General features: G+C 42.7%; 1 protein-coding gene across 1 annotated transcript; it reads left to right on the top strand.

Moving 5' to 3' along the window:
- The first annotated feature begins 28,613 nt into the window (after nucleotides 1–28,613).
- LOC124616262 (basic proline-rich protein-like) lies at nucleotides 28,614–123,213 on the top strand. Its single transcript, XM_047144566.1, has 4 exons — nucleotides 28,614–28,751; nucleotides 84,562–84,828; nucleotides 110,784–110,979; nucleotides 122,453–123,213. Exons 1-4 carry the CDS (start codon nucleotides 28,614–28,616, stop codon nucleotides 123,211–123,213), a joined length of 1,362 nt encoding a protein of 453 aa, XP_047000522.1.
- Nucleotides 123,214–144,179: the final 20,966 nt, after the last annotated feature.

Below are 144,179 nucleotides of genomic sequence, written 5' to 3'. Positions count from 1 at the left end.
CAACGCCTTGCAGACAAAAATCACGCGAAGCGAAATGTAATGTGAGGAGGGCCATGCGAGAGGCGTTCAATGTATTCGAAAGTAAAGCTCTATGTACTGACTTCGCAGAAAATCCTAAGAAATTTTGGTCTTATGTCAAAGTGGTAGGTGGATCAAAACAAAATGTCCAGACACTCTGTGACCAAAATGGTACTGAAACAGAGGATGACAGACTAAAGGCCGAAATACTAAATGTCTTTTCCCAAAGCTGTTTCACAGAGGAAGACTGTACTGTAGTTCCTTCTCTAGATTGTCGCACAGATGACAAAATGGGAGATATCGAAATAGACAGCAGAGGGATAGAGAAACAATTAAAATCGCTCAAAAGAGGAAAGGCCGCTGGACCTGATGGGGTACAAGTTCGATTTTACACAGAGTACGCGAAGGAACTTGCCCCCTTCTTGCATCGGTGTACCGTAGGTCTCTAGAAGAGCGTAGCGTTCCAAAGGATTGGAAAAGGGCACAGGTCATCCCCGTTTTCAAGAAAGGACGTCGAACAGATGTGCAGAACCATAGACCTATATTTGTAACGTCGATCAGTTGTAGAATTTTGGAACACGTATTATGTCAGAGTATAATGGCTTTTCTGGAAACTAGAAATCTACTCTGTAGGAATCAGCATGGGTTTCGAAAAAGACGATCGTGTGAAACCCAGCTCGCGCTATTCGTCCACGAGACTCAGAGGGCCATAGACACGGGTTCCCAGGTAGATGCCGTGTTTCTGGACTTCCGCAAGGCGTTTGATACAGTTCCCCACAGTCGCTCAATGAACAAAGTAAGAGCATATGGACTAGCAGACCAATTGTGTGATTGGATTGAAGAGTTCCTACGTAACAGAACGCAACATGTCATTCTCAATGGAGAGATGTCTTCCGAAGTAAGAGTGACTGCAGGTGTGCCGCAGGGGAGTGTCGTAGGACCGTTGCTATTCACAGTAGATAGAAATGACCTTGTGGATGACATCGGAAGTTCACTGAGGCTTTTTGCGGATGATGCTGTGGTATATCGAAGGGTTGTAACAATGGAAAATTGTACTGAAGTGCAGGAGGATCTGCAGCGAATTGACGCATGGTGCAGGGAATGGCAATTGAATCTCAATGAAAGACAAGTGTAATGTGCTGCGAATACATAGAAAGAAAGATCCCATACCTTTTAGCTACAATATAGCGGGTCAGCAACTGGAAGCAGTAAATTCCTTAAATTATCTGGGAGTACGCATTAGGGGAGATTTAAAATGGAACGATCATATAAAGTTGATCATCGGTAAAGCAGAAACCACACTGAGATTCATTGGAAGAATCCTAAGGAAAAGCAATCCGAAAACAAAGAAGTAAGTTACAATACGCTTGTTCGCACACTGCTTGAATACTGCTCAGCAGTGTGGGATCCATACCAGATAGGGTTGATAGAAGAGATAGGGAAGATCCAACGGAGAGCAGCGCGCTTCGTTACAGGATCATTTAGAATCGCGAAAGCGTTACGAAGATGATAGATAAATTCCAGTGGAAGACTCTGCAGGAGAGACTCTCAATAGCTCGGTACGGGCTTTTGTTGAAGTTTCAGGAACATACCTTCACCGAGGAGTCAAGCAGTATATTGCTCCCTCCTACGTATATCTCTCGAAGAGCCAATGAGGATAAAATCAGAGAGATTAGAGCCCACACAGAGGCATACCGACAATCCTTCTTTCCACGAACAATACGAGACTGGAATAGAAGAGAGAACCGATAGAGGTACTCAAGGTACCCTTCGCCACACACCGTCAGGTGGCTTGCGGAGTATGGATGTAGATGTAGATGTAAATGTACATGTAGAATATAAGTTGAATAATAGGAAAACAATAGATTCCTCCTGGACGTAATTAGTTAAGGACAACAACATAGCTCGCGAGATATTCACTTCTAAACGCACACTACGTCTTCACTGTAGAACCCACGGAAATCTCACAAGTGCACAAGTCACCACTACGAAATATTTCTTTCTATCTGCCGCGACCATGCGCAAACTGCTCCACTGTCCAAGTCTTTCCGCCGACTGTGCGTCCGCCGCGCCGCCGCGTCCAGCCCTTCTGTCTCCTGTGCCCTACTCTCCAGAACTCTTCACCCGAACTCGCTTCCATCCAGTCATCCCATTCACGAGCGCTGTGATTGGCTAGAGCGCTCGCGCCATTTATTCATGCCAACGCACCCACACAAACATAATGAAACACATTCGAAGTACTGGATTTATATTTAAATAACTTGAAATTATACAAATATTCCTACGGCTGGACCATAAACACACTCTAACACACATTATTAGATACATAAACAGATTAAATAAACATATATCAAAGGAATAGAACAAGATTAGATTAGATTAGATTAGTTTTTCGATCCATAGATCCGCGCTGAGGAGGTCCTCGAGGATGTGGAACATGTTAATACTTTTTTTTAAAGCTGAAATAACAATACTAATAGTATGAATATGTACAATACGTCATTTGTTTCTATTAAAAATTCGCAATGGAGTAGAAGGAGTTGGCCACACGCTCCTTTAAAACTCATCAACTTCTTTAAAACAAAAGGTAGGTCAGTAGCCTAACGTCTCTGTGCACTCTATAACACAGTAAGTATTTAACCAGATTCTTCATGAATAGTATATATCTGAGATAAACAAAGACATAGATAAATAAATATATTTATAAGCATGTTGATACCGTTTTTTCGTGTAACTGTGGAGTAGTTACGGCCTGACGCGATCGATAGTAATCGGCCACTTTGACCTCCAATAACTCATATACTATTCAAGTTACATGCCTGAAATTCATACCAATTTAGATTTACACTAATAGTTTTCTAAAGACACGGCGATCGACAAAATCGGATGAAGCGTTTATATTTTGGAAATTCGTTGCTGGGTGTTACTTGTATAATTTATCATCAAATATTAAACTTTAAACTAATAAAGACACTGGAAATCTGATTACACCATCAGAATGGTCGTGCAAATACTGGTAATGTTGTTGTTGTTGTTGTTGTGGTCTTCAGTCCTGAGACTGGTTTGATGCAGCTCTCCATGCTACTCTATCCTGTGCAAGCTTTTTCATCTCCCAGTACCTACTGCAACCTACATCCTTAATGTACGTGATTCTTTTTGGGGTATCGTGATTCATCTGGTTACTATTAATTTCTATATGAACTGTGAAACGTCTGCCATTAGGGTGTCACGAAGTCCGCCATCTTTGGCATTCCCGGCGTGTCTCCTTCATCAACATGGCGTCACCATGGAGTTCCCAGCCACGCGGCTGGACCCCTCTTGCTTCGGCCAGCGTCTGGCACCACGTGGTCGGCCTGCCGCGCCCGCCAGGAGGCCCGTGCGGCTACTGCTTCCTCCCAACTTAAGAATATCTTCAGGGTGTCGCAACTCGCCCGTTACCTCAAATGCTGAATATCAAGTTCGGGAGTAGCCTTAAAAGATAGAGTCTGGTAGGTAAATGTCTTAAGGTAGATATATCAATTACAGTGAATTTATGCGTTGACCATCTTCCTCTAATGAAATGTTGGAAAGTGATTGTTTTTTTTTTTTCTGAAGAATAAAAATTGTCTTGATGTCTGAGATGCATTGCGACTGTGGGGTATTTTCAGATCCTCTCTTCACTGGTTTGATCGACTGGTTGAGTAACGAAGAGTAAGATTTTAGTGAAATCACAAGGACACCTCAAGCAAGATTACGACTTTTTCAAGTGAAGCAAGAATTTGTTGATTCGAAGTACCAGTATGGGAAAGAGCGCTGTGTTGTTTTTTTGAAGTTAGTTCCTGAAAACCGATGCAGAGATAAGGACAGCTGTGTATAAGTAGAAACGAAAAGGACTGAAAATGTAGACTAATATTGAACTTCCTTTATTGTAGCGCTTAAGATCGACTGTCCTTGTGCGACGGGACCATGGGAAGATCGCCGCAAGTACGTCTGAAGATAATAGTCTCGAGAAATCAAGAAATAGAGTTATTCCATGGAGTGAAGATGAGAGAATTGAGAGATATAAGTTGTATGTTGTATCAAGTCTCAAGGTTGTGAGGAGTGAAAGGATCACGTCGATAGAGGATTCCCAAGAACAAATTTTATTTACCAGGCATCAAAACAACTGACACTGGTAATAGCACTAATACACGATGAGCTTGCAACTTACTATTCATTCAAATAATCCATAAAGTCAAAATTTCGGAAAGCTCTTGCAAAGTAACAAGCGTAACGTTTAAGGACACATATTTTAATTTAAGACAGATGACAGTGACTTCCTTCAATAAAAGATTTTTTTAAAACTTAGAAATTATGCTTTTGCTTGTGACAAAGCTAAGCTGAAAAAAAGGGACAAGAAGTTTCAAGAAAAGAGTTTACAGAGATTGTACTCGTTCAATACAAATACTTTAGGCAAAATTAGGACTAACAAGCTTGGTGGCTAAGAAAGGGTTTGATGTCTTCTGAATTATTTAAAACACCAAAAACATTATTTACAAGCTATAGTTTTAAATCAGAAAAAATTCTTAAAGGTAGGATATATGCATCAAATACAGTACTGCTCGAACTTAGGAGCCTTCCGTGGGCGTGGATCCACTTAGTTGTACTGGTCAAGCGGCAACGCGTGAGGCGCAGCATAGCCGGCTTAGAAAGCAGCAAGTTCCTTCTATAACACGCCAAACCGACTATTACAACATGGTCCGTTTTACGCCGACTGTGAAGACAACCAGCCTTTTGCATGTAAGTTGTTAAATCAGATATTAACGTACAGAATTGCAAGCAGCCAACAAGCCTCAAGTTGTTATAGCGAATTGCAATACTCAAAAGCACGTAAGACATTTTCATTGCAACTTTAACCATCAAATGATGTAAGTAGGAGGCTTACTGAAATACTCTAGCAGTGCACAAAGCACTAAAAGCACAGCTCATTATAGGATTAAGATAAACTTATCCATTTAAAATTACAACTAAAACGGCACTGCATAATTTGAGCTGCTAGCGCACACAGTTGAGCAGAGGTAGCCAGTACGTAACCAAGAACTGCAAGAACCATGGATACTAGTAACTTGACTGGCTCGCAGTTAAGACTACACACGCTGCTATTCAATACAACATACTTCAAATAACATAACATACTTTACTATAGTCGCGCTTATTGTACTTGCGAGTCGGCCGGAGTGGCCGAGCGGTTCTAGGCGCTACAGTCCGGAACCGCGTGACCGCTACGGTCGCAGGTTCGCATCTTGCCTCGGGCATGGATGTGTGTGATGTCCTTAGGTTAGTTAGGTTTAAGTAGTTCTAAGTCTACGGGACTGATGACCTCAGAAGTTAAGTCCCATAGTGCTCAGAGCCATTTTATCCATTTTGTACTTGCGAGGCATTGGGCTTTAAAGAAAACAGATATTACTGCAGAAAAATTTCCCGGGCGCAAGTTCTGTACAGTCTGAACAATTTGCACAGTATTTGTTAGTTAGACCCAGTAACTTTAAATGCTAATATTTTAGGTTAGACTGCACCGTGACTGTTACTGATATTAAATGAAACAACAGGTTTATTGTTACCAGCCACTGCACTGTTTATTTATCTCCACGACACGTTTCAAAGGTTTAAAACTCCATCATCAGGTGGATTTGCATTTGTTAGAATGACATATGTGTGTGTTGTGTTACGATTTTTTGGAAGAACTTGTGGGACTGAAATAGTGTTAGTTTCTCCAGTAGGCAGTGCCACAAGTCCTCCAAAAAATCGCAACACAACACAGACACACACATATGTCATGCTAACAAATGCAAACCTACATGATGGAAGTTTAAACCTTTGAAAAGTGTCATGGAATAAATAAACAGTGACTGGTTACAGTAAACCTGTTGTTTCATTTAATAGACCCGGTAAGTTACGCAATAGACACTGGTAGTATTTCTAAGCAAAACGGCACCTACAGGTGACAGACCACAAAACTTCCTATCGACTATACCGTCGCATTACCTCCGAGTTCCACTGAGAGAGGAACGAGTCATCTTGTCCTTTCCTCTTTTATTCTAATCTACTATCACAGACTGCACTACAAATCGCGTAATGCACTGCATGGTCATCGCTACTGATTTTCATTCTTCATCTTCTACCAGATATATGAAACCAACAACTAGCGTGTCTACCAGACTACACACATTCTTCTCGTAATCTAAAAACCAATCAAAAACAATTCAGAGTTACTAGTACTGAACAACACTAGAAGTTACACAAGGAAAATGTAAGAGAAAAGCATTCTATTTTACTGTGCCATTTCCATCTTGATCGATCACCACCTGGCACCTGTTTTGATCACAAGCGAGGTAGACTATTCCTATACGTCGGTCGGGGGCCTGAAGATGGCGTAGCAAAGCGCTGAAACTTGTTGCCCAATAAAATAAGGTTGAAAATTGGCGACTGAAGGCCGTTTAATTTGACATCCCCTACCGAACAGCAGAGTCCCGCAACCATCGCTAAAAAGATGGACATACAGAGGTTTGTGGTCTTGTTTTGTGTTTTCCTTTTATGATGAGTTGCAAGTTAGTGTGATTGTGGTGTTAGCCTTGTAAGCCTCAACCACCCATTTCTTGTCCTAAGTAGGGCTCACTATCTTGAATGCTGAAGTTTTTGGTACATACAAAAAATAGCTTTTAGGGAAATTTCATTTGGAAAAGTAACGTTTTTAAACGGTTAAACAGGAGTTTACTTCGGGTATACATAAAAATGAAAGACAGAGAGAGATGAGAGAGTACTCAGTTATAGCTTGTAATAAACTTTGTAGATTGTTTGGTAAGTAATGAAGACTGTATTAATATTCTGTGAAAAGATTTCTTTTGTAAACAGACTAAGTATTTTTGTATTTTGAAAGGCATTTCGCCTCTCGATAAGGGAGTGGTGCCAATCTCGTAGAGGGTATCAGAGAGTCTTCCCGCAGAGCTACCTCAGCTGTATACGGGTGAGCAGAGACGCATGAAAATCATACAGACTCCCGCTGTAAAGCACTAGGCAGGGTACACACACACCTCCCCTGCTCCCCCTTTGTGGCTCTCCACGGCATGACAGCAGTCTACCTGCAGTCAGCTGACTCCAGGTGACCTTGTTGGCAGCAACAGACTGACGTTGTTTCCTACAGTTTGAGGAGCTGGGGGGTCCCTCCTCCATTCTTGCTGCACCGGGCACTCCACACAGCGGACACTCTGCGTGATGGGGTGACTTAGGACCCATGAACCAGGCGAATGTCCGTACCACCTCATTGACTGGAGCTCCTGGAGTTGCTGCAAAAGTAGTCAGGCCAAGGGGAAATGGATTTTCAACGGTTTGTTGTGATGGGTCAACCCTGTACTAACAGGCACCATGCACTGGCGATGTATTGATGACCATGATGTAAACGAGAGCCGTATATTGAAATATGGTAGTATGCAACCTTATCCACATTTTTATGTGATCACTGATATGTGTGTAGCGATTACACTAGTTGTCTGCCGTGCCATCAGTTTCTGACGATATGAGCTTAGTTTTAAAAATAACATAAAATAAAATAAAAATAAAGAGACGTTTTATCAAAATGAAGAATACTAATGACTGCTTTCCGTTGCCTATCTAGTGGATGTAGTGATTATCAGTTCCTAAACTTTCGTAAATCTAAGTCATGGACATAATTTTAGTGAGTGATGGCAGTGACAGAGGGATATCAATCTGGTAATCGCCCGCCATATGGCCCCACAACCAGGGCAGACGGTCTGGAGTGCCATTTCATTTCATAGCAGCAGGACCACTTTGGTTGCCATCCGCAGCATCCTTATAGCACAATGGTACGTCGACGATATTGTTGGACCCGTTTTGTTGCCATTTATGGCAAGCCATCCAGGGTTTACATTTCAGCAGGATAATGCTCGCTCGCACACGGCGAGAGTTTCTAGTGCTTGTCTTCGTACTTTCCGAACCCTACCTTTGAAAGCAGGGTCGCCGGAACTCTCCCCAGTTGACAAAGTTTGGAGCACTATGGCAGCACCCTCCAACAGTCTCGGGATGTTGACGACCTAAGGCGCGAATAGAACAGAATTTGGTACGATCATTCAGTTCCAACGGCTTGCATAAGGACCAGAGGTGGATCAACGCGTACTGACTTGCTCAATTTATGAAGCTCTTTTTATCGAATAAATCATCCAGTTTTTCTGAAACTGCAATCATAAGTTTGTTTGTACGTGTTTGTCACATTTACCGATCTCTGTCTCATTTGGAAATTCCTTTGTGGTCTTTTTTTTCGCAGGGTGTATGGCAGGGTCTGTAGAAATACAAGTCATTGATACGTGATTTGGTATCTATACTTCGTAAACAGTAAGGTTATTTGCATTTGATCTCACACATCAAGGTATATTTCTGTTAGCGGGAAGTATGAATCTTTGTTGCAACGGAACGGCGCGACCGCTACGGTCGCAGGTTCGAATCCTGCCTCGGGCATGGATGTGTGTGATGTCCTTAGGTTAGTTAGGTTTAATTAGTTCTAAGTTCTAGGGGACTGATGACCTCAGAAGTTAAGTCCCATAGTGCTCAGAGCCATTTTTGTTGCAACTTGCGTATCAACATATTTATTTTAGTGAGGATGGTTGTTGTGTAGAATTATGTAATTAGCAGTGTTATTATGTCTGTAAATTATATTTGACCTAAGTGAAGGCAAGTACTCCGAACAAGACACAGACAGGGCGCAGCTGGTGCGAGTGCCATAGGGACTCCTTACTTGCGCGAGTTCCACCAGCACCACGGGCGGTGGTGAGGATGAAGATACCGACTTCGCCTCGCCCAACCGCCGGCCGAATACAACCCACCAATGACCGGACGTCAATGGACAGAAGCCTACACGGAAGATCGAAGAGCAGCTCTCGCGCACTTGGTTATAGATCGCGGTCCAGGGCTGACTTACGCAGAGAACTAGTGAACTCTTAGAACTGAACAGACAGTTGTCGTAATTGCATTTGCTATGTACTGTGAAGTTAACCTGCTATCATTTGCACTTAGCCATTGAGGGCCTTTTTTATGCTATAAGTTATTACAATCAGTGTTGCAGACTTCAGTATTCAACTAGTCACAAAGATAAGTAAATCTTTTAACTTATATGCGTGACTTTGTTACTAATTTGTTGGAGTGTCGTAGAACATTCGTTCATCTATCCTGTTACCTAACCCTGGGGCATAGCTGTGTAATAGTGGCAGGGGAAATTGTCTTAGCGGTGTATTGCACCAGAAGCCGTTCCACGAACTCACAAACTCGGCCTACCGTAAGGACTGTGGCAACTTGCTCTTCACAGCAGTAGCGACGAGGTCTACACAAAACTGACGACGAGGGTTTACAAAAAGTAAAAATCTTCTTTGCAGAATATTTTATACATAAGTTTTGTTATTCATAGTGGCTCTCTAGATTATTTTTTACGTGTTTCATAATGCTTGTGTTGCTAAAATAATAATTATAAGTTGTGTTGGGCTAATAGGGTTAATTTCCCGTCTGGGTCCTCACCACTGTGTCACGATGAATAAGAAAAGAAAAATGTCACTAGAATTTGATAACATATAGCTACAACTCCCGGCCTACTTTCTTTCCAACATTGGAGTAGTGAAAGGTTTCTGTCTCAGCCACTTTCATCAAAATATTATCAGTAATGTTTAACTTGGTTTCACATAGTGCAGAAGATTGTTCTTCTCTTATTTGCTTATCATATAATCATGCATGGAAGAAGTATTTGTGTGAAGAACCAGTTTTATTGGTTAAATTTCGTTTCATCTCGTGTCAGTATCCTACCCTAACGTTTTGCCCACAACATAATCATGGCTAGTTCTGTGATGTATGACTATGTGGTTATCTAAGAGTGCTTGTGTGATCATACAATTACAGCTTTCATGATTCTCGTTGTTGTTGTTGTTTTTGTTGTTCTTGCAGTATGGGACTGTCCTTTGCTTTTTTAGCTTTCAAAGTTTGCTTGTAGGGTGACACACCGGACACAAAAGTTTTTTACAACTCTTTTTAAAAGTGCGTCTTGTGATTGGTTAGTCGGACCAACATATGAACTGTTTGTGAGGTAACGAGCGAGTTGTGGAGCCCTGAAAATTTCTAAGTTCTGAACTGGGGCCTCTTGGTGGGTCGCAGCCCGGCAGCAATCACGTGATGCCGAACGTTAGCTTAGCAACTGCGTGATGCCCCACAAACGCCGGTCCAGCCGTGTGGCTGGGAATTACATGGTGACACTGTGCTGATGAAGGAGACATGTCAGGAGTGCCAAAAATGGCGGACTTTGTAAAACCTTAATGGCAGATATTTCACAGTTTGTATAGAAATTAATAGTAGTCAGATGAATCATGATACCTCAAAAAGAAACATGTACGTTACCATTATTTGCACAAGATTCTGATGGTGTAATCAGATCTGAATATCTTTATTAGTTTAAAGCTTATTATCTGAGTGTAAATTATACAAGTAACACCCAGCAACGAATTTCCAAAATCTAAATGCTTCATCCCATTTCGTCGATCAACGTGTCTTTAGAAAGCTATTAGTGTAAACCTAAATTGGTATAAACTACAGGCATGTAACTTGAATAGTACTGGTTACTGGAAGTCAAAGGGGCCGATTACTATCGGCGTCAGGCCGTAAGAACTCCACAGTTACACGAGAAAACGGTAGCAGCATGCTTATAAATATACTTACTCATCTATGTCTTTGTTTATACCCGATATATGCTATTCATGGGAGAAATTGGTTAAATATTTACTGTGTTTTAGAAAGCACAGAGACATTAGGCTACTGGCCTACCTTTTGTTGCTATTCCTTTGATGTATGTTTATTTAAATTGTTTATGTATTTAATAATGTGTGTTAGAGCGTGTTTATGGTCCAGCCATGGGAATATTTATTTAATTTCAAGTTATTTAAATGTAAATCCAGTATTTGGTATGTGTTTCACCGTGTTTGTGAGTGCACGTTGGCTTGGAGACATGGAGGGAGTGCTCTAGCCATTCACAGCGCTCGTTACTAACAAGGGAACCTCCCCATCGCACCTCTCTCAGATTTAGTTATAAGTTGGCACAGTGGATAGGCCTTGAAAAACTGAACACAGATCAATCGAGAAAACAGGAAGAAGTTGTGTGGAACTATGAAAAAAATAAGCAAAATATACAAACTAAGTAGTCCACGCGAAAGATAAGCAACAAGGATAGAGTGAGGTCACGAGCGCTGTGGTCCCGTGGTTAGCGTCAGCAGATACGGGGTGAGAGGTCTTGGATTCAAGTCTTTCCTCGAGTGAAAAATTTTAATTTTTTATTTTCAGACAATTATTATCTGTCCGTCCGTCATTCCGATGCGAGGTAACTGCGCCGTAGTATGGGGACGCTACACCTAAACAAACATCGAAACACACGACGTCAGTCGACTACAGCGCACGGAAGAGAGAGTATTCCTGCTAACGAGGCTCCCTGGCTGGCAGTTGACTGTTCGCTACTTTGGACGAGAGTGCATTAAATACGTGAGATGTATTTCGTGGGCAATATGTTTTCGGTTCCCATTGGAGAGGCACGTCCTTTCGTCTACTAATCACACGGTTTTGCGGTGCGGTCGCGAAACACAGACGCTAAACTTATTACAGTGAACAGAGACGTCAATGAACGAACGGACGGATCATAACTTTGCGAAAGTAAAGAAATTAAACTTTTCACTCGAGGGAAGACTTGAACCACGGACCTATTGTTCCGCAGCTGTTCACGCTAACCACGGGACCATGGCGCTCCTCGCCTTAGATTATCCTTGATGTTACCTATCTTGCGGGTGGACTACTCAGTTTGTATATTTTGCTTATTTTTTTCATAGTTCCACACAACTTCTTCCTGTTTTCTCGATTGATCTGTGTTCAGTTTTTCAAGCCCTATCCACTGTGCTAACTTATAACTAAATTTGAGGGGGGTGCGATGGGGAGGTTCCCTTGTAAGAGAGACGTATCGAGGTTGGGGAGGAGCATTGTTTCTGGATAGGACATGAGGTAGTTCTGTACGGTACGGCACAGGACACGGGGATTGCTGGACGTGACGTCGCGACGGACGCTCGATTGCGGCAGATAGAAATACTTTGGAGGGCTGACTTGTGCACTTGTGAGATTTCCGTGGCTTCTACAGTGAAAACGTAGTGTGCGTTTAGAAGTGAATATCCCGCGAGATGTGTAGTCGTTCATAACTAATTATGTGCAGTAGGAATCGATTGTTTCCTTGTTATTCAACTTATACTTTATTTAATTGCTGGACCATTGACACCAATAAGTGTTTTGCAGAAATATACCGCATTTTCAAAAGTACTTCTACTCATCATTTAACGTCGTTAAGATAGTACCTGCAGATTTTATTTAATTGCAATCTTTCATTTATAAATATATATGTTACATTCATAATTCGCAATTGCCGAGTGATAGAAACCTCCGACCATTCGATTCATGTGTGTATTCTTATCGTATACTGTAGACTCAGCAGTGTTTGACCTGTAATGCGGCAACTGATTATCCCAGCTCCTAGACAACGAAACTAGCCAAAAATTTTAATATTGCAACTCTGAGTCGGAGGGTACGTAGTTCAGGGCCAACATCATTTCCTTTCATCACTTTATTTGAAAGCCCGTATGTTATATTTTCCACCGATTGCGTTCAAACTTTTGTTTGGGAAGGCTGAGCAACGGATGCTTGCATTTTTCCTGTCCACACAATTGGATGAAGCATTAAATGGTGCTCGGTCGTCTCTCTTGACAATTGGCTGTTGTCTACCAATACTCACGGAGGATGCACCAAAGCGCAGTGAGTGTGATGTTTGTGAAAGATTTTGGTGCCAACAAGCCATGGTCTAATAGTGCGGTCAGTAACACCTGCAACTCTAGAACGCATTTAGAATAAAAAAAGTTGGTTGGAAACTGGCTAGTCACTTAGTTTTGTAATGTAAGTAATCAATGCAACAGCTAATTTCAGTTGACAAGGAATTAATAGAGGTAAATTTTATCGTTTTTCTACTTAATGTTTGGAAGGACGAATTGTTTTTCGTTAGCAACCCGAGTTAGAATTTCTGCATTGTGCTCTATATATGTTTTTGAGCACAATGAATGGTCACAAGCCAGATTTGATAAAAACCACCCGATGGTCACAGGAATTATTTGTGAATTTATCTTCTAGTGTCTATCTCACATCGCTGTAATGACGTTTTGGGTTTTTAATGCCTTCACAAGAGCAACGATATCCCATCTTTCTAATAACACGATTCTATGCTGATAGGCATAATTTTAACCATAATATTAAGGCGACAGATGATTGATAAACTCGAGGAGAATGAATCTGATGTTAATAAAATCCTCTTTCGTGGAGTATGGTACGCTAGTCATTTCACCTACGTGCTTTCCACCACTTCTTTTCACCTCCTGTGTTTAATGAGAATTTCTGGCCTGCTTGAGAAACATCTTTTTAGTTATCAAGGAAATTAATTCCTCCATCAGTCGTATTCAATTTCTGGCCTGCTTGAGAAACATCTTTTTAGTTATCAAGGAAATTAATTCCTCCATCAGTCGTATTCAAGTCGTTTAGTCAGATTCCTTTGCAGGGTCTAGATATATCATGAAGTCAAATCTGAGTATATTCTCTTACTGACTACAGACGAAATTTCCGTCAGTGGAATTTACCAACAGGTAGCCACAGACTGCTCTTGACAGGAAGCACAACAGCTCCATCATGTCCATTAGACATGGCGGAAGGTTTACCCGTATCTGGAAAAGTTCTGAGGCTGTGGATTATGGTTAAATCTAATTAAAAGAATAACGGGAATCGTTTAACGTTGTGCAACAAGCATCAAAATTAAACTTTGAAAGCAATAAGTGCGTAATCTCTCTCGTCCTTCAAGGTATAACGCAAATATTGCACTGGAAACCAAAATTCACACTGCAGTGTGACGGTTGCTATGGCATGGACGTGGCAGCAGACGCTGGCCTGCAAAGACAAGTAATCGCCGTGGTGGGCACAGCCCGTTGCACTGTCCGGAACGTTGTAGACTGATTAATTGCCATGACGCGGTCACGCAGGCAATGGAATTTTATTAATACTGCTCTTTGCAGTCTGTCATAACACTCGTTAATGATCACTCAGCCGCGGTGATTCATCAACGTCGCTGTATTAGACTTAATTTCGACTCTACTTTTCCACATTAATAACAATATTTAGGGAGGAATTCACGCAGGACAAGCAGAGCTTGCTGACCCCAAACCACTTTTTGCGTATTAGCCGATGTACGTTTGAGCGGCTGACGTACAGCATCTATATCCCGAGGGGAACTGCGATGCATTTGTATTGATTTTCGCTCTACAAAAGCTACGTCCAAATGTGTACACTTATACTATCTAAAATTTCGATGGTAGTGGTGGAATATTTGTCGAGAGGAAAGCTAGGATACAGAATTGACGTGGTCCGGCAGTGACGTTCCCTCATCTTATTCTCCAGTTTCAAAAGCTACTAGGAATCGCGTCTTTTTCTCAAGAGCTTGTAACTGTTGTCCTTGTAGAGTACAGAAAAAAAATTAATTTTTTGCTCCAACTGAATATTTGCCAACGTATCTGAGCTTCGATTCAAGGGAAGTAGGAAATGTAGGAAGTGCAAGTCATACAAAACTTAAAAAAAGAAAAAACTCTATTGTGAAATTAAACAATAATCACAATAAAGGTATTATTCTATGTATCTAGACTGAAGCGACGAGCGGTGGTCTAGCGGTTCTAGGCGCTCAGTCCGGAGCCGCGTGACTGCTACGGTCGCAGGTTCGAATCCTGCCTCGGGCATGGATGTGTGTGTTGTCCTTAGGTTAGTTAGGTTTAAGTAGTTCTAAGTTCTAGGGGACTGATGACCACAGATGTTAAGTCCCATAGTGCTCAGAGCCAACCAACCAACCTGAAGCGGCGAGTGAAAATTTGTACCAAGGCCGGAAGTAGAGCAGTTCTCCTGTTTACTAGACAGGTGAGTCAGCCACCAAGCCCCTTGGCACAGCGGTTCACACAACTGCACGGATTACCCTGGCACGCCTACCTCCTCGATCCAAATTCTCACTGCCGCCCCAGTCTACTTTCAGTTCCCCCTTACAAATGAACAGAGTTGCCGAGGCTCGCCATGTTCTGGAATAGCACCCCAGCATCCAACGTAAATGAGGAATCTAGCTGAAACACAGGTGCAGATACTTTTACAAATGAAATGAGACGATTTTGGAAACTTTACTGGTCTTATACAGTGTGTATGAGACCAGGAAAGTCTCTGAAATTATGTCATTTCATTTCAACAATAAAGGTAGTTCGAAAGTGCACATCTTTGCACACGTCTGAAATCAAAATTTGCTCTTGGGTAACGTTCAATACCATGTCTCTCCACCTCATGCAATGTAGTATGCTTCGATCCTCCTTGGCGCGCTGTCCACAAGGGGCTTGACGGCGCTACTCGCTACTCCCCTCTTTGGTGGCGACCCTTCTGATACCACGTTTCAGCTGACCGCAAGCAGGCTCAATCGGGTTCATGCTAGCAGTTGGTTGCTGCTCTCTAGAGAGGAGTGTTCATGAGATTTGCACGATGTGTTCACGCATAGTTGTATTTAAAGACCATCTTATCGCAGGAATATCGACTGTAGGGTCCTCAAATTACCCTCGAGAGTGATGAGAGTCGTGCAGCATCCGCATTCCTCAGACGTGAACTGATACCTTCTCAACTCCACACCCTTCTATGACGATAGGCCTCAGATAAATCCAGCTGTAGTCAGTGAATAAAACCTCACAATTTTATTCCAGATTGCATTCGAACAGTCCCATTGCCGACGTTATTCATTCTTATCCATTCACTACGACACTGGCGGGTTTATACTTCTCTTAGCCTAGTGGTCAAACTCATTACATGGAGAAGATTTTGTACTGTATGGGCTGCCTTCACAGAGACCGCACACTGTACTTTTACATTAACTGTGGGGTATGTAGGAGTCGTAATTTGTAGGTAACAGTCATTAGCTGGTGTTATTTTACGCCGGGGATCTCCACGAGGCAGATTTTTAATGTTCTGTCTATAGTTGCTGAATATCTCCATGACGCCGCTATCGTTGCGATGCACACCAATTCGGCAGTCTGTTTCCTGTGCGTAAAACCCTACTTTGCTATAAAATGATGACATGCTCAGGGTCTGAGCTTAAAGTGACCACTGTAGGCGTGCCACGAGGCTGAAGAGTGTACACGAAGCAGACTGTTCCATTCACAATGGGAGACGAAGCGTGCTTTAGTGAACTGTACTGTAAATGTTGTTGCGTACTACTTGATACACAGCGGTAAGCCGAGGAGGGCTGCAGAGAAGAGCATCTGTCGTCGTCGTAGGGAAGCTGGAAAGGAGCACAAATGGTTAGCGAATACATAAATACAGTAAACAGAAGTTTTACTTAACTTGTAGCTTCTCCAGGCAAGGCGAAAATACTTACAAAAGAACGAACGGCAATAGAGTCCAGCTATTACTGCTATTATTACATGAAGCAAACTAAAGAGCGTCGTGTAGAGTGAGGCTCTCACTACTAATGTATGAGAAAACTGTCGAGGGCTGACTAAGACAGAAGACTGTCGAAGACTGCGATTGAGACTATGCCTTGTAGCTGCCGCCTGCGGTCCTATGTCGTCATAGTCAATGCTGCTGAACGCGTGACTCAGCGGGCGCGCGTTATTGGATCCGCCAAGTCCCTGCGCGACCACTTTCGGCATCTGTTGGCAAAGTGTGTTTCCGTTGCCAACTGTGAGACGCTGGAGAGGAACGTATCGATCATATAGGTTCACGTGCACACACACACGCACACACACACACATATATATATATATATAGGGTGCTCCATTAATAGTGACCGAGCCAAATATCTCACGAAAAAAGCATCAAACGAAAAAAATACAAAGAATGAAACTCGTCTAGCTTCAAGAGGGAAACCAGATGGCGCTACGATTGGCCCGCTACATGGTGCTGCCAGAGGTCAAACGGATATCAACTTCGTTGTTTTAAATAGGAACCCCCATTTTTTTAATTACATATTCGTGTAGTACGTAAAGAAATATGAATGTTTTATTTGGACCACTTTTTTCGCTTTGTGATAAGTAGCACTGTAATAGTCGCAAACGTATAAGTACGATGTATCATGTAACATTCCGCCAGTGCGGACGGTATTTGCTTCGTGATACATTGGAATGGAAATGAAGTCCCATGCTTCTTTACAGAGCGTAGGGGAACGATGCGGGAGACCCGCACCGCCTTACTAGGCAAGGTCCTAATGGAGGTGGTTTGCCGTTGCCTTCCTCCGACCTTAATGGGGATGAATGATGATGAAGACGACACAACAACACCCAGTCATCTCGAGCCAGGAAAAATCCCTGACCCCGCCGGGAATCGAACCCGGGACCCCGTGCTCGGGAAGCGAGGACGCTACCGCGAGACCACGAAGGCGGACCGTGATACATTACCCGTGTTAAAATGGACCGTTTACCAATTGCGGAAAAGGTCGATATCGTGTTGATGTATGGCTATTGTGATCAAAATGCCCAAAAAAGAAACACAGCAGAGGAAAGGAAATATGGTACTAACCTGACTATAGCAAATGTCTAAATTGGCGATCATTCGTCTCTTGGCATCAAGTTTCTGAAGTCTGATCAAAGCGGGACTGTTGTAATTGCTGCAGTCTCATCCGATATGTTGTGCTTCAGTTCCTGAAGGCTATGAGGGTTGTTGAAATACACCTTGGACTTGAGGGCTTCTCACATAAAGTAGCCGCACATTGACAGGTCAGGTTACATGCATCATACATCAGTCCTCCAAATCGCTAATGTCTTGTGTCTTCTGGCATTGCTGATTTCATATAGTCAACCGCATGACCTGCAAATAGCCTTAAACTCTTCCGACGCATTCTAATAGATCCTTTATATAGATTGTAAGCATTAACAGTCCTATCACACTTCCTTGGAGTACTCGTGAAAATGCGTTTACATCTGTCCATTTTGTTTCGTTAAGAGTGACGTGTTAAATTCTTTCTGCGAGGAAGTTTTGAATCCAGTGGCAAATCTGGCCCGATAGATGGCAAACTCTATTTTATTCTCTAAACGGCAGTGCGAGAAAGATTGCACACATATTAAGTCGTTTACACATTTCAAACGTATGTGATACTTATCCTTGGTTGAGTGGCAATCCAATATTACGTTATACAACTTTATACATAGATAAATAACTAGCTTTATTTACATTTTGCATATCACAAATGGAACTGCAGAAAGCTAGTCATGCTGAATTAATTTATCTTGGGGCTGCAGTCCCATATTACTCAAATAACAATCTTAGTAAATTACGTCACTAAAGTTTTCATTAAATAACGTCAGAATAATGAGGTAATGGAACAAACCTGTCATGCTGGCTGAAATCGATAGTGTTCTCGTGGAGAAGTCTTTGTTTTGGTATTATTATGTAAGTAAATTTTTAAAACATTTCCCTTGGAGAACAGCGGTTTTTCTTAGTATTTAAAAAAAACATAAACCGTCTCGACCTCAAGAAACCTTTATTTTTGTGGTTACCAGTTCCGGTCAGTGACTGACTATCTTCAGACTTCATACCACGTTGGTAGGCTGTGGCGGTGAGCGGAGGTCCACGAACGTCAATTGCCCACATAAAAGTTATTCAGCAAATTGTCTATAACAATTTGTGTATCTGTTTAAAATAATAGAAACGTGATCGTTCTTTAGCTGACATCAAGATCTACCTAGCCGTGTATGGCAAGCATAGATTGGGCGTCTGTGTAATTTTTACTGGTTTTATAAACAATTTTAGTAATAATATTAATAATGACTGTATACATATGATAATAATTTTAATGAGTTAATACCATTATCGTCAGTTAGATGCTGTCCTTTTTTCTTAGCATGTCTGGCGGAAGTTTTAGTGTTTTCGATGAAAATGCTGCCTCACTTCCTCAAGCACGCGGCGCTGCACCCTCCCCTACCACCTTAGGGATTTTCCGAGTCACTCGGGTCCTGCGATCTGCCGAGCGGCTGCCCACCCCCGTCCGCTGCGACAACTCGTATACGCTGTCCAGCGCCATCTGACCGACCTCACCTGGCGTCCACACGGCAACTTGCCAGCCGCGTATCGCTCAACTCTGTTTTTTGAATACAACTGCTTAGCCGACTCACCACTCTTTAAAGTTCTTATTTTTATTCTCTCTATTATTCCATGAGCGTTTTATCAACGTGATTGCGTATTATTATTAATTGATTTTTTATTTATGGTTTGGTTTAGCGATTCCTTTTTACTGTTTGCTCCTTTTATTTAAGTTGAGTCCTTTTAATTATGTTTGCGGTAGTTATGAAGTATATAATGCTTACGGTTCTCCGTAAGTTAAAGAATACGGTAATACCATATGCGTTTCGCAGCAGCAGATCTCGTTGAGTCTCCTTGCTGGAACTTCTCCACTTGAAATCGCTCCATTCATTCACGAGACGTGGAAAGTAGCGGTCTACTTCTGGTCGGTTGCAGATTAAATCGGTAATGGTGCTGCAGGTCGGGTTGGTCAATGACATTGTGTGGAGGGTCTTTCCCTCTCTAATTTTACCCTAGGACAGCGAGAATGCTCTGGTGACTCCCATACGCAGAGAGATACATCATAAATTAAGCACTATGCTTGAGGTGCTGGAAATATGTAGAGTGCTGTCTCATATACTTTGATGGTGTATGTGGTCGAGAATTAACAATGGATGGACGTACTGATGATACTAGCAAAGTGGAGAAGGGGTGGTTTAGCTATGATACTGAAATTGGGAAACGTCGCAGCATTGGTCGGTGTTGAAATTACTGAAAAATTACTGAAATTGTTCGCACTGTCGACTATGATGCTTATTATTAGAGTACAATTATGGTGTCTTTTCCATCCCATCTGTTCACTGGCCCACTGTTGGTTACCTCATAATGATTGACTGACATCGCTTGTTTGCGTTGGAGAAAGAGTTTTGGTGGAGGGACAGCGCTTTCTGGGGATGGATAACACCGAAACAGCGATCGTGTACATGTCTGCAATGTGAGGAATCAGTCAAAACGGAATGCAGAGCCATCACGTATTTCGTCACTGAGACAGATGAGATTAAATGTAGAGCTTGTGAATCACTTTCAGACAGCTTTTCAGAAACTCTCCACAATGCCGCAAAAATTCCCCCAATTTGCTTATGTTGTAACTCTCTTTTACTTAAAATTATCCAATCCTTGTGTGTGTGTGGCGTGTTATGGCAGCCACAGTAATAATGTGTTTTACATGGCGCGATGTCCAGTTTTCTGCGAGAGGCCATGGATCAGTACGTCAATGTCGGTTTAGATCCTGACACAGACCTTGAAGTCATGGCAGAAAAAAAAATGTATGGCGATGTACAAAGTGTGCTACAGCAGAAACAAATAATGTTTCAGACAACGAAGCAGGGCCACAGGGAGCGTCTCTTGCGATTTACAGTATAGTCCGTGGGATACGATCATCCTCCTACAGTACAGGTGATGGAACTTTAAACTGGCCTCTGCAGTGGATCGAAAGGTGTATCTTTAATAGGACCGTCCCACACCGACACCAGCAGCAGCAGCAGTTTGACGGGTGAATTCATTGTCGGATGGGCTGTCCCATTAGAATTGCTGGGCTATTCTGGGAAGCATTGCGACCTCTCTCTCTCTCTGTGCTGGACCCTGCCGCAGCTAGGCGTCATTGCGCCAGCATCGGTGCCTAGGTGGGTTCTAAATCGGATGAAGTTAGTGGAGCTTTTGTAGTTCGTAATTTTTCTCTGTTGGATGGTACAGAATAATGATGATAGCATGTTGGGCTGAGAGATGTGAATGGACGCGGAACTGCTTCGGGCTGTAGTATCTGTATCTGGTTTGGAGACACACCACAATGCGTGCATTTCCACTGAATGGTCGAAACAAGGTTCTGTTGCCCTAACTCAGGTCGTTCTGTTTCTACACGGGTTGCAGAAGGTGGTGGATATAGCTTTTTTCCACCTTCTGCTTAGTTCCGACTTAAATTGGAATGATCACATGCACAGAGCTGTAGAAATGGGAGCAGTTGCAAGATGCCTAGGGGCTGACTAAAACCATGTTGCAATTTTACTCCAGCAGATGGGTTCGAGAAAGGTGACTCATTTCGAGATATGAGAGTGCCAGAAATGTGATTCACTTGTGGCTGTGATGGTTGAATGGAAGTACTTGATTCCAAATCATAGACATCATTTTTAGCGGATAGCGTAACACTAGATCTCTGAAAAGCTAGTGCACATTTCTTATGACCTCAATCAGCACACCATCCACTTCTGTTTGTGATCCTTCTCAATCAGTCATCACTTATAACTCGGTGGATATATCGCAGAACCTATTACATGATATTGAGACAGGATACGTTACAAATACTGTAGAAACATCTAGCTGGGGTGGGGGGGGGGGGGGGGGGGAGGGGGCGTGCGGGAGTTGCTGATGGTGGTTTCATAATATGTTCCTTAGCCGAATCACTTTCAAAATTCAGCGGTTTTATCACGAGGTTGCAGCGTGTGTTACATGTAACAGAAGTGCCGGTCTGATAATATACGCTCCTACGATCTCTGTCTAGGTATCTGTATGAAAAAAAACCAATTAATTGGGGGAAGTAATGCCATACCTCGATTTATAAATCCAGTATAGATTTTAACACGGATACTTGTGTGCACATGTAGAACCAAGACTGTTTCTGACAGTAACGTACAGTAGTTGTTGGCATCGGGTTTATTAGCATCTGGCGGGTTGTAAGACGATTAAACCTCTTTTTCTAAGACACAGTGGTACCACTAGCAAGAAAAGCTTATGAGACACGCGCACCCATTTTCGGACAGTATTATTTTGTATCGTAGGCAATCAGTTATTGATGAAGTTCTTATGCTTAGTAGTAGTAAGACTTGTGTGATAGGTTCGCCTTGAGCATCAGGCTTTTAAAGCATGTGTTTGTGTTCCGACATATTCAGAGGAAATGACTGTGGAATACTGTGAAAGCAGAGGGAAGAGCATGTCAAGTCATGACACTGGTAGAGATATTTCTATTTCCAGAGCCACGCCCGTCAGCAGGATATATTTCCGATACTTCACTCATTGTCAAATGTCATTCAACTGAAATCGCTATCATAACATTTAATTGTAAGAACAATGATAAAACATATATGTGACCGGTTTTCTAGGATGATTCTGTCTATACGTGGCCTGTCGTGGGAATGATTCACGTTTCCAGCTAACGACATGAGTCTGTTGGAATGCAGGAATGTAGCTAAGTTAAATGTGTCGTCCTCTAGACGGCAGAATAGCGAACTAATAGTTAGTATGTGTTGGGTAGCTTTCTTGATAGCGTGGAAATTTGAGAAGATTGAAAATGGAGATGTGTTTGCGCTGGACCGTTATTCCCTCCCATGTAGATTGTTCGGTTGATAGCTTCTGTACATTTCGCGCCTTTATTTAGTTGGGGGAACATCGTTTGTGGTGTGTGCATCTAGCAGGTGAAAAACACATTTACTGGTTCTCTAGACATGAGAAACACATTAGTTGACTTTGTAAATTATAGAGATGATTTGGAATCTGTTACATCTTGGACATTGGGATTCGTGAGTGGGAATATCAGTTTCCTCTATTTGTTTCGAGTTCTCACGTACAGGTCTTCACAGACAGAACAAGTTTCTAGTTACTCAGTGTTCTACTGCACTCTCCATTTCGCTAAAGTGTCGGGTTTGTAGGGAAATAATTTCCAGTGTATACCTTGGGAATTATGTTTTATGTGATCAGTAGGATGCAGCTGTGTGCTTGATATCGAGAAGTACCGCGAAAGTGGTATAATACTGTGGCAAACCATATGAAAATACATATGTTCTTGTAATCCCCGAGTCTGGAGATGGGTGTAGAAAAGCGAGCATGCAGGGAAGTAGGTTCGGACCAGAAACAGTAACGCGTTTGTGTCGAGGGGAAGCGAGCTCGAATTTGTAGAACAGTTCTAAGAGTGATTTCATCTACATCTACATCTACATCTACATTTATACTCCGCAAGCCACCCAACGGTGTGTGGCGGAGGGCACTTTACGTGCCACTGTCATTACCTCCCTTTACTGTTCCAGTCGCGTATGGTTCGCGGGAAGAACGACTGTCTGAAAGCCTCCGTGCGCGCTCTAATCTCTCTAATTTTACATTCGTGATCTCCTCTGGAGGTATAAGTAGGGGGAAGCAATATATTCGATACCTCATCCAGAAACGCACCCTCTCGAAACCTGGCGAGCAAGCTACACCGCGATGCAGAGCGCCTCTCTTGCAGAGTCTGCCACTTGAGTTTATTAAACATCTCCGTAGCGCTATCACGGTTACCAAATAACCCTGTGACGAAACGCGCCGCTCTTCTTTGGATCTTCTCTATCTCCTCCGTCAGACCGATCTGGTGCGGATCCCACACTGATGAGCAATACTCAAGTATAGGTCGAACGAGTGTTTTGTAAGCCACCTCCTTTGTTGATGGACTACATTTTCTAAGCACTCTCCCAATGAATCTCAACCTGGTACCCGCCTTACCAACAATTAATTTTATATGATCATTCCACTTCAAATCGTTCCGCACGCATACTCCCAGATATTTTACAGAAGTAACTGCTACCAGTGTTTGTTCTGCTATCATATAATCATACAATAAAGGATCCTTCTTTCTATGTATTCGCAATACATTACATTTGTCTATGTTAAGGGTCAGTTGCCACTCCCTGCACCAAGTGCCTATCCGCTGCAGATCTTCCTGCATTTCGCTACAATTTTCTAATGCTGCAACTTCTCTGTATACTACAGCATCATCCGCGAAAAGCCGCATGGAACTTCCGACACTATCTACTAGGTCATTTATATATATTGTGAAAAGCAATGGTCCCATAACACTCCCCTGTGGCACGCCAGAGGTTACTTTAACGTCTGTAGACGTCTCTCCGTTGATAACAACATGCTGTGTTCTGTTTGCTAAAAACTCTTCAATCCAGCCACACAGCTGGTCTGATATTCCGTAGGCTCTTACTTTGTTTATCAGGCGACAGTGCGGAACTGTATTGAACGCCTTCCAGAAGTCAAGAAAAATAGCATCTACCTGGGAGCCTGTATCTAATATTTTCTGGGTATCATGAACAAATAAAGCGAGTTGGGTCTCACACGATCGCTGTTTCCGGAATCTATGTTGATTCCTACATAGTAGATTCTGGGTTTCCAAAAACGACATGATACTCGAGCAAAAAACATGTTCTAAAATTCTACAACAGATCGACGTCAGAGATATAGGTCTATAGTTTTGCGCATCTGCTCAACGACCCTTCTTGAAGACTGGGACTATCTGTGCTCTTTTCCAATCATTTGGAACCCTCCGTTCCTCTAGAGACTTGCGGTACACGGCTGATAGAAGGGGGGCAAGTTCTTTCGCGTACTCTGTGTAGAATCGAATTGGTATCCCATCAGGTCCAGTGGACTTTCCTCTATTGAGTGATTCCAGTTGCTTTTCTATTCCTATCTGCTGAGGGTGCTCTGGGTACCCGTTGGGGGTGGATGACCGACGACTTCGTAGAAAAATATCTAGTGCTCTGAGGGATACATACGATGCTGTCTGTTTTCTCAGTATATGTACGAATGATGTAAAAAGGCTGATTTTGTATGGTGCAGGATAGGAATTGCATGTTTACTACATCGACAAGGGATGCGGTGATACATTGCTGGGTTGGAGCTCAGCTTCACGCTCTAATATTCAAGCTCCTGTCCTCAGTGGGAAAGAAGTATAATTGAGTAAGAGTCTTTACATATTTGATGATATGTAGGGCACTTAGCAGGATTTAATTGTCGGTACAATATGGCTATCTGCGTAAAATAGTTTTTCCCGCAGAAAGTCTCATCTGTAGAAAAAAAGAAAAGGCGTACAATGCTTCCAAATAATTGGGAGGCTAAATTCGTTAAGAACCAGCCATAATTCTCGACTCATTCACACGACATCCTTCATGCTGGGATATAGGAGTTTCTACATAGTGGTGAGAACGTTTGCATATGTTGAAAACAGGAAAGGTAATATGTGATGGATGGGGTGTTACGTTAGGACCATGAGGAAGAATGCTTTTGAGGTTATTCAGCGCTATTTTTGTAAACAGGTTCTGGTAGGGCAAGAGTTTCCGTGCATGCAAACTGAGGCATCAAGAAAACGAGCATTAACTGCTTGTGGGTCACTACACAATTTCCGAGAGGTCGACTCGGTTTTTATTTTACAAAACTATGTGACATCAGCATAAGATTGAGAACCTTGTTAGATGTGCCTGCGATGGTTTGTAGCTGCGCCCACGCACATCCCAGCATTGCGTCAGTGACACTGGGAAGTTAAGCATATTTAGACGTGTCTCGTATGTCGCGATAGGAACAATTCTCCCTGAGCTATTCAGTGACATCAGTATCCCCAGGTATCGCATCAGCAATGGTAAAACAAGCGTTCTGCCAGAGGTGTCTCGCATATGGGACCAGCAAGAGCACATGATGGAGTTCTGGGACGTCAGTATAACACTCGGGGAACTCTAACTGTTTACCCAGAAATGGAAGTAACTTTCAACTGCTCGCTGCAGGTAGCAGTGGCGTGAGAGTGGTGGCTCATGCTGTTTTGTGCCCTGCATTGACGTGCTCTGCAAATAGGTCTTCGAGCCCATTCGGTCGCATCAGCAACAGTGCCTAGGTGATCACGTATTTCGAGAGGAATTTCTCAGGTGTCAAGTATGAAAGGGATGCTTCCACCTGCCCGAATGGGCACCTGTGTGTGGCATCATAGCTGATGACTGTGTCACTTCATGGGGGCTGCTGCTAGCCTCTTCTGTAGTCCAAAGGTCAGGGGGTGGCTGGCGGTGTCTGTGTTTGTTGTTTGAGTATGTGTTGCATTATTTTGCAAATGGGTCTATAGGCTGTGCTATACATTACTGGGACAGTTTACGAGTTGTTTTGTGTCTGCATATCAGTGTACTGCATTATTTAGGAGCAGTTTTCACATCTGTACTCCAATTATTTCGGTAATTTAGAAGTTGTTTGTAGTGTGTTGTTTAGAAGTGGTTTACAGGTCTGTAGGTTGTGTTGCGCGACCCCAAGCATGTCAGAGCATGTGTTTTGTATCAGTGTGATAAATATACTACCTCAAATCCATCCCTAAATAAATTGATCCTAAATAAATAAAGTACACTCCTTCCTCTCTCCAACAGCCCAGCGCAGAATGAGCCATCTTCCCCTCCAGACAGTCATCTTGGGTTATGTCATGGAATGGATGGCAGCATCCTCTGGTGGCAGTATTGTGTACTGGGCCCATACCTGGTGGCAACCACACTGTTTCCCGCCATTTCCCCCCAACGTCTTGGATTACATCACGAAACAGATGACAACGCTCTCTGATGGCAGTACCGTGTGCTAGGTCCACACTTCGTGGTGAACACACTGTTTACAATGATTTCGGATAACGATACTAGCACCATTGGCTGACGTCATGACCTCCATATTGGATTACATCACAGAATGGACAACAGCGCCCTGTGTATTAGGTCAGTTGGACTCCAGACCCCATGGCGACTTCACTGGATGCTGGTACTGCATCTAATTGTTTAACTAAATAGTGCATTCAAAATAAAGATTTATGTCCAGCATGGTTTGAGTCCTTCCTCGCCAATCCCTAGGATGAGGTGGCAGTCATATCACTTAGATTAGTGGAGGTAACCCAAGTGACCTTTCATTCCCACAATGTTCATAGGTTAGTCATAGAGGTTGCATTGTCCTGATCGAATTAGAACTTATTGTCAAGGGGGCATGGCAGGGGGCGTGGAACATTCTCGCCATCTTGGATGATGGTACTTGCATCATCAGCTGACTTCACAGCTGCCATCTTGGATTACATCATCGTGACAGAACTTTTGGGGCACCCTGTACGGTAGAACAGGCCTAGGGTGGGGGTGATGTCATCGCCGCCATCTTGGATGGTATCATCATGACAGAACTATTGGGACACCCTGTCAGTAGAACCAGCCTGGGGGTGGGTGACGTCATCCTAATGGAACTTTTGGGGCACCCTGTAGGGTAAAACCGGCCTTGCCCCAATACTAGCGTCACTACAGACATTTAGATTTAGCATATGACATGTTTGATAGGCCTGCCATCATAGGTGCTTCAGTCCAGAACTGCGCTGCTGCTATGGTCACAGGTTCGAATCCTGCCTCGGGCATGGATGTGTGTGATGCCTGTAGGTTAGTTCGGTTTAAGTAGTTCTATGTCTCAGGCACTAATAACCTCAGATGTTAAGTCCCACAGTGGTCAGAGCCATTTGAGCCATTTCTGAGGCCTATGCCACTGGCGTCTGGGTACTCCAGAGCCAGAATGCGGTCCCCAAACTTCTCCTCCAAGACATCAGACACTCTCCTGCTTCGATGGTGTCGAGTTCCGTCTTGCATGAATCACATCTTGTCGAAACCAAGGCCACTTTGTATAAAGTGGATGAAATCATCTTCCAAAACCTTCACATACTGTTCAGTAGCACTGTACCATCAAAGAATATCGCAACAGCTATTCCATGACTGGACACTGCACACCAAACAGTTAACCGTTGACGGTGAAGAGACTTCTCGATCGCGAAATGCAAATTCTCATTTCCCCAAATGCCCCAATTTTGCTTATTGACAAACCCATCCATATGAAAGTAGGCTTCGTCGCTCAACCAAACCACGCATGCGCATACTAATAACTATCACGCCCAGCGGCCAACCATGCAATTTGAACGTCCTAGCGCAAACCGTTAAGAAGTTATAACGATTTTATTTCGTATGGTTCCATAACTGTCACCCTGTAGTTGAGACTTTCGGATAATTCCTCTACGTCCGTCAAACTGGAGCTAAATGACGTCCATTCGTTGCCTAAATGGGCTGCTAGCAACTGCTTATCTACTTTTTCTATCATAAATACTCTTCTGTCTTTCTTGACGGATTTACTAAGTGTAGTAACGATCGTTGCTAAGGTGACATCATGATCACTAATACCTGTTTCTGTACTGGCACTGTCATTCTCTAACTGGTTTTTTCAAGGCAGTTTTCGGAATCTGTGTTGAGCAGTACTTCATAAGACAATAGAGAGCGAGTGTACTAATGGGTACACAGTTCACTGCCATGTACGTAAAACGTGCAAGCCATGTGAGTTTCTTGAGGTAGCTGCATTATAGACTTCTTTGGATCTCATAATAAATAAATAATCGGCTTCACTGGCGGCTAGATTTGCCGCGTCGTGACTACTTTTGCCAGAAGTTGGAGTGCTCGGTCTATACCGTACTCCCGTTCATATTCTGCAGCAGCCATATTCAATCAGTGCCAGGTATTTGGATCAAATGCGCTTCCCGTGCGCGCGTTTTGCTCCAGTTATCCAGGCAGCGCAGTGCTGGCTGGGAACACGGGACCGGGTCGCGAGTGTACCGCGGGCGGCGGAGATCCCGTGGGATGGCTGGGGGCGGCTGCGCCCCTGGGGGCGTGCGCGGCGCTGTAATGTCGCCTCCCTGGGGGCTGCGCTGCTCGCCGCCCCCACTGCCGCCAGGATTCGCCTTTTACACGCTTCACTCGACGATGCGCCTCGTACCAGTAAGAAAGCAGTCCGCGCACACGATCATCAATTTGTCAAATATTTCAGTGTGTACGACGCTCGTGTTTTGGAGAAATATTGATTGACGGCAGATTTGACAAAATGGTGGGCGTCGTTTGTGTCGATGTTTCGCTGCGCATGTTTACGCAAAAGAATTTCTACATTTACATCTACATCTATACTCTGCAAACCACCCTGAGGTGCATGGCAGAGGTTACCTCCTATTGTGGAAGTTGTTAGGGTTTCTTCCTGTTCCATTCACGTATTATGGAGCGTGGGAAGAATGATTGTTTGAATGCCGCTGTGCTTGAAGTAATTAATCTTATTCTCACGATCCATATGCTAGCGATACTTATGGGTTTGTATTATATTCCTAGAGTAATAATTTAAAACCGTTCTTGAAACTTCTTTAACAGAATTTCTGGGGATAGTTTTCGTCTCTTTGCAAGTGTCTTTCAGTTCAGTTCCTTCAGTATGTCTGTGGCACTCTCCCGTCGATTGTCCGCCTCCGTAGCGTAGCGGTTGCGTTTCCGCTTGTCACGCAGAGGGGCCCGGGTTCGATACCCGGCAGGAGACAGGCTGTTGTGTGTCTTTCACCCTCAGTTTCATGATCATTGACCCGCATGTCGCCGAAGTGGCGTCAACTAAAAAGGACTCCCCCGCATGGGGCCTCCCGGCCAACAATGCCATAAGCTCATTTCCATTTCATTTTTTCCCCCATGGATTAAACAAACCTGTAACCATTAGTGGTGTCCTTCACTGTACCTAGTACCTTCTTGATCTCATGTGAACACATACAGAAAAAACGGATGTAATTCTAGTGGGATTTTAATTCAATTTAAACATTTAGAAATTCTGTCCCATTTCATGTTAGATATGCAAATGTAGAGACACTGGCACTATAATCGAGTTACTTGGACCTATTTTGATATTATTCAAGTAACTAATTTTCATTAATATAATTAGTGTTTCTGTTGCGTAACAACAAGTATTTGGGTTCATGGGAGCTCACGTAAGTCCGTTTATCAAACTTTGGTTCAGAGCTCGGCGGTAATAGACCGTTCTGGCCCAGGTGATCAAATGCTTATACCACACTGAATTGGAAAGACAACTTCAGAATTTATCATTAGGAGCTGGTTGCGTGAGTGGTTACGTAAATGTGACCCCGATGTGGTACGCAGTGCCAGACACCATACTTTATAGAATAAATCACTAACAAGCCACAAGAACATTTACGCGTATGGTATGACGGTTACAGAATGAATACAACCCGTGGTCCTATCAAGCCGAACTTCATCAAAGTCTCAAAATACTACACCGCAGATATATCTTACCAGTCGTGTGCTGAAAACAGTAGCTGAAAGACGTGTGTTGCCACAACCAGATGAATCCTATACATCAATTGCAGGCTAGCCACATGTCTCTCATCTCTGATGATCTTCCGCCTTTGGAACTCATCGCCGCAAAGTCTTCTAAGTGCGGAGGGAGCACGAAAAGTGTACAGAGAAAGCTACTACCCAAGACAACTTCACTCCAAGGATACTTACCACCTAACCTACCAAGACTCCTCTGCTTCTCCTCTCCAGAGTTTGGTATTGTAATTTCGCGCTCATTCATGCAACAGTGGGAGGGTAGTTCCAAAGCTTCTGTCCAATGGAAAGTTTAATAGCAGAGTTACGTCTCGCGCCTATGTATATTTTCTGAATGGCCATGTACAATTCCTATATTTCATATAAAACCATGAATTCCCATTTTAAAGTAGAGAAAATTTAAAAAAAGGTATGTTTAGAGCCAATAAAATAAAGTATTATAATGCAAAGTAGCAAGGGGCTTTATTAAAAGTGTGGTGTCACCGCCAGACACCACACTTGCTAGGTGGTAGCCTTTAAATCGGCCGCGGTCCGTTAGTATACGTCGGACCCGCGTGTCGCCACTATCAGTGATTGCAGACCGAGCGCCGCCACACGGCAGGTCTAGAGAGACTTCCTAGCACTCGCCCCAGTTGTACAGCCGACTTTGCTAGCGATGGTTCGCTGACAAATTACGCTCTCATTTGCCGAGACGATAGTTAGCATAGCCTTCAGCTACGTCATTTGCTACGACCTAGCAAGGCGCCATTATCAATTGCTATTTATCTTGTGATGCATGTACCGTCAGACCGATGTTCACCAATTATGGATTAAAGTTAAGTATTCCAGAAGCTACGTACTTTTTTACTGGACTCAACTCCTTTAACTGTTCCAGACCTCACGCCAGCCTGCGTGAGCTTAAACGCGTGCCTTTCGGCTACCTCCTAGTGGCTTGGCTGTCTTGCCAAGTCACAACACAAAGAGTTTCTAACGAATCTAGATTTTGTTTCACAGTTATTAAATAAACCTAACGCACGTACTGTTAAGCCAGTAGCGTCTGGGAGACTTTAGGTTTTGGGGGTCTTTAGAATCTGGGAGTCTTTGTGTTCGAGATTTTAGTGTCCGAGCTTTTAGTGTTTGAGTCCTGAGTATTCGCGGCTCTGAAGTTCATGCTCCACTGTGAAAGCCGGGTTAATTAAAAGTAAATTTCTGTTCGTTTAATTTACTGTCAAAAGTACGAAAACTGAGATAACACTAACATACAGCCAACATCTCAAGTGATAAAAGATCGATATCATTAATTCCATTTTAAGAAAGTCTGTTGTTGCCGAATCAGCATCGCGTCGCAACTTGACTTTCGATTATAGACCCTGTTAGGGTATTTATTATCGACCCAAAGTGTGACCATTCGTAGCAGTGAATCAAAGCAAAGATACGGCATTGAGGAAAAACTGTAGGGTCATACGATTTCGAACAGAGTATCACGAGAAGTGAACCATGTATTAGATTATCTCTGGATGATGATAATAATAATAATAATAATAATAGTTTATTCCACGTTGATATTAAAGGAAAAAATTGTCAACGGACAAAATATCGTGCTGTTTTAAATGGACCCTGTGTCTTTTGAAGAAATTCATTCGGTGTACATGTGCTATGCTAATCAAAGATATCAATTCATTTTGAAGCGCGAATTGGCCGCCTAGTAACTGTTAATGAACATTTTTGGTGGCAATAGCTAAACGACGCAGCCAGACGATAGTAATAATTACAGTCTAACTTATTGATGAAAGAGACTTTAAAAGATTTAAGTTACCCCGCATATATACTCAAATTGGTGCAAAGAGCGGATATTATCAGCAAATACTGACACAATAACAGGTAGCGTCGAAATGCCTCGTTTCCATATATCTCGACGAGGTTAATAATACTTGCCGGGCATAGAAAAAGGACGTCACACTTTCGCTGATCGCGGAAGTGCCAGTAGGAGGCATCAGTAGGAGGCATCATAATCTCCACAAAACAGAAAACAAAGCATAGCTCAAAGGGGCGCCTGCTTCTCATGCAACGTAGAAAGATGCTATCTAGTTGAAAACATTTTCAGCCAGCATTCCAGAAACATGCCCTTGTAGCGAGAAACTGCTTTCATGTTTTCTACAGCCAGGGGGATTCTTCTAGTATCATTATATGGGCCTGCGAAACGCAAGCACTGTCCAGCTCTACGTGTCTCAAGATCCAGAGGTCGTACTTCCTTGTACTGATTGGGCGTCCCTCTGACAGTGTAATCCGGGCGCCTCCTAGTGTAGGACTCAGCCTTTGGTATGAAGAAGGAAGGAAGGAAGTTTGGGTTTAACGTCCCGTCGACATCGAGGTCATTAGAGATGGAGTACAAGCTCGGATCGTGTCAAGGATGGGGAAGGAAATGGGCCATGCTCTTCCAAAGGAACCATCGCGTCATTTTCCTGGAGCGATTTAGGGAAATCAGGAAAAACCTAAATCTGGATGACTGGACACTGCTTAGACTCGTTGTCCTTTCCGCATGCGACCCCAGTTTGCTAACCACTGCGCCAACTCGTTCGAAGCTTTGGTGTTATCTCTAGGCTTTGCGAATGGGTAGGAGCCCTGCGATATGGAAAACAGCTAGAGCAGTAGTGATCAAAAAGGGAAAGGATAAAAACCCGGCATCATCGGAAAGCTATAGACATATTTCCTTATTAAACGTCTTGGCCAAAGTTCAGGAACGTCTGCTCTGTGATTGGCTGTAGGCGCACAGGGAGCTCTTGCGTCTAAACCAGTGTCAATATGGATTCAGGAAATGGAAGTCCACAGACGATGCGGTTAATAGAGCTCTTCAGGTTGTGGAATATTCGACAATGAAGAGTGCTGTCGCACTCATTCTATAATCATTGGTGGCCTGGGACGTTCGCAAGCCTTAAAGATTTCAGGATCACCAAATGACTGTGTAAAACCTGGTAGATTATTGTAGTTGGCATAGCGTCCAATGGCTTGCGGGACAGAGCAAGGTAATCAGGCTCCATAAGAGGTCTACTGTTTTGGGATCTTAGTACTGAACTTAGACGGGGCAGATGCTATTGAAGGTGATGTCGCATATGCAGATGACATTCTAGTAGTTGTGTTTGCGGACTCCAGGGTGAGCCTTCAAGAAAAGATGGATGAAGTGCTTGCTCAGACACAGCAATGGTGCAAGAGCGACGAACTGACTACAGCTGTTCATAAAAACACATGAATACCTCTGAAGGGAAAACTTTCTCTTGCCAGAAATCCTTCCCTGAGGCTTGACGGAATTCCTGTAAAACGCAGCACCGTTTTTAGATATTTAGGCATTCTTCAGGACGAGGAAAGATACTTTCCAGAATATGTAAAATCTGTTACTCAGAAAGAGACCAAAATTATGCATAATGCCCCTGTCGGCACTGCTCGATATAAATTACCTTTGCACTTGTTGTGGTCGTATCACGAAGATATCTTCAACGTCATTGTAGGCTTCGCTGCCAGCTTCTGGGAGCATCACCTTGACTAGATAGCTAAAAAACAATACTGCGACGAATTCGGTGGAGCTTACTTATGAGGCTCACTACACCTTTAGTGGGTTTGCTGATGATACTCGGGTTTTGTTCAATGGACATCGTGGTACATTACAGAGCAGCGCTGCGTTGGTTGGGGCGTGAGTAATATGATAGAGTATACGAGATGTCAGGAACGCATATTACTGGTAAAATGTATTCACGAGCCTGGAAGTTAGATAAATGGCAGTCTGATTAGGACGCTAGTAGCACTGTAAGGTGTGTTTACAGCATATTCTCAAGCATCAGGAACAGGCTCAGACTTCACGGCATAGCTCCTACTCGAGGTATGGTGCACCTATTAACAGGTCATGTTCAATATCCCAAACATCTGCATCGATTGGGGTGTAGTAACGCACAAACCTGTGAATGTGTAGAGGAAGGTTCCGCTGATCATGTCGTTCTCAGATGCCCCTTTTTAAGGTAGAGAGAGATTGCAGACATTTAACCTGTGATCTGAAAGCAATTGTAAGGGACCAACACTTGCGGGCTAAAGTTAATATGATAGCACATCGGACATCTAAAAGTTCTGAGTATCAATAAAAATGTCAATAGGTCACATAAGAGAAATATATAGCAAGGGAACTAATTACCGGCCGGCCGGAGTGGCCCTGCGGTTCTAGGCGCTACAGTCTGGAACCGAGCGACCGCTACGGTCGCAGGTTCGAATCCTGCCTCGGGCATGGATGTGTGTGATGTCCTTAGGTTAGTTAGGTTTAATTAGTTCTAAGTTCTAGGCGACTAATGACCTCAGAAGTTAAGTCGCATAGTGCTCAGAGCCATTTGAACCATTTTTTTTAACTAATTACCGTATGAGAGAACCAAACTTGGCAGCATTAATGTTAAGGACATGGGGAAGAGAAATAATGCAGAATCAATTCTGTTGAAAGACTTTTAATGTGCTGCTAGGGTACATCATACCATTACATACCGGTACCATTACTTCCACAAAAGAGGCCCGATATGGCATCCAACAGTGTCCTGAAGAGTCTGAAAGCGCAGGATTGCATTCTGTACAGCAGAACGGAGCATTTCTGTAGGTATGCTAGCTACCTCTCTTCATAAGCTGCGTTTCAGCTCAGCACATGTGTGAATATTCACCTGGTAAATCCTGTTCTGTAGGTAGCCCCACAACATGAAATCACAGGGAGTGAGAACAGGTGTTCGCGCCGGCCATACATTTGGAAACGATTAGCTGATAATTCGATCGTTTCCTAACGTATTTCGGAGAAGCAGTTCAACACAACCGATGGGCGGTGGGGACTCATCTTGCATGAAAAATGTTGAGTTCAATGCATTTATCTCCCATCGGGCAGGTATGACAGGCTGACGAAGCATATCGCAGTAACGCTGGCCAATCACACTGCACGTCTTCGGTCCTTCAGCGCCAACCACTTCAAAAAAGAACGGGCCAATGATGAACGTAGCCGTGAAGCCACACCATACGGTGACACGTTCACCATACAGAGGAACTTCATGCACAGTGACTGATGGTGAAGAGCCCCATACTCGGCAATTCTGTGTGTTTACCTCATCCGTCAGAGAAAAATGTGCTTCGTCTGTCCATAGGATTGTCCGGGGTCAGCCCTCGACAACTTCAATCCTTGCGAGAAAGTGGAGAGCGAAGTCAACACGTCGTTGTGCGTCCTGTGGTGCAAGCTGCTGTACGATATGGATCTTGTACAGATACCATTTGAGAACGGTTCGAAGCAACTCCGCACAGTAGACCATGGGATCATCAACCACCTGTGGTGCAACCGGTTGTCGTCCTCTTCCCGGAACGACGCCCAGTTCCCCAGCTGATTCGCACCTCTTCTTCATGTTCCGCACAGCAGGTGGAGGAAAATGACCCTTCCGTAATTCTTTCAGCCGGTGATATTCTCAAAGCGCAACTGCAGCATTACTGTTGTTTTGATAATAGAGCTTCACCAATAATGCCCTGCTCCTTTTTTCCAAGCTCATGTTGACACATCAACAAGTGCACTGCGATAGGTCAGGTGTGTGAGACTGTGAATCACAATGACTGATCACGACACCTGGGTGTCACAGTTGGAACTGGTCGAGGGGGCTATGTCAGTCACACCATAGTCTGGACATTAGTGGTACCAAGCTTGGTTCTAGTATGGTAATTAATTTCCTGTTATAACGTTTTAAATATGGTAAGTTTTATTGTAACCACACGGTAATATACGAAGAAAATATACCCAACAAAAAGAAAAGAAAGAATGCTATGGCCACCCACAAAACGGGTATTCGTAGCCTCGAGGATTGCCGAGGCACGCACATACCAGGGTGGGTGACTTAGAATAGTCTAGCAACAATAGGTTTAGAAATAGGTGTAGCTGCAGTTAGAAAGCAAAGCTTGAGTTCTTCGTAGGCTGCCAGTAAGATGTCTAGTAATGTAAGATGGAAACTATTCCCTTGGAACTTTACTTAATCCCCTCTATTTTGTGTTATTTTTTTAATTACTTGTTTTTCTCAGATGTCATGTTTTATTTCTACATTAATATCACCAATGCTGTTAACATATTTGATACAATATATAACATTGTATGTCACCATGATTAATGAATATGTACGACCTGTTTAGAGTTTCCAAATAACAAATTTAAAATTCGTGACAGTAAATTGACTTGACTCAAGGCTGGAGAACCACTGTGACGCTAGGAATCTTAAATTCAGAGCTGTCACCGAGCGAGGTGGCGCAGTGATAAGCACACTGGATTCGCGTTCGGGCGGATGACGGTTCAAACTCGCCTCCGGCCATCCTCATTTAGGTTTTCCGTGATTTCCCTAAATTGCTTCAGGCAAATGCCGGGATGGTTCCTTTGAAAGTGCACGACCGATTTCCTTCCCCATTATTCCCTCGTCCGATGGGATAATTGGCCTCTTTGTTTGGTGCCCTCTCTCAAATCAACCAAGCAAACAATCGGAAAGGCCGCCAAATAAATTGCGACCAGCTTTGCCCTCCCACTTGTTTCTGCAAGTCACATGCAACCATGAAACTAGCATATGCTTGGCGTCGCTACATTCACGGACTATACACGCTTGAATCTGAAAGAAATTAAAAGGAAGAGATGAACTGCAGCTGCATATGGATAACCCACCCAGTCATCGATCCCCTGTGGATCGGTTTAACATCGCAGGAATGATCCAATTAACCTCCAAATTAGCATATCAATACGAAGAAATATTCTTCAGTACAATAACATATCTCAGAAACTTGTGGTCTACAATAAAAGCTAGGAGAGCAGAGAATGGTGGGAGTTAAATGCAAACATCGGCAGGTTTGATTACGTGAATAAATGAATTAAAATTGAGAGGAGGCAGTCCAAAGTCAGGCTGACGCTTTTCATCACGAGTTTCCAGCATCTCAACGAATCAGTTTTAACATTTAGCCCTTTCAGCCAGTCGGACTAAGAAGCAGAAAACCAGGCGTTTCATCAGTCAACTCCTGCTGCAGCTAACAGAACGCCTCTGGTAGTTGCTACCTCCTGCAAGATGTTTGAAAAAGCTACTTCCTTCAAGCGCAAAGAAAGATCTGCCATCGCGGGAAGGTTATTACCCGTTAGGCCAGCATGGTAGGTCTCGACCACAGCTCAAATACAACGATTACGGACAGACTGGCACTTCATTTCCAAGCTGGACAAATAATCTTTAGCACAAAATACTGCGAACCGACCTTTTTATCCACAATATAACACAGAGGCGTCCAGGAAGACATATTGCAATTCAATCCAGTTTTCATTGAGTATGTCAACAGTAAATACTAAATCATTCTCAGTTTCACTACAGATATCGATCTACATCTCTTCCACACAACATTGTCAGGGAACAACTTCTGAGAGCTGGTGGCGCAAGGTAAGAAATTGTTGATGTATATTGAGTTCATTAGTGACCCTCTTGTACCACCATGTTGCACATCCAGAAATACTATCGTACCATTCTGTGCCAGTAAAACAGACTAGGTTCTATTATTGAAATTTTCTTCAAGAGAATAACTTACCTCAGAAACTTAAAGTGTGCAGTAAGAACTAGAACAGTGGTAGCAGAGAATAATGGGTGTTTTATAGAGAGATCGGTGTTTTGGCACGAAAATGCTGCTGTTAAGCTGATATCAGGTAAAGGTGACACACAGTACTTCTCTCTTTATAGTTTGTTGATTACTAAACACCAAAGAAGAAGTTTATAGTGGTACTAACTGACAGTAAAAATGCAGTAATATTCATATTTGCAAATAACCTTCAATTTAGCATATCAATACGAAGAAATGTTCCTCAGTACAATAACATATCTCATATAATTTCATATATCTCATATGCGATTTGGGGTGGCAGTCACTGAAACAAAGGCGGTTTTCTTTGCGGCGAGATCTATTTACGAAATTTCAATCACGAACTTTCTCTTCCGAATGCGAAATTATGTTGTTGACACCCTCTTACGTAGGGAGAAATGATCATCATAATAAAATAAAAGGAATCAGAGCTCGAACGAAAAGATTTAGGTGTTCCTTTTTCCTACGCTCCATTCGAGAGTGTAATGGTAGAGAAGTAGTATGAAAATGGTTCGATAAACCCTCTGCCAGGCACTTAAGTGTGAATTGCAGAGTAACCATGTAGATGTAGATGTAGATGAAGCAACATTTTATTTACGACTAGAAGTAGGTAAGAAGTATGCAGTTCCAAAATAAGGAACGAACAGAACGTATTGATTGATAGCGTTGTCAGAAGAGTGACTGAGGCTACATGATCAAATACGAGAAAGAAATACAGTAAGAGATTACGAAGGAGAAAGAAAAAGGTCTAGGATAGAATCTGTACTTCAGGACTAACGATGATATGAATTTCTTGCAAAATATATGTCTTTCTAATATTAAGAAGAGAGACACGAAGTAAGTAACCAATAAAGATTCCTTGAAGGAATTAAAGATCTATCAGAAGACAACATTAGAAGCAGACGCAGCAGAAATCCAGGCAGCGACACTAACTATAATGAAACGTGGGGAATGTGCTGGTTGTGTAATAGTGGCAGTGTTACTAATTGTATTCTGTTTTCATTCTCTAATTTACTTAATATTTGAAAATACTTATTTTTTCCATTTAATAATTTTTATTTTACGAGATGGTATTCAAAAGTACCAGAAATCTGTATTTCGGGTACAAAAAATTACTGGAAAATTTAGATACCGATAGGTGTCTAAGCATAAACACTTCTTAACCAGTGTGGGAAGTAGCTGTGAGCCGAGTGGTTTGGTCAGTTGTTGGAAAGCGTATTTCCATTTCGAGTTTTCATGAGTTTGCGGTTGTTCGCAAGCTGACTTAATGTAGCAGCATGTCTTTTTATCGTTTTGGTTTAAAATTGGTAAAACCGCTGCCGAAACGCAAGAAATTTGGAAGCACGGCTTTGGACGTAGCGCTTTAGATCGGACTTACAACTGGTACAAGTGTTTCAAAAACGGGTGATCATCTACTGATGTGATCGTTCTGGTCGGCTGTCAACAGGCATTATCCCATGTTAAGAATGTGAGGGTTCTGATTCAGATGGTAGACAGAACGTCGAAGACCTCTGCAACAATTTAGGAATAACTTGTTGTAAAAGTAAACGTATTTTTCAAAAGAACTGATGATGAGAAATATTATGACGAAGTTTGTGCCACGATTGCTTCATGACGATCAGATACAATATAGCGAGGAAATATGCAGGTAACACAAAACTGCTTCAAGATTGAGCAAACATTCAGCGGTTGTCACTGGTGACGAAAATTAGTTTTATGGCTATGACCCGACCCTTGAACTAAGCATCAATCATAGCAATGAGAGAAACCTTCTTCATCTCGGCTAAATATTGACTATGTTGCTCCTAAAGAGTTCGTCCCACCAGTTCAGACGGTGCTGTTCCCCAAGACTTTTGAGGGAGGACATAGGAGCAGAGAAGTGGTGTACCAACAGCTGAATACTTCACCATTACAGTGCTCGGTCGAGCATGTCTCTGATTATTGGAGGTATTTTTCCTGAAAGCAAGGTATCATTTGTTTCCCACATTCAGTATTCATCAGGCTTAGCTCATGAAAATCGAATTGAAATGGTGAAGATCTGTCGTTGTGAAAGAGATTCAAGCGCACTCGCAGATGGTGATAAACACTCTAAGAAAGACAGATTTATAGGGTGCATTTCAAAAGTGTCAGAAACGTTGAGGTCGGAGCTGCTTTGAAGGTAATGGTGCAGAATATGAAATAGGTAAGACGTAACAATTATACTTAATATATTTCGGAAACTGATGGATACCACTTCGTATTTCAGCAATAACCGACATGTTGAAGCCATACTGAAATTCACTGGACCCAGGATGGTTGCATCCCGTGAACGAGAATGTAAGAGATTTGAGTAACAGGCACAATTAGCAGACAACATGCGGAAGCTCATGTTTGATGGAAAATATGATCATACAATTGGAAAACTACAATCTGCAATATATGTATATGTGTGTGTGTGTGTGTGTGTGTGTGTGTGTGTGTGTCTGGTAATCTGTCCTATCTCTCCTATCTCTGTTTCAATGCATTTCAGTGCACATTTGTCATTTCCTAAGAATTTATTGTGTGCAGCTTGTAGTGTGTGTTAAACATCTGATTGCAGATTGTAGTTTTCTAATTGTATGATCACATTTTCCATCGAACGTGAGTTTCCCTATATATATATAGGGTGAGTCACTAACTATCGCTACCAAGAATAACTCTGAAAGTATGATAGGAGCTGAAAAGCTTGTGTGCAAAAGTTGCATGGGACAACGGAGGACATAATATGACGTTCGTTTCTTGTTGCTAGGAGTTTGTGGGACAGAAGTTGCATGGGACAACAGGGGCCGTAATATGACGTTGCTTTTTGTTGCTAGGTGGTGTCGCTTCATAGATATGAAGGTCAACTTTGTTTTTTTAAATGGGATGCTATGGTTTCGTACTTATTTTCTGATAGCGGCTATCGAGACGAATCCAATGATGTGTAACAGTAAGGTCTTTGAAGGTCAACGAAGGTCAAAAAGGTGGCATGGACGTCCATTTACAGAAGGTGTTCGAAGTGATGGCCATTGGTATCGATGCAGTGCTGCAATATTCTTATCATGGATTGAGTGGTATTCCTTATCATTTCTGTAATCGAAGCACATGCTTATCCATGATAAGAACATTGCAACACTGCATTGATACCAATGGTCATCACTTCGAACACCTTCTGTAAATGGACGTTCATGCCACCTTTTTGACCTTCGTTGACCTTCAAAGACCTTACTGTTACACATAATTTGATTCGTCTCGATAGCCGCTATCAGAAAATAAGTACCAAACTATAGCATCTCATTTAAAAGAACAAAGTTGACCTTCATATCTCTGACGCGATTACAGTGGTGGCAATAGTTAGTGACTCACCATATATATGTATATGAGAGACACTGCAAGAAGTACACTAGGAACAGCTGCGATAGGCGATCGGATCTCAAAAATGATGAGAGCGTATAGGTTCACTAATGCTAGGCTGAGACACTGTAATATTGTGATCAAAACCGGATGCTTGTATGTTAGTAATGAGGCCTCTCGATGAAGTAAAAACTAGAGAAGTTGGACATCCTGCAAAGGAGAATCCAGACCGAAGCAGGCTGTAAGCTCTTGAGAAATAAAGAAGCCCACGAGAACGTTGAGGAGGCTGATATTGCTTGAAGACATGTACAGAATGGACAAAAATAGTCCGCCCAAAAAATATTTCATTGCGTTTGGAACAATAAGAACGCTACAACATGTATTAAAGATGCTCGGAAAAACCTCGGATGGTGCAACAACTTCGAGGCTCTATGTCAGAACACACATGTTTCGAAAGAGAATATGAAATTGTTTCCTGCCCAAAGAAGAACTACAATGACCGGAAGAACATGGACGGAAGAACAAAGGCAGTCATATGAAGGAGTATTTGAAACAGGAAATCCCGGCCAAAGACGTCAGAATGAAGATTTAGCATAATCTTAAGTAGTAAGTTCGCAAATTATAGAAAAATGTCGAAATGGTACAACAATGAAGTACTGACAGTTGTGTGATGAAACGATGACGGGAAGAAGCAGAGGCTTAGCCCGCTGTAATTTCCAGTGTGGTCTGCGTACTGGAAGGGCTCTTTTGGGGTGAGCCTCCCGTCCCATTCCGTGCAGTTCTCCCCGTCGCGGCGCTGCGTTGATCTTCACGCGCCCGTGCCCCCTCTGGCCTGCGAACCCGATGCAGAAACCCCTTCCAGCGCGTCGGCGGACCAGCCGTTCGTCCCTCGCCGGCACGGCCCAGTGCGCTAATCAAGGGGCTTGTGTACTCCCGCGGGGCAGATGGCACGCCAGAGGACCCACACAACATCCGGCGGGAGCGGCAGTTTTCATCCGGTCACCGCGTCAGCCCACGCGGAAACCTCCGTACAGCGGCGTTCGTGCTGGGGTGCTAACAGCCCCGATATCATTGTCGAAGGACAACTCCGATATCTCCCAAGTGGAACATGACCCACTCAAATAAATTGCGTTTCCACGGTATCGTACGTAGCACAGCCTCCGCAGAGAAAAAAATGGGTATAAATTAAATTATGGATACACAGCAATGGAAGCGCTATATGCGCTCTCGGAATAGTAATGTGTAGTATCTTTGTCATTTGGTACAAAAGGGATGAACGTTTTTTGTTTCATTGTCTTCTTGGTTCTGATTTTCTAGCTGACGGACGCTTCTTTTCATGGTCTGTGACTAATACAATTATCTGTAGTAATACTAGTAATATGTTGTTGTTGTGGTCCTCAGTCCTGAGACTGGTTTGATGCAGCTCTCCATGCTACCCTATCCTATTGTGCAACCTAAATCCTTCTGAATTTGCTTAGTGTGTTCATTTCTTGGTCTCCCTCTACGATTTTTACCCTCCACGCTGCCCTCCAATGCTAAATTTGTGATCCCTTGATGCCTCAGAACATGTCCTACTAACCGGTCCCTTCTTTTTGTCAAGTTGTGCCACAAACTACTTTTCTTCCCAATTGTAATCAATAGTTCATTATTAGTTATGTGATCTGCCCATCTAATCTTCAGCATTCTTCTGTAGCACCACATTTCGAAAGCTTCTATTCTCTTCTTGTCCGTACTATTTATCGTCCATGTTTCACTTCCATACATAGCTACACTCCATACAAATACTTTCAGAAACGACTTCCTGACACTTAAATATATATTCGATGTTAACAAATTTCTCTTCTTCAGAAACGCTTTCCTTGCCATTGCCAGTCTACATTTTATATCTTCTCTACTTCGACCATCATCAGTTATTTTGCTCCCCAAATAGCAAAACTCCTTTACTACTTTAAGTGTCTCATTTCCTAATCTAATTCCCTCAGCATCACCCTACTTAATTCGACTACATTCCATTATCCTCGCTTTGCTTTTGTTGATGTTCATCTTATATCCTCTTTTCAAGACACTGTCCATTCCGTTCAACTGCTCTTCCAAGTCCTTTGCTGTCTCTGATAGAATTACAATGTCATCGGCGAACCTCAAAGTTTTTATTTCTTCTCCATGGATTTTAACACCTACTCCGAATTTTTCTGTTGTTTCGTTTACTGCTTGCTCAATATACAGATTGAATAACATCGGGGAGAAGCTAAAACCCTGTCTCACTCCCTTCCCAACTACTGCTTCCCTTTTATGCCCCTCGACTCTTATAACTGCCATCTGGTTTCTGTACAAATTGTAAATAGCCTTTCGCTCCCTGTATTTTACCACTGCCACCTTTAGAATTTGAAAGAGAGTATTCCAGACTAGTAATATATTGAATATATATAAAATAATCATTGAAATTGTGTTTTGTCGGTAGCAAGTACCTTTCCTGCCCATGATTTAGCTACGTAATAATTAACTGTTCCCGTGATCATATTGTATAGGCTCAGTATTGTAGCGACGCCATTAATAGTAAAAACGATATATGCTATTTTAATAGTCATTTAATGCTGAAAGTATTAAAAAATAATCTCAATAAATGCAAAACGCCGACTTATAGAATTTTCCAATTCATTTTTATCCAGAAGTACAGTTTTATTAAGAACAATTTCTACATATGTGTACGCTGCCATTGCACATAGGCAGCTATGGTGGAGCATCAAGCTTAACAGAAAAAGTAAATCAGCATTGTGTTTAATTGGCTTATCGCGTAATATTAAAGAAACATTTTTTTTTAAATCCATCGTGAGTAAGACGGATGTCTTCACGTTGGAATACGCACGATGTTTTTGGCGGTAGCACCCTGAGAAAATTTAGCCGTGGCTTTTAACAAACATAAAAGAGAATTTTTAACAAAACATTTCAATCAATTATCAGAATATTCTCTTTCATAGAAAAAAAGAGCCCCGCTATCACTGTCGAAGGACAACTCCGATATCTCTCAAGTGTAACATGACCCAATCAAATAAATTACGTTTCCACTGTATCGTAATATGGGACAGAATTATGACTAGGGTTACATTTGACACTGAGTGAACTTTTTATTCTCGGTAAGTCGTGCCGCATTCATGAAGAAAATGGTTCAAATGGCTCTAAGCACTATGGGACTTAACATCTGAAGTTCAAAAATGGCTCTGGCGCTTTGGGACTTAACATCTGAGGTAATCAGCCCCCTATACTTAGAAAACTACTAAAACCTAACTAACCTAAGGACATCACGCACATCCATGCGCGAGGCAGGATTGGAACCTACGACCGTAGCAGCCGCGTGGTTCCGGACTGAAGCGCCTAGAACCACTCGACCACAGCGACCGGCTATTCACGAAGAAGAAGGAGCAAACATTTGCACCCGCGGCTTGCCAGCAGAGCTCTGCCGTCCAGCGACTGCTCCTCGGGACTATTGCGACCTGCTTGTCAGTGACAGTCGGCAGTTTGTAGAAGTGCGGTCATGAAGTACAGAGGCGAGTCCGCTGCTCCCTGCATGAGTTTTTTCTTCTCTCCTTCTCTATTTACGAGAGTCTGCCAGCGCTGCGGTAACTTTCGATTCCTCCACTGTGTAAATCACATGGTTTTTATGCGAAGAACTTGTCATCCGGAAAAGAAGTTCCTTGAAGGTGTTTCGATAGAGAGCGGAAAAGGTAAAAATATGAGGGCCCAAGATGAGGTGTATGAAATGGGCTCGGAATGACTCCTGAACCTAGGTTCTGTATAGTGTTTCTTGCTAGTGTAGCAGAATGTGGGTGGCATTATCGTGGAGCAGCATTACTATACGCAGTTTTCCTGATCGTTGTTCTCGGGCTGCATCTGCAAGACGTCTCAGTTGTTCACAGTAAATGTCAGCAGTGATGGTTAAACCCGGGGAAGCAATTCACAGTACACCACACACTGCTCCACCAGATACATAAAATTATCTTTTGCGGATGCGAGCAGGTCTTTGTAGGGTGAGTTACTGATTTGTTTGGGCTCAACGATCCCTTTCTTTTCCTCGTGTTACCATAAAAAAGGGATCATTTCTCGCCGCCAGTAATGATATATGATAGGAATAGTCGGTTTTATTCACGGCCTACTGAGGAAGCAGAGACGCACATATAACTACCCGCTAATTTTTGTCATTTTGGCTTAGATAACGTGGTACACATACACCCGACTTCTGAAACTTTCTCATTACATGCAAATGTCGCATGATGGTGGAATGATCTTAGTCGATTACATTTGCCAGTTATCGAGTACACTAACGTGAATTACTGTGCTTTATGGTTTGATGCTTTTAAACAATCTTCGTCAAACCCCAAATTATTTCCTGAACGTGGAGAGTAACTAATGTCAAAACGATCCTCCTTAAAACTACAAGCCTATTTTCCGTGCAATGGCACTATCCCCATAAACGGAGCAATTGTTTCTGGCTGACTCCGCTGTTGTCATCCCTCTACTTGTAACAACAACGACGTTGTACTATTGTACATACAAATAATTTTTGTTTCATCTGATTTTTCGTTAAACTGGAGTAATTGATGTTCTGATTTCAGTTTTTTTTGTTTCATGTCATTGTGTTAAGAAAACTGTAAACATTTTTCAATGTGGGTATTAATGTTTATGTCAAATTTCAAGCAATATTGTAATAGAATTGAAGTGTAACAAATGTTGAAACTGTTGTAAGATGTTAAAGTTGTAATTGTGCGTCTGGTCCATACGTAGGCAATGTATTAGGATATGTAGAATGCAAAACCTCTGGTGAATACCCTGTCTGTAAGGGAGCGGTAAAAGGTGGATGGCAAGCGAGCGCGGGAAAATGCACACGGGCGCTGCACGGCATAACGGGCTCAGCAGTGATAGTCGGAGTTGGGCATTGGTCTGAGCAACACGTTCTGGATCGAGGAGGCTCTCCTGGAAGACGTAGTTTTATTGAGCCTCGGATATGCCGTTCCGACGCCTATACAGCATGACAAAATTCCATAGGCACTAAATGGAAAAGTATTGCGACGCTAAGAAGAATTAAAGTGCCGATACGTCAAGAGCCATAGCTGTGGTTGTATGTGTGCTCTGTGCCTCGCCATCTTGCCGCCGCCAACCGCCGCATCGATACGAACGGGTTGAAACTTTTAGTACTGTATTCGTGTGGACCAGCGTTACTTTTGTTCCATACTGTTCAATAACAACTTAAATTTTACCAGAATTATCCTATCATTTAATTATCCTCACAACTAACCTAGCCAGGGTCCTTTCCAAATGTTGTGCAATCCGAGTGTCCCGAAATGAAGAATTAAAGTTTATGTTAATAATAATTACCTGCAGACCTAGCTATGTTAGAATGATGTTTAAAGAACTTTTTTGTTAATGAACCAATAGACGAATAACAAAGGTCTGACAAAGTTGGGAGATAATTTTGATATTGATTTAATAATGAAGCTTAATTATTTCGAGACAGATATAATGGTATTTAAATGAGCAGGAAATAAGACAAAAAGAGTAGTAAATCATATATTGGAAATCTTGAGGGCATAATGATTTCAGTAATTAATTGTTTTAATACAGTGATCGTAACAGTTTCAGGGTCCCCCCTCCCCCCTTTTTATTCATTTGAATTCTGAAGTGTTCTAAACTGATTTGACCAGCAAGGTCAAAGCCAAAATAAAAACCAAAATTTATCAGTGTTTTACCTTTATCAAAATTGACATTGTGTGTGTGTTTCGAAAGTGCTATTTCTAGGGTAACCTATGCCCAATTTTAATCAGATCAATAGACAGTACAAAGTTTTGTAGTAAACATTATAGTGTGGTGTTATATATTTATGGTTTATCCATATCAGTATAGAAAGTGAAATTATCAGTTCAATAGATTTTCTGGTTCTAGAATTTACCATATTATGCAGTGTTATTACGTGTCGTTTTGCACGAACGTACATCAACTTGTACAATGAAGAAACTCAGTTAATGCCTAATTAGGCTGGCGACCGCATTATTAACAAATTGGTAGCATCTGCTGTGTTGTTTCTTGTCCGTCCTGACGTGCAGTTGCATTTCAAGCTTGCTTGACGTATCATTCTTACTACACAGTGGGTGTAAGTATGATTTTGCCTCCATTCAGGTACACGCGGTCAACATATATCCGAAAATCCTTTCTCATGAGGTGAAGCCCGTCAACTTACCATAGTACAGGCTTTAAAGAGTATCGTGTGCCCAAAGCGCAGCGTTACATACTGAATTCAAACAGAACAATAATTCGGAAATGTTCCGATTTCTCCACTTGATGCTATATTTTCTACCGTCCTCAGTTCCATTCACTATCAGCAGATGACGAAATAACAATATGTAAACTCAAATATCAAAAATGAACTCAAAATAAAAATGACAGTCGATAAATGAACCCATAAAAACCGGAATACCAGCATCCAAAACAAAACGCTACGAACTTATGCACAGATATTTCCCCTTTCTCCTATTCCAGTCAGCATCGAGTGCGCAAGGAACGAGTGTTGGTAAGCCTCCGTGAAGGTTCGTATCTCTCTAATTTCATCTTGATGGCCTTTCTGCGAATTCGGGAGGACGACGGTTTTAAACCCGTCTCCAGCCATCCTGATTTAGGTTTTCCGTGATTTTCCTAAATCCTTTCAGGCCAATGCTGGGATGGTTCCTTTGAAAGCGCACTACCGATTTCCTTCCCAATCCTTCCCTAATCCAAGCTTGCGTTCCGTTTCTAATGACCTCGTTGTCGACGGGACGTTAAACACTAGATTCCTTCTCCTCCTTTTTGCGAGGTAGGCGAGTACTTAGGAGGCTGCAATATACTGGTTGACTCTTCTAGGCAGTTCAGAACCGCGCGACTTATACCGTCGCAGATTCAAACCCCGTCTCGGGCATGGATGTGTGTGATGTCCTTAGGTTAGTTGGGTTTAAATAGTTCTACGTTCTAGGGGACTGATGACCTCAGATGTTAAGTCTCATAGTGCTCAGACCAATTTGAACCATGTCGACTCTTCTAGAATTGTACACTCTCGGAACTTTGCGAGTAAACCCTAACGTTTGGCAGAACGCCTCCCTTGCAGCAAAGCTTAAGTCAGCAATGTAATTTTCGTTACTAATAAAAAAAATCGACTCCTGGCACGTTTCCTTTGTGCTGTACAGAAGAAAAATCATCCAAAAGGAAAACAAGGACCCATAAATGATGATGTAACCTTACAACAAAGCCTCAACGTCCTTTTGGATGAAGTTGAAGGTTATTCTTAATTTCAAATGTACAGCTTCCAAAGCAGAATATCAGTATAATGCGATTCTTTCTCACAGGCATCACCCGTAAAATGTACATATGAGTGATGTTTGTACAACCCTACTTGCTACGGAGAACATTAATGTAACTTGATTTTTCCTTGCGGAATCATTCTTGCAATGCACGCAGGAGTGCAGTCCGTATAACTTGCAATGAAGGTAGCTGCATTTCAGCACTAGCAGTGAAGTTACTCGCATGTCTGCACAAGCAATGGTGCGAGTCACACGTCAACATTACCGTCGTTCAGTTGGAACAAGCACTGGCTGTGAACCTAAGAATTATAGCTTACTGTAGATGTCAACCGAACGTAACCAGGAGCTTATTTTAAACGTTTCATGTAAGAAAACTTTTCAGGTAGCGCTGGTACGTTCTGTTTCTGTGAATTTCCCATTATTTATTCATTTATTTTAGGTATCCAGGACTTAGATAATACACAATAGTTAAAAACAACAACAAGTTTCTGCCAGGCACTACTGATTTACAGTGAGATAGACCGTAAATTCCAGAATTCCGCTGCCGTCATGGCCGTAACACTTACCGTGTATAGATCTTCTGTGGTGCAAGGATCGGACAGGCTTTTGCAGACCAGGGCACGTTGTGAGTCCTGCACTTAAAGCACTCGTCTTTCGTCAAGGAGCCCTACTTCGTCTTGCATCGTGACACCCCTGTCCTCAGTCGGTTTAGTGCCTTCCATGCAAAATACGGCAGATAAAAGCCCGAAGCACGTTTCTCTTTGATGTTCTCCTGAGGCATTTCGGTTAATGAGTTTCGTCATAGTTCTGTTCGATGAGTTGCAGGTGCTGATCGAATTGCTGATTATGTGCCCATGAAGCCCCTCCTTGACCTCATTCTAAGTCTCTGTGTTTCATATCCAAACAGTTAGTGTCTGGGATCCATTTCCTGTCTATTTTTCTCCGTTTCTGAGATGTCGTTCTGCGGATGTCGGGTGGCGCTATATCCATAATCACAAATTTTGGTGGTTGGATTTGATTGTCCGGTTTTCTTGAAATCCACTTCAGTGGCTGTAATATTTTTATGCCCTCACTTCACACGTTTTAAGTGTTGAGGAGGTGATGAACTCTTGAATTTTTCTTCAAACAAATTAAGGCAGTTCCTCTTGCAAGCGTCATTTTAATATGAAAGAGTTCCTGAACCGCGACTTATAGTACTCACGTACCTGTAGGTCTCAGATACATTGCCAAATATTTATTTGCGATCCTGTCTTCTTATTATTGTAAACGTATTTATTTTTCTATATTAGATTTTTCTGTAATATTTAGTTTCCATAATGTTAGTTTTTTCTGTAATATTTGTTTAACAGTAAAATTTATTTTTCTTTAATAGAACCTAGAAAAACCGTGACCCAGTGGTAACACCGGTTCCTGTCATATCACTGAAGTTAAACTCTGTCGGGCATGGCTAACACTTAGATGGGTGACTGCCCGGGTCTGCTGAGTGCTGTTCGTAAGCGGAGTGCACTCAGCCCTTGTCAAACCAATTGCTGAGAAGCCACTAAACTGAGAAATAGCAGGTCAGGTCACAAAAGCTGACAATGATCGGAAGATCGGTGTGCTGACGACATGACTCTCCATATCCACGCCTATCGACCTAGGATGATACGGCGGTCGGTCGCTTCCATTGGGCCTACCGAAGCTTGTTCGGATTTGATACAACCTAAGCTGCAAATACTTGAATGTGAAACTGGTTAATGCTATTTACATCATTTACCTCCATCTCTGTCCGAAGAGTCCATGCAAGGCCCAACGGTACCGGGCGACCGCCGTGTCGACCTCCACCAATAGGTATCACTGGATGCTGGTACGGAGGGGCGTGTAGTCAGCACACCGCTCTCCCGGGCATTGTCAGTTTCCGTGAGCGGAGCCGCTACTCCTCAATCAAGTAGCTCTTCAATTATCCTCAGAAGGGCTGAGTGCACCCCGGTTGCCAACAGTCTTAGGCAGACACAGACGGTCACCCATCCAAGTGCGATACAAGCCCGACAGTGCTTAACTTCGGTGATCTGAGAGGAAGCGATGTTACTACTGCATTAAGGCCGTTGTCATTTACCATAACAAACTTGTGAAACTTACACTTTCGATATCCTATGATATCAGAATGAGATTTTCACTCTGCAGCGGATTGTGCGCTGATATGAAACTTCCTGGCAGATTAAAACTGTGTGACGGACCTAGACTCGAACTCGGGACCTTAGCCTTTCGCGGGAAAGTGCTCTACCAACTGAGCTACCCAAGCACGACTCACGCCCCCTCCTGACAGCTTTACTTCCGCCAGTACCTCCGGTAGGAGACGAGGTGCTCTACCAACTGAGCTACCCAAGCACGACTCACGCCCCCTCCTCACAGCTTTACTTCCGCCAGTACCTCCGGTGGGAGACGAGGTACTGGCGGAAGTAAAGCTGTGGGGAGGGGGCGTGCTCGTGCTTGGGTAACTCAGTTGGTAGAGCACTTGCCCGCGAAATGCAAAGGTCCCGAGTTCGAGTCTCGGTCCGGCATACAGTTTTAAGCTGCCAGGAAGTTTCATCCTGTGATACATTTACAACTTGGACCACCGGAACACGAAACAAATAAATGAAACCAGACATGCAGACACAGCGCGTGCAGTCTTATTTAACACCGTATCCACCAGTTTGGCATGTTTCCCACGTAAATGTTATTATGAAGAGACGCAGAAAACGATCTCTGACGTGGAAATAAAGCACTTGCGGGCCCATGTCCATAAAACACATTTTATTCCGATATGCGTGCGCAATGCTTCCTGGAAGTTTGGTCATATATCTCTGTTACGCCCCGTATTATTGATAAGAACAGATGAAGTCTAGCTCCAAGTGTGCAACTAATTGAGAATTTAGCTTAGGAGTGTCGTAGCGGCTTTGTTTCTCTTCTGGTTCGATTCAACGCGCCGCTTTCAAGCCGAACGTTTCTAAATGGGGAGTAAGTAGAGAATCAACACGCTCAAGAGCAGGGTGTACGGACGCGGGCGAACTCATTACGAGCTGCTAGCCGGCTGCTAAAGGGATTCTTAATTCCGTTTTATTTATACTCGGCCGTGATGCCGGCGAGCGCTACACCCTTTTTCTCTCCCTCTCTCTCTCGCCTCTCTGCCCCGCCCCTCGCAGCGCCCGCTCCTTTTTTACGCCGGTTTCCGCCGTCGCAGTGATTAGCCGCTCTGCTCCGGCGCGCAGCTGTTTCAAAGAGTATTCAGCGGCCGCGCGCGGCCCGGCCGGCAGCGCAGCAGCCGCCCGCGCGCCGCCCACGCCGCCCTCTGCCGCCGCCCTCTGCCGCCACTACTGCCGGCCGGCGCCTTTTTTTTCTCACGCTGATTAAAAACTTTCCTTGCGCGCCTGCTCACGGAGCTCATCAGGCCGGCCCGCCGGCCGCCGGCGCGGCTCTGTGGCGCCGGCCAAGATAAATCGGCTGCAGATTAAAGAATGAATAAGTAATGGTGTCGGGCCGTGGCCGCGGCCGCGCGCGCAGATCGTCCGTCCAATAACTCAGCGCCGGCCGCCGCCGCAGGTGGTGGCACCGGCACCGTGTGTCCGCCAAGCGGCGACCTCTCGCCGAGCAGCCAGCGAAGACGTAGCCGGCTGGCTACTTGCCGCTCTCCAGCCTCACATGCTGTTTCTTTTTCTTTTTTTTTTTTTTTAAATTCTTTATTTCAACATCTATAATATTTATACAAAAGGAACCCACCACGTTAATGATTAGTGGGTCATAACAATACTACAATGTTATATATTCAGCAGCTATTTTCATTATTATTGCAATGGTACTATGTTTATTATTGTGAGCTACAGACAGGATAAAATACAGGTTAATAGGCAGACTACAGCTATTAATCTATACTACTTGCTAATTGTTAGTTTTCTTACCTACTTGTTAATTCCTAACTGCCTGCAGCGTTACAGGGGTGTCAGCGTAGATATAAACCTACTACTTAGGCCATGCTCATCGAGCTAAGCCCGATGAGCGTGCCCCTGACACTGGGCAGGCCAAGATTGTTTGTCGGTGCAGGTTCCTAACTTAATATCTATATCTAAAGCTACAGCTACTGTACTAACCTACGTCAATTCTCGTGCTTTTGGTCTAGATTAGTGTACCCCGGTCCCCCTAGTCCTGCACCTGGCGAATTGCAACTGAAAAGTCGACCTGTCCACGCACAGGTGGTATAGGACCAGGGTAATTGGACATGTTCGGTATTTGTCTTTAGTCGTGAAAGTCCCTCAAGTATGCTGTCAGTACTTTCCGTGATACCTCGTTTGCCAGTCTATTTAGAGTTTCAAAAGTCTCTTCATGTCTTAATAGGTCATATGTATTGTTATGTGGATGCTGTTGTCTTAGTGTCACTGCTACATCATCGAAAAGGGGGCACTCGTAAACCACATGGTCGGGAGTGCCCTCCGAAGCGCCGCAGTCACACTCGGGTGTAGCCTTTTTCCCAAACCGACACAAGTATGTCGGGTAGGGCCCATTACCAGTGAGAAAGTGTATTAGACCCCGCGTTGGCTCGAAGTACTTCACCCCTAACCTTTCTTTTACATTTGGCAGGAACCCAAAGGTTCTTCTGGCAGTTTCTTCCGTTTCCCAAGACTGCTGCCATAAGTCCTCACCCCTTCTGCGTATTTCTCCCTTGTCCCTCACCAGTGCTCCCAGGATATTCTCTGTTTTCGTGTTGTTCCCCTTCTTAACCTAATACCGTGCTGCTTGCTCCCGTATTTTTATATCTAAAGGACAGAGCCCCATTATTATTAATAGTGCACTTCCTGGGGATGGTCTGTACGCCCCTATAGATCTTGATAGCATGTTTCTTCGTACTCTTCTCACAGCCATGGCAGGCACCACCCTCGTGAGCCTATGTGCCCAGACTCCCGATCCGTAACCCACTATTGACGTTAATATACTATTATGATACAGCTTGATTAGGAGTGGTGGAAGGTGAAATCGTTTGTGGCCTATGGAAGTAAGGTTGTTTAGTACTTGTAGTGCTTTTGGGGTTACGGACTCAATGTGCCTTCCAAAGTTCCACCTTTCATCGATGATGACGCCCAAGTAGCGAGTTTCTTGTCGTCTTATAACTGGTGAGCCTCCGATTCTGACTGTAGGGTTCCTTACCAGCTGTCCCTTCAGTAATAAGTACGTCGATTTTGTTGGTGAGATCGTCATCTTAGTATTTGTACACCACAGTTGTAATTTGGTCATTGCTCTGTCTATTTTTGGCTCAATGTCCTCACCGCTCCGGCCGCCGACCAGCAGAAGGAGGTCATCTGCGTAGGCTATCACCTCTAGCACTTCTTCACTCTGCTGCAAACTATCTAAAAGCGGTTCCATACGGATGTCCCAGAACAGGGGACCTAAGACGGAACCCTGGGGACATCCCTTAGTTATAGTTTTTCCTACTCTACCGCTAGGGGATGGTAGCCAGACCTCCCGCCCTTCACAATAGCTGCTCAGGCAACCATTTAGCGACCCTGGACACTCCTTCTCCCGCAAGCAGGAGAAGAGCGAAGGCGACCACAGGTTGTCAAAGGCACCACTGATGTCAACCATGATGCCAACAACGTACTTGTATGGGGTAGAGCCGCCGACCTCAGCCGCCAGAGCGATCGCATCAGGTGCCGATCGCCCCGGTCTGAAGCCGAACTGCCTGCCACTCATCCTGCACAGCACTCGGTGTGCAGTCAGTCTGTCAGCTAGCAATTTCTCAAGTAATTTCCCAAAGGTGTCCAGTAGGCAGATCGGTCTATAGGACTTGACATCCGCTGGGTCCTTGCCGGGTCCCTTTTTGATGATCACAACGTTTGCCTCTTTCCAGATTTTCGGGAATTTTCCCTGTCTTAGGCACTCATTGTATAGCTGGGTTAGTGGCGCCACCAGTTGGGGTGCCAGGAACTGCACCACCTCCGCCACAATGCCGTCTGGGCCGGGGGCTTTCCCTGTTTTTAGTGCTTTGATGTGGCCAGCCACCACCTCTTCAGAGAAGGGGTAGACTACCCTGTTGTTAGCTATTCTGTCCAGATCTTGATTTCGTAGCTGGGACTGGCCTTCCGTGTCGCTGGCCTCATCGTCATCAGGCAGCAGGGATCGGAGAAGGACCTCGGCAGTCTCCTGCCAGGACTCCGTCATCCCATCCCCGTGCCTGACCGTTGATAGCATCATTGTGGATCGGATCTTTTCCCTTACTAATTTGTAGGGTACTCCCCATGGGTCCAAGGCCAACTGCTCCAGCACAAATCTTTCCCAACTGCGTATTCTGACTCCTTTCAGTTCTTTTTGAAATTTCTCTTTTGCCTCCCGGTATTGCAGTCACCATCTTTGCGTTTCCCACCAGACGACACTGCACTGGTAGTGCCTCCTCAGCCTTTTGACAGAATGACGCATTTCCTCAAGTTCAACTGACCATCGTGACGGGGAGGCCGCCATGGCCCTCCTCCTGGTTGGAACAGCTGCCTTTACCGCTCTGGTAACTGCGCCCACCAGTTCTTCGGCCCGCTTGTCTATGTCCAGGTCCTGTTGTGCGTCACCTTCTGGCAATGCAGGAATGTCGCACTCTCTCGCTAGTCTCTCCCAGTCAGCTCTCTTGAACTTCAGCTGCAACTCCCACCCCGTGGCCCAGTGACACCCTCTATTTCCTAGGCTAAACATAATAAGATTATGGTCACTTGTTGTAGCGTTCTCTTTAACTTCCCAGTTCTGGATGATGTTGGCAGTATTTGGTGTGACTAGCGTTACATCTATATTGGTGCCGAGGCCCCCTCCCGCCGCATAGGTGAGAGGGTTTCCAGGTCTATTTGCAACCACAAGTTGTAAAGCCATAATCATATCCTCCACTTTTTCACCATTTTCATCTCTTGTGACACTGTACCATAGAGGGGATTTTGCATTTATGTCGGCTGTTATAACCAGTTTACGTCCCCGCAACGCCGTGGATACTCTTGTTAGGTGATCCATATGTTGTTCAATATTGTCTCCATATTGGAAATACATATTTATAAAGGTTATAATTCCCATGGGAGCCTGTCTCTCCACGACGTTGCAGTGACTGGCGGAAAATTGTGCGAGTGTGGTTACACGTAGAGACTGGTTTGTAATGACAATTGCCGCTTTGGGGGCGTCCCCACTACTAGCTATTTGCCATGTAGCGGCTGCAAATGAGAGTTTCCCAGCTTGAGAGTACGGCTCCTGTAAGCAGAGTACGTCAAGCCGCCTCCTCCACCTCCCTTCGGAGCTCCTGCATCACAAGTCTGCTGTTATGGGTGTTTAGTTGTCCAACAGTTAGTTTAGTCATTATGGGAAGTAAGTATGCATTCTATCGTCAGGCCAAGTCTTGCTCCAATCAAAGGCGATTCGACCGTGAGCTAGGACTGATTGAATGTAGATGTCGTCTAGGTCAAATTTCTCCCCACGTCTCTCAAACACTTTCTTGAGTAAGTCTCGCATGGCTCCGAAGTCGGTGGGAAGGTTCACTGACTTTAAGTGTATTCTATCTACAGCCTCCATTACCGAGAAGGTGACCTTTCTTCCATGCTCATGTCCTACCCGGACCACATGTCGTAAGGCAGTGGTCAGGATAGCCGGCTGCTCCAATCTTGCCAGTTGCGTTGTAAATTCAATGTTGGGATACACCCTAACCGGGTCTACAGGCGGTAGCCTGATTACTGGGGTATCTGCCACGGTTGGGTTTGCACTGGTGCTAGTAACTGTACTTTCTTGGAGTGGTTGTCGTTTAGTATGTTTAGGTTCGTGAGTAGGGGTCAGGGAGGCCGCCACCACCACAGGATGCTTCTGCCGTTGTAGATCTTTATTCGGCCTTTCTCCCCGGTTTGGGGAAGGGGGAGCTGTGTTCTTTTCCGGGAAATCAGTTTGCATACATCTGTCCACCATAAAGGGATCTGTTTGAATTTCTTTCTCTACTGTCGTAATTTTTACGGTGCCCGAAAGCGACCTTAAAAATTCCCTAAATCTATTAGCCCTCACAGCATCCCTCCTTCTTTTACTCGGGGACTTGTGTTTAAGCATCCTGTTAACTGAGCCCTGCTCAGCCATAGTCAATTCTAGAAATGAGGCGTTGTTCTAGCATCCGGTAAGTGGGGCAGTTCCGTCTTGTGGCACCACAGGATTTCTTCCCACGATTTTTACACGGAATGCAGACCCCTGTTGCTTTACATTCCTTGCGGTTGTGTCCACTCTCGCCGCACCTGTGGAGCAAGCCGACCCCCTGGTGCAGTGCCTCAGAATGTGGTCCAGGTCGCCACAATTATGGCAGCGAGGTACCACGATATAGTCGCTGGTGTTAATGGCGTGAAAGCCTACATATAGTCTGCCCATTGATCTTATTCTTTTCCACAATTGCGCAGACACCTCGGCCACGTGATGTACCAAATCACGATCTCTGTTTTGAATTTCAACTTGAAAGAGTTTTTAAATTCCTGTTCGTCCACGTCATCGAAATTTTGTGTTCTAATTGTCTCATGTAGCTCCTCATTCGTCATTACTGTAGGTACATCATATAGTATTATTAGTGGGTTTCTCTTTCTGGGTGGTTCACATTTCACAACTGAATTTAGTTTACTGGAAAACGATACTGCAGTGCCTGTGTTGTTAAGAAGGATAGCGCACGCACGTCCAAAGGCACAGACAATAAGGCGACTACAGCCGTTATGAAATACATGAAATGTATTCGGAGTTACAGGTACGGACTACTGTCAGATATACCGGGTGATCAAAAAGTCAGTATAAATTTGAAAAGTCAATAAATTACGGAATAATGTAGATAGAGAGGTACAAATTGACACACATGCTTGGAATGACATGGGCTTTTATTAGAACCAAAAAATACAAACATTCAAAAAATGTACGACAGATGGCGCTTTATCTGATCAGAATAGCACTAATTGGCATAACTAAGTAAGACAAAGCAAAGATGATGTTCTTTACAGGAAATGCTCAATATGTCCACCATCATTTGTCACCAATAGCTGTAGTCGAGGAAAAATGTTGTGAACAGCACTGTAAAGCATGTCCGGAGTTATGGTGAGGCATTGGCGTCGGATGTTGTCTTTCAGCATCCCTAAAGATGTCGGCCGATCACGATTCACTTGCGACTTCAGGTAACACTAAAGCCAATAATGGCATGGATCTGGGGACCTGGGAGGCTAGGCATGACGAAAATGGCGGCTGAGCACACGATCATCACCAAACGACGCGCGCAAGAGATCTTTCACGCGTCTAGCAATATGGGGTGGAGCGCCATCCTGCATAAACGTCGTATGTTCCAGCAGGTGTTTATCAGCCAGGCTGGGGATGATGCGATTCTGTAACATATCGGTGTACCTCTCACCCATCACGGTAGCAGTTTTGCTGTCCAGCGCCATCTATCGGACATTTTGTGAACTTTCTTTTTTCTTTTTTGGTTCTAATAAAACCCCATGTCATTCCAAGCACGTGTGTCAATTTTTACCTCTCTATCTACATTATTCCGTGGTTTATTAAGTTTTCAAATTTATACTGACTTTTTGATCACCCTGTATAGTGGAATGACGAAAATGATAGCTTGTGACGGACCGAGACTCGAACCTGAATTCCGCCGCTTTACGCGAGCGGTCACCTTAATCGCTGAGGCTGTCCGTTGTAGTGTAGCAACCTTGTTACGTAGTGAAACTTCCTGGCAGATTAAGGCTATGGGCCGGACTGAGACTCAAACTCGGGACCTTTGCCTTTCGCGGGCAAGTGCTCAAATGGTAGAGCACTTGCCCGCGAAAGGCAAAGGTCCTGACTTCGAGTCTCGGTCCGGCACACAGTTTTAATCTGCCAGGAAGTTTCATATCAGCGCACACTGCGCTGCCGAGTGAAAAACTCATTCTTTCCCATGTTACGTAGTCAGGAGCGGAAGCCAAGTTGTGACCAGTACAGTCAAGTAGGATCATAAGGAAACGTTTTATGCTGTATTACACGCTCATAGATTGAGCGATACTGTGAGGGAGAACAGCTTTAGCGGAGCATTAAACTTTGACAGCACTGGTCAACCAGCGGTCCAACTAGTCTGCAATGAGCCGGCACGGTAGCTCAGCGTGTTCGGTCAGAGGGTTTAATTACCCTCTGTAATAAATATACTGAGTGAACGGATCAACGAACGACCAGAACGGGTGTCGTCGGACGTCCGCCGAGAACAAATTCAACGCACAGTATAGAACAAAAATGATTATATATATATATATATATATATATATATATATATATATATATATATATATATATATATATATAAAGCCGGCACGGTAACTCAGCGTGTTCGGTCAGAGGTTTAGCTGCCCTCTCTAATTGAAAACGTCTGCTCAATGGTGGCCGAGCAACTGGCTCGTCACAATACGCCAGTCACTACTGTTGTTGAACTGTGGTATCGTATTGAAGCTGCATGGGCAGCGTACCAGTACACGCCATCCAAGCTCTGTTTGACTCAATGCTCAGGCGTATCAAGGCCATTACGGCCAGAGTTGTTTGTTCTGGGTGTTGATGTCTCAGTATCTATGCACCCAAATTGCGTGAAAATGTAATCACATGTCAGTTCTAGTATAATATATTTGTCCAATGAGTACCCGTTTATCTTCTGCATTTCTTCTTGGTGTAGGAGTTTTAATGTCCAGTAGTGTACATCCCGCCAACGTTCGACAGTGACATGAAAAAGCTTCGTGCATTAGATCCAGTACTTTGGCAGCTTGACAGTCTTCTTATTTCACGGGCCAAATCCTTTAACTTGGCACCAGCTCAGTTCTTTTGGGTTCATATTGTAACGGTACAGTGGCAAATGTAAAAATGTATTTATAAAGCGTGCTCGATGCTGTGAAAGTGATTGTTGTTTATTTTTCTGCGACACATCTGTGGTATAAAACAAAAAGTATTTAGTTTTTCATTTTGCCTTAAAAATTAAACTGTTATGTTTTCTTAATTTAAGCGACCTTTTTTAACAGTCTTTCATAAAATATCGATAACTGAGAAATTATAGTTCAAATGAAACAGGAATTTCGCGTGCAATATATAATTAAAAACAAGAAGGCGTGCGTTATTCATAAAAAATGATAATGAATTTTACAGTTACGAGGTTTAGGTAACTGAAATTGAACGAGAAAAATTAACTGACGCAGGCGAGACTTGAACCACTGAACCATGTGCTGCAATAAGTAATCTACTACGCTACCGTCTTCGCTGTACGTTAACACGCAATTCCGTTGCAAATGTATCTAATATAGTAACTCGGAAAACTCCAAAGCCGATTATCGCTGTAAATTTATGACAAAACATTAAAAACATCCTATTTCTCGGCACTTTTTAACCGTTTTCCACACGCATGTTTCACTACGAAACAGAAATCTGCAGTTAGACGTTTTCACAGCGCGTATTAACAGCGCGACAGTCAGAGCACAACAGTGCAGAGGCTGTGACTGTACACGATTTTTGAGATAAAAACTACATGACCTAAGCGTAGTGCCGGCCGAGGTGGCCGAGCGGTTCTAGGCGCTTCAGTCTGGAACCGCGCAACCGCTACGGTCGCAGGTTCGAATCCTGCCTCGGGCATGGATGTGTGTGATGTCCTTAGGTTAGTTAGGTTTAAGTAATTCTAAGTTCTAGGGGACTGATGACCTCAGATGTTAAGTCCCATAGTGCTCAGAGCCTAAGCGTAGTTTAAAAGAAAAACGTTGATGGTTGTTAACACATTTGTATATCTTAAAGTTTCATTTAATGTAACTTAGTAATAATATATGTAATACATAAGTAGGATCTAATTCCAAGACCATAGCGACACCAGTATACGAGTGCTACGGCTTCTGACCAATCATCGCGTTTGTGTTTGTTTATCTTAGGTTTATTGTTATGATGAACGGAGTTATAACAGTGTGGCACGCAGAACGGACATAGTCTTGTTGACAGTGTGTTCAGTAGTACACGCCTTCACAGACTACTACTCAGTTGTACCTGTCCGCAAACACATCCAGTGAGTTGGTGTACAACTTTAGTGAAGTATCGCAGCTCAATAAAGTGTATATTAGTGTGTCACTAATTTGTATGCACTGCCTAGTTCCTTCATCCACCTCGGGGCACCTAAACCTAATACGATGCGTGAGAGCCGTTCTACCCAGACGACCCGTACACATTAGGAGTACCATACTGACATACTGAACATACAGTTGACTGTGGCGTGATGACTGCAAAATTAGTGTTGATGAGACGGACTTTGGACAACAGTATGTCATTCCAGAAGCACTACACGATAAGAAGATCGTAGAGCTGTTCGATTGGCTCCGAGGAGTAGACAGGTGAGAAGAGTTGAAAGCCAGGCAGAGGTTACAGGCAGTGTTTACCACGAATGTGTGGGGAAAGGTTACTGAATGGTGGGTAAACTTGAGTTTTCATGCGTTGTTTACTGCTGATACCATACTAAAGACTTCACGCCGCAGAGTCGGAGTCTACTTGGACATTGAGTGAATGTACGATTCCTTGACTGTCCTGTCCCCTTAATTTGTTTGTCACCCATCCGTCTAGGATGCGATAGGAAGACATATTTTCATACCGGCCTAAATTCAACAATCTTCGTAATGTGACGTAAAATATGTTTGAGATATGACAAGAAATTCCTCATGACGGTTTTCGGAGACTATTTAGTTTTATGCCACGATGGGTAAAATTCTGGTGCTATCTGCGGGTGATGCTGATAATGAACATCATTTCCGAAGAAAATGAAAGTTTAACCATTTAATGCCTGTTACCTCGTGAGCATCTCTACAAAATACGATAAAAATCTGATTCGTTATTCATGGCGTAACATGTTCCACTTACATTTGTCTGTGTATATTGTTCGTGTGTTCAGAATGAATCCATCACTCAACACCGGAATGCACGCCATTATGAAACAAACTACGAGCTTAATAGGCATTCGAATCCGTACCATTTTCTACCGTGGAATGTGCTAGTAAGGTTCATCTTAAGATGAATGTATCTTTATTTGGAACTTTTTAAGAAGCATTTCGAAGCAAACAGTATGAACGTGCTTGGAGAGAAGCTAATGGTGTCTTCGGCGGACGACATCCACTCGTCACGAGCAGAAGTGTACGTGTTGTACATAGTGTGGTGTGTCGTGCGTTTGTTGCGTTTTTCTAATAGTAGTGATGCGTTTTTGGCAATAGTCAGTAGTAACGCTGTTGAGAACTAATCTAACCAACATTCTCTTCCCCTTGGTCCCACTTTGAAAAGTAAATTTCGTAGTTATACTCTGGGAATCTTGGTGCGTAGTTCACATGGGCAATAGTCAATAGTATCGCTGTTGAGAACTAATCTAACCAACATTCTCTTCGCCTTGGTCCCACTTTGAAAAGTAAATTTCATAATTATACTCTGGGAATCTTGGTGCATAGTTCACATGGCTGGTATGAATATCATGTCGAATTGTTCTTTAAACGCACTATCTTATACTGTCCAACTATTACAAGTCTTATGAATTACGATCGAAGAAAGAGATGGTTGTTTCCCTAAGTTGCTGACAACGAATGTGACTCCTGAGCAATTCCCGTGTATGGCCAGTATGCATATGCAGGAGGAATCATTACCAGTTGTGGTGGTACATTTTGCTCTGCTCATCAGCTCTTCTAACAAGCGGAAACATTGTACTCCACTCTAGTTACAGGGGTGAAACAGGCAATTAAATCCAACGCTATTTAATCAAGGATTAATCGGCTGTATGTACAGTAGATGCACGCGAAGGTAGTGCCACAACATTCCCGGAAAACACTAAATTTGCCTCGATAACTGAAAAATTACAACAACCATAGCACACAAAAATAAATCCTGCACACCATATCATCACACTCTCTTGTTCCCAAAAACCGCAAGTCTTCCCCTTGATACTACCTAACTCTATAATTACATTGCAACATAAAATGTCCGCAGCATCGCTCTTCATTTTCTTGGCCTTAATGTACTCTGATATGGTATTTCCTGCACAGGTCACGCAACAACTTAACTTTCACCCTCCTTATCATATCTTTTCCTCCTTGTCTTCGCCGTGGATGTTGATCGGAGTGGCAATAAACCAGAGCGCCATTAAATAGTCGGCAATCAACATGAGCTATCACTTTTCTAGTTGGCAACTGAAGCTCGACGTTGACTGGTGATGTTGCCCCTATCAGCTGTTATGGCCCTTGGTACCTCGTTAGAAAAGTTTTTGTTTTATTCTTAGGGGTAGGATGTCTTGACAGCATTACACATTGACTACTTTCCAACTACTGCTTGCCGTTCAAGAATTTTAAAAGTGGCTTTCTGCCCATGCCTCCATAATTTTTTTAACACATTGGCCAAATTGCGAACTGGTTCCCTGTCGTTACCAATATTTGGTCTGATCGCTTCAAATAGTGAGAGAATCTCATAAGTTTGAACTTTCGAGATAACTGCTGCCACTATGAGTGTCGGGTACGTATTCCAGTCATTGCGGTGGGGGTTTACGTAGTAGCTCAGCACATTACTAATGGTACAATGCACAAGCTCTGTTTTACCATTAGTCTGTGGGTAGACTACATCTTAATTTCCACGCCTGTAGCAAAATAAATGACACACAGTTTCATCAAGTCTAACACGAAATTTGTCCCTTAGTTTGCGATTACCTTTTCAGCTATACGAAAATAAGAGGTACATCCTGACCCATGAACGTGGATTAATTTGGTATAGGTGGGAACTATCAGCTGAGACATGTTGGGGGAGTTGCAGAAGCAGGTCGAGGATTGAGTAAATTTGTGTCTGTATAGTGACTGAATGCTACTCGTATTCTATACTGCAACACTTAGTCCCACATGACGGACTTCTTACCATCAAAAATGATTAATGACCAACAAAAAAATATGATGAACCGACTATTTGCAGTTATGCGTCTTCAAACATCCATACTTAAATAGCTCTACAGAACGTCAATTTAATACCTAAAAGATGTTAGTATTGCCTACTGGTTAACTTTCAGTAAAGCAATTTGAATCCTCATAACAATATTGGTTTTTGCCTGATTAGGGAGATATAAACCCGAACTTGGGCTTTCTTATGTGGCATGATTACACTTCGTTGCGGTAACTTATGTGATAGGACTGTATTACAAAGCAAGTGAACAGAATGTCAAGTAGTTGCTGCCTCGAAGACCCCGAGGTACCAGGTGCCGACCAACCATATCCCAAACATGTTCGACGGGCGACATGTCTGGCGAACCTGTGCAGGACAGGGAAGAAATGGTACCCGCCACTCTTTGAGGAAGGCCTGTGCATTCCTCGCAATATGTGATCGGGCATTGTCCTGTTGAAATGTGGCCTGTGGAAATGCCTGAAGCAGGGGGAGAACCTCAGGCTCCACAACCTCTGTTAGGTGTTGGGTGCTATTCAAAGTGCCCGCAATACGTAAGAGGCGAGATCGGTTGTTGTAACCAATGGTGCCCGAAACCATCACACCTGCTGGTTATCCGCTATGCCGCTCCACAGTGCAGCTCTCCAGGTTGAGCTCACCGCGGTACCACCGACACGTAGGCAGCCATCACTGTAGGACACGATGAAGCGGGACTCATCCAAAAAGATTGCATGTTGCCACTCAGCACCCCAGTGACGGTCTTCACGTGCCCATTGCAGTCGGAGGAGCTTGTGGTTTCTGGACAATGGAAGCCGAAGTAATGGCATGCGTGCAACCAGTCGACCTGCAGCAGACGGTGACGAACCACTGACACAGACAAGTTCACACCTGTCGCAGTGCTCCAGCGACGAGCTAACACTGTGGATGACGCTGTACGGTCCATAATGGCCACACGAACAAGATGACTGTCATCCCGTGCTGTGGTCATGTTCCGTGGTTCAGTTCCCGTTCGCCGCTGCGCACGACTTTCCTCTATCCACTGCTTCCACACACGCAACACTGTCGTAGCAGCATGCCCTGTGCGAGCCGAAATGTCACGGTATGACAACCCCGTTTCCCGGAGACGGATCATTCTGCCCCGTTCGAACTCATTCCATGTCTTATGGCTCCCTTTGACGTCGATGAGGCATACTGGTACTCACTGTATTGTTTCCACTTTGTGTGATAGCTCTGCACCGACTAGGAGCAACACCGACCCTGTCGGACCGACACGAGAGGGCTCTGCTCGGCCTACGTGTACCCCATCTCGCTGCAAAACTTATCACGTATTGCTTGCACACCCGTCGCCACTTTCACCAAATGTGGCGCTGTTCAGGTAATTCCTTCTTAGTGCTGGCACAGGAAAGTTCAATATAGACCAATCTGGTTAAGGTTCTTAAAATACATGTTGCCCTTAGGACAGTCGCATAAAGACCAGTTCTATAACGTACCTCTGAGAACCGTGAAAAATACTAAACCTATTTGATCAATGAAAAATGTACTTCCTAGTTCCGATCACTAATTAAATGCCTCTCATAAGCAAAACGGAATCTGCCCCACTGAATCGTATTCTTGGAAGCCACTCTGCCGTAACATTCTCTTTCTGACCCAGAGAAATCTGCACATGCCAGCATGGTCCACCACACACTTAGTAAAGAAAAAATTACCTTCAGTTCTAGAATAGTCGTACGAGAGGAGCTTTATATTTCATTGAAGCACTTCACGTACACAAACCCATCGCTGCTTTTATATATTGCTCATACACACTATCTCTTTGTCATCGTCTTCATATGCAGCCAATTTCAATAGTAAACCATTTGACGCCTAAGAGAGTACACTTTTCTCTAACACAGCCATGAGCAGAAGAGGTAAACAACGCTCGCTTTGTGCTCCTTCGACACTTGTAAAGCATTTCATAACGTCTGGACGCCTTCGCCATTTATCGCCTAATGCCTCTCACGCTCCAAAGCACTTCAACAGAAAAATTACTGTAGTAGACGCCATAGGAAACTATGTCACAGCGTTCAGAGAAAACAGCATACGTTGCTTGCGAATAAATCGCAGTAATAAACTGAATCTGAGGAAGTTGGTGTGGTGTCACCGCCAGACACCACACTTGCTAGGTGGTAGCCTTTAAATCGGCCGCGGTCCATTAGTATACGCCGGACCCGCGTGTCGCCACTGTCAGTGATAGCAGACCGAGCGCCACCACACGGCAGGTCTAGAGAGACGTACTGGCACTCGCCCCAGTTGTACTTTGCAAGGAATGGTTCACTGACAAATACGCTCTCATTTGCCGAGACGATAGTTAGCATAGCCTTCAGCTACATTTGCTACGATCTAGCAAGGCGCCGTATCCAATTGATATTGAGATTCTATTAATGTATCATCAAGAGCGATGTTCTGCAAATGTGGATTAAAGTTAAGTATTCCAGAAGCTACGTACTTTTCTTTATAGCATTCATTACGTATCATGTTTCAGACCTCACGCCAGCATGCGTGAGTTTAAGCGCGTGCTTTTCGGCTTCCTCTCATTGTGTCTAGGCTGTCTTGTCTAGACACAACAGTTGGCAAATGTGAAAATATGACAGACAAGTTTCATAGTAAGCCGGTTCAAATGGATGTAGGTTGCAGTCGGTTAGCAGAGATGAATAGACTTGCACGGAATAAATTAGGATGGAGGGCAGCAATAAAAAGATCTATAGGATTTGGTCTGCATTCCAACTAACGAGAGAGAGTAATAATCTGGTGCCTGCGAATTCGGGAAAACTGTACATAGGAATATACCGTGAATAAAAATGACGCATAATCTGAGTTTTTGCTACTACAGTGTTGCACAAAATTTCCATGTCCAATCGACATCATCTACAGTACGTTTCTGTCCTCTGACATATTTGTGCTAGGAATGTGCGTTATTGGCAAATTATAGATGCTGGTTTTCATTTTGTCATCGACTTCCAATCATGCATAGTCCACAATAATCGACCCAAAAAATTTGTATTTTTTACGTCGATGTTGTATGTTAAATTTATATAATGGCGTAAAAAGCCAATTACAGAAACGTATAACATCATTTTATTCATCAAAAAATACATTAGTAATTTGAATTACATATCACAGAACTTTCTATATGCAGACTATGCAAATAACCCTTTTTAGGGAAACTTTCCCTTTAATCTGTTCTGTTGCTGAAAGGGACTTTTACTCTTTCAGAGAGCACCCCTGCAGAAGCTGATGACGTGGCTACATAGCTGAAATACTACAGTGCGCTTTTTTTAACTTCGAATATGTAGTAACGATGATGTAATTCTATACTTCTAACAACTCTTATTTAGTTGTAATTTCTGGTAAGCTTTGAGTATGTATTAACGGTTATGTGATTCCATACTTCTAACTGATCTTGTTCAAGTTCTAGGATGCGATCGCTCAGATAATAACTCAACTATGATACGAACTGCGTTTCAGTTCCCGTTTGTAAATTATTCATTTCTTGTGATTTACGTAACGTTCACTCCATAACTCAAATTTGGATTCACTGTTTTCCTGTAATATTGCTCATCCTCACTGACAGTTGTTTGAACACGTGCTGGCAAATCCTTGATGGTATTGATTGCCTTCGAACTTCCTAAAATATCTTGAAAGTGTATATTCCTGAATCTGGGATCGATACAATACGTCTAATATGGTAACGTGTACAGTTGGTAGGTAGCGCTTGTGAGTGTGTGGGGTTGCTATTCTGTCATTCTGCGCAACGGATTAATCTGAGATATACGCTTTACCATGTGGCTCCTGCAAGATGCAATTTCAACCCCCACACTACTACAGAAGTCAGACAGACGCTCCTAACGTTCTAAAGAGAAATGCCTGAAAAACTTTCAGCAATAAATATCTTCTGGAGTCGCCATCCGCTGTAAGGAAATGACACAAAAGTTCACAAAATTTCTTACGTAACTAGTGGGATACTTGGGTACTGGAGTAGTGCTAGTTAGTGTAAGAAAAACATAAACTAACGAAAATTATTATTTATTTTGCAAAAATTCTGAGAAAATCACAATGGCACTTTTAATTATGAACCGAACACATTATTTCCTGGTTCTTTTCGGAATGTGGAGTTACCTCTTAAGGATAGGATTCGCTAATGAAATTTCTGTACAAAGTTTAAGATTTGTTATTGACTTGGCAGAATGGCTGAGAGCCGCCCCTACTCAACTTGAATAATTATCTGTTAGAATGTTGCTAGGTACGATCGAGGCTGTCACGTGTGAAATGCAGTGAAGTGTACTGTTTTGGAGGAAATATGGGGCTCCCAAGAGCTATAGCGCCCAATATCGTAAGCTACGATGACTGCTGTCTGCGGCGCTCGCTGCTGACAAATAAGATAACTCTCGTTCTATCTGGATTGACCTTCACCAATCAAACTCTCCCTACGCCTTGATGAAGTCAAGGACTCCTATTCGCCCCTAGTCTAACTATTGGCATGGTACACCGGTCAGATAACCAGTCCACCGCGATGCCACTCAAAATTCGCTCTCAGGTGTTTAACTGTAACTCTGTCCGTTCACATGGCACAATAAGTGTGGCGGCCAACACAGTGAACAACACTTAATCGCAAGGACTCAATATAGAGTCGCACTTCCATTCGCTCGTGACAGAGGTGCTCTCCCAGCGAAGTACTGAGGAGAGACTTGTTCCTCGCTCTTTGAGTACAAGTAAGAGCGAGCACGCTCTCGTTACATGTTCTCGCTCCAGGAGCGACAACAGAACGGCCCCTCTCTACACCAGACGTGAAGGGGTATATCTTTCAGTCTCTTCCATTACTCCTTCAACTCAAGGCGTCAGAAATATCGTCTGCCAATCAGCATTGCTCTTCTAAAACGAGAGAATGACGTTTCGTTTAAGGTGACCAATCCGGAAATCTGTAGTATCGGCATTTGGCGTTTGCTGTCTCCCTGTGAAAATCTCTGAAACTGCGTGCTACGTGTAAAGAATGCGTAGGCTGGCCGCTCCCACACAATGTAGCGGAATTTTCTTTTAAGCCGAACACATGGTCGTTCCTCCTCTCCCTCGGGCAAACGCTGTCCGCTCCACGGGCGGCCACTGGCCGACGTAGATAGCTTGGGACCGGCCTCCTGGCGTGTGGTTGGTCTCCAGAAGTAAAAGCTTTTGTGACGGTCGTGTCTTGAAAGTGTATGTGTACGCCAGCCTCGAGTGTTTCAACCACGGTGCGCACTTGCGATTTATTAGTTATTTGTATATCGTTTACATGAATTCATACAACACTGACTGTATCTTATCGAGTTTGGGTTCGAATGAAGCGTTTTGATGTGCGGAATATGATTCTGAAGGCGGAATATGTAAGCAATGAAGGTCAGGAGACCACGACGTCTTACACGCTTTTTGATTTCTATTGTGACGTTACTCCTCATTTCTCTCCAACAGTCTGTATTGATAAGTATACTTTCTTTGATCTTCAGCGTGCTATGTATTGGGATGACCTTACTGCTTGAAAAGTACATTTATAAACCTTTTCAGGCCACAGAAAGTCAGAACTGTGCGGAAGATGTACATTATCCACTGCTGTTAATATAATGGGTGCACCATGGCAGTTAACGAAATTATTAATTCAGTGGATGCAGCTGCAAAAATTCAGTCACGTAGAACTTTTGAATTCCATGTAGTGGATAACTGTTGAATTAGCTTCGGTTCCAATTCTTCTCTTAGCTCATCTCTTGCTCCTACATTTCGTTGAAAATATCTTAGAATCCTTTTCAGTGCAATAATCAACCCAGGCCTTTTGCAGTCTTTTCAACAGTTTTTTCTCCTGCCAAACTGAGAGTGTGAGCAAAACACGATACATGACCTTTGTCTTCGAACTGCTGTTTTTAGTCCCTTCGCCACTGCACTGGAGGTTTTTCTTTTCACTTTTCTTTTTTTCTTTTTTAGTCATCAGTCTTCTAACTTGTTTCATGCATCCCGCCACCAATTCTTCTACTGTGGTTGGTTGATTGATTTGGGGGAGGGTACCAAATAGAGAGGTCATCGGTTCCATAGGGTTAGGGAAAGATGAGGAAGAAAGTTGGCCTTGCCCTTTCAGAGGAACCATCCTGGCATTTGCCTGAAGCGATTTAGGGAAATCACAGAAAACCTAAATCCGGATGGCCAGACGTGTGTTTGAACTGTCGTCCTCCTGAATGCGAGCCCAATGTGCTTAATACTGCTCGATCCTTAACTATGCATCGCAGAGCAGCAATTACAACCTAAGTCTTCAATTATTTGCTGGACGTATCCCAATATCTGTCCTGTACAGTTTTCACCCTCTGCTGATCCTTGTAGAACCATTGAAGTTATACCCGGACGTCTTATCACATGTTCTATCATCCTGTCTTTTCTTCTTGTCACTGTTTTCCACATATTCCTTTCCTCGCCGATTCTGCGGAGAGCCTCCTCATTTCTTACCTAACCAGTTCACCTGATTTCCAGCATTTTTCTGTAGCAGCGCATCTCATATGCTTCGATTCTCTTCTGTTCCGGTTTGCCGACCGTGATTCACTACCATAGCATGCTGTGCTCCAAACGAAGATTCCCAGAAATTTCTTCCTAAAATTAATGCCAATGGACGACTCTGGTAGACTTCTCTTGGCCCTTTTTAGCAGTTCTAGTCTGTTTTTATATCCTCCTTGTTCCGTCCGTGATGGGTTATTTTGGTTCCTAGGTATCAGAATTCCTTAGTTTCATCTACTTCGTTCTCTGTTGTTTAGTTTCTCAGTATTCTCGTTTCTCATACTTTGCATTAATCTCGTATTTCTTCGATTTACTCTTAGTCCATATTCTGTGCTCTTTACATTGTTTATTCCATTCAAAAGATCGTGTAACTCTTTTCACCTTTCACTGAGGATAACGATGTCATCAGCACATCTTATCGTTGAGACCCTCTCACCTTCAGTTTTAATGCCACTCTTGAACTTTCTTTTATTTCCATCACTGCTTCTTCGGTTTATACATTGAATACCAGGTGCATAAGACAACATTTCTGTCTTATGCTCTTCTGTAATCCGAGCACTTCGTTCTTGGTCTTCCATTCTTGTTGTTCTCTCTTAGTTCTTTTATACATTGTGCATTACCCGTCTTTCCTTATAAATTACCCGTATTTTTCTCAGAATTTCGAACATCCTGCACGATTTTACATTATCGCACGCTTTTGTAGAGCGACAAATCCTATGAAGTTGTCTTGATTTTTCTTCATTCTTGTTAAGGCTCATAATGGAAGTCGATGGAGTGAAACGGAAAAAGCACACAGAACTCTGGTTAGATTTGTATGGGTAATATCAATAGCAGGAGCAAAAGGGGTAACGGGAGTAGGATTCATTCTGAATGGGAAGGTTAGACAGAAAGTGAGTTATTATGAGCAGTTCAGTGATGAGAACAAACCCTTCAGAATCGACAGCAAACCATCGGTGTCAACGACAGTTAAGGTACATACGCCAAAGACGCGAGTAGAAGAGGAAGAGAGATAGGTAAATTACATGAGGATATTGAACGGGTAATTCAGCACGTAAAGGGGACAAAAATATAATACTCAAGGGGGACGAGAATGCGGTTATAGAAGGTGTAGAAGAAAGGAGTACGGGGAATTTTGTGCTTGGTGGTAGGAATGAGAGAGGAGAAAGACTAATTGAGTTCTGCAATAAATTTCACCAAGGAATAGCGGATACTCTGTTCATGAATCACAGGAGAAGGTATACTTGGAAAATTTAGGGAGACACGATAAGATCTAAATTGAAATACATCGTGGTATATTATAGACTCTCATCACAATTTAATAAGGATTATGAGTAGGCCGAAGTGTGAGAGACTAGTCAGGAAGAATCAATACGCAAAGAAGTGAGATACGGCAGTATTACGGAATCAAGAGATACGCTTGAACCTCTCTAAGACTATAGACACTGCGACAATGGATGTTTCCGTAGGAGGTTCAGTGAAAGAGGAATGAACACCCCTAAAAAGAGCAATCACAGAAGTTGGAAAGAAAAACATAGGTACAAGGATGGTAGCTGCGAGCAAACCATGGGTACCAGGAGAAATACTACAGCTGATCGACCAAAGGAGGAAGTACAAAAATGCTCAGGAATACATAAATAAAAATCACTTAGGAATGAAATAAACAGAAAATGCAGGGAACCTAAGGCGAAATGCCTGCATGAAAAATGTGAAGAAATCGAAAAATAAATGATTGTCGGAAGGGCTGAAAAGTCAAAGAGACCTCCAGTGAAATTACTTGCAAGGGCCGTAACATCAAGAATGTAATGAGTATTCAACTGCTAAATGCAGAACAGACAACACATAGGTGGAAAAAGTACACTGAAGACCTCTATGAGGAGGAGGATTTGTCTGACGATGTGATAGAAGAAGAAACATGAGTCGACAGGGGATCGATAGGGGATCCAGTTTCAGAATCAGAATTTAAAAGAGCTTTGCAAGACTTAAAATCAAATAAGGTAGAACGGATTGATAACAAAAAAATGGCTCTGAGCACTATGCGACTCAACTTCTGAGGTCATCAGTCGCCTAGAACTTAGAACTAATTAAACCTAACTAACCTAAGGACATCACACACATCCATGCTCGAGGCAGGATTCGAACCTGCGACGGTAGCGATCGCTCGGTTCCAGACTGTCGCGGTTAGAACCGCACGGCCACTCCGGCTGGAGATTGATAACATTATATTGGAATTTCTAAAATCATTGGGGGAAGTGGCAATAAAACGACTATCCACGTTAGTATATAGATCGTATGAGACTGGCGGAAAACCGTCATCCACATTATTCCGAAGTTTTCAACAGTCTATAAGTGTGAGAATTATTGCACGATCAGCTTTAACAGCTACTGCATCTAAATTGTTGGCAAGAATAATTTACAGAAGAAAAGGAAACTGAGGATCTCTTTGATGACGATGAGTTTGGCTTTAGTAAAGGTAAAGGCACCATAGAAGCAGTTCTGACGTTGCCGTCGTTATTGTTGAAATCAGACTCGTTTACAATGTTTAAGCTCCCAAAATCGATATTTTCTAAGTATCTTCATCGAATGGAGTGGAGGGGTTATGTTCCGAAGAGATTGCAGATTGCAATGGAAGGCCATTGGCAGGCAACAACTGCAAACTATAAATGAAGTTGCACGTAAAAATGAAAAGTAATGAGAAGATATATCAAAATATGCAGAAAATATCAGAAGTAGTGACATACTGAAAGTTAACCTTCTTTGGACACTTCTTCTGAATGTAGGAGAACAAGCTAACGAAAGAAATATTCCTGTATTTCTGGAGCAGTAAGTTAACAACGGAATGTATTACTTACACTGTATGTGGGAGTGGTGGTGCTGGGTTATAATAATAATAATAATAATAATAATAATAATGATAACAATAATAAAGAAAGGTAGCACCACTTATATTGGTGGTTAAAGAGGTAACCAAAATCTAAACTCTCAGTATGACTAACCGACAAGTCCAGAATCAAAGAATTAGCCTTGAGATCGCATGTCTATGAAATCATCTCCATTCGTTTTAAAATAACACCAGTACTTAAAATTTCCAAATATGAAATTTATTTCTGAAAGTCAACTAATTTGTCATAGGTGTAAATGTACTGTCTAAAGCGACATATGAATTTGTGCTGGACCGGGACTCCAACCCGGGTTTCCCGTTTACAGAGTGCGGTCGCCTCACCACATCTTTTTTTTTTTTTAAGCAGTCCGAGCACGCTCTTCGGACAGGCCCACACTTCCGTATGTTACACACCTATATATTTCTTATCATGGATTATTAATTAAATCACCCACAGTCACACATCTCGTGATTCCCATGCTGCTTTTAGAATCAAGCTAATGAGAAATCATAAATATATGTGAATTGATGGGGGATCACTGCTATCAGCTGCAGCGAGACATTACGCGGAATCAGCGGCGACGAGCGAAAAGTTGGATCGGGCCGGTACTCCCACCCGGGATCTCCTGCTTACTAGGAGGATGCTGTGACCATCTCGCCATCCGGGACTCAATATTATCACAACCGCGCGAACTACCTGAGCACGCCTCACAGGCGATCCACACTCCCGTCGATCACCGCCTATCCTCAGTCCCTGTCCGTTCACTACTCAGAGATTTCCACCGGAGGTCGGACGTATTTGGCATCCACACTGAAGAAGATGGATTCGCGTACCAGCTACACGTATCAGTTATATGAATGCGTGGTGTCTGTTCTTTCGGAAATGTCATCTTCTTCACAGGAATAAATTTCAGTATTGGAAACTACACTACTCGCCATTAAAATTCCTGCACCAAGAAGAAATGCAGATGAAAAACGGGTATTCATTGGACAAATATATTATACTAGAACTAACATGTGATTACATTTTCACGCAATTTGGTTGCATAGATCCTGAGAAATCAGTACCCAGAACAACCACCTCTGGCCGTAATAACGGCGTTGATACGACTGGGCATTGAGTCAAACAGAGCTTGGATGGCGTGTACAGGCACAGCTGCCCATGCAGCTCGAACACGATACCACAGTTCATCAACAGTAGTGACCGGCGTATTGTGAAGAGCCAGTTGCTCGGCCACCATTGACCACACGTTTTCAATTGGTGAGAGATGTGGAGAATGTGCTGGCCAGGGCAGCAGTCGAAGATTTTCTGTACCCAGAAAGGCCCGTACAGGACCTGCAACATGCGGTCGTACATTATCCTGCTGAAATGTAAGGTTTCGCAGGGATCGAATGAAGGGTAGAGCCACGGGTTGTAACACATCTGAAATGTAACATCCACTGTTCAAAGTGCCGTCAATGAGAACAAGAGGTGACCGAGACGTGTAACCAATGGCACCCCATACCGTCAAGCCGGGTGATACCCCAGTATGGCGATGACGAGTACACGCTTCAAACGTACGTCCACCGCGATGTCGTCAGACACGGATGCGACCATCATGATGTTGTAAACGGAACCTGCATTCATCCGAAAAAATGACGTGTTGCCATTCGTGCACCCAGATTCGTAGCTGAGTACACCATCGCAGACGCTCCTGTCTGTGACGCAGCGTCAAGGGTAACCGCAGCCATGGTCTCCGAGCTGATAGTCCATTCTGCTCCAAACGTTGTCGAACTGTTCCTTCAGATGGCTGTTGTCTTGCAAACGTCCCTATCTGTTGACTCAGGGATCGAGACGTGGCTGCACGATCCGTTACAGCCATGCAGCTAAGATGCCTGTCATCTGGACTGCTAGTGATACGAGGCCGTTGGGATCCAGCACGGAGGTCCGTATTACCCTCCTGAACCCACTGATTCCATATTCTGCTAACAGTCGTTGGATCTCGACCAACGCGAGCAGCAATGTCGCGATACGATAAACCGCAGTCGCGATGGGCTACAGTCCGACCTTTATCAAAGTCGGAAACGTGATGGTATCCATTTCTCCTCCTTACACGAGGCATCACAACAACGTCTCGCCAGGCAACGCCGGTCAGCTGCTGTTTGTGTATGAGAAATCGGTTGGAAACTTCATGTGAGCACGTTGTAGGTGTCGCCACCGGCGCCAACCTTGTGTGAATGCTCTGAAAAGCTAACCATTTGCATATCACAGCAGCTTCTTCCTGTCGGTTAAATTTCGCATCTGTTTCACGTCATCTTAGTGGTGTAGCAATTGTAATGCCCAGTTGTGTAGTTCGTCATCAAATACAGATTTATGAATCTCACACATACGATTTCAAATTCAGGCTAACATTTACACAAGACTATCTTCAAATCGTAACCACCAGAGGTGTGAAGCAACACTTTAGCTAAAATCAGGGCCCACGAATTACATATTATTGAACAAAGAGCTACAAACATGTCAGCAATAATTACAATCGTACAGAAAGAATCCACACCAACGGCCATTATGGACGTTTGGTCAACTTCGCTTTCGCCAAAATAAAAGGTCATTGTTTTTAGTTCAAACGCTTCCTCTTCATTACTAATTAATAGTGAGAGATTCTTCGTTTCAAGCAGTATCGTTTGAGGCCGTCGCCGTCGAAGTGGTGGGAGCGACGGAGGAGCCTGGGACGATTTGACACGGTGACCGAGGTGGCGTCAGTAACGGGGAGAGGGGGGGGGGCTGGACCTCAAGTCGTCGGAGCATCAGTTGCTGAAGCGACAAAAAGAAGACAGCTCTGGGAGGAGCCAAGTCCAAAGGCCTTAAGAAGCCTGTATGCGGGACGGTTACCGGCCGAGGCGACAGTCAGCGCGGACGGGGCTACCGTGTGGACAACAATATGGGCGATCAGTTGCTGTCTTTTCCGGCTGTACACACAACAGTTCCAGTGCGGCCGACAGGACCGCTTCATGACACAAGCAGCACAAGTTAAGTGCTTTCGCAGCTGGCGGTAGCATCCTGATGGCACTGTGACTAAGGCGCGGTGCTAGGTGTTCTGTAGGAACCGTGCATTGAATGTAGCCACCTCTCTAAAACGCTTCGTACGCGGAAGCCTATGGGCGCTGTGTAATTAGTTGTTTGTATCCGGAGCATGCGAAACGTGCGACAGAGTACGCTGTGAAGCAGAGTAGGCATAATTATGTTATTACATACTGTAAGCCTGATAAGACATATTAAGCAGAAACTAACAACTGTGAGTGCTAATCATGTAATGCCCCCACCTAATGTAATATGAAGTAATGTAATAATAAAAATAGTAAAATATGACTGCATCGACAGAGAAGCATTAATGAATGTTTTGGAAGAGTTTGGGGTAGATGATACATCAAGAAAGCTGATCAAACAAACTCTCACTAACGAAGTGTCAAAACTAAAATTTGTGGCTGAGATTTTAGAAACCTTTGCAATCAGAACGGGCGTAGGACTAGGAGATGGACTAGCCTACTCCTTTTCAACTGCGTCTTTTAAAAAGTCGTTCGAGAGTGGAGAAAGTTCTTAGCCCAAGAAGAAACAAATGAAGAGCGGTTCAGACTTGGTCCTAAGAGCAAAGGGGTGTTCATTGACCGCTTGGCGTTTGCAGATGACATGGCCATTTTTGCTAACAACATAGAGTCAGCAGTAAACAAGGTCAATAGACTGTCAGAAATTGCTGAAAAAGCTGGACTCCAAGTCTCTATTCAAAAGACAAAACATAAGACGAACATCTGTGATGGACCTGAATGGACGATCACCAATCTGGGAAAAGTCGAAGGAATTAAGAATTTCAGGTATCTCGGTGAAGTCATCCAGGAGAATGGATTAGAAGAAAAAGCAATTAATGTCAGGATGAGGAAGTTACAAATGGTTCAAATGGCTCTGAGCACTATGGGACTTAACATCTGAGGTCATCAGTCCCCTAGAACTTAGAACTACTTAAACCTAACTAACCTAAGGACATCACACACATCCATGCCCGAGGCAGGATTCGAACCTGCGACCGTAGCGGTCGCGCGGTTGCAGACTGAAGCGCCTTTAACCGCGTGGCCACACTGGCCGGCCTAGACGAAGTTACACCAGGCATACAAACTGACAAAGAATACCTATAACAAAAAGGCTCTGAGTATAGGGGCTAAATTCCGACATTATAGTACAGTTGTAAAACCTGAGGGTTTATATTCATCCGAATCTTTGACCATGAATAGACAAGATCAAGCTGAGCGGCTGGAAAAGCGAGAGCGTAGGATATTAAGGAAAATCCTAGGTAATAGATGGGTTGATGGACAATGGGGAATGAGAGCAAACGAGAACTTGTACAGCAAGAGAAAACCTATCACAGCATCCACCAAGAAGAGACGACTGCTATTTTACGGTCATCTCATGAGGATGGACGGTGACCGACTAACAAAAAGAATATGGAGTATCATCACAATCTAAGAAAATAAGGCGAGATCGTTAGAAGAATGTGAAAGAGACCTTAGGCAGATTGGTATCTCAAAGAGAAATTCCTGACAGGAACAAATTTAGAAGACTGGTGAACAATTACCAAGGTTTTAAACTGGCATTAACGTCAAAAAGACCTGGAACAAGAACAAGACATAGGCACTACAATGAAATTCGTTGTCACCACGGAATCCATAGAGGCTGAACTCGAAATAAAAAAAAATAAAATATTGTAATACTCTGGCTGCGAGTACAGCGGTGATGCGCTACCGTAACTGAGACGACAACACTCATTGCTGTAAAGATAAAAGAGCATCTATGCTTTTTGTAATTGTTGGAGATAAGGGATGGCGATTGGACATTGTTTTTTTTTTTGGGTCAGATACTTAGTTTGCATGTAGACGTAATTTGAAGTGCAGAGGTGATACAACTTGTAATCGCAGTTATCAAGAATAAAAAATTATTTTGTGAAAAAGAAGGTAAATATCGTCTACGAACTTTTATTCGATGTTGGACCTCCGGACCTTCATAAAACGATTAGTGTGTTTAATCATCCAGTGCAAAGTGATTTCTTCGCAAATTAACAATACTGGGTGAATCTGCTACAATAACGGTCCGAACGACGCGAAATATTTCGCCGTCAGATTGTGTGTTAAAGCGACCAGTTTTTTTAGTACGAAGATACTGCCACTGTTGTTCAACCTCCTCATTCTAAAAGTGTTTCCAGAGAATCTTACAGCGACTGCGAGTACTTTAGCTGCCACGAGAGACGGAGCTTTCATCGCGAGTTGTAGCAGTTTTCTCCAACTTTGCCTGGGGTTCTCTCAGGACCAGAGAAACGGAAACCTCCGACCACCAACTCATCCTGTACTTAAGCCGTTCTCTCCTTACAGTAGCTACGAAGAAAACATATTTTATCGACAGTCAAGGCCGGCCACTGTGGTCGAGCGGTTCTAGGCACTTCACTCTGGAACGATCGCTACGGTCGCAGGTTCGAATCCTGCCTCGGGCATGGATGTTTGTGGTGTCCTTAGGTTAGTTAGGTTTAACTAGTTCTAAGTTCTAGGGGACTAATGACCTCAGCAGTTGAGTCCCATAGTGCTCAGAGCCATTTTTCTACATCCTTGGCGAAGATGGGATTTCGGAATTTAGTGAGCAGCTCCTTCCTTGTAGCGCGTCGTCTGTCTGCAAGTGTGTCCCACTTCAAACTTTCTGTGAGGTTTGTAACGCTCTCGCAATGGCTAAATGTACCAGTCACGAATCTTGCCGCTCTTCTTTGGACCTTCCCAATATCTTGAATCAGACCCGACTGGTAAGGGTCCCATACAGACGAACAATAGTCTAAGACCGGAGGAACTAACGTATTGTAAGCAATTTCCTTTGTTGAAGGACTGCATTTCTTCAGGATTCTACCAATAAACCGCAATCTAGAGTTCGCCTTGCCCGTTACTTGCGTAATCTGATCATTCCATTTGAGATCATTTCGAATAGTCACACCCAGATACTTGACGGATGTTACCGCTTCCACAGACTGGACATTTATTTTGTACTCGTATGTTAACGGGAATTTTCGCCTTGTTATACGCAGTAGATTACACTTGCTAATATTGAGAGATAACTGCCAGTCACTACACCACTCATTTATTTTCTGCAAATCCTCTTTAATTTGTTCCCAACTTTCGTGTGATACTACTTTCCTGTAGACTACAGCGTCATCGGCAAACAGTGTAATGCCGCTGTCAATACCATCAACCAGATCGTTTATGTAAATCGTAAAACGCAGCGAACCTATTACGCTGCCCTGGGGCACACCTGAAATTACGTAGTCTATTTACGCTAGAAGACAAATTTCTTGTAATTGTGGCCACCAAATGCAAATATTTCTGCGTTTGACGGTATGACATCCACTCACAAGGGAACCTCCCCATCGCACCCCCCTCAGATTTAGTTATAAGTTGGCACAGTGGTTAGGCCTTGAAAAACTGAACACAGATCAACTGAGAAAACAGGAAGAAGTTGTGTAGAACTGTGAAAAAATAAGCAAAATATACAAACTGAGTAGTTCAAGTGAAGATAAGCAATAATAAGGACGATAGGAACGCAGGAGTGCCGTGGTCTTGTGGTAACGTGAGCAGCTGCGGAACGAAAGGTCCTACGTTCAAATCTTCCATCAAGTGTAAATTTTAATTTTTTATTTTCAGTTTATGTGACAAACTCTTATGTTTTCATCACTTTTTTGGGAGTGATTATCACATCCACAAGAAAACCCAAATCGGGCAAGGTAGAAGAATCTTTTTACCCATTCGCCAAGTGTACAAGTTAGGTGGGTCGACAACATATTCCTGTCATGTGACGCACATGCCGTCACCAGTGTCGTGTAGAATACATCAGATGTGTTTTCCTGTGGAGGAATCGGTTGACCTATGACCTTGCGATCAAATGTTTTCGGTTCCGATTGGAGAGGCACGTCCTTTCGTCTACTAATCGCACGGTTATGCGATGCGGTCGCAAAACACAGACACTAAACTTATTACAGTGAACAGAGACGTCAATGAACGAACGGACAGATAATAACTATGCAAAAATAAAGAAAGTAAAATTTTCAGTTGAGGGAAAACTTGAACCAAGGATCTTTCGTTCAACAGCTGCTCACGCTACCACGGGACCACGGCGCTTCTAAACACACTTCGTCCATGATGTTGCTTATGTGGCCCATGGACTACTCAGTTTGTATATTTTGCTTATTTTTTCACAGTTCCACTCAACTTCTTCCTGTTTTCTCAATTGATCTGTGTTCAGTTTATCAAGGCCTATCCACCGTGCCAACTTATAACTAAATCTGAGGGGGGTGCGATGGGGAGGTTCCCTTGTCAGTATTTGATAACGTGAGTGTACAGTATGGCTATCGGGAAGAGAGACCGCGCGCTGCAAACTGTTTTATGTGAGCTGCAGTTATTACAGTGCTGTATTGAGAGAGTATCGCCTTCTGAAGGGTTTGAGGAGAGGCCTGATGCCATTAAGTGGTTTATTGAAAAAAGTCGGAAATACGGGGCAGATTGATGTGACACATTTAAGAGGAAGGCGACTTATCTCGGTGGAAGCTCTTAAACGATGTTGCTATATCTGAACATGCAGCATGTGCACTGGATAGAGCTCCTGCTAGTGCAGTGTTACGAGAATTTTCCATCATGTGGTGAACAGTACGGAGATTATTTTACACTGGCACCCGTAGAAGATCCAGATGGTGCAGCAACTGAAACCTCAAGTTCCACAGCGAAGTTCTGAATATTCTCTTCAGTTTCTGGCACCGATCGAAGCTGACGATCTGTGGACAGGCGATATTCTATGGAGTGACGAAGCACAGCGAACTTTCGAATCTGGGGAACTGTTAAACCACGTGCTGTGCACAAGGAGCCATTTCAATCGCCGTAAGTGACTGTGTGGCGTGGATTCACAAAAACCTTTCCTCTCGGTCCGTTCTTCGTAGAGAATGCACGGGTATACCGTGACATCTGCAAGTTATCTTCTTGTACAGCATGTGATTCCTGTTTTGAAAGAACTGAACTGTTTTGATGCAGGATGGAGCAACACGTCGTGCCTGTCGCCCGATGAAATATCTGATTAAAGCAACCGTCCAGAGGTTCTCCAGACGCGTTGACTGCAAGATCACTTGATCTGAGTTCATGTGAATTTCGGCTCTGGGGGAAGAACGCGATTACGTGGGACACGTTCGGTTTCTGCCTGAACTGAATGCCTCTTTACAGGAACACATTGCTCATAATTCACCAGCACTGCTGCAGGAAGCTGTTCATCACGTCGAAGTCTCTGGAGATCATATTGAAGAAATTTTATAATCAGTGGTTAATAATATAATCTACATTATGTCATTTCCACTTGTTTCACCTTTTATGCCCACGATCCGTTCCTAATGCAGAATACATGTAAACAATTCTATACGTGTTTCTTTCATGCACAGCACCAGATTCGCACCTGGTAGCCAAAACTGGAACTAATTTTTTTCCAGCAAAAGCGATTCCTCATTAAGCATTAGAACATTAACAAGTTTTGCTGCCATACAATAAATGCAGGCCCACACTGGGTCCCTGTGAGTAGCTACACTTAAATTACAACCACCTGGTGTGTTGTTGTATAAAACGTTATTCAGAGGCAAGCGTTGGTAGCTAGGTAGTGTTGCGGGGAGTTAGTGCTACAGTTGCCTAGCGACGATGTAATAGCAGATCAAGGTGTACTTAGAGGTTCTTTACTGTTCCTAGATAAGGCTAAGTATTGTTTGGTCGTAAGTCTTACAAATGGTTCAAATGGCTCTGAGCACTATGCGACTTAACTTCTGAGGTCATCAGTCGCCTAGAACTTAGAACTAATTAAACCTAACTAACCTAAGGACATCACACACATCCATGCCCGAGGCAGGATTCGAACCTGCGACCGTAGCGGTCGCTCGGCTCCAGACTGTAGCGCCCAGAACCGCACGGCCACTCCGGCCGTAAGTCTTACAGTATCACCTTAAATTATTAAATTGTTGCTTCTTTGTCCGTGTAGGGCAGGGCTTAATTTGTTTTGAACTTGAATTTTATTCTGATATGATTATTAGGATATTTCTGCTATTGAATAATTTAGCCCTACTGAAAATTATTTCGGGCTACAGAAATAAATCTATCATATTTTTGCTAATCGTTTGCTGCTCTGTTGTTTGACGTTTGAATGCTTATTAAAATGACTGTTAAACCGAGCCCCAAGTCAGCAGAACAACTCCAGCCCAAATCCCACTACACCTATATCCCACGCTATAGAAGGCTTTCAAGGGGAATTACTGAAGAAATCAGGAAAACCATGGACAGAAGGAAGGGGGCGATATCATGGGCAGAGAGTGAAGAAGTACTAGAAAAATAAGAAATATCAAATAATAGAGATAAATTGAAGTTCATCTACATCTGCATGGATACTCTGCAAATCACATTTAAGTGCCTGGCAGAGGGCTCATCGAACCACCTCCACAATTCTCTATTATTCCAATCTCGTATGGCGCGCTGAAAGAATTAACACCTATATCTTTCCGTACGAGCTCTGATTTCCCTTATTTTATCGTTGTGTTCGCTCCTCCCTATGTAGGTCTGTGTCAACAAAATATTTTCGCATTCGGAGGAGAAAGTTGGTGATTGGAATTTCGTGAGAAGATTCCGTCGTAACGAAAAACGCCTTTCTTTTAATGATTTCCAGCCCAATTCCTGTATCATTTATGTGACACTCTCTCCCATATTTCCCGACAATACAAAAAGTGCTGCCTTTCTTTGAACTTTTTCGATGTACTCCGTCAGTCCTATCTGGTAAGGATCCCACACCACGCAGCAGTATTCTAAAAGAGGGCGGACAAGCGTAGTGTAGGTAGTCTCCTTAGTAGGTCTGTTAAATTTTCTGAGAGTCCTGCCAATAAAACGCAGTCTTTGGTTAGCCTTCCCCACAACATTTTCTATGTGTTCCTTCCAATTTAAGTTGTTCGTAATTATATTACCTAGGTACTTAGTTGAATTTACGGCTTTTAGATTGGACTGATTTATCGTGTAACCGAAGTTTAACGAGTTCCATTTAGCACTCATGTGGATGACCTCACACTTTTCGTTGTTTAGGGTCAACTGCCACTTTTCGGACCATTCCGATATTTCTTCTAAATCGTTTTGCAGTTTGTTTTGATCTTATGATGACTTTATTAGTCGATAAACGACAGCGTCATCTGCAAACAACCGAAGACGGCTGGTCAGATTCAAAAATGGCTCTGAGCACTATGGGACTTAACTTCTGAGGTCATCAGTCCTCTAGAACTTAGAACTACTTAAACCGAACTAACCTAAGGACATCACACACATCCATGCCCGAGGCAGAATTCGAACCTGCGACCGTAGCGGTCGCGCGGTTCCAGACTGTAGCGCCTAGAACCGCTCGGCCACTCCGGCCGGCGCTGGTCAGATTGTCTCCCAAATCGTTTATATAGATAAGGAACAGCAAAGGGCCTATAACACTACCTTGGGGAACGCCAGAAATCACATCTGTTTTATTCTATGACTTTCCGTCAATTACTACGAACTGTGACCTCTCTGATAGGTAATCACAGATCAAGTCACATGACTGAGACGAAATTCTATAGGCACTCAATTTCACTACGAGCCCCTTGTGTGGTACAGTGTCAAAAGCCTTCCGGAAATCCAGAAATACGTAATCGATCTTAAATCCCTTGTCAATAGCACTCAACACTTCATGTGAATAAAGAGTTAGTTGTGTTTCCAGGAGCGATGTTTTCTAAATCCATGTCGACTGTGTGTCAATAGACCGTTTTCTTCGAGGTAGTTCATAATGTTCGAACACAATACATGTACTAAAATCCAGCTGCATATCGACGTTAACGATATGGGCCTGTAATTTAGTGGATTACTCCTACTACCTTTCTTGAATATTGGTGTGACCTGTGCAGTTTTCCAGGTCTTTGGGCACTGAAGTTATTATGTGGTTTTAGTTAGACAATCGGGAGGTTAAAGAAATCATGAGCTTATAAACTTAACTGATACCTAGAAGGCATGTAAATTATTATGCGGAGCTTGTCTACATCTACATCTAAATACATACTCCCAAATCCACCATACGGTGCGTGGCGGAGGGTACCTCGTACCACAACTAGCATCTTCTCTCCCGGATCGACTCCCAAACAGAACGAGGGAAAAATGACCGCCCATATGCCCCTGTACGAGCCCTGAACTCTCTTATCTTGTCTTTGTGGTCTTTCCGCGAAATGCAAGTTGGCGGCAGTAAAATTGTACTCCAGTCAGCCACAAATGCTGGTTCTCTCAATTTCCTCAGTAGCGATTCACGAAAAGAACGCCTCCTTTCCTCTAGAGACTCCCACCCGAGTTCCTGAAACATTTCCGTAACACTCTCGTGATGATCAAACCTACCAGTAGCAAATCTAGCAGCCCGCCTCTGAATTGATTTTATGTCCTCCCTCAATCCGACCTCATAGGGATCCCAAACGCTCGAGCAGTACTCAAGAATAGGTCGTATTAGTGTTTTATAAGCGGTCTCCTTTACAGATGAACCACATCTTCCCAAAATTCTACCAATGGACCAAAGACGACTATCCGCCTTCCCCACAACTGCCATTACATGCTTCTCCCACTTCATATCGCTCTGCAATGTTACGCCCAAATAATTTATCGACGTGACTGTGTCAAGCGCTACACAACTAATGGAGTATTCAAACATTACGGGATTCTTTTTCTTATTCATCTGCATTAATTTACATTGGTTGCATTTACGCAGGTCGGCCGGGGTGGCAGGTGGAAGCGGCCGCCACACGCCTCAGCGCTGTGGGGTCCGCCGCCCGCTGCCTGCAGCCTGGCCCCAGGCGGAGAGACGAGCGCTGCTGCAATATTCATCGCGGACCGCCGGCCACGCCGGAATCTCGGCATCCCGGCCTCCCCGCACACCGGGGTCTTCCGCAGGGCACCAGCTGGGGGTGGGGAATCAGTCACTGGTCCACAGTCTGCTCCAGGAATGGAGCTCGCCGATGCCGCCACAATGACGTCGGTTAGAAAGGAACAGGTGCCCAAAACGTAATGTGCAGATTCATGCTACATGCGTATGTCGTTGTTGTCGTCGTTTTCAATCCGAAGACTGGTGAGATGCTGCTCTCCACAAATCGCTCAAAAGATAAAAGGCCGCTGGACCTGATGGGCTACCAGTTTGATTTTACACAGAGTAGGGTAAACCTTGGTAAGTTCGTGGCATTGCTAATTTCGTGATACTTTGTGGATTCCTCTTCACGGATTTATCAACCATTCTAGAAGTGCAATCGCTGACCCACAAATAGCAGCACATGTCCCCTACCTGCAGCGGCAATTAACGCCGCGCTACCAGCGGTCTTGGCAGCACAGCGAGTAATTTTCTTCCATTGGGGGTAATTGTTTTTCGCTTTCGCGCTGCAGAATCCCACGTGTTTTCAAAGTGCTGATTACTCCTCATATTAACAAGATAAAAACTGTTGATTTTGCACAGTTGTTTATGTGATATAAATAAATGTTTCTGATTAATGCTCAAGGTATTCAGTGGCGTTGCCATTCTGTCTGCGTCTTGAACCTGAGAGAATGGCGTGCTTTTGGCTGCTGACCGCCTGCCCGCTCATTAACTCGTCAAGCTCCGGCACGAATGCGCCACACTTGTGGCGTGGCGGGTGCTGGACTCGGGAAACTTTACTGATGTTGGGAGCTGGTGTGCTGCCAGCCTTCGCCCTATGAGGGACTTTGGCCGACGGACTGCAAGTTGTCTATGATCCGACTGGGATAGGCGCGTCCTTGCGGCCCTCTAGCCACCTAGGCGTCACTGCCATCCATCGTCTTCGGCCACGCCTGGTTGGAGACTGGATGCGCTGGGGTGCATAGCTGGCGAAACTTCGGACGACGTGAGCGGACCATGCTCGTTCTTCGCTGTTGACCCACACGACACCGCGGAAGCTCCCTGCCGCGACCCAGGGCGATGGACGTCATAGGCGCCATCGAGGCGTGACCGCTTTCCGCCCTGACGGCCACAAAGACGGCCGACGCACTGTACGAGGAAATAAACATCTGCCAACGCTAAAACAGTTTCACTATACGCTCTAGCGTGGATCCGCCTTCTGTCTCACTATTCTCTCCCCTAGCCGCCCCAAATAAGCTTGGTCGTATGGTATTAAGAACTAAGTTCCTCCTCTTTGTGATGGTTCGATTCCGGCGCCAGCGACCGCCACTTCTACATCCTGCCGAGTGGCGCCTCCGGCGGCCGCTGCGACTGATACGGCGCTCCGGGATCGGTCGTGCGCGTACTGCTGGCAGCGTGCGGGCATGGCCTTCCGCAGGTGAACGAAATAAGCTTCTCGCTGCGGCGGAGTGGGCTAATTGAGAGTGGCTGTAGTCTCTGCCCTGCTGTTCCGTTGGACTGGTCGGGAAGCATGCTTGATTGACCAGAGGTTCCAAGCCGTTGCTGCAACGAGTCAGTATGAAGAATTAGAAGCGGCCCGCTGGAACTTTATTCACGTAACAAAACACCCTTGCCCGAACACACCCTGGGGCATCAATGCATACAAATCTTTATTTTTGTGTGATATTTTACAGTACAGCATCACCGGTCTAACCGTGTTGTTGAGGCAGTAAATTTACCCATAAGGCAGTGACTGCGTCACTGCAATTCACTTCGGAGGTGTGGCGGTGGGACTTCTAGTCCCGTACCATCCTCTGACGGTAACAGTACTGCATCAGTAAAGCAGAAACATTTAGTCTAACGTGAGCGGGTAGGGTGGGAAAATGTTGGTCGTAGAATGGGGCCTAGTCCCGTTAGAAAGCACGATTTTACTTGTAGTCCGAGTTGATATGTTACCACACAGCATTACCGGTCTATTGCGGTCTGGAGCAACAAATTTATATTGTGGTGGACGACATATACCGACTGCGAGAATAGGTCGTTCCGTGCTACGAACGCATCTCTGTTACCGAACCAAAGATTTTGTTTTAGAGACTTTTTGTGAAGGAAATGGAGAGATCGGACGTGTGAGAGGAGGACAGGGATTGTATTGTTGTGTGACGCCATTATGGTAATATTAAATGTTCAAATAGTTTTTTTTACAAAATAAAATAAAATAACTAACATCAAGTATTCAAGCTGTGTTCATCTCCATTCGAAATTTGTTAATTATATCCAGGTACAGATATTCCGAGACGTAGTTCGCTCGGAGGTGAAGTTTGGAACGATAGTGCGAACCTGCACTTCCCACGGTCAGAATTCTTCGAGAGATTATCTCCGAACAGAATTAGTTGAGAGATTATCTCCGAATTAATAAACTTTAACTTGCTAAATTGTTGGACGTATCATCCAGACTCATAAAACAACATAGCATACACTTCTGCCGAACGTTCTGCGTAGCAAGTAAAGGTTTTAGAGATTTCTGGTGGAGCAGATAACGACGAGGAATTTCCGCGAAAACGCCGCTGCGGAATACATCTCTTGCTCTCCTGTGGTATTTACAACGAAATATTTATATTTTCCAAGTCTTCAGGAGAGTAAAGATAAAAGAAAATAAGGAACTAAGCTAACCCAACTAAATCAATAACTAAGCCAATGATTAAAATAAAATCACACGTAAAGGATATTTATTAATAATAATAAATGAATAAAGAATAATTTTAATGAACTATAATAATAATATATTAAAAACTGTACCACGACTAAACATATCTACTTTTATTTCATTACAGTGTATACAGTAACTTTGTTTTATAATCTTTCGCTACTACATTATTTCCTACCTCTTAGCAAGCCACTAGAAGGGACCAGTACCCGTCTCTAACTACGTGGAATTAAACGATATTTATCACTTAGCACAAAATACTGCTAAACTAAGAACACATGATTTTTAACACCCAATAACAAAACAGTAACAACTGTTTATTAATCTACAGGTGCTCACTTGAACTAACCCACCACTAAGAGCACCCCAAAACGCTAACTGACTCTACTTAGTTAAATAGGAAGGTTAAGAAGAGGCAAACGATCAGCTAAAATCGGTTCCTATAGACTGCACCCTGTCCATACATTTCACTAGGTGAGGAAGTCTCCCATGATTTACACCCCTGACTGTGACCTTCCTAGTCAATCCGGTGATTATTTCCATTCCGAGGAGGAGCGGCCTGGCCAAAGACCAGCTAGGACTTCAGCATAAAGCCATTCATCGAATTGTGAACTCTGAGCCAAGTTGAACAGCGACTTTAAGAAAAAGGTAATATTGGTCGAGAAGGCCGTTTGCAACTCTTTAGCCTATGTGAATTCGAGTGGCCGTTACAGCTTGTAAAGGCATATTCACTGCTCAGTCGATTGAGTAACTTAGTTGGTTGTAGTGAAGTACGTCATCGGTGCGCATCGTAGTTCTTGTATTGAGTCTACGTGGTTTTGGATGGGCGTGCTTACCTTGACAAGAATCATATTTATTACATTATGTGCTATTCAGTTGAGTACTGTGTATCCAGTTAGTCATTTGATTATCGTCGAAGAAAGTATCGTTGACATTTCGGAGGGAGGACCGTATATGGGTAATATTAACGTCTGAGCTACCAGTTCAATGTAGCATTGGACTTGTCTGTCGTGTAAGGATTACCTGTGGTCATTTTAACATTATTTATACTGAAACTCAGTTAGTCATTTGATTATCGTCGAAAAAAGTATCGTTCACATTTCGGAGGGAAGACCGTATATGGGTAATATTAGCGTCTGAGCTATCAATTCAATGTAGCAATGGACTGGTCTGTCGTGTAAGGATTACCTATGGTGATTTTAATATTATTTATACTAGAAATCAGTGCGTAATATTAAATCCGTTCTTATTAATTTCTAGTGAGATTTGTACGATTTTTCTCTGCCTCGTGATGACTGGGTGTTGTGTGATGTCCTTAGGTTAGTTAGGTTTAAGTAGTTCTAAGTTCTAGGGGACTGATGACCATAGATGTTAATTCCCATAGTGCTCAGAGCCGTTTGAACCATTTGTACGATTTCTGTATGCCCTTTTAGTTAACGGGACTTGTTTATGTAAATATTATCTGTGGGCATTTTAAAGTTGCTTACTCTAAATGCAGAAAGGTGAACCCAGTACATAATTTGAAAGTTTTTTTGATTGATTCCAAGTACGCTTATGTTATGCTTCTTCATTAGCTGCTGCCTTAATAGTAGTTGTTCCTTCAACGTCAAAGGGGAATGAAGGTTTAAATTGAAATTTCCCTGTTTATTCATCGTAAAAGTTGTATTAACGAAAAACATTGCGTGATTAAATGTTTTTATCGATTCTCTTGTAAGGCTAACTGAGGGTTCACCTCTTGAACGAATTTTCTGTTTAAATATTTGTGTGTAATAAAAGCATGAAACATTGTTCATGGGAAAGTCATTACGTACGCCTATAAACTCCAGCACCCCCACTACACTGCTACGTCACATTTTTGTAATGTCCAGGAGATCAACGCGAAGCACTGTGACTTAAGTGTAATTACTATCTTTGAATAAAACTGTCATTTCTCTTCAGCGCATTCGTATTTCTCTGAGTTACCATCTATACTATACTGTAGTCGTTCTTTCTATGTATGGTTCAAGTTTTATCGAGCTGTATTACTTGACGGGGACGCATCATAGTAAAGTTACATTTGTCTTTAGGTTTTACAGACCACTGTAGCACCTGTGACAAAGGACTCAATGGCTTAAGTGATGGCTCTTGTCGACTGTCCCTGACCGTTCATCAGAAGTGCATCACATCTCAACTCTCGCATATGGCTTCTTACAGCTTTAGTCATCTCAAAATAGATAGCGACGTCAGTAGTGAGGTGAGATGTAGACTGTACACGTGTAGCTCTGTAAGGTCATTCCAGTAACACAGCTTGATTATCGCTCAGACTTACATCTGAGCCCTCGAGAAGGCCGTTTCTTGTCTGGTATCGGTTATGTGATCTGCATGGAGCTTTGTTAAGAAGTGCCTGCTCCTCAGCCATCGGTCTTGACCAGTTTGTTGTAGTCGACGCACTTTCTTTCTGTACGTGTGTTCGTTCTCATCTTGCCATCTCTCACCTTCCACTTTCGTACAAAATGTAAGAAACAAAACAAAATAAGCAATATACCTAGTATCTGGGCCATATGATCCATCTAGTCATAATAATATTTACACTAAAATCGAATATAGTAATCAAAACAAACAAATAATACCAAGATCGGAACCTTTGCTCAGTGGTAGTCACATACCAGTATTATGTTCAAATTTTAAACGTATCTGCTGCTATTAGAATGTGCAAGTAGAGGATAGATTAAAACAGTTACTTCAATTTAGAGAGAGCGTCTTTCCTTTAAGATTCAACTGTAGGCTCACTCACTGTTTGCGTCTGATAATCATTTAAGAAGCGAGAGCAACTATCTTTTACATCTAACATGTTAACCAAGGAGACAGCGCAGGACTTCTAATTTATTGAAGAGGTTTCCAGTTCATTCATCCACAAACACACTAGAGAAAAAGGGGATGGGATTGTAATGTAGAAGTCGTATATTACTTTTCAACATATGGTCCGAACGATTTATTAGACAATTTGATTGAACATGGACCAAGCACCGAAAAACCAGTAGCATTCACAAAATAATACACTGGTATGGTTCCCTACTTTACACGAACATTCAATGAAATACATCAGGGCACCAAATCGAACAATGATGTGGGTTGGTTGGGAAACCAAGGGCAACAAAAATTAGGAAAACGAATCTAGCACTCGTATACCCGCTCATACCACAACGCACCAACACACAGAAATAAACATCGCATCATTCCTACCAAAATTCCCAAAAAACACAATGACTTCTCAGCACAGAGTGTCTTAGCTAGAGACGTGAGACAGAACGTGAGCTGATCAACACATGGCACAATACATACAAAGAAAGACCCCAGTTATAGCTTCGACGAAATTTACAGAAATATTGTAAAGCGTACAAACGATACACGAACGCTGAAGGTGTGAGTAGTTGTTGGAAAAGTAATAAAGGCCGAACTAAACGCAATCCAGTTCCACAAAGAACGAAATTACTCTGAAGTGCTCAAGTCTTGAATCACAAAACAACTTGGCTAAGCAAATACATATTCGACACTACTATTGAAATAAATCTACTGATTAACTGTAAAGATGCAAAACACTTTACTCTTATCATAGTGGTTGAGAACCCAAATTCCCACAATGATAAGCATCGATTTACAATAGAAAAATTAAGTAGAAACTGCGAATGCATTTCATACAATACTCACCCACTGAAAACCCACTCATTTACTGTAGGTTAACACAGAAAGGGCTTAGACTGCCATCGGAACATGTGGCAATGTGGCTGCACAAAGCCACCGTCTTTCACTTTCCAAAAACGTCAACAATGATCTAAAATTCAATCTCGCCTCTTGTAATTTTGTTTGATGAACCTATCCTATACACTGAGAATGAATCCACTACCGGTCTGTGATCCCAAAGCCTTATTATTCTGCCCTACACATCGAGCCTAGCTCACTTACACACAAAGTATTCTTATTGAAATACTCAAGAATGATATTGAACCTTCACATGAAATGAATTCCAAGATTAGTTTTAAATGCCAAAGGAACTGAAATAAAAATGAGTGAAATTTACACACTAAATAATTCAAATACCTACATCTGTGGGCTGCCCGTACTCACCAGGCTCGAACTGAACAGAAACCTTTCTAGCCTCCAGTCTGCAGTCTGCTGCTTCCGCTAATCCTGCGGTGAGAGAGATGGGAGGGGGTGTGGAGAGGGGGGGGGGGGGGGGGGGGGGGGCACCAGAGTTGCAGACGCTGTGTTACCTGCCAACCTAAGTCTTTTGTGTGTCATTGTTTTATCTCTTATGACCAAGCAAACCTCTCTGTCACTCTACTTCCCCTAAAGCTGTTGGGAAAACTGGAAGAGTAAACGAAACTATATTAGCAGATAACTGACTACTGTCACGAAAACTCACATTCACTCGTTATAGTCACACACCACAGGATAAATGGGGGAACAGCATGTGGGGGGGGGGGGGGGGGTGGTTGATTCTGGTGCCCACCTATTGATAACGTAACAAAGAAAAGATATATTCATGTGAACGGCATACTTCCTTCTGAGAGACTAGTGGCGCACAAGCAACAGATAGGCATAAAGATCGCCCCCCCCCCCCCTCTCTCTCTCTCTCAGCATCCATATCAAGGACAGAAAAGCTGTCACAAACTTATCACGATTTGTTTCCTTTGTATACAAAGATCGATTCAAAGCAGTAACACCTTAACTCCATGGAACTGGCACTACATTCTCACATTTTCCAAATATACTGACAACTCATTACTTCAACGACACACATAAAACAGTCCAACTAACTGCGGAGCATTACCCACAGTTATCTGAGATAATTAAACATACTCAGACTAATTAACTGTGGACCACAACTATCTACATATCTACGCAGCAACAGTTCAGTTGGTTTGTTGTCTCTTTCATCACACATTGTCAGACATCATATTCAGAATCATAAAAAGTGATAAGTATTACATTTGTATGTAACACAGCGTAGTAAAGCAAATAATCAAATCACTCCTTGACCTGTCGGGAAGAAAACAGTCGTTGAGTACAGGTCATACATAAAGAATTCTCAGCACTTACTCAGGACTCATTGTCCTAATTAGCAACTGTCAGGCAGTAACGGAGAAAGACTTAAGTCATAGTAAAAATGGTTCAAATGGCTCTGAGCACTATGGGATTAAACATCTGAGGTCATCAGTCCCCTAGAACTTAGAACTACTTTAAACTAACTAACCTAAGGACATCACACCCATCCATGCCCGAAGCAGGATTCAAACCTGCGATCGTAGCAGTCGCGCGGTTCCGGACTGAAGCGCCTAGAACCGCTCAGCCACTAAGTCGTAGCATGTACCTACAAAATCAGTCATTAGCAACAAAGTAATCTGTACCGCAACACCACACACAGCTGACATGTGTATCCTCTATGGCTTGATATCCATAAAAAATCATACAGCTCCACTAAATAGAAAAGAAATTATTAGTTAAGCAAAATTATAACATTATCATTTAAATACATCCACTTCTCAGTCAGCTGGAAACATGAAGGAACACAATACAACACATGAGGCTGCAAGTTGGGCCAGTCTTCGCAATAATCCATCACATTACTGTGAAGAAAACTACCAGGAAAGTAATCAAGATCACGCAGAATCTCTGTCATCAGCTTTCACTTTAAACTACTAACTGAATATTCAAAACTTCTTTACGCTGTCTCATATGCAACCAGGAAGCAAACTAAGCCCAACCAATGTAACACAATACAGTGCTCATCAAAATATTACACAGCTTCGCTAGTTTTTCCGTCTCTCCATTTCTTTGTTCCTTATCAGTGGTAATTCGCATCGATCTCTTACCTAACTCAGGGTAGAGTAAACCTTTATACCTTTTCTGAGTGCTCCAGCTTCAGTCATTGTCTTATCTTGAAATAAATCCCTACTCACCAATACCCTCCGTTGACATCGCTTTACTTCAGCTAATGCACCTACCTTAAAACTTCAAAGGAATCTTCAATCACAGTAAGGTTCCTGAAATACTGTACACAAAACACTGACTACTATTGTGCCGTGGTGGAAGCGGGGCCGTTCCGCCGTATAGTAGCAACAACTCGCGAACAGTACTCCTCTTGGGGCTGATGTGAGGCGGTAAACATTGGATACATGACCGGCCTGGTGAATGCTGACGGAGGGAGCAGTCTCCATAGCTATGGGTCACATTTGGAAATCTTGGCGAGTGCGGCGGGATGCCTTCTGGACGGCCGCCATAATAGGAGTCCGGATGCAACTGCCAAGCTACTCATGAACAACTGAAACGTCCCCTTAGAAAAATTATACATGACTGCTTAAACTGACACAATATTTTTAGCGCAACGCAGTCTGACTTTTAATAATCTCTACAAAAGAATGGCCCTGACTAACAATTACCTATACCTTTCACAAATCACTTACAAAAATCTTCGTTACTCAAACTACTGCAATACAGCGAGCGCCAATACTGCCTGCTAAATAAAAGGTTCAAAGTACTGAAGGCACTAACTACTGATAGGCATAGTTAGCAAATGAAAGATTTTGATAGAGAACAAACAATGTATTTACCTTAATAGTGTTCAAAAGTCATAATATCTATATCAGTCCATGATATCCAATGTTACAAAGTTACTGTCTCTGTCCAGATCTCCGCCATCTCACTCCCCACATTCATCACTGCTGGCGGCTCACCTCCAGCTGCGCCAATTCTAAAAAACCCGAGTCGCTAGATTCAATATCAAAAGTCGCTAGAAAGTCGCTAAAACTGATTTTACTAGGGGTGTACTGAAAATTTCGTCCTGCGAATGGTGCAATAAGCCATTGGGGGCGGTGGGGGGTGGAGGGGGGTAATAAAATACTAATAAAAATTGTCTCATATACGTAATTGCTATATTGTCTTCATTAAATGACGCATCGCTTGCAACAACATACATATAAAATATGCTAACGTTTAATTACACATGTTTTCATAATTGATGCAACACATAAATTGTTGCTTCAATTACAGTAGTCAAATATACTAGAAATATACAACTATATTTGTACCAAAAGAAAGCGAGAACTCAAATTAGGTTACAAAATATACACACCGGTATGTGAGCTATTCATCGTCGTCACTCAGAAGATCGAATAACTCTTCTGTTTCATGCTCTGACGGAACTGTAGTTCATGTAGAGGGTTGAACGTCGCTCAGAAGATGATGTTACAGTTCGACTAGTTTTGTCGCAAAAGAGTAATTTTTGTTCGTTCCAATAAGCTCCAATACGTCTGACGGTATGTCAAAAAATGCACAATCTTTATTTTGTTTCTTCAACTGGTCTCTCAATATGATGAAAGCATTAATTGTCTTTAACGATAATCTGTTACGTTGTTTAGTTTTTATAATGTTCATAGAACTGAATATTCTTTCCATTTCTACATTTGAATGCGGTAGGCATAGAACAGTCATTGCTAGCTGTGAAATCAAAGAAAAAGGATTCTCCCCTGCGGCATTTTTATACTGCTAAACCTCACTCCAAAATCGAACAGTGTTAGTAGTGTTATTCCACCTAATGAAGTTGATATTATGTCATTCTTGCAGCATACCGTCTATGAAATCGCCACTAAAACACAATTCTTTGGCTGCATCCGCTACAGCATTATTTTTATTCACTTTTAGTGTTTCTTCAACATTCAGCACTGACATTTTTTTAAGGATCGTAACGTTACTTGGCATTCTTTGTTGAATTTCTTTTATGAGTTTCAGACTAAACTGAATGCATCTCTTCTTCAAATAAACTTTATTTTCTTCAGACAAACTTGACTCAGACAATTTCTGTTCAAACATAAAGCCAAGGTTCGGATTTGCGTACATACATTCACTTGGAACTGGTGTTGTCAACAAACCAACAGCTGGAAAAACTATGTTTTGTCCGAGTGACTGCATGAGAAATACAAGTGTATCTAGTATTTTAGTGGGGTCATTGTCTTCTTCTTCTAAAGCTTTTATTACTATTTGTACGTCTTTTAAAGCATGTTTAAGGTAAAACATGTAAAGATGATTTGAGTCGTCACAATACATCTTGTACAAAAGATCAGCAGTGTAACAATTGTCTTGAACTATGGCAAGTGAAAAATGTAGCTTTAGTTCTTCCCACAGCTCCAGAATTCTTCGTATTGCTGGTTTAATTGAAAGCCAACGTGTTGCACAGACCTTCAAAATTTTTAGTGGCTGTTTTCCACAATTTATTTTCTCATACACCTTTTTATATTCCTCTTGTCTTTTGGGTGAAATGCAGAACCAATTGTAGGTTTCCTGTACAAGAAACTCTATGTTTCTAGGTATGGTATTCACTGAGGCGTGCGAAACTGCAAGCTGAAGAGAGTGACAAATGCAACGGATCAATACCAAATGCTTCAAACCATATTCTCTCTTGAGTTGTTCGAAAAGCCCATTGTTTATTCCAACCATTGCAGAAGCATTATCTGTGCCAATTCCTACCATATTAGCGATTGGAAGTTTGAGATCTTTCAAAGAATTCACAAGAACAGCAGCCAGATTTCTTGCATCTGCAGTTCCTACTACAGCGAGTTTGAGAAATTCTGATCAAATGGTTTGGTTGTTTACACTATAGTACCGTATAATGATACCTAGCATTTTAGATATTGATACATCTGTGGATTCATCTATTAGTAGACTGTATTTTTGGTTACCTATATTTTCAGCCAATGATTGTGCAAAATATGGAGCCAAAACTTCAGTTATAATGTTAGTGCACTTTGTACGATGTAATTGCATGTTTTTAGCGCCCTCATCACCGGAAAACACCTTCTTGCACAGTATTCCTAAATGATCTACAGCTAAAACAGAACAATGTTCAGCAATAAATAAAGAAAGGGCGCCTTCCGCTCTGCTTGCTATTCTAACTGTAGTTTTCGGAACAATTTTCACAGGTAAGGTGGTTTGTGTTTTTTTTAAATAAATTTTTTGTTTATGCTTAATAGTTTTCGAATGCTTTCTAATATCACACAATTTAGCATAAAACTCTGTTGCACATACTTGACATCTTGCCTTGGATAAGACTCCAACGGCTGGTTTCAGCCACCCATTGAATTTTTGAGCGTATTGCTTCTTCTTTTGCGGTAAATCCATTATGTAAGCCACCACAACATAAGTTTCACCAATTTATAATCACTGAAAATACATTAAAACTCAGGCGAACTAGAGGTAATGAAAGAATCTACTCACTCGGTAACTCGATATCAGTCCTTTTGTTCATTGTTTAAAACGTAATGTCTGAGATACCCCCACCGAATTGTTCTTGTGTTACCACTGTGCATGTGGTAATCATTTGACTGCGAGTTAACATTTCGAAAAATTAGAGGTTGCTGGACAGAAATGTATTTTATTATACTTAATATTACATATGTTTTTTGTCAATTCGAAAAATAAAGGAAGTTCAAAAGTTGAAGAATTATAGAGCGATACGCTATCGACGATAACAGGCTAGTGGGTAATGAATAATGAATAGGTCTATAGTCAAGGTTTTCTTACTCTGTAGGCAATTCCCACATCCAGAAAATGCTGAACAATGCTATATGATCTGCTAAGAACTTAATTTAACTTAGTAAATCTAGAACAAAGTCAGTGTAGTACCCATTCTATAGTTAAAATCGTAGTTTTGTTAATGAAAATGCTGGCCCAAAATAATTTTGATTTGTACTCCAAAAGTCGCCAGATAAGTCGCTAAATAATTTTTGTAGCTAAAAAGTTTTTTTGTCGCTAAGACGAAGGCAAAAGTCGCCATTTCTAGCGACAAAGTCGCTAAATTGGCAACACTGCGCAATGTTAACAGCCAACTGCCCAACACTACAATAGCAAATTCCAACAATGCCACTTAGTCACAGACTGCACACAGCACAGCCAGTGATTTTCATCCAGAGCGCTAGGTGGCGGTGGCGTTACCAATATATGAACCTAAACAGCCTACTTATACAATTTTAAGAAAAAGTTTCCTATACATGGCTACTGAGTTCACCTCTGCACTCGTGTCATGGCAAGTAAGCAATTCCCTCGTTTTTGTGTTGGAAATTAACAGTGACTTTAATACAGAGTTTATATTTTTGGCCGTTTTCCGTCGTGGTATTACCTGTTAAATTGTCACAATTGGCGATAACGCCACCTGTGCTCTTTCTTTTATTTATTTTTTTCTATTTTTTTTAACTGTGCCAACTGGAGGCACAGCTTGTGCTGATTGAGTGAAAAGTATTTTTAAATGCGAACATTTCAGGTTAGGCTTCACCGTCACTGTTATTGACATTAAATGAAACATTAAATTTACTGTTACCAGTCACTGTTTATTTATCTCCACGACACGCTTCAAAGGTTTAAACATCGAACAACTTGTGGATTTACATTTGATAATATGAAGTGTGTGTGTGTGTGTGTGTGTGTGTGTGTGTGTGTCTGCGCGCGTGTGGGGACTTACGATTTTTTGGAGAGATTTGTGGCACTGTCTAGTGGAGAAACAAAACACTAGTTCAGAACATGATTTTGGGCTTATTTTGACAAAAGTTAGATATACGTTTATTTTTTTGCGGGGAGAAACCCAAAACCATGTTCTGAAACTGTGTTTTGTTTCTCCACTTGACAGTGCCCTACAAGTTCCTTAAAGAAATCGACACACACACACACACACACACACACACACACACACACACACAACATATTAAGTATTGTCAACTATTTTGTTTTAATAGAAGTTCTTAATTGTAACCCATTTTTTCAACCGTTTCATTTACTTTCCTGTCGCTCTATTACAATTATCTTTCCATATATACTGGTTTACCTAACATATAAAAAATTATAAGTTCCGTCGCTGTAGTTTTGCAATAACACCAAAAATTACAAGAATCCGATTAGGGTCAATATCAAAACAGGTCTTTTTATCTTTACTAGGCTATCAACTTTTTCTTATCTTCCTAGCAAGTAAATTTGTTGCATGCTCTCTTTCAAGAGCAGGTCACAATATCTCGACTAATGCCATGGTGTTTTTCTATCAGTAACTGGTAAGACTCAGTACACTCGTACCAGGCCATTAATCAACACGGTGCTCCATAACATTCAACGATCACTTACTAACCATAACAAATTCCAGAATAAGTTTAAACGTTGGTTAAAGTTTATTTCACAACTTCGCTCAATACAACACAACAAGGAACTAACTCTATAACCATTTCCACGTGCAGGGAACCTAAAAACCACATCTCTGCTTGGAGCGTACACTCATAATGATCTAACCTAAAAACATGATGGGAAACCACAAACCATATCGCGCGTTCTCAATCACAAATATTTCTCCCACGATGCTCATCAATACGGACAACAAACTACGACGTTTTACGTGTGGCTTCACCTGTCCCTCTTTTTTTATTTATTTTTTATTTTTTTAGCCAACACACTTCTGACTGGCTCGATGCGTCCCGCCACGGGTTCCTCTCAAAGTAGCACTTCCACCTTACGTTCCTGTTGGATGCATTCCAATTTTTGTCTTTCTCTACAGATTTTACCCTTTACAGCTCTCTCCAATACCATTGTTAACTTATTAGTCTATTTAATTTTTCACACTCTGTAACACTGCAAGTCTTTTGCTTAGGTTGCCCCGCAGTCCAGACTCACGGTTGTGCTCCAAATGTACATTCTCAAAAATTTGTTCCTCAGATCGAGGTCTACGTTTGATAGTAGTAGACTTCTCTTGGTCAGGAATGCACTCTTTGCCTTCGCTAGTTTGCTTTTTATGTTCTCCTTGCTTCTTCCGTCATGAGTATTTTACTTCCAAGATAACTGAATTCTATAATTTTCTCTACTTCGTGATCGTCGATTTAGTTCTACCTGCACTAACAGTGTCTACATTTTCTTCATGTATCTTTAACTTATTACTGTCATTTAACGTTAAAAGGCCGAGGTACATGTTGTATTTATTGAGTTGTGTAAGCTCTATTCTCTTAAGGTACTTGTGGGTCGAAAGGACTCTGGTGTCTGCCCTCTTTTCCTCTGAAGCTTTTAGACCATTGTGTTATTTGTCGCTTATAAGTTAGGTAAATTTAGCGTATTTTTCTGTATATATGTTTCAGGATCTGTACTGAACCGTTTTGAGCGTAGGGCTGAGTTCAAGCCAGCTGCCGTACGTTGGTACCCGTAAATTTGGATTTTTTCTTGCTTGCCCTTGTGAATAATTATACTTGTTGATTTACAAAAGTTCATTTATTATTTTAAAGCCAGTATAGAAACATCCGTTATATTGTATATTCTCTTATCTTAAAAGTTTCTTTTATGGTTAAAGCGTATGTGCATTGTCGTCTTTGTAACACCGATTTTTAAGAGAAAAAAAGAAGGGAGAAAATCTGAGTTCCAGTAAGTGACTCAGAAGTGATTTTCTAATTCAACTAACACTGATTTTCAAAATTCTTGTATTATTATAGAAATTGCAGTTTTAAATTTGTTCTCGGGTAAATAAATGTATTTAAAGCTGATTTTCTTCCTGCTCAGCACCTTACCACTCCCATATCCCAGCTCCGTAGCATTAAATCTGCGTCCTGGAAAATTATGGACATCAAAGAACTCCCTGTAGAAGACATGTTTCACAGAATCCAAGGAGAAGAAGCGTTCGTAGCTCTTAAGGTATGTATTTTAGAACGTATGCTTACTAAACATGTTTCTTCTTCGTCTGGTCCACGTATCACCCCTGAAAATTTGTCGGTGAAATTCTTGTTCGTCCTCTGTCTCATTCAATTTACCTTCCTTGTTCTCCTAATTCTCGTCCCATTAAGCAGCATCCCAAACCAAGATCAATATAGCTTTCTTCTGCAAGACGCTTATTAACCACACGTGGTGGAAACAATGAGTTGATTGTTTTAAGTTTCATTGTTTAGTGTGGCGCCAAGACGTTTCCCCAGGCAAATTCTGTATTTTAATACACGACGTCATAATTTACAAACTAATTTGATGTGCGAGGTGTCACATATCTGTTTCGACGTAGCCCCATATACTTGTTGCAAGACTTACGAAAAAAATAATTTTATGTATTTGAGCTATGTCTGCTCTGTTGGACATGTCCGAAGTCCTTCGGGAATCAATAGGTTGCGAGTAGGGGTCAATGGGCGAGGAACGCAGCGTTGCTGCATGCGGAAGTTGAAAATTTGAGTCGGCTACGGACTGTGTCCGGATGGCCGAAGCAGTGAAAGCAACCGCTTACGATGAGCAGTACATCCGGGTCGAGGCCCAGTGCAGCACAAGTTTTCAACTTCCGCCATCGCATTACCACAACCACTGACCTTTGCGGCTGGAAGTCACATATTCCCACCCATCCCTTCTTTTTCTTCCTCATTCTCTGTTTCACACAAAACATTCGTAGAATTTGACGAGCTAGAAGAAGTGTTCTGCAAAGTAGAGTGACGTAAGTTGTAAATTGTTGGAAATTTCGGAAAAATTGGTGGAAATTGGTGTAAAAATAGTGAAAAACGTATAAAATACAATATCCGTCTGAACCAACAGGGGACACTAAGAATGACAAACCAAGAGGGAAAAAAAGGAAAAAAGAACTGCGTGTGAAACAGAGTTACAGTTTATTCGTCCCTACTGTTGAATCTGTACAAGGGAAAGGAATGATGGGAATAATAGACAGGTTCACGAGTGAGATTAAAATACAGGGTGAAAGAATAGCAGTGATAATACTCGCTGATGGAAATGGTACCCTGAGTAAAGTGAAGAGGAGAAAAAGGACCTGCTGAATGGAATTATCAGTCTCATGATCACAAAATATGGGCGGAAAGTAAACAGAAGAACAATTGAAGTAATGAGGAGTAGCACAATTGAGATTAGTGATAAACGTAACATCGAAATTGGTGAGCATGGAGTAGACAAAATTAGGGAATTCCAATAGCACGGAGGGACGAGGCCTGGGGAACATGAAAAGAAAACTAGAAAAATAGAGGACATTCGTCCCAAAAATAAGTCTAATAGAATCAAACATACGCCTTGAGGAAGAAATTTCCAACATTGTATCGAAGTGAATTGAGAACTCAGGGAAAACCGCGACAGAAGAAAATCGAAGTGTTTGAATTGTGTTGTTGTAGCAGGGAGTTGAAAATTAAATAGACTGATAAGATAGGAAATGTGGTTCCCTGCAGGATCAACGAAGAAAGTAATGTTCCGAACACACTAACAAGAGGAAGAGACAGGATGACAGCACGTGGGTTCAGATGGCAGGGAATAATTTCCATTGTACAAAGGTGGCTGTACACGGTAAAAATCTGTGTTGTGAGACAAAGACTGGAATATTGCCAACAAATAATTGAAGGTGATGCGTGTAAATTCTACTTTGAGATAAAGAGGTTGGCACAAGAGACGACATCGTGGAGGGGCGCATCAAACCAATCAGATGAATGATGACTAAAAGATGTATGAAATTCGGAAGAAAATTGGTAATATGTCTTCCTGCAGAATAATCATAGCGATTCCGCTTGTGATAACAAACATCGTGCAGACTTCGGAATGTGTAATTTGAAATCCAGTTGGGGTGGCGACGAGCATATCTTTGAGAGCTCTGTATTCAACGTCATGGTCATCATGATCACTGTAACAGTGGAGAATAATGTGAAGTACCTACCTCCACATATCATAAGTTGACTCGCGGAGTATAGATGTAAAGGTAACACTTAATGGAAACTTCCCTGTACAGATTCGGTTGTTACATTTACATCTGTTCTCCGTATATAACCAGAAAGTTTGTGCAATGGGGTACTTGGCATAGTACCACAAACCAGGGCTGCTGCCCTTCTTCTGCCGTGTGGATTGCGGGACGAATGATTGCCTAAGCACCACTGTGGGCGCTACGGCTATTATAATCTTGTCTTTGCGGTCCTTAGTGACACGTAGGAGATTTTAGTACATGCTTAACTTTAGTCTGATTCATGATAAAAAGAGTAAGCTACGGGTCCCACACAGTACTGCAATATTCTAGGAAGAGTTGCGCATGTATGCTATAAACAATTTCTATTTTATATGATGTATATTGCATACATGGAAGAACCCTGGAGATACTAAAAGGTATCAGATAGATTATATAATGGTAAGACAGAGATTTAGGAACCAGGTTTTAAATTGTAAGACATTTCCAGGGGCAGATGTGGACTCTGACCACAATCTATTGGTTATGACCTGTAGATTAAAACTGAAAAAACTGCTAAAAGGTGGGAATTTAAGGAGATGGGACCTGGATAAACTGAAAGAACCAGAGGTTGTACAGAGTTTCAGGGAGAGCATAAGGGAACAATTGACAGGAATGGGGGAAAGAAATACAGTAGAAGAAGAATGGGTAGCTTTGAGGGATGAAGTAGCAAAGGCAGCAGAGGATCAAGTAGGTAAAAAGACGAGGGCTAGTAGAAATCCTTGGGTAACAGAAGAAATATTGAATTTAATTGATGAAAGGAGAAAATATAAAAATGCGGTAAATGAAGCAGGCAAAAAGGAATACAAACGTCTAAAAATGAGATCGACAGGAAGTGCAAAATGGCTAAGCAGGGATGTCTAGAGGACAAATGTAAGGATGTAGAGGATTATCTCACTAGGGGTAAGATAGATACTGCCTACAGGAAAATTTAAGAGACCTTTGGAGATAAGAGAACCACTTGTATGAACATCAAGAGCTCAGATGGAAACCCAGTTCTAAGCAAAGAAGGGAAAGCAGAAAGGTGGAAGGAGTATATAGAGGGCCTATACAAGGGCGATGTACTTGAGGACAATATTATGGAAATGGAAGAGGATGTAGATGAAGATGAAATGGCAGATACGATACTGCGTGAAGAGTTTGACAAAGCACTGAAAGACCTGAGTCGAAACAAGGCCCCCGGAGTAGACAACATTCCATTGGAACTAATGACGGCCTTGGGAGAGCCAGTCCTGACAAAACTCTACCATCTGGTGAGCAAGATGTATGAAACGGGCGAAATACCCTCAGACTTCAAGAAGAATATAATAATTCCAATCCCAAAGAAAGCAGGTGTTGACAGATGTGAAAATTACCGAACATTCAGTTTAATAAGTCACAGCTGCAAAATACGAGTACTAACACGAATTCTTTACAGGCGAATGGAGAAACTAGTAGAAGCCGACTTCGGGGAAGATCAGTTTGGATTCCGTAGAAATACTGGAACACGTGAGGCAATACTGACCTTACGACTTATCTTAGAAGAAAGATTAAGGAAAGGCAAACCTACGTTTCTAGCATTTGTAGACTTAGAGAAAGCTTTTGACAACGTTAACTGGAATTCTCTCTTTCAAATTCTAAAGGTGGCAGGGGTAAAATACAGGGAGCGAAAGGCTATTTACATTTTGTATGGAAACCAGGTGGCAGTTATAAGAGTCGAGGGACATGAAAGGGAAGCAGTGGTTGGGAAGGGAGTAAGACAGGGTTGTAGCCTCTCCCCGATGTTATTCAATCTGCATATTGAGCAAGCAGTAAAAGAAACAAAAGAAAAATTCGGAGTAGGTATTAAAATCCATGGAGAAGAAATTAAAACTTTGAGGTTCGCTGATGACATTGTAATTCTGTCAGAGACGGCAAAGGACCCGGAAGAGCAGTTGAATGGAATGGACAGTGTCTTGAAAGGAGGATATAAAATGAGTATCAACAAAAGCAAAACGAGGATAATGGAATGTAGGCGAATTAAGTCGGTTGATGCTGAGGGAATTAGATTAGGAAACGAGACACTTAAAGTAGTAAATGAGTTTTGCTATTTGGGGAGCAAAATAACTGATGATGGTCGAAGTAGAGACGATATAAAATGTAGACTGGCAATGGCAAGGAAAGCGTTTCTGAAGAAGAGAAATTTGTTAACATCGAGTATAAATTTAAGTGTCAGGAAGTCATTTCTGAGAGTATTTGAATGGAGTGTAGCCATGTATGGAAGTGAAACATGGACGATAAATAGTTTGGACAAGAAGAGAATAGAAGCTTTCGAAATGTGGTGCTACAGAATATTGTTGAAGATTAGATGGGTAGATCACATAACTAATGAGGAAGTATTGAATAGGATTGGGGAGAAGTTTGTGGCACAACTTGACCAGAAGAAGGGATCGATTGGTAGGACATGTTCTGAGGCATCAGGGGATCACCAGTTTAGTATTGGAGGGCAGCGTGGAGGGTAAAAATCGTAGAGGGAGACCAAGAGATGAATACACTAAGCAGATTCAGAAGGATGTAGGTTGCAGTAGGTACTGGGAGATGAGGAAACTTGCACAGGATAGGGTTGCATGGAGAGCTGCATCAAACCAGTCTCAGGACTGAAGACCACAACAACAACATTGATTCCATTTCCTTCGTATTCTACCAATGAACGTCTTTGCTACCGGGTAGGTATTAGCATGAGCTAACCTATTCCAAATGTGATTCACTGATACTGTAGTCATATCATACCACGTTCTTTTTTGTTTTGTGAACTGTACAACTTTAAGTTTCAGAACATTTAAAGTAAGTTGCTAACTTTTGCACCACTTTGAAAAATACCGCGAAAGTATTCAGATCTTGATAATATTTAAGACAGTTTTTCATTTCTTGTAACTTTTTTATTCTTTTTTACAGGTGATAATGTCGATAGGAAAAGGTCCTTCCAGATGCTACAAATCTGATGTTTCTTCAGTACGTTCACAAAGTTTAGAACAGTTTAGACATGTGGCAGAGACGTAATGAGCCACCAAACGGGCGTCTATCCAAGACAATAGTTACAAGTAACGCTTTGTAATTCAGTTCTTGGTTGCGGAAAACAAACCATGGTGAACATCTATTAATTTATTTGTGGAGTATATGCTAATGATGAAATTGATAGTACTCTTGAACGATGGGTAAAGAGATTTAAAGAGTGAATAAGTGCAGAAACTAACCTCCATGATCGACCATGTTCGGGTCGTCCTGGCACAGCCACTAATCCCGATCTAGTGAACCGCCATCAATACTATTATTCACGCAGACAAGCGCCTCACAATTCGGCTATTGGCTCCACAGCTATCAGTGAGCACTGCAAATGCATGTGCAATGACTAAGACTTGTATGATTCGAGATGTACTCGAGATGGGTTCTACGAATGCTCACAACAGACCACAGCATTCAAAGAGAAATCATTCCATTTGAACATATAGAGCAGTTTGAGGCCAACGGAGAGGCTTTTCTCACATGGACCGTTAGAGGTGACGAAATCTGGGTCTATCAGTTTGAGATATAAAGAAAAACACAATCACTGGAGTGGCACCACCCGCAGTCACCAACGAAGAAGTTCAAGGCAGCTGTTTCTTCTCTGGGAAAGTTACCATGACAGTCTTTTGGAATAGTTCTTTTTTTATGTTATGGAGTCAAAAACCATGAATTCAGGGTCGTACATGAAATCTTATTTGTTTGGATGGATTATTAGTCACCTAACAATTTAGCTGTCTTCAGATCACAAAATTTTCTTCATTAGTGTTGGTGCCATTGGCAACATCCATCCATTAAGTAATTAAAAACAGATTTTCATCATTCTTGGCCAGTATATTTGAACAATTGTCATAAAACAAAGGCGCTCGTGTCCCCATTTCGCTACAGCGCTATAGTACCGGCCACACATGTGTATACTACGCATTTGCAGAATGCTGCGTTCCATTACCTTTGTAATTAATGGGCATCAGATACCATACTATTTAGACGTGCCACGTTACAGCAACATATGCATGATGATCTCTGTTACGAGATGATATAATACTGATTCTGTCAGTTACCTAGATTTAATGACGTAGCGCCTTTGTTTTATGACCATATTTCGATTACACTGGCCACGAACGATGAAAAGCTGTTTTTAACTGTGTTAGGTACGTATGTTGTCATTTTAAGAAAAATGTTAACGACGTTTGAAGCCGTAATGGCACCAACACTAATCAAGAGTATTTTATGATCTGAAGATGGATAGTTTGTTAGCCGAAACTAGTAATTCACCCAAATAGATATCGTGTGGGATATTGACTTCATGGGTTTTCAGTCCTTAACATAAATAAAAAATTTACAACAGATCGCGTATCTCCGGGTTGACAAATTCAGTAAACTTGATTTTGGAATAGAGATAGTGTCTTTCTCATGTGCGTTGCAGAAAGGGTCAACCATTAATTTGGAGGCATGTATGAGGACTCAGAACATTATGAACCGTTTCCCACGAGTTCGGTCCGACACGAATCTAAAAGCAATAGTGCTTCTACATGAATAGGCACATGCCTCAGACCCCGGAACACATTGCTGAACTATCCTGGACATCATTGCGTCATATACTCTATGGTTCAGGCCTGATGCCCTCGCCCCTCCATCTGTTTGGGCCATTTCAGCATTCCCTACGTGGAACACACTTTGAAGATGGTGTGAGCGTTATCTATGCGGTGAAAACATGGCTACCTGCACAGGTCGAGTACTTTTACCAAAAGGGAACACGTGCTATTACATGTCGCAAACGTAAGACCATAGAACGTGATGGAGACTATGTAGAAAAAAGGAATGTTAATTGATGTTACCAAGTCCTAACTCTTAAGAATAAATATGTTTTGAGAAGGAAAACCGTGGGAGCATTGTTTATTGAACGACCCTTGTAAATAACAGCTTCATATGCGAAAATATTATCTGCGAGGTCATTACTACATAATACTAACAACAAATGTACCAACACACTTTCCTAGCGCATATCTGTTGTTCATATATGAAATAATATAAACTGCAACAGTCACTTGTTGCTAATATTTTGTTAGTATGACAAGTTTCGACAGCGTGTTGCCATCATGAGGTGCAGTTACAGTTACTGTAAAGTACCTTATGATGGCAGCACGTTGCCGATACGCGTCGTCCTAATAACATATTAGTGAAGTGACTGTTGCAGAATACCAGGTGTACCGGTATGAAATGAACGTTGCCGGCCAGAGTGGCCGTGCGGTTCTAGGCGCTGCAGTCTGGAACCGCGTGACCGCTACGGTCGCAGGTTCGAATCCTGCCTCGGGCATGGATGTGTGTGATGTCCTTAGGTTAGTTAGGTTTAATTAGTTCTAAGTTCTAGGCGACTGATGACCTCAGAAGTTAAGTCGCATAGTGCTCAGAGCCATTTGAACCATTTGAAATGAACGTTAAGATACAAATGTGTCGATAGGGAACATTTGTTGTGAACAAGCCTTTTTTTTTTTGTTTGGTTGGTATTACATCTGTCAAAGATATTTAGTATACATCAAGTCATGGAACAAACAACATCATATGTTTTCACGTTTTAAAAATGTCGAATTTCATACCAGAAAGTGATGATTTGCGGAAAGCATTATTTTTTTGTTTTCATTTGAAAAAAAGTGCTGCAGAGTCGCATCGAATGCTTATCGAGGCATATGGTAATCATGCCCTAAGAGAAGCAACATGCAAAAGATGGTTTCAACGGTTCAGAAACAATGATTTTCATGTAAGAAATGAAGAACGTGGAAGACCACCAAAAAGTTCGAAGACGCCGAATTGCAAGCAATACTGGATGAACATGATACTTTGAGTCAGAAGCAAATGGCAGCAATGCTAAATGTTGCACAACAAACAATTTCTGACCGTTTGAAAGCTATGGGAAAGATCCAAAAGCGTGGAAAATGGGTGCCACATGAATTGAATGAAAAACAGATGGAAAACCGAAAAACCATTTGTCAAATTTTGCTTCAAAGACATGAAAGAAAATCAGTTTTGCATCGAATTGTTACTGGCGATGAAAAATGGATTTATTTTAAGAATCCTAAACGGGAAAAATCATGGGTTAATCCGGGACAACCATCAACATCGACTGCAAAACCAGATCGATTCGGCAAGAAGACAATGCTCTGTGTTTGGTGGGATCAGAAATGTGTGGTGTATCATGAGCTTCTAAAACCCGGTGAAACTGTGAATCCTAATCACTACAGACAACAAATGATCAATTTGAACTATGCATTGATCGAAAAAATACCAGAATGGGCCAGAAGACATGGCAAAGTAATTCTTTTACACGACAATGCACCTGCGCGCAAAGCAAAACTGGTTCAGGATAAATCAAAACACTTGGCTGGGAGCTTCTACCCTACCCGCCGTATTCACCAGACTAGGCCCCTTCCGACTACCATTTGTTTTCATCAATGGGACACGCATTGGCTGAGGAAAACTTCGATTCCCACGAATAAGTCGAAAATTGGGTGTCTGATTGGTTTGCTTCAAAAGACGAACGTTTCTATTGGCATGGTGTCCACAAATTGCCAGAAAGGTGATCAAAATGTATAGAAAGCAATGGTCAGTACTTTTAATAAAATGTTTTTACTTTTCAGTTCAAAATTAGTGTTTCATTTTCACAAAAAAACGCTCATTTGATACCGATACACCTGGTATATTATTCCATAAAATAATATACAACACAATAGCAGCCCTCAAACAACATATATATATACAGGGTGTTACAAAAAGGTACGGCCAAACTTTCAGGAAACATTCATCACACACAAATAAAGAAAAGATGTTATGTGGACATGTGCCCGGAAACGCTTAATTTCCATGTTAGAGCTCAATTTAGTTTCGTCAGTATGTACTGTACTTCCTCGATTCACCGCCAGTTGGCCCAATTGAAGGAAGGTAATGTTGAATTCGGTGCTTGTGTTGACATGCGACTCATTGCTCTACAGTACTAGCATCAAGCACATCAGTACGTAGCATCACCAGGTTAGTGTTCATCACGAACGTGGTTTTGCAGTCAGTGCAATGTTTACAAATGCGGAGTTGGCGGATGCCCATTTGATGTATGTATTAGCACGGGGCAATAGCTGTGGCGCGGTACGTTTGTATCGAGACAGATATCCAGAACGAAGGTGTCCCGACAGGAAGACGTTCGAAGCAATTGATGGGCGTCTTAGGGAGCACGGAACATTCCAGCCTATGACTCGCGACTGGGGAAGACCTAGAACGACGAGGACACCTGAAATGGACGAGGCAATTCTTCGTGCAGTTGACGATAACCCGAATGTCAGCGTCAGAGAAGTTGCTGCTGTACAAAGTAACGTTGACCACGTCACTGTATGGAGAGTGCTACGGGAGAATCAGTTGTTTCCGTACCATGTACAGCGTGTGCAGGCACTATCAGCAGCTAACTGGCCTCCACGGGTACACTTCTGCGAATGGTTCATCCAACAATGTGTCAATCCTCATTTCAGTGCAAATGTTCTCTTTACGGATGAGGCTTCATTACAACGTGATCAAATTGTAAATTTTCACATTCAACATGTGTGGGCTGACGAGAATCCCCACGCAATTGTGCAATCACGTCATCAACACAGATTTTCTGTGAACGTTTGGGCAGGCAGTGTTGGTGATGTCTTGATTGGGCCCCATGTTCTTCCACCTACGTTCAATGGAGCTCGTTATTATGTTTTCGCCGGCCGGAGTGGCCGTGCGTTTCTAGGCGCTACAGTCTGGAACCGCGTGACCGCTACGGTCGCAGGTTCGAATCCTGCCTCGGGCATGGATGTGTGTGATGTCCTTAGGTTAGTTAGGTTTAAGTAGTTCTAAGTTCTAGGGGACTGATGACCACAGCAGTTAAGTCCCATGGCGCTCAGAACCATTTTTTTATCATGTTTTCATACGGGATACTCTACCTGTGCTGCTAGAACATGTGCCTTTACAAGTACGACACAACATGTGGTTCATGCACGATGGAGCTCCTGCACATTTCAGTCCAAGTGTTCGTACGCTTCTCAACAACAGATTCGGTGACCGATGGATTGGTAAAGGCGGACCAATTCCATGGCCTCCACGCTCTCCTGACCTCAACCCTCTTGACTTTCATTTATGGGGACATTTGAAAGCTCTTGTCTACGCAATCCCGGTACCAAATGTAGAGACTCTTCGTGCTCGTTTTGTGGACGGCTGTGATACAATACGCCATTCTCCAGGGCTGCATCAGCGCATCAGGGATTCCATGCGACGGAGGGTGGATGCATGTATCCTCGCTAACGGAGGACATTTTGAACATTTCTTGTAACAAAGTGTTTGAAGTCACGCTGGTACGTTCTGTTGCTGTGTGTTTCCATTCCATGATTAATGTGATTTGAAGAGAAATAATAAAATGAGCTCTAACATGGAAAGTAAGCATTTCCGGACACATGTCCACATAAGATATTTTCTTTCTTTGTGTGTGAGGAATATTTCCTGAAAGTTTGGCCATACCTTTTTGTAACACCCTGTAGAATGAATACATTTGAGCGTATTGCTCTGTTCCCCACAAACATAGTTTCGGTCAACCAGAGAGCGGATCAGTGTTATGGTTACGTCTGTGAATGGCAGGATGCGCCGCTGGGGGTAGACGCGGCGTCTCGCGGCTGCCCGCCACGGGGGCGGCGGTGGGGCGTTGCCATGGCGACGCTGGCGCCGCCGGCGGTCGCTCCATCAGTCTCCAGCGCTGGGCTGGCGTGCCGCGGCGACTCCATACCCGGAGTGAATTTGCCGGCGGCTGCTGCCAGCACGGAGGCCGTTAACTGCCGCGCTGTTTTTACTGCGCCCAGACCTTGCTCTGCCGACAAATGAAATGGACGCAATCGTATAGCATGCGTGGCACACCAGCGCACTTCCGCTAAACTACTCACCAACTCTGTTTTCTCAGGTCGAATATAACTTTTCCTTTCTAATGGTGCATAAACGGGATGAAACAGTTGCAGTAAACAAACACTTCTCATGATTCTCCCCTCATTACCACGAAGTAAAATTTGCGGCATCTCTCTATTAACGTGCGTAAAAAAGAATTCGTCAATATCTCATTACACATTTGATGATAAACTTCTGTAGTCTGTCCAGTTGATTAATATTAAAGGGTAGCCGGCCGGAGTGGCCGTGCGGTTCTAGGCGCTACAGTCTGGAACCGATCGACCGCTACGGTCGCAGGGCATGCCTCGGGCATGGATGTGTGTGATGTCCTTAGATTGGTTAGGTTTAATTAGTTCTACGTTCTAGGCGACTGATGACCTAAGAAGTTAAGTCGCATAGTGCTCAGAGCCATTAAAGTGTATGGGAAAATGGAAGAACAAAGTGTGCGTAAACAAAAATTATTTTTTGACGAACCTAAACCAACTGTATAAAAGTCTGCTGTAGTTTCTCTGCTACTAAATTAATTTACATTTAAGAAACAGGGCAACCAAGTTTAACCGTAAACACCACAAAATAATGTTTCAAATGGCTCTGAGCACTATGGGGCTTAACATCTGTCCCTAGAACTTAAAACTACTTAAACCTAACTAACCTAAGGACATCACACACATCCATGCCCGAGGCTTTATTCGAACCTGCGACTGTAGCGGTCGCGCGGTTCCAGACTGAAGCGCCTAGAGCCTCTCGGCCACAACGGCCGGCGTAAGGACTACAAATACGCGACTACACATACGATTCCTCACCCCACAGGGTAACTATCCGTAGTGGTTGGGCAAGTGTGCGCTTGAGAAGGGAAGCTTAAACTTACATGAGTCAAATTAATCCCCAGTTAAATTATTTGACAGTTTCTTTTAGGAGATTACATTCGTGAAATGTATTTAAAGAGTAACATGGAATCGGTAATCACATTCATTTTCAAGTTTCAGCAAGTTTTAGAACGTTAATTTCTTGGATAAACTTGTATCCAAGTTTTCGGGTGTTTCTCTAGTTCATGCGGCATGGTTACAAGTAGAGCACGAAAAACCGCTGTACCTTAGTCCTTGTCTTTACCTACTTCTCCAGTCCGCCACCGGTAGCTGAGTGGTCAGCGCGACTTAATGTCAATCCTAAGGGCTCGGGCTCGATTCCCGCCTGGGTCGGAGATTTTCTCCGGACAGGAACTGGGTGTTGTGTTGTCCAAATCATCATCATCACTTCATCTCCATCGACGCCTAAGTCGCCGTAGTGGCGTCAAATCGAAAGATTTGCACCCTGCGAACGGCCTACCCGACGGAGGCCCTAGTCACACGGCATTTACCTACTTCTCCACAAATGCAACATAACTCACTAGGTTCTTCACTATATGTAGGATTAATGATTTCAGTGCCTCAGTAAACTGGTTAACGTAATTATCGTCAACATCACAAATGCTCGAAATTCTGCCTGTCAAAAAAGGTTAAGCACCCAGAAGACAAGGTCGGATACAGTCTCACTTCGTACACGTACACATCACAGGTGAGTACGTAAATTTTTAGTATTGCAGTTCTCTTTGACAAGTAAATAGAATCACAGTACATCAATGTTGTTCGTGTTTGGTGTTATTAACAAGTCTGGTAGGATGTGCAAGGGACTTGAGTAACGTCAGATGTAGAGTATCACCGTGATAAACACCAAGTGCCGGAAACGCGTGAGACAGCGTTATTAGCCCCTGAAAGAGTTCTAAAGGAGCCTCGTTGTGGGTCTCCGGTCGATCATGCAACATCCAGATACGTGGGGCATTCGAAAGTGATAGTGACCCGATGTTGTACAGCATTAGGAACGTGTCTGCAGACATAATCTCGTCGAGGTTTCTTCGACCACGTCTGACCATCACAAGGAACGATCGCCTTATTGTGCACAAAATACGCTGTAACCCCTTCACATCTGCGTCTACCATCCGGAAACAAATAATGGACTCACTGCAACATAATGAGTCATCCCGCACTATTTCTCAGGCACCAGCAGCCGGGCTACTGAATTACCGTCCCATGAGTAAGCTGCAGTCAACACCCCGGTTGCCTTTGTAATGGTACCGTGCTAGTAAGTGTGGACTGGTTATGAATGACGTCGAATTGTGTTCAGCAGTCAATCACAGTTCTGGATCATTTCGGATGATCCTCGTCAGCGAGTATGGGGGCTTCCTGGAGAGAGCTCCCACTCTTCTAATGATTTGGAGAAGCGTTCCTCGTGGCGCCATGTTGCGGAGAGCCATCTGGTATGACTGGTAGTGACTGAGGGAGCTCAGACTGCACAGCGGTGCATCACGGACATCCTGCGTCCCCTCTCGTACGACAGTATCGTGGTGTCACTTTTCAACAGGACAATGCTCGTCCGCACTTGCCACGAGACTCTATTAATTGTCTGGACGATTTTGAGGTACTTTCTTGGCCAGCACGATTCCCATGTCCCACTAGTTGCGACACGGTCGCAAACAGAACAGTGATCCAGAAAATGTAGAGTAAATTTCTCTATTTTCGTCCATGATTACTAAATTGTTAGGTCCTTAGACTACACCGAGCGAGGTGGCACAGTGGTTAGCACACTGGACTCGCATTCGGAAGGACGACGGTTTGATCCCGCGTCCGGCCATCCTGATTTGGGTTTTCCGTGATTTGCCTATATCACTTCAGGCAACTGCCGGGATGGTTCCTTTGAAAGGGCACGGCCGATTTCCTTCCCCATCCTTCCCTAACCCGAGCTTGTGCTCCGTCTCTAATGACCTCGTTGTTGATGGGACGTTAAACACTAACCTCCTCCTTCTCCTCCTCCTTAGACTACCGGCTTCGGTCAGCAATGGCCATCTTCTGGTTTAAAAACAAGTCATAATACACTGAAGCTCCAAAGAATGTGATATATCTGCCTAATATCATGCACGGCCCCAGCGAGCACACAGAAGCGCCGCAACATGACGTGGCATGGACTCGAATAATGTCTGAAGGAGTGCTGGAGGGAAGTGACACATTGAATCCTGCAAGGCTGTCCATAAACTCGTAAGAGTACGAAGTCGTGGAAATCTCTTGAGAATAGCAAGTTGCAAGACATCCGGGATATGTTCAATAACGTTCATGTCTGGGGAGTTTGGTGACCAGCGGAAGTGTTTAAACTCGGAAGAGTGGTCCTGGAGCCAATCTGTAGCAATTCTCGACGTGTGCGCTGTCTCATTGTCCTGCTGGAATTGCCCAAGTCCGGCCGAATGAACAATAGACATGAATGGATGCAGGTGATCAGACTGGATGCTTACGTACGTGTCACCTGTCAAAGTATCAGGGGGGCCCCATATCACTCCAACTACATATGCCCCACACCATTACAGAGCTTCCACCAGCTTGAACAGTCCGATGCTGACATGTAGGGTCCATGGATTCATGAAGTTGTCTCCATACCCGTACAAGTCCATCCGCTCGATACAATTTGAAACGAGACTCATCGTACAAGGCAACATGTTTCCAGTCATCAACAGTCTAATGTCAAAGTTGACAGCCCCAGGCGAGGCGTAAAGCTTTGTGTTGTGCAGTCATCAAGGGTAGACGAGTGGGCCTACGGCTCCTAAATCCCATATCGACGATGTTTCGTTGAATGGTTCCCTTGCTGACACTTGTTGATGGCCCAGCACAGAAATCTGGAGCAGTTTCCGAAAAGGTTGCACTTCTGTCTCTCTGGTCCCGTTCTTTCAGGATCTTTTTCCGGCCCCAGCGATGTCCGAATTTAATGTTTTACCGGATTCCTGATATTCACGGTACACTCTTGAATTGGTCGTACGGGAGAATCCCCACTTCGTCGCTACCGCGGAAGTACTACATCCCATCGCTCGAGTGCCGACTATAATATCACGTCCAAACAAACGTTAATCTTGATAATCTGTCATTGTAGCCGCAGTAACCGATCTAACAACTGCGCCAGACACTTGCTGTCTTAAATGCGAGTTGCAGATCGCAGCGTTTTATTCTGCCTGTTTACATATCTCTGTATCTGAATACGCATACCTATACCAGTTTCTTTTACCCTTCAGTGTACAATGACACCATAGCGGCATCTTCATAGACGGAAAGAAAGAAATCTGTCTGGCCCCGTATCTGTCCCCTGTAGAACATTTGTGGGAACGTTTAGGATGTAAACTCCGTCCAGTTACCAATATCCAGGATACAAGGACAAGTTACAACAGTTGTGTACCTGTTTATCTCAGGAAAGGTTTTGTAACACCCTTCCAAACCGAAACAGCAGAAGCATCCTGGCCAGTGGGGGTGCTGTGTCACGCTAACAGGTAGGCTCATTGTGCCAAATTCTTTGTAAATTTGACTCAATACTGCAGTCACTGATGTAACATCACATACCTTCTCAATCCGCGAAGTTTGATTTTGTTTACTTCTCTCCTTCTGGTTGCATTACTTTTCTTCTGTGAGGCAATGTATATCACGCGAGCCACTGCCCTGTGGACGACGCAGGATACCGCGTACAAGTATTAGAGTTTTTCCGTTCTACTACATTCGCATGCAGAGTGAAGGAAAGATTACTGACTATGACTATATACCTCTGGTGCCACGCTTATGATTCTTACGATGGTGATAGCAAACACATCGCGCAGTTTTTCCACTCCTCTGTCGTATGTTACATCAGTGCTCTCCAATAAACGGTGTCATACCATTATTTGTGAATTACGACAAATACACTACGTTTTTTACCATTGCGTGACTAGAGGAATAGTTCGACTGTAGCCTAAGTGCAGTCATTTGATGGGTTATGCTGTACAATCACCTGAAAATGACTACGCAGACGTAACTGCACAGTGACAAATCCAAAGTGACCACTTGAATACAGCTAACAGCGGAGCAGTAGTTGTGGTGTCACCGTCAGACACCACACTTGCTAGGTGGTGGCCTTTAAGTCGGCCGCGGTCCGTTAGTATACGTCGGACCCGAGTGTCGCCACTATCAGTGATTGCAGACCGAGCGCCGCCACACGGCAGGTCTAGTCTAGAGAGACTCCCTAGCACTCGCCCCAGTTGTACAGCCGACTTTCTTAGCGATGGTTCACTGACTACATACGCTCTCATTTGCCGAGACGACAGTTTAGCCCAGCCTTCAGCTACGTCATTTGCTACGACCTAGCAAGGCGCCATATTCAGTTACTATGTATGAAAATGTATTCTGAACAGATACTATTGTGAATCATGTACCGTCAAGAGCGACGTTCATCATTAATGGATTAACGTTAAGTATGAACTAGCTACGTCCGCTCTGTGAATTCTAATTCCTTGTCATGTCCCAGACCTCACGTCAGTATAGTCCTTCCCACCTCACGCCAGCCTGTGTGAGCTAAACGCGTGCATTTCGGCACCCACTAGTAACACAGTGTTGGCCCTTCAGCCAACCCAACAGTAATGAATCAAAATAAATAGTAACATTTAATCTACTCAGTAAGAGCCGTGTGTCACCTTTGTTGTTGTCTTCAGTCTTGAGACTGGTTTGATGCAGCTCTCCATGCTACTCTATCCTGTGCAAGCTTCTTCACCTCCCAGTACTTACTGCAACCTACATTCTTCTGAATCTGCTTAGTGTATTCATCTCTTGGTCTCCCTCTACGATTTTTACCCTCCACGCTGCCCTCCAATGCCAAATTTGTGATCCCTTGATGCCTCAGAACATGTCCTACCAACCGGTCCCTTCTTCTAGTAAAGTTGTGCCACAAACTTCTCTTCTCCCCAATTCTATTCAATACCTCGTCATTAGTTATGTGATCTACCCATCTAATCTTCAGCATTCTTCTGTAGCACCACATTTCAAAAGCTTTTATTCTCTTCTTGTCCTAACTATTTATCGTCCATGTTTCACTTCCATACATGGCTACATTCCATAAAAATACTTTCAGAAACGTCTTCCTGACACTTAAATCTATACTCGATGTTAACAAATTTCTCTTCTTCAGAAACGCTTTCCTTGCCATTGCCAGTCTACATTTTATATCCTCTCTACTTCGACCATCATCAGTTATTTTGCTCCCCAAATAGCAAAACTCATTTACTACTATAAGTGTCTCATTTCCTAATGTAATTCCCTCAGTATCACCCGACTTAATTCGACTACATTCCATTATCCTCGTTTTGCTTTTGTTGATGTTCATCTTATATCCTCCTTTCAAGACACCATCCATTCCGTTCAACAGCTCTTCCAAGTCCCTTGCTGTCTCTGACAGCATTACAATGCCATCGGCGAACCTCAACGTTTTTATTTCTTCTCCATGGATTTTAATTCCTACTCCGAACTTTTCTTTTGTTTCCTTTATTGCTTGCTCAATATACAGATTGAATAACATCGGGAACAGGCTACAACCCTGTCTCACTCCCTTCCCAACCGCTGTTTCCCTTTCATGCCCCTCGACTCTTATAACTGCCATCTGGTTTCTGTACAAATTGTAAATAGCCTTTCGCTCCCTGTATTTTACCCCTGCCAACTTTAGAATTTGAAAGACAGTATTCCAGTCAACATTGTCAAAAGCTTTCTCTAAGTCTACAAATGCTATAAATGTAGGTTTTTCCTTTCCTTAATCTATTTTCGAAGGTCAGTATTGCCTCACATGTTCCAACATTTCTGCGGAATCCAAACTGATCTTCGCCGAGGTCGGCTTCTACCGGTTTTTCCATTCGTCTGTAAAGAATTCGCGTTAGTATTTTGCAGCTGTGACTTATTAAACTGATAGTTCGGTAATTTTCACATCTGTCAACACTTGCTTTGTTTGGGATTGGAATTATTATATCCTTCTTGAAGTCTGAGGGTATTTCGCCTGTCACCTAGTTATTATAAAATATGATTTCACTCAGATTTGTACTGTTTATGGTGTATGTAGTATTCCGCAGTTCCTAGTAATATCATTGACCGAGGGGTAGTTTAGATGCTTCATATGTGAAACGCCACTTAATGCCAGGCATCCACTGCTATTAGTACATATTAGACTGTCCTCGCAGCATCATGTAAATACGTCGTATCAATTGAGTATCATCTAACGTCGCCAAGTGCCTTGCCTATTTGAATACACCGCTTCCCTGGCGTGGCCAGTACTTGGATGGTTAACTACTCGCGTGCGTCAGGCGCTGTCGACAACTTCCGCTCTGGCATTGTGAAAAGTGAAAGTTTATTCAGAACAACAGAAAGTGTGGTGCCCTCCACAGAAGGACCCAAAACATTTATGAATATGAAGATGGCATCTGTTCCTTCGGACATGTCCAAATGAACAGATGACATTGGTGACCATGCAGCTCTCTAGAATGAAATTACAATTAAATCAACACCATTAGCTGCTGACGGGCGTTAATATCCATCAACGGGGACAGTTGAATTAATTGTAATTTCATTCTAGAGAGCTGTACGGTCACCAATAGCATCTGTTCTTTCAGACATGTCCGAAAGAACAGACGCCATCTTCATATCGTTAAGGCTAACCGATGACCTCCTTCAGTGCGGTTGCACACAAATTGCCTGAACTCTTACGTGAGTCGGTGGATTGTCTGCCGCGAGTAATGGGTGTAGTGGCAGGGGCACTACGAATTTAGTGTGTGGACTATAAGTTGAGAATGTGGGTCTCACGGGGAGCGTGCAAGGGATAAGTCCCTGCAGTCGCACTATTCTCTTTGCCCTCGGTGGCTCAGACGGATAGAGCGTCTGGCATGTAAGCAGGAGATCCCGGGTTCGAGTCCCGGTCGGGGCACACATTTTCAACCGTCCCTGTTGATGTATATCAACGCCCGTCAGCAGCTAATGGTATTAATTGTAATTCCCAAATATTTTGTTACATTTCGTTTCCACAACAAATGACTCAAATTAAAAAGTTGTCCATTTAATTAAATACAAAGGGTTTTCAGCTACGAAAAAAACTGTAGGGAAGGAGAATACTTAGTAAATACAACAAATCCACTGAAAAGTCTGTCAACACTAACAAGGGGGCTATACGAACTTTCCCCCGCAGGTTTGATTCATAGTGACAGAGTCTGCAGGACGCGACTAAGACTTCAACATACACTTATCAGCCAGAGCATTATGACCACCGACCTATTATCGACATAAATCCGTCCAGCAGATAGCAGCGTCACCTGGCAAGGAATGACTGCTAGTCAGACGCACGCACGGCGCATGCAGTATCAGTGAGCGAGTGATCCGTGTGTAGAATGCGGAAGGTGCGCGATCTATCTGAGTTCGACCCGGGGCACAATGTGATGGCGCTGAGGCTCGACAACATCATTCCGGAAACTGGACGACTTGTCGGGTGTTCTAGGAGTGCTGTAGTGGGTGTCTTTAACACGTGGCGAAACCGAGGTGAAACCATGGGCAGACGTCTTGGGGTTGGGTGGCCACCCCTCATTATAGATGTCGGACGTCGCAGGCTGGATAGACTAGTAAAACAGGACAAGCGGCAAAATGTGCCGGAACTAACGTCAGACTTTAATGTTGGGTAGAGTGCAAGTGTGTATGAACACGCAGTGCACTGGACACTGCTAATTATGGGCCTACGCAGCCGATGATCCACGAATGTAGCAATCGGCAACTACGACTGAAACGGGCACGTGACCATCGGAACTGGACGTTGGCGCATTGTCAGACCGTTCTTCATTGTGTCAGACCTGAACCTGATCGAACAAATCTGGCATGTGTTGGAACTTGGTGTTAGAGCTCATCGCCCTTTTCCCCGGAATTTACGGGAATAGGTGACGTGTTTGCAGATGTGGTGCCGGTCATAGTGTTCTGGCTGATCAGTGCATGTAAGTAGGAAGACTCAACTCTCCTGCGTTTTTGAGGAAATAGTATTGAAAATTTCCTTACATACGAATTGTGCATCCGAGCAACTAAGCGCTTAGTTTTGCAGGTGAGAGACCGCTGGATCGAATCCAGCTACCGTCACTGCGGTATTTTGCTAGGTATCTACAACAGTATTTTGCGGTATACCTTGATAACCCCTGTACGCCGCGAAATTTTGTGACTACCGAGAATCGGTGTTGAATGTAAACCAGTTTGTTTTGTCATAGGTACATTGGAAAAACCATGCACATGGAAAAATTCGGCGTTCATTGCGTGTACCGTACATCTCAATAATTATGGTTTTCGTGATTTTACGACCATTGTCAACCTGATTCATGCAGTGGTTCATATTATTTATGTTACATTGTCATCAATGGAGAAACAATAACATAAATAAAATTTGAAAGTTCTCGCGTATCCCTTTTTTGTTTCCAATATCCTTTAGGGAAAAAATCTCAATTTTCCAAGATAAAAGTGAGGAGAGTCATTAAATATTGATGATTTGCACAGTCATAATAAATCTGTCTCTTAGAATTATGTCGAAATAGAGAAAAAGGTATCGGTGGTGTGTTCGATCTGAAGACCTGTGGCTTATAAAACTTAGCACTTACTACTCCTCGAATATCGGCGACCCTAGAGAGTTGATCAGCACGCCTAAAATTTTCATACCCGAGTTTCTCGAAAACGCTTGAGAGTTGCGTCTTCCTTGTTACATACGTTGAAGTCTTAGCCGTGCTCTACCCATCCTGTCAGTATGGGTCAACTCGGTGAAGGGAAGTTCATGCGGTCCTCTTGTAAAACTGTCTGTCCTTTTCCGGAAGTTTACTGCAGTATGCGGTCATTACCAGATGGCACTCACGGTGGACATCGAAAAAGTTCAAAGAGGGTCAGGGATCAATAGGCGAGTAGGGATGACAGTTATTACAACAGCGTTTTTTGTTGCGGCGAGATATTTTTACAAAATTACAAACACCAACTTTCTTCACCAAATCAGAGCTAGCACGGAGAGATTTATGTGTTCATTTTTCCAGCGTGCTATTTGAGAGTGAAACGGACGACAAATAGTCTCGAAAATAGTTCTAGTAAGCCTGTGCCAAACACTTATTTGTAAATCGGAGAGTATTCATGTAGACATGAAGGGTTATTTGGAACTGAAATCGAATAGTGTTAGCAGTGAGTGAAAAGGAGAGAGAACTATTAATAGTAACGCTTAGGTTGTTAGAACCGCACACTGTTACAAGTTGCTCTGGAGAACACTGACGAAACATAGACGCGAAATGTGCTTTGAACACAAATATGAAGTTTGAACAGCACTAAAGCCCTAAGTAATGACTCTTCTGCTTAAGCAAGTGACAGTTTGACGATTCTTGCGTACTTTCAGAGAGAAACAGACAAGTCGACACTGAAGAAGGAGAGAAGAAAAGGTAAAATGTTACGTTCCCTTTTTTTCCGTCTCCAATTACCTAGTCATCGACAGGACGTTAATCGTTAATACTCCTTCCTTTCATTCATTCCTGCAAGTAGTCTGACATATTGAACGCTAAATTAATGTTCAAATGTGTGTGATATCTTATGGGACTTAACTGCTAAGGTCATCAGTCCCTAAGCTTACACATTACCTAAGCTAAATTATCCTAAGGACACACACACACACCCATGCCCGAGGGAGGCCTCGAACCTCCGCCGGGACTAGCCGCACAGTCCATGACTGCAGCGCTTTAGACTGCTAAATTAATCTTTTGCGTCAGATTACATGAGAAATCGTCGTGTATGAAGAAATTTACAGCCACAAAGAAGTACAGTCTCCATTTGGGAAAAAAGATACCGAGAGAAACCAGCGACTCGTTCAGAGCTGCATTGAGACACACACTGACTCTGGTGTTGTCGGCAGTGAATGGAAAGGAGAGAGCGACTGGACGGAACGACTCAGCTGTTAGGAGCGTACCCTGTGGAAAGTTGCTCTGAAAGACGCTCTCAAAACACAAATATCAAGTTTAAACAGCACTAAAAGCCGAAAGTAACTTCTTCCTCGGCTTAAGCTAGTGTCCGTTGGAGGACGCTCACGTAGTTTCTAAGACAGAGAGACAAAAGTAGTCACCAGTGAAGGACACAAAGAATTTTGTCGTGCAGACGTGGAAATGGGGGCGGGGAGGGAGGGCGGTGAACGTTGGGGACGGGAGCGAACGCGTCGACGCCGGGCGCCGAGACGCCGCGTCGGGATTGGCGGGCTGCGAGTAGCGGCGCGCAGGCGCCGCCGTGACGTCACACACCACGTGACGCAATCTCGCTGCTAATCAAGACTGATGGTCAATAATGGCGGAAGAGGGCTGGGTGGCGAGGGCGGGGTGGGGAGGGAGGGGAAGGGTAGAGTGAGAGTGAGGGAGGGGGGAGAGCGGAAAGAGAAGAGAGAGAGAGAGGGAGAGGGGGGAAGGTAGCGGAGAGAGGAGAGGAGAGGAGAGGAGAGGAGAGGAGAGGAGAGGAGAGGAGAGAGCGTCGCGCGGCGTCGCGTAGCGTCGTGGCGGAGCGTAGCGGAGCGCGTGCGAGCCGGCAGCGCGCCGGCAGGAGCAGCCGTCCTCCGGCCGGTCTCTTTTTATTGTCCGCGCGCCCGAATCACGGATGCACTTACGGAAATTGGAGCGCGGGCCGGAGCGCGCCACGAGCGGCCGCCCCCAGTAGCGCCGTCCGCAGCCGTGCCGGTGCGGCCGCGATGCGCAGCCGGTGAGTGCCCGCCGCCTCCACCGCCTCCGCCGCCGCCTCCGCCAGCCGCCGCCACGTTGTCCCCGGCGGGCATCCTGCTCGACCTCTCCATGTCGGCGGCGGTGGGCCTGCAGCAGCAGCAGCAGCAGCCGCCGCAGCCGCCGCCTCCGCAGCCGCCGCCGCCGCTGCACCACCATCACCACCATCACCTGCACCACCACCACCAGCACCCGCACCAGCACCACCACCCGCCGGCCGTGCCCGTGGCCGTGCCCGTGGCGCGCGCGCCGGGCGTGCCGCCCCCGACGCCGCCTCCGCCGCCGCCGCCCCCGGGCCTGGCGCTGCCGCCGCTGCCCCCGGGCCCGCCTCCGGCGCTGCACCCACCGCCTCCCGATATGGCGCCCGTCGCCGTGCCGCCACCCGGACCGGACGTCCTGCTCGCGCTTCTGGCCCGAAACAAGGCGCTAGAAGGTACCGTGCTGCCCTGCTCGCCCGTCGAAGCTCTCTCTTCCTGTCTTCTTGTTCAGCTCTTCGAACCGACTCTACTCTGCCCCATAGGGATGGTCCCTCAATAGTGACAACAGCAACAGCGTAAAGGACAATTAATTTTATTAGTAATTTCCAACGACTCTGATACATAACACTTTACTGGTACGCAAGAATCTTGAAATATAGCGATCCTCAGGATTTCCTTTCATATGAAGTTCTGAAATATTTTCGGGTATTCAGCTGGGCTGCGACGTCCAAGCGCCAAGATATTTCGGCAAGCTGACATGTTGCCATCTTCAGTTGATCATGATCCTGCCTTCCGCTAGGTGTAGCCCTATGCACCCCCCTCCCTTCCCCCTCCTCCTCTTCCCCACCCCTCTCCCCCTTCACGCACTCGATAGTGCTTCCTCTACGCGTCTCCAGCAGAATACAGTATTAGGACCGTCTGAAGATGACACGTCTCCTCACCGAAATATCCCTTCCAGTTGCACGACGCCACCTCGTCAAATACCTGAGAGTAATTCATGACCGAAATGCTGTAAATAACATATTTTTTTCTGTCTCGATCCCAATGTGTCTTTATTAACATATGTCCGGTTTCAGTGCCTCAAGCACCATCATCGGATATAAAATGCTTGGCTCGGAATAGCATGTCAATGCTATGACTGCTGATTTGTAGCATTTAAAGCAGTCTTTCAGACAACAAAAAATTATCTTTTACATTGTGACCGGTTTAGATCTGTACGGTCATCATTATCTACGTGCTGCCTTGTTAAACTAACAACCAAAGAAAATCAAAAATCTTGTAACAGTGATAGCTAGCGTCAAAAGTCTTAAAACATTTTAAAACTATTTGATAAAGAGAAGTGACCGGTAGTGTAGGATTACCATGAGCATACTCTATGCCGATGAAGACCCTACACTACGGCCCATTTCCCTTTATCATATAGTTTTATTATGTTTTACAGCTTTTGACTGTAGCTATCGTGTGTACTGGTTTTCAAATTTCGTTATTACTAGTTTATCACAGATAAAGAGCATAGATATCGAAACCAGTTATAAAGGAAAAGGTTACTTTTTGTTACATGAAAGACTATTTTGCATGCTACAAATCAGCAGCAGTCATAGTCTGTTGCTTAAGACAATCTCTTTACATTGACATTTTGTTCCTAGCCAAGCATTTTACGTCCGATTATGGTGCTTAAGGCGTTGAAACCGGACATCTGTTAATTGACTTTGCGATCGAGACAGAAAAAATTATATTACTGAAGGTTAAAACCTTTAATCATTGAACTTTATCTGTGCTTGGTGTGGATGTTTCTCGTGTAAGTGTCCATCGATTTAGGTGAAACTTGATTTTGACAGTTATGAACAACAACTGAAACTACAAGCTGTTGTAACTTGTCACTTTTCACTACGCCTGCCGGATGATTAAACCTGCTTCGTGACACGGATATGTCACTTAAAGTGTACTGAGAGTAAATCCATATCTGCTGATTGTGCTATAGTCCTCCGAAACGTGTTACGGAAAGTTTTAATGACTGAGACTCATCTTATTAACTTGTGGCTCCAACTAATAGTTTGCCGTCTTTTTCAAGTGAAATTTTTATTACCCGCACTTGTGTTTCGTGGCTACATTAGAAGTCCTTAGTGAGCCTTTTCCTCCTAGGATGCGTCTGTGGAAAATCCCAACTTCATGCAACTAGGTATTCTCCATGAGCGCAACACCCATGAACAGAGGCAACAGTTACATCATTGAGAAACTCATAAAACGGGCCTAACATCCGTGGGCGCAAGAAAAAAACATATATTCGATGCAGAGGTCTACTTAAAATAAAAAAAGATAGAAAACGTCTAGGAAAGATGAGCATATGCAGGAAGAACCCAAACTTCACTGACAAATTTCAGGAAATTTCCTGAATATTTATTTTGCTATAAGGATCCACGGTCTCTGGTACCTGGCAACGTTTTTGTTTGTTACCCAGTTACTTTTTTCCTGTGAAAATACCTTCATAATAGCGAAAATACCTGTAATATGAGACATCAAACGCCGTGATGAATCATCCCTTAGACGTTGTTGAAGTCGGTGCGGGAACAGCTCAGTGTAGCGTCGTCCATTGCGTTCAGTGAACCCACAAACAAGGTAAATGTCGGCCAATACTTCGCAAATAAACCTATGCATTTTCCTGCATATCACCGATAGCGTACAACTAACACTGCAGAAAGAAAAAAAAAAAAGATACAGAACCGGATAGCACTAAATGCAAGCTTGAGGACGAATAATGAAATGAGCAATGAGGTTGAAAATAACAAATATCTTGAGTATGTGGAAAAAGTTTATATCCGAACAAAACACACAGCGCTTTCCGTCGCCATTTGCACTGTTGTGAAGAGCTAGCGGGTAACGTGGGCTCTTTGCAGCAAACTACTTTTGAAATATACCTGAACAGCTTCCGAAATATTGTCGGTGCAACTAAGATGTGATTGATTTTTTCCTCCTATTGGCTGACAGTGTTTATCTGTGCTTGATACGGAAGTTTATTACATACTTATCCACCTTTCTCAACTGAAACTGTTTGGTTTTGATAGTTAAACTTGTATGCCCACACTAAATTAGGACTCTTTAGTGAGTCGTTTCTTCCTCGGTTGCTTCTATGGAAGATCAAAGCTCCACTAGATATTCTACACTAACGTAGCGTCCGTGAATGAAAACAGCCCCTGAGTAGTTCGAGAACGGCCAAGAGATTCGTCATGAGATCAGGTGTAAAATTCCTGAGTATTCATACAACAAATACCATGAGGAATGAAAAAGACACGTAATCATTAAAAAGTAACCACAGCAGGGAGAAGTGAACATATAAAAGGCTGGGAGCAGTCTCGGCCGTTGTCACAATAAATAAAACCTGGGTTATGTAGCTACTCATACCTCGTTTTGACCAGTACAGTTTCTCTGTCCTACTGATGGTATCATCCTTCCAACACATTCATCTTCAAATAGCATTCAGCCGTTTGAACAACACTCATTGCTGGAGAAGATCCTAGCTGTACTGCGGCTGTGAAGAAAAAAAAAAAAAAAGGAATAAATGAGATGACCTAAGAGCTCAGAGACATGCCTAAATTAAATACAGTTCCTAGGGCAGACTTTTTATTACCTGCCACGTTGTTTGACTCATGTGTCACTATATTATTAATTTGTGTCAGAGGCTAACTATTACGCTCGGATGCCAATATCTTTAATTAGGAGCCTTTGCAGGATTAATTCTGTGATTGGAGTACGGTACTATATGTGGGCTGCTACAACAGTAAAATGTAATCCCACATGTAAAGAACCGGTCATTGCTTTATTTGTTTCATTAGTGCTATTGATACAACTACTATGTCACAGTATTTTACATGGAGTGAGTGGCTAACATCTGTGGTTGGTCGCTAACAATATCCCGACAGCCTTCGGGTACTTTTCGAAAATATTTAGTGTGGCAGATGTATGACGCTAGTCAAATGTTTCAAGTCTCAGGCTCTACAGTCAACTCCACGCACTCTCTTTCTTGAATTGTTTACAATTTATTCACCACTAACTTGAACTTCTATGTAGGAGCATTTGATTTTGATAAAGCAGTTACATAACACGCTTAGACTTCCATAGATTCTGGCCGTGAGAATCGGGCCACTGTAATTCAAATATTGAAGTGAAACATTAGTGACGAGACTACGGCAGAAAGGACGAAAGATACTGCATTACGTTACTGTACGACAGATAACTACACACTTCTACGTTCGATTACTCCGGTGACTACTACACGTTGTCTACAGTATTTTTGGCTGGTGACATCGTGGGGATAAATCACGACACGAACGTACAGAGTAAATCTACTTCGGGTCATTCAAAAGCTTTAGTGAACCTGAACACCGATATAAGCTAGTCTGATAGCTCACGGTACTGACTATCAACGGAAACGAAAAACTCTGCGTACGTAAAGGAAGTCCTTAAAGAGCATGATATTGTGTTGATGTCACTTCGTATTCATATTCCCGGATTTCTCGTTCTATGTCCTTAATTGCACATATTTAACAGTTAGTGACTGTTAACAAAGATCACAGCTGTAGAATGTCTCTAGTGTATTATGACAATAAACGAACCTACGGCTATCATCATAGACATGCGGGAAATAAGCTTTCACAACTTCTTACAAAATCATGGACGTAGGCAAAGAAACTCTTTTGAGTTTATGGGGGATATTTGTTAAAACTGTTTGCTATTTACATTTTGTCATCTATATACTTAAAACAAATCATGTGCTCCGTACAAAAAGGGAATCTATGATTATTAATATATTTAGATGAAACTTTAAGTATATAACTAAATAAGGAAAGGATAACTGAAATATTTACAAAAGAATAGTAACCGAGAGACAGAGCATGTGAGGAGAAGGCAAATTACTTGTTAAGAAAAGAAATCTGCCTACTACAATGGTCAAATAAAATGCATATAATTCTTTTGTCCATTAACTATTGCAACAAGAAAAATATTTACATTTTTCAAAGCACAACTTATTCACTACCATTCTGAAAGCAACACGTATGCATCCTACGATCGCACTAATATAAACTTCACTAACGATAAAGTCAACCTCGAAAGTACTCAAGTTGCGGCTAGACAAGCGAAAAATAGGAAAAACTTACTTTTTTAACAGTTAATGATGCTGTACGTTGGAGAATTCGTAAAACTAAAATTGAAATTGATTTCTATATTACATTATTACTCCGCACTACTGTTATACAACAACCAGCTTTGTAATACGTATCTCTCTCATACACAAGCGCTTCTGCTTCCTAAGTAACGAGAAAGTAGATTATGACACGTCATTCAAACTTTAGCTATTCAACGTTTGTCAGTTTTATACATACCATATGGAAGCAGACGCTCAGCTGGTAACAAGAAAACTGAAACAGTGTAGTTTCTCCGCACCGCGCAGCTTTGGCGCCATACACATTTCACAGTGAGAAGCTTTAACTCAGTTACGTAATCCTATGCTAAAATATATGATGAAACCATTTCATTAAAAATATTTTTTCGCATTAACAGCTATACTGAACATATTTCCAAAAGTAACCGATAATGTGCTCCTACTGGAAATAGCTTCAGGACTAAATTCACTGTATCAGAACAAATCAGTCTTTTCTGATTTGTTTTATTGCTAGAAATGATTTCATTCGTTTCGTGAAAGACGATTTCTATACCGACACTGCCCTTCTGACAACCGCACAGAGTAATGCACAAAATAATAACAAAAGGATTTCTGTACGAAAACGTTAACCAACCGTGTGGTGAAAGGAAAACAGCATTCCAAATAACTACACTCAAGTGTAGTCAAAAAATGCTGTAATAATATTTTCGTTATCAGTAGAATGAATTAAATGATATTCTTTGTGGCTAGCAGCAAGCCATATTTTTTGACGAGCAGTCGAATATAATCAAATATGTTACATCAATATTTTCTGTCAGTTAACACAGATCAAATGATTTTCGTTTGTGTTCGAAATCACACTAAATTTCTTGAGGAGCGGTCGAGTATTGTCCAAAATATTACAATTAGTATTTTCAGAGTCAGATGAAATGAATGAAATAATATTCGTTTTTGTTTTATACCACAGCATTTTTCTCGACGATTTATGTATGTCGAAATGTATGGTCGTAATAACTGAAAGCAAAGGTCGTACCCAACATTTCGATGTTTCTATTAAATTTATGCTTTAACCCGACATGGATAAAGAAACAACCGTGGACATACGGCGAAAAATTATCTACGAAGGTTATAATGCAAATACAGCCACCCTGCAGATTACTGGTACCACAGTTGTAATCTCCGATGCCTTTCACTGTATTGCGATCACAGCGTTAGGATGAAAAATCTTGGTATTTAAGCATGAAACGATCTTATGATGTCACAAAGTGCCTATGATATCCCAATGTACTTCGCATGACTGATCCAGGCTTATGGAAACAAAACGTCCGAAGCGCTGTGTTAAAATTCTTAGAAAATATATCAGGCTGTGAAAGACTTTAGAAATTCGTACTTACCTTTATAACTGGCACATATTTCTTGACACTCGTAGCAGATCCCCTACTGAACTTAACAACGTATCTTGAGGTAGATTCATTTTTCTTTGAAAAACCATAACAACTTTAAGCAGGAGTACAAGTTGTGAAAGCTTTCACTGGATTTCGCTCGTTGAGAAGAGCGGGAGACACTTAGTAAATATATAAGATATTGACTGTTAACACGCTAATCATTAAATTCGTAACACACATGTCGAAGTTGCAAATATAAAACCTGTTAGGGATAGAAAGCTTGTCGTCAGGCTTAAGAAAAGCGACTAGTCTTTTGCTGACAAAATAAGAGTATTAGTAAGTTTTCTTACAATTCAGTTCATGTTTTGCTTAGGTAAGATAGTAAACTCAAGGTATATTAGAAACGAAGATGTTCAACAGCGTACGGTATTTATGTAGTTTGTATTTTCAGATCAATTACATAATAAATTTGTAAATTTTTTTTACTGCATGTCACATTATTGACTGAAAGGCGTCAGTCGTTCTTATCGAGACAATATTTCTATTCGTTGGGATGGGGCTTCTCATAGAGGAAAAATATCAATAAATACGTATTTGTGACTTCGCTGTTAACTAATATTAATCGACAATACGCCAAACCAAACATCACAATGAAAATAGATTGTATAACTTTTCCTTTTTAAATATGCGGTGCAAGACTCAGTTTGTATATCTACTTTTCAATAAAACTGTCTGATTTACATTTTTACTCCCTGTAGAGAACTGCTGATCGGTTAACGTATTATATTAAGGGCGTTATATTAAGATATGCAGTGACGAATATTAATTATTTAATGCGCACAACTGAAGCCAAAGCTGTTATATCACCGACTGTATATCGTTGTGCATATAGCTTAGAGATCGTTTATACTAAATGATAAGAGGCTTAAAAAGCTGTGTTAACCTAGATACAGACATCTTGCAGTAAGAAATCAAACTTGAATAAGAAGATATATGACAAGTAAATGTGTAAGCAACTGATTATAATGTAGGTTAATAATAACAACAATGAGCTGCAATTGGGTTGGGAATTTGCTTAAACAGCTATACTGCTACGTTGTAAACAGTGATAGCTTAGATGTGCTGTGTATGAAAGAAATTTATGAAAACAAAGTCGTTACGAACATCGACTGGAACTGTCTTTACAGTTTCCTGAAGCTAACTGTCTACATCGTATTTCATAATTATATGATTTGCGTTTTGGAACTGGAGAATTCTCTACCTCGCTGACACATTGCCGTGCCTACGCTCCTCGAAACACTCGTTTCGGTGGTTAGCAGCTCGTCTCCTGCCTCTTGTGTATCTCGGACTCTCTTTAACCTAACTACACGCATACGATATTTTTGACTGGGAAACTCCACAAGGGAGCTTCAGCTGCCTAATTGGAAAAGTTCTCTCTACGTTGAAAACTTTCCTTAGTAAAACACGAGTGTTCTGTCGTAAGTGCATATTTTGAAAGTGGTTGACTGTGTTGAATTCGTGTAAGGTTTCTGTGACATGTTTGTTTTACTGATGGTAACGACAGAGAAGAGAGAGTCATGTGCACGGCCTAATCGTCTCGAATACGGATGAAATTGCATGGGCATGTATCATCAGTCTATATGCGCCAGCGCTACACTTCATTATCAGTCCGTAAATAACATTTCTAACCAACGCTTCTTGACCATTGTGACATCTGTTACGCTGAATCTCTCTCTTTCTGGCCAAACTTTTGGCACGGAAGTTACGGTTGTACGATTTATGTAGTTACGAACGTTCGAATGAAGCGGTGATTACTGGTGTACTTCTCAGAAACTGAGCAATACTGGAATTTACGTACTAACTAGTTATAGAACAGTAATTATAAACTTACACGCAATTCTATTACTTCTTCATTCGCTTCGATTGTGATACTTTTTATGAAAATAACACAACGGAATAAAGATCTTGGTATTATTCATATGCGGTGTGATAAATTACGAATACAACCTAATAGATGCAGAGAAAATGTTATCTATTAAAATATTTATATTTTTGATCACAATTTCACGTTTTTCTTTGATGTGTGGGAAATTTACATGTATCAATGACATTCTCAAGATTAAAATATCTATATAGCACAAACACAGAAAGCGACATTATGGGAATATATTCGACGCTATAAAATCTTAATTTGCTGAAAATGTTCCCCAATTCGTTGAGTGATAAAAATGCAGTAGTCGTGTTTTTCTCAATTCGAAGCGATGATTAAATCTTTATAGGTTAGTTGCTGGTTTGTTGCAGATAAAAATAGACGTATCTATCATTAATTATACAAGTTAATACGTAGATGGCGTTTAAAATGGTTGCTAAGTCGAACAGATTTGATCAGCTGTTGTTCAGTAGACCACAACAATGAAACTGTAATGTTATTATTAATCAGGTGTTTATAACGAGCCCTGAAAAACAAGTAAATCCTTGTCTCAATGTACTTAACACACTTCCTATTTTCCATTCTTTTAACTTGATGCACCAGTTAGAAAGTAAATAGCAACCTAATTGATAAAAGAAATGCCATTACAGTTATTTTTGACGTTGTTAAAAATAATACAAAGTGAATTTAAAATCTCGTCATTTTCATTAACAACTTTTCAAGAATTCCAGCTATTGCAGGAACCTTCCATCAGTATTTCCTTCTCTTGACATTTGTTATGTAAATAACCGCGAAGAGAAGAAGAGCCCTACTACAACGATAGCCAAATAATAGCAAAGGTTTTATTTAATTATCTCGATACAATTACCTAGAACGTTTCAACATTCTTGACGGCTACCATGAAGACGGCTCCACGGTTGTACGGTGGTATGCCTATGGGGCATCGCTGACACATTTACTGCTCACTGTTAACGATCATTTGATTTAGAAAGTGGCGTATCAAGGTATTCTTTCTGCATACACACTCCCACAGTGAAGCTTCCGACCAGCTGATCGTGTCGATGCACAAACCATTCATAGCTATTGCGCTCAGTCCTTTCTCCTTCTGGAAAGCAGCGGTGTCCACAGCCAAAACAATTTTACGGAATGACAATAATTTGCCACAGCGGCTGTCGTTATATGGAGAGAGTATAATTTTATTTTTCATTCTACATCACAGCACAGTTTCCACTACGTAGTTATTTTTAAGTTCATTTGTAATGCCCTAGTATACATCAACAAAAGTTTTGACTGTAATTCAAATATTTCAGTTTGGCATGTTCTGCTATAGACCTGAAAACTACTACACAGTCAAATCTGTGCAGTGGTAAGCAATACGAAATAAAAGAATTCTATGATCCAAGTAACGACCGCCAGTACAGCAGACTGTTGTTTTCTGTAGTGGCTTCCGCTAAGTTACAGAAGCACTTTCAGACTATTCCGCTGTCGTATGCCTACTGAAACACTTTAAATACTTAATGGAAGGAGTTATCATGAACAGGTACAGCTCTGAATCCGTGCCGTCCTGGAGCATCGAGTGGGGAAAACAGAAGCCCTCTTTGTCTGCAGTGGAATCCGTCTCCACAATTGCCACTATTTACGTGACCACGTTCGATTAACAGATCTTCATTAACCGGTACTAACATGTAGCGAAATTAGTCAACACTTCGATCACTGATCGATGTCTGACTACACACGGTCACACAGTTGACACAACGAGTCAGCATCGAATACTTTTCTTCACAGAAGAGCCTCCGTGGTCTAACTGAGGTCATGAATGGGTCCCGTTTGAAACCTACTCCCACTCCGATCGTCGAGGAAACAGAGGCGCTTGCTGCATTCAGTGTAACCCGTCGCCGTGTTAGCACTATTGACGTGCCGACACGGAGACGAACACGTCTTAAGCAATCCGCCGCGGAAGTGGATACGACTTTAACCATTGACCGATGTCTGAGACAGATGGTGTCGCCAGGATTATGTCTTCCATGGTCAGCCACAGACCCACAGTTGAGACAACCACACAGCAGCGAACATGTTATTCGTAGAGGAGCCTCTATGATTTGATTGAGGTCATGATCGAGTTAAGTTTTCAATCCATCCCCACCTGGAGCGTTGAGCGAGACAAACGACAGCATTTGCCATTTCCAGTATAGCTCGCCACGATTATCACTATTGACTTGATAACACGCGGGCAAACACTTCTTCAACAAGCGGTACTAGTACCCGTCGCTGAACTGGTTGAAACTGATCTGAGACGGAAGGCGTGAGATGAATTAAGCTACCAACGATTATCAGCGGACAGACAACTAATATAACACCATTGCGGCGCAAACGTTCATCGTGGAAGGGCGTCTGTGGGTTGACTGAAGTCGTGATCAGGTCCATTTTACAGTCCATTCCCCGTTGGAGCGTTGTGCAAACGGACGCACTTCTGTATGTGGTGCAGCGTGTCGTATGGATAAGCGTTAGTGACGATCACACCGGAACGAACACTTCAGTAATCTGTACTGCGATGTTGCAGTACTAGCTGGAATTGGAAATGGGAGCACTGACCGATGCCGGAAGCCCTGTCTTGTGCAAGATCCAGCCATGACTATCTGCAAACACTAACAGTTGACACAACACTGCCAGGCTGATGATCTTCGTAGAAGAACCTCCGTGGTATGACAGAGATCATGATTAGGTCCAGTTCTGAATCCATTCCCAGTTGGAGCGTTGGGGAAAAGGTTGCTGTTACTGCATGCGGTGCAAACTGTCGCCTGGATTAGCACAAGTGACATGATAACATCGGAACGAACACTTCAGTAATCTGTACTGCACCAGCTGGAATTTGGGAGTTGGAGCACTCTCCGATGCAGGAATGCGTGTCTTGGACTAGATCCATCCACGACTACCTGCTGACACTGCCAGTTGATGCAACACAGCGGCGCAGACGATCTTCGTAGACGAGGCCGTGGTTATGTCCAGTTCTCAATCCATTCCCAACTGAAGTGTTGGGCAAACTGTCGCACTTACTGTATCCGGTGGAATCTGTCGTCTGGATTAGCACTAGTGACAAAAACCACTGGAACGAACACTTCCGTAATCGGCACTGCGACGTTGCGGTAATTAGAACACGTGTCACTGATCTACGTCGGAAGGTGTATCTTGAACTAGATTCTCCCACAACTATTTGCAGACTTCTGACAGGTGATACAGCACCACAGCGGAGCCTGTGTGGTGTGACTGCGGTCATGGTTAGGTACGGTTTTCAGTCCGTTCCCAACTGAAGGGTTGAGCGAGGCAAACTGGAGCACTTGTATCTTGTGTAACTTGTCGTCACCAGTCGCACTGCTGATGTGATAAAACGGGGACGAATGCTTCTTCAGCAACCGGTACTAATGCATTCCGGAACTGGTTGGCAGCTCGACCACTGAACGATGTCTAACACTGAAGGCGTGACGAGGCTCAGATCCTTACACGACTACCCGCGAAGCGCGAGGTTCACGATAGCCCCTTCCGCTTCGGCAACCAGCAGTACGGAGCGCGGCGTCCGCGGCGGAAGCGCGGCGTCTTCTGGACGTGCCCGGCAGCGCGGCCGGCGTCTTTATATAGCTGTACCGAGCAACCGCTGCCACAATCCCGCAGAGTGGCAAACCACAGCCGCCTAATACACTTAGCACGCAGCCGTAGGTTACAGGCTGCTCCGTGTGCCTCCTGGCCATCACTTCTAATAAGCGCGCTGTCGTGGCCGCCGCCGCCGCCGCACACCCATCCAGCCAAAAATTACTGCTCGCTGCTCCTGCGCTCCGCCGCCTCTTTTCCGAAGCCGGCAGGCAGCTCCTCTGCTTCCTGTTGTTTTAATCCAATTCCGCGCCGCTGACCGCCGCTCCCGACCACCTGCGCCGTGTATTGTTTCCCACGTGCGGTGCCGTGCGCGCCACCTCTTAGCAGATTGGGCGTCTGCAAGAGGATGCAGTTTGGTGGCCACCTCCTGCAGCTGTTCTCCGAGCGTTGGACGTAAAATTCCGAAGTCTGTGGTTTCCGAGTCCTAATTGAGATTACTGCCACTAATAAAACTTCACAAGCAATCACTTCAGTCTGCATATATACATCATAGATATTTGAAACTTGAAAAGTCCTCTGGAACCATAGACTTTCATTTGATGAAAAACCATTTATGCCTTGGTTTGAGGCATGATCCTCCCGTTTCATTCGATGCCGAGGTGCTACTCCATAACAACTGGAGAGCCTCTGGAATGCTATTCAAGTTTGAGGGGAGTACCAAGTGGGCTGAAGTGTGAATGGGAATTTGGATTGAACAGAGAAGCATGCTGCTGTCGTATGTGCAGTTGTCCAAAGCCACTGTGCTAGGGTGGTGGAGCAGTTAGTGCATCTGCCTAGTGACTAGGAGACTTGGGTTCAAATCCCGGTCTTCGTACAAATTTCAGTTGTCACTTCAGTCTGCATATATGCATCATAGATGTTTGAGACTTGGAAAGGTATCTGGAAGCATATAGTTTCATTTGATTGAATAGCACCTATGCCTGGGTTCAGGCAGGATTCTCCATTTTGTGCGATTCTGAGGTGCTTTTTCCAGTACAGTTGGAGAGCCTCTGTAATGCTATTCGGGTTTAAGGAGAGCACCAAGTGGGCTGACGCGTGAATGAGAATTTTGGTTGAGAAAAGGGAGCGTGCTATGGTAGTCTGTGCAGTTGTACAAAGCCACTGTGCCAGTATAGCGTAGTGGCATCTGCCTAGTGAGCAGAAGGCATAGCTTCGAATCCCCCCTTGGTACAAATCTTCATTCGTCCGCTTCAGTATATATATATATATATATATATATATATATATATATATATATATGCTACGGTCGCAGGTTCGAATCCTGCCTCGGGCATGGAAGTGTCTGATGTCCTTAGGTTAGTTAGTTTTACGTAGTTCCAAGTCTAGGGGACTGATGACCTCAAATGTTAAGTCCCATAGTGCTTAGTGCCATTAACATAGGAAGAATAACATAGGTGTACCTAATGGTCAATGTATGAAACAGCAACAGAATGGACTGGCGGTAGTGATCAACATACTAAACTCACAGTCAGTGGCTTCGTGTTTCAAATCGAAATACAGCCATCCATTTTTAGGATTTCCGTTGTTTACCTAAATTTAATAAGGGAAAATCTAAGAAGATTTCTTGGCAAAGGTCTCGGTAGACTTATTTCCTCATTCTTGTTGTATTCGAACCTATGGCCTTCTTTAAAGTAGGAACTATACCGGCATTTACCTGTAGTAATTTAGGGAAACCACGGTAAACTTAATACAGGATGACCAGATAAAAAATGGAGCCTCCGCCCCCCCCCCCTCCCTCATTACGATACCAGTCTCTTAAAACAGTGTTACCTCATTTGGTTCATCCCTAGTTTGTAATATTGTTTACAAAGAAGCTGTTTAACAATATCAGAGGCTAGTATTTCATTCTTCATTCATTTCTCACTACCAGTCATTAAGTAATTTATACAAACATTGTTTCATATTCATACAGATGTAGAAAGTGTATGTCTTAAAATGAAGATATTCTGGGTAGCAGAAGAACGTGAAGGGTAGTGTATACGTGAGAAATTGTGTAGAAATAATTAAAGTGACGCAAGGAGTAGAAGATGGAAACTACAAGGCAGGAGAAAATCACATTGTAAGTCAGTGCGTTATGTGTAGTATCTATGACAGGAAAAAGTTAAGAAAATGTGTAATTTGGCAACAAACCGATCGAAGCTTTCATTTACGGACTGAAGAGTAAACCGGAAACTAAAAGTTAAAGAACGTTTGCCGTCTCGTCTCGTTCATCCTCTAAAGAGCAGTTGAATCTTAATGAATGACACTACATTCTTCGACTGATGAACGTAGCAGCCATATCTGTGTAACGTCTTAGTGTCGTTGTTAATTGTAGCGGTTTTGATTCTTCATGTCAGGTATGGCACATATTGCTTAACTATACTCTCTTGTTTCCCATCACTACTTCCTGCTCCTCCTCCCTCCCCCCCCCCCTCTTTCCCCACTCCAGCCCTCTCGCTCCTACAAACGCTTTACTAAACTAACTGGCATACTTACGATTCCCAGTGTTACGAATGGGTCGGTGTAGATAAATCGTACGTGTACGCAAGTTTGTGAACGATGCTATTCGAGCGTGAGATTGAATCACAATACCTTTTTACGAATCGATAATTTACGTGAGTTTTGCCTTTAGTTCCCGGAGAAAGATCACAGCTGTTCGATATGGAATTATTTATACTTTTCTCGGGATCTGGCAACAGGATAGAATCTAGCGACCATGCATCACTAATTGCTTGTAACTTTGCGACACTCTTCTGCATCAAGACACAGAGCTTTGCTGAGGTGAAGATGTATACATGCATGTACTGCGATAATCATGCTTTCATTCTTTGTTTGCACAAGGGCTATACACAAACATAGAAGCGGTCGCTACTTCGAAACCAGGAAATATAATTAAATGGATGCTGGACAAAAAGTTCTCATAAAACTCCAATGTAAAAGAGTGGGGAATATAATAAAACGCACGCACACACACACACACACATACACACACACACATACATACACCTATGCACTCGATGTTAAATTTAATATAATACAGATACACTGGCCACGAAACAAGAATGTCCCACGATTACTCAATTTACCGTTCACACCTGGTACTTTCGCAAAGCAGTCGGCATTATCTATGATTCAACAGTTTCATTCTAACGGGCCTGACAATGTCTGTCACACATCTAGTACTTTCACTGATTCTAGTGAGTTAATAAGTGATCCACAACTCAGATTGTCTTTACCGTCACAGTTTATGTTTTGAAACTGTAATATAGCCAATTTATCAAAGTTATTGGGTAATGATTGTGCCTTCTTAAGGTCTAATACGATAATTTATCCATTTCTTAGTTATATCGTAAATGAAGGACAACGACTAGTATCTTTTGAGCAATCTGGATGGATGAGTCTTTTTCCACTGACCTACTGACGTGCTTCCAGTACATTCTAAAAATCTGTCGCGAACTGCCTGACTCTCCCTGTATGTTAACGGCTGTAACCGTTAGCTACTTGTAGAAACACGTTTTGAAACTCGTTTGATCTTAAGACATCAGAGACTTAAAATACTTAAAGTTGTGTCTTCATCGAGAAACGGTAGAGATAGTTTTAGTATCCAAAAATGACGTGATAGAAAGTGAAACGATGCCATGTCCATAAATTATTTATTGCGCTTTGTGGATTTCAGGGAGTAGATGTCTGAAACACGACCTTATGTACAGGAGAATAATGATTTCAGAGAAATGACTGTCGATTTTCCAGCTATGTATTGAGTATTTAATATATTGTTCAGTAGAAATGGAGTAATTGGATAGAACTTGTCCAAGAGGCAATGCGAAGCACAGTACGAGTATTGTAGTTTAGTCCTAAACGTGAATGTCGGGAATATCAATTGAAATACACAAATGACCAAATGATTGTAGCCAGTTGCATCTGTTGAATTATACATTCAAAATCACCTGGCTTTATTTACACATACCACTGCTCAGAAACTTGTGGGCCTTTGTGCCAGGGACATGATACTACTCTAGTACACGGCTCAATGTTTTTGTCAGTGCTCTCATTCTATATCTAAATGTGATATAAATAACTTTCTATGGCTTCAGGTCTCTTGTCAATCCACATTTACATTAGATACACTTTCTACTAACATAAATAAGCAAGGAAGACATATTAAAAGTTAATGAGTGCAGAGAACATAATATAAAGGCATTGTTACCGTGCGTGTGTGTGTGTGTGTGTGTGTGTGTGTATGTATGTATGTGTGTGTGTGTGTGTGTTTCAGAGAAAAAGAGAGAATATTTTGCATCCTCTATCCCTCAAAAGTTAATCAGTATTTCTTTCTTCCACCCATCCCTCATTCGTGACTCATGCTCTCTAGCCGTCTCTCTCCCCTCATTCGTGAATCATGCTGTCCATCAGTCTCTCTCTCTCTCTCTCTCTCTCTCTCTCTCTCTCTCTCTCTCAACACACACACACACACACACACACACACAATTATATCAACATAACAAAAGTAATAAGAATATTTACGAAAAGCACATTTATTCTGATTACCTTGCCAGTCAAAGTATATTCACAAGATTTATCTATGTAATGAAATAAATTTAGTTCTCTTCATCTAAACTGAGGCTTAGGTTGCTCAGAAGAGTCCTGCATTCAAGTCTCCTACGACTTCTTAAATTACATATACTAGTCTGATGATTATACCGAAACACTTTGCGGGAAGATGGATAGAAATGACTGATTACAGTTATATGCGTACCTCAATTGCGAACAAATCATATTGCACAGCCTCATTCAAACTGTTTAGCGTGTTCTCCCACTCTGCATATAACGCCAGACTTTCGACCTTCAGCAACAAAAGTACCGTAGTTTAACACTTTAATCTATAACCCAGCAGCTTCGTGAGACTGGAGCGGCTAATCGTGGAGAAGTACTAACTAAGAAATAAATTCATTCTGTGAAACTGTTACGATTAAAAAGGCACTCGTAATATCTCGGATGTGTACAAATATAACGAAATCATTAAGAATCACGTCTGCCAATTATTTTACAATGGAAGCGTCCACATGCGAAAAACTTAACACGCCTCTGTAACAAATTAGTGATTGTCACTGCGCGTTAGGTATGAGCTTGAGTTTGTCAGGAAAGCGACGTTAAGGGGACACAGACGGATAACAGATCAACATAATTGCATAGCGACATCTACAGCATAGTTTAGAACTTGGCTAATTTCTAGAGAGAAAACGAAGGATTGGATTTTAGGGTTCAACACCAAGTTGGCGCTGTTGTCATAAAGACGGAGCAAAATTCCAAGTGATTTAGGAAGGGGGGAAAAATCGACGTGTTCTTTTTAAAGTGACCGTTCCGGAATTTGTCTTAAGCGACCTGGCTCGCTTAATGTTAACCTCCATCACACGGATACAAAAGGGTGCTGTCGTGTTATATACAGCTGATACAAATAATCTCAGGGGATCTACGGGACGCGATCAGTAACATAGCAACTACAGGATTTCAGCGTGTAACGATGTCCTTTAAAAATGATCAACCAAACGATTACCGGCGAAGGGTATCCCGAATCTTTCCACATTTCATAAGCGCAGTTCTGTAGGTTCTTTTAAAGTTACGGGAAGGAATTGAAGAGACTTATTTAGTAGTCAGCCAGCTAGGTGGAGAATAAGCATAAATTTTCAACACCACCTTGACGAGCAACATTCTTTCACATTACCTACAGTCATAAAGGTTAGTAAAACAGAGCAGGAGAAACAAATTATAATTTAGACTGGATAGTGTGGTGTTTTCCCGTTATTTTTTAAAATTGTTTCTTCCCTTTCCTTTCGAACGATTATTTGGGGAACTGATTCATCTTGCAATGAATATAGGAACTCACAGTTTTGTAGACGTATAACGTCAGTCGTTATACTCAGCAACAAAAAGTTTGTAGCACTAACATTTGGGAAACTGTATTATTCTACGAGGAAATGTTCCAAGGAGTACTGCGATTTAAGTGTTTGCCATATGCCTAACCGTTGCTATTCAAAGAGTAACACCAAGTCGAATACACAAATATTGTAAGACAGTTAAATGTTCTTCTTCAAAGTAACTTACACGTCGATGAGATTCCTTGGCGTTCAGATCATCTTCCACTCATTCTTGTTTCGGTTTCTCTGTTATAATACCGTTTCTCTACTATAATACGGTAGTTATCGCCCAGAGCTACTGCTTTATCTGCAAAGAAATAAAACCAATCTGCACATAACGTTTCAGTCCCTTCTTTGTATTACAACCATGGAAATAACTGCTCTGAAATAATAAAGTTAGATACAGTATATTTATTCTACAGTGTACATAAAACTATTTTCAATAACTGTTTTCCGTTCGCACTGTCAAAAAGTCGGTTATGAACCGTTTCTATACAGGAACCAATACAGTTTATATACAGGAACTAACACACAGCGTGATTAAAACAACGTCGCTAACAAGCGCAATCTATTTAATTACCCACAGATGTTTATTAGAATTGATAACATCACGTTTCCCTTTGCAAAAGTGTTATAATATATTTTAGTATTACCGTTTATATGATAATGATAAGAAATAGGCAATGTACTGCTTATCCTTAGATTCATAAACCATTATTTGTTCGTTTTCCCATGAAACTGATTTTGTAGTTAGCTATTGAAGGGGTAGATGGCTACTGCAATCACGCACGGAGATCAAACGAATAAATCATATGCCCCAAAATCTGATATAACGTTAGAATAAAAGCAAGGCAACACACGTACTTCCTACAAATACTTAAAGACACTATTAAAGGAATTTTGAAAGGAGGGCGAAAACAGACGATCTGTAACAAATTCTGATTGAGACTTCGGTCATTTCTTGGAAAACCATCAGAGTCGCTTACAGATTCCAATACAAGTACATTACTATGTTTATAACTGATGACAATGAGAGTGGCTTGGGAACAGTAGGCGTAATATTATATCTGGTTAAAAAGAGAGCGAACATGGAGAAACTATCCCATAGTTTGAATTTTGTGTTGGTTTTGGTCATTAGTTTGATAATATAGGATTTAGGCACCCATGTTAAACATGCCTGCATTTAAACTTTGATCGGAAAATTTGAGAATATAACATAAATCTGCTGCAATAAGGTAGAAATATTTTTTTTAGTTCCTCTTGAATTATTGTAACTGTGCACAGGTGGCAGTAAATATAGCTTCCTTTTCCTCCACAATGATGAACTGCGACGTTTGAAAAGTGATCCTCAATTAATTAAGGGAACAAACGTTGTCATAGTAATCGTGTTTTCAAGTGATTCCGACTGCTGTTAAAAAATACATCGCTCCATTTTTTTTAGATTAGTTAAATATCTTAGTTTATGCAGTGGTTAACCGTAATACCGGCACAACAAAATTGCGTGTGCCTCTTGCAGATAACATTTCCCGAAAACCTCGTTTCGGTGTCTTCAACCGTTCACCAAATAAAAGGCGTGCTACTTTTAGCTGCTTCGTACTATGTAAGGAATTCACTAAGGAATAAAGATTTTATTGATTTCAGCTGTTAACGTGGCAAACGTTGTACAGGCTTATTCATCTGCCACTATCTGTGGGTTTTGCCTTCAGAAACCATCAGCGAGATTTTAAAATTCTCTGGCTCGCTCCGCCAAGAGTGTTAGGCCTACAGAAAAATGAACAGGACCTTTTTGTAGGAAATATAATGTAGTTACATTTTGTACTGGGATACGTTTTTGCTCGAGGCCACAGTTTTCGAGTAATTCAAGAAAAATGCGTTTGAAGGTCACTTCTGTTCGTTTTTCTTGAATAATTCGAACACTATGGCCTCTAGCGAAAACGTGTCCCGTACAAAATTTAACTACAATGAATTTCCTACAGAAAGGCACTATTCATTTTTTTGGTAAGACTGGCAATTTGAGCATAGCGAGTGAGAGAATACGAAAGTAAATGTTGCGTCCTTTGTTTCTCGGCATCTTTTTTTCCAGTTGCAGATATACAAGTTGTATAGGTTAAGTACCGTCGTTTGCAACTATAATGAAAGTCGTGTTAAGACTAGAAGGATATCGCTTTATTCTAAAGCATCTTCAGTAGTCAAGTTTTTTGATTGTTTACTTCCTTTTTGTTCTTCTTACACGTGTGTGTTTTGGGTATTCAGCACACAGTACTTTCACTAGACTAAATGTTTACGTTTCTGTGTTGAGAAGTACTATTGTCCTCTCGCCATTCAGAAAGGTAAATATTTACTTTAGTGAATGTGCTGTGCGCTGAATACCCAGAAATATACATGGAAGAACAACAAGAATAAAGTAAACAACAAAAATGCCAGATTACTGAAGGCGATTCTGGTCTTAATAAGACTTTGATTACAATTGTTAAAACCTATAAAACTTGAATATGAAAATATTGTGCGTGGTATTTGAAGGCACTGCGGGTTACATAAAAACCATAGATAGGGGCAGCTCAATCGCCCCATATGTACAGGGTTCCGGAAATAATATCTGTAAACGATAAAAAAAAGGAAGAAAGAAAAAAGCCATTCAGTTCCATTATTATGAAGTAGTGTGTTACAAAATTTTCAAAATAGAGAATCGAAACGAGTATGTTGTCAAACGTCTCTCGACTGGAAATGAGGTCGAGCATGTAGTTCAAGATAGAATGGGCAATGTTAAAAGTCTGAAATTGTTGTCGCCTGCAGACCTTTAGTTATTTGATTGGCATAGTGCAGAATGGCTTCGTAGAATGTTGTAAGGAAAAGAAACGGTATAGGGGTCGTTACAGACTATATAGTCAAGATGCTGCTGCTTATAATTCCAACTATCTGTAAACAAAGGAGGACGCGAGCCGTAAGTAATGACGCAGGGTGAGGCGATGGCAGGTGACTGGGGGAAACGCCCGAACAGCCGGGCGCGCCCTTGGGCCGCGAGTCGGATCGATAGCGCACCCTCCTAGCGCGACCGCCACTGTCGATTACGCACCAGTCGAGGCGATGCGATGCTAGTCGATGGTGTTGATGACACGTTCCGAATATGAGCATTGCGTCGCAGAGATCTGGCATCATTTGTTCTACAACATACTTCTTTGTGAAATCGAGGATGACTGTATAATACCATAGTTCGTATAACTTGCCATGTCCTATGATGTCCGGTGGAAGAGAGGAGAAAGGAAACTTGAAGAAATAGGAGGAATGGCAATTTAATTCTTGTTACATTAAGTATAGTAAATTGCCGTTTCATAGCAATGCGTGATTCAAAGCTGAGTCCTGTGCATCAAGTGTAATACGCATTCACACTATCATTACACTGACTTTAGACAGACTGATGAAATTATTCTTTAACACCGATACTGTTCTCCCTACTTAGCTTGCATGACTTTATAGACTTATCACGTCCACAACTTAAATTTATTGTTTACAAAAGAG

This window comes from Schistocerca americana, chromosome 5 (genome assembly GCF_021461395.2).
Source record: "Schistocerca americana isolate TAMUIC-IGC-003095 chromosome 5, iqSchAmer2.1, whole genome shotgun sequence".
In the NCBI taxonomy this organism is placed as follows: Eukaryota; Metazoa; Arthropoda; class Insecta; order Orthoptera; family Acrididae; genus Schistocerca; species Schistocerca americana.
This window is presented reverse-complemented; position numbering and strand designations above follow the sequence as displayed.

Excerpts from the sequence above, each read along its gene's own strand:
- LOC124616262 (XM_047144566.1), top strand. The coding sequence starts at position 28,614 with ATGGCTGGGGGCGGCTGCGCCCCTGGGGGCGTGCGCGGCGCTGTAATG. Across the intron at positions 28,752-84,561 it reads CGACGATGCGCCTCGTACCA|GTCGGCCGGGGTGGCAGGTG; the intron begins GTAAGAAAGCAG and ends GCATTTACGCAG. Across the intron at positions 84,829-110,783 it reads ATGCCGCCACAATGACGTCG|GATGCGCCGCTGGGGGTAGA; the intron begins GTTAGAAAGGAA and ends TGTGAATGGCAG.